The sequence below is a fragment of the Accipiter gentilis genome, chromosome 9, assembly GCF_929443795.1.
Source record: "Accipiter gentilis chromosome 9, bAccGen1.1, whole genome shotgun sequence".
Taxonomy (NCBI): Eukaryota; Metazoa; Chordata; class Aves; order Accipitriformes; family Accipitridae; genus Astur; species Astur gentilis.
Window position 1 is genome coordinate 25,931,426 of NC_064888.1, and position 144,179 is coordinate 26,075,604.

At 40.8% G+C, this 144,179-nt stretch overlaps 3 protein-coding genes across 8 annotated transcripts; all 3 read right to left on the reverse strand.

Annotated features, from left to right (window-relative positions):
* Positions 1 to 1,561: 1,561 nt before the first annotated feature.
* Positions 1,562 to 4,407, reverse strand: LOC126042765 (cytochrome P450 26A1). Of its 2 annotated transcripts, none has more exons than XM_049810424.1 (7): positions 4,095 to 4,407; positions 3,692 to 3,916; positions 3,279 to 3,530; positions 3,004 to 3,153; positions 2,534 to 2,668; positions 2,168 to 2,320; positions 1,562 to 1,976 (listed from the first exon to the last, which is right to left on the reverse strand). In XM_049810424.1, exons 1-7 carry the CDS (start codon positions 4,281 to 4,283, stop codon positions 1,635 to 1,637), a joined length of 1,446 nt encoding a protein of 481 aa, XP_049666381.1. In that variant the 5' UTR covers positions 4,284 to 4,407; the 3' UTR covers positions 1,562 to 1,634. The 2 variants fall into 2 exon arrangements, with proteins under 2 accessions (XP_049666381.1, XP_049666380.1); XM_049810423.1 differs by having other exon boundaries at positions 3,279 to 3,566.
* A 3,378-nt stretch (positions 4,408 to 7,785) lies between these two features.
* Positions 7,786 to 15,573, reverse strand: LOC126042767 (cytochrome P450 26C1). Its single transcript, XM_049810426.1, has 6 exons — positions 15,382 to 15,573; positions 15,074 to 15,298; positions 14,667 to 14,942; positions 12,864 to 13,019; positions 8,839 to 9,345; positions 7,786 to 8,553 (listed from the first exon to the last, which is right to left on the reverse strand). Exons 1-6 carry the CDS (start codon positions 15,571 to 15,573, stop codon positions 8,191 to 8,193), a joined length of 1,719 nt encoding a protein of 572 aa, XP_049666383.1. The 3' UTR covers positions 7,786 to 8,190.
* A 948-nt stretch (positions 15,574 to 16,521) lies between these two features.
* On the reverse strand, positions 16,522 to 118,466 carry EXOC6 (exocyst complex component 6). Of its 5 annotated transcripts, XM_049810431.1 has the most exons (24): positions 118,341 to 118,466; positions 93,701 to 93,872; positions 92,358 to 92,405; positions 92,138 to 92,228; positions 91,173 to 91,218; positions 82,900 to 83,104; positions 81,581 to 81,736; positions 80,855 to 80,923; positions 77,418 to 77,501; positions 77,282 to 77,328; positions 76,774 to 76,894; positions 74,745 to 74,816; positions 74,021 to 74,118; positions 72,780 to 72,885; positions 69,102 to 69,211; positions 67,958 to 68,069; positions 66,867 to 67,001; positions 59,877 to 60,056; positions 56,760 to 56,789; positions 50,740 to 50,881; positions 42,488 to 42,561; positions 18,637 to 18,749; positions 18,125 to 18,136; positions 16,522 to 17,654 (listed from the first exon to the last, which is right to left on the reverse strand). In XM_049810431.1, exons 1-24 carry the CDS (start codon positions 118,421 to 118,423, stop codon positions 17,522 to 17,524), a joined length of 2,439 nt encoding a protein of 812 aa, XP_049666388.1. In that variant the 5' UTR covers positions 118,424 to 118,466; the 3' UTR covers positions 16,522 to 17,521. The 5 variants fall into 5 exon arrangements, with proteins under 5 accessions (XP_049666388.1, XP_049666390.1, XP_049666389.1 ...); XM_049810433.1 differs by lacking the exon at positions 56,760 to 56,789 and having other exon boundaries at positions 82,900 to 83,050; XM_049810432.1 differs by lacking the exon at positions 56,760 to 56,789.
* Between the last annotated feature and the right edge of the window lie 25,713 nt (positions 118,467 to 144,179).

A 144,179-nucleotide genomic window follows, 5' to 3' on the forward strand; every position in this document is an offset into this window, starting at 1 on the left:
TTTGTATTTTAAGACTACAAAAAATTGAATATGTAAAAGTCTTGATAGTCACGCTCATATGTAGGTTGTATGTAAGGTCTTACATGAGAAGCTTATGTATTTAAAATGCTAGCTGGAAACACATCAAATGTATTATAGAAACACTCCTTAAAAAAAAAAAAATTTTAAAAAAATCCAAACCCTAGATGCTATTAAACACCTGCAGTGATTTTGAGCAATTTAACTCCATCCTTAATTTTGACCTTGGGAGAACATAATGAAAAAGTGACTGCTTTCCAGAAGCAAACAAAAAATTAAATTAGTCTATATGGTGCTATAAGTATTCGTGAGGCTGAATTACATTGGTTTACTTTGTAGATGTTTATAGAGCCAGCCTATGTTGTTTGACTTTTGAGGGAAGACTAATAGGTATAGTAATGGGGGGGGGGGGGGGGGCACAAAAAAACTTATGGTTAAGCCAAAACAGGGGTCATGCCTAGGGCATTTTATCTGCTCTGCTTACACACCCCTAGGGAATTGCATCTCAACAGTTGATTCCCTGTTAATCAATTCACATTAGTGCCTGCCTTTTAGTTTTCACTTTGCTGAATTCCAGAAAAGAAGTTTGTAAACCAAATGCATGATCTTTCTCTGACCTAGTAAGAGCTGTTGCATTTCAAGAAGAAATCAGCAGATTTTCTAAGAGATACCTTCATAAGTAAAGATTCCTAGCCAGCAGACTCAACACCAAACAAGAGCCAGTGGTCTGTTTAAACAGGTCAGCAGTAATATGGGAGGAGAGGACATTTATGGATTATTTTTTTTCCTCAACCTATTTTCTCCAGCTACAGAGAAAGACTCAAGTTACACATTATTCTTCTGCTTCCCTTTACTTTCTTATTTATATGGCTCAAGATTATGTGCTTGATAGGGAGAGCTGGAGCAGTTGCTATCACTCCATACTGCTTTCAGTGAGCATGCATGTTTTTGCACTGCTATTGCCACTTACAGGCTAAAACTTAAAACAATTTACTATTCACAAGTGAGGACCACATTGGGGGTGGGAGACAGGGGAGAGTTATGAGCATAGAAATAGCAAATAGCTCATTTACAAAAGCAGATCTGACTTTACAACCAAACCTTTTAGACCCACTGGTTAAGCTGCTCTCTAGCATACACGCAGATCTTCATACAGAGGATCATAAAAAATAAACTTTATTATCAAACTTAAAATTCACACATTAAACATAAGATCTAGACACAGATAATACTGAAAACATTCTTAAACAATAACCATTTTCAGTAATTAGGACAAGTAGCTAGTTACCATTGTTTCAAATGCCTTTAAGAATATTTCTTAATACATAAACCATTGTGAAATGTCTTCAAATGCTTAGCTGGCCAGTTTTCAGTAAGATTTTTAAATAGGGAAAAACTTATTTCTATAGAAATAACATTATCTAATTATGAATCAGAGACCCATAATTGTAGTGCTTGGCGAAAAAATATCATAGCTTTTTGAAATATTTAGAAGACATAAATAACTATTGTAGATTTACAAGTTTAAATATTTAAAGGCCTTCATTACTATAAAAAGTTACTATGTACATATTAGATGCTATATAGAAATCCAGCCAGAGGCAAGCGTTGAGCTCTCAGATTTGGCCGCTGAAACCTATGAATTTGGTAGGCAGATTGTCCACAGGGTACACTATGGGGCCCGTTTTCATTGTAGGAGGTCCATTCAGCAGCTGCCAGTCACAGCTCCGAGCCAACTCCACTGTAAATATTTTTAGAAGGACTTTTGCAAACTCTTTGCCCACGCAGCTCCTCAAGCCCCCACCGAAAGGAATGAAACTGAACCTAGAGGAATCCTCTGGAGATGGAGACATGAAGCGATCCGGGTTGAATTCATCCTTATTGGTGAAGAGATCTGCCACATCGTGGGTATCACAGATACTGTAAATAACGTTCCAGCCTTTAGGGATCTGGTAACCCTATCAAAAGAAGAGAAAGGAGACATGAAGCGCCTTGCTGTCTTAAATAAGGTGAAGTGTCAGCACAGGGCACGTGGGTGCACCCCACCTCCCCTCCTGCCTTCCTGCAGGTCACTGTAAGGCAGACGGGCTACACGAACGCGTTAGCACTTTGCAGCTGCTCTGAGGAGTTGAGCCCAAGCCCCGCTTACATTTAGCTCAAGGGTCTTGAGCGCTATTCGAAATCCTCCAGGAACAGGCGGGCTCAGCCTGAGGGTCTCTTTGATGACACAGCCCGTGTACTTCAGCTGCTCCAAGACCTCCATGTCCAGCTGCTTCTCTTGGTTGGGACTGCACAGTAACCCCTAGAAAGGAAGAGGCTGTCATGACATTCATGGCGCAGGCAGCCAAGGCTCCCGGCACTGCAAAGCAGCCACCCCTCAGTGAGCAGTGTTTTCGTGCCACCCCCTAAAAGTAGGGCACCACCTGGGTTGAGGGGAGCCCTGTCTGGGACACCTCTCCTGGAGGTACCTTCCCAGTGCCCCCTCCTGTGGAATGGCTCTGGGGAAGACACACACCTTCACCTGCAGCTCTTTCCTCACTTTCTGCAGGACGTCGTGGTGGAGCCCTAGGAAGGCGATCAGCGACGTGGCAGCACTAGCAGTGGTTTCATGGCCCCCAAACAGCAGCTCTGTGGCAGACTCCTTCAGCTCCTTACACAGAGGACAGAGGAGGGATAAAACAAACAGGTCTTGAACACAGTATCTCTGCCAGGCCCGCTCTACCACCACAAGGCTGTGCATTGCTCCCAGACCGGGGCAGACACCCAGGGGCCAGGACGGGGGTGGTGCCTGTGCTCCCTGCGGACATGGCTCCCCATCCGACGGCCCGGTTACAGCCTCTGCACCCCAGTGCGCTACACAAGCTGGTTTATTTCAGGGGGGGGAGGGAGCACCTCCTGCTCTCTCCTTTTGGCCCCAAAAAGGTAAGTGTGCTGCTGACAGAGGGACTGGGGGAAAGGGATGGATCTGGCCCTGGGAAACCTCACCTGCATGTTGAGCTGCTCCCCGTTGCCCTGTGTGTGCTCCATCAGCAGCTGCAACGCATCCTTGTAGCCGCCCTCAGGCTCCTTGCGGGCCATCTTGGCACGGATGTTCTCCTCGATCTTGGCGTGGATGATGTTGCGCGCCCGCAAGCCCTGACCGAGCAGCAGGGAGAGCAACGTGGGACTTGGGCCCTACTTGCCCTCCCTCCCCTCCGTTCCCTGCTGCCCCGGCTGCAGGGGCACCCCTCTCCTGCCTGCCTGCCTGCCGGCAGCCTTACCCGGTAGAGCCCGCTGAAGGGCACGTCGATGGGGAGGGAGAAGAGGTTGCGGATCATCTCCTCGAAAGCCTCCACCAGCTGCTGCTCGCCGTCGGGGCTGGCCTGGCGGGGCTGGAAGCCCAGCAGGATCCTCATGGCGATGCGGAACATGAGGCGCTTCACCTCGGGGTACACCAGCAGGCAGGGCCCGGCGGCCCCCAGCCACCGGGCCAGGCAGGCGCTCACCTCCTCCTGGATGACGGGCACGTAGTGCTGCAGGGCGTCCCGGGAGAAGGCCCGCATGATCACCTGCCCGGGGGGACGAGGGGGAGGAGGAGGAGGAGGAGGAGGAGGAGGAGGAGGATGGGGACACGGGCTCAGCCGCCGCGCCCGGGGCGGCCGCACCCGCTCCCCGCCCGCCGCCGGGGCCGTACCTTTTTGCGGTGCTTGTGCTGCCCGTTGTGGAGGTTGGAGAGGCAGCCCGAGCCCAGGATGGTGCGCACCGAGGCGGGCCACTGCACGGAGACGAGCCGGTGCTCGCCCAGCAGGATGTGCCGCACGTTCTCGGCGCCCATCACCCGCACCGTGGGCCGCCCGAAGAGGTGAGTCTTGTAGATGAAGCCGTATTTCCTGCGCTTCATTTGCAGGAATTTCCGCCTCTGGGCAGGGGAGGGAAGGGGAGGAAACAGTGAAACAAGCCTCGAAAAGGAGGAGAGGAAGGGGCAGGGAGAGCAGCTCTTTCCCACCTAGGCACGGGAGCCCGGCGGAGCTGCCGCTCCGCTCGTCCCCCGCCCCTGCAGCCAGAGGAGGAGCCGGCATCGCCTCGCCTCGCCTTACCTGCAGCACCATCTGCAGCGTCTCCCCGAAGAAGGGGAGCCCCATGGTGCCCGGGGGCAGCGGGAGCGGGCAGCTGGGGTCGCGGCCGCTCACGCAGTACAGGTCCCAGAGCTTGACAGCGGCCAGAAAGAGCAGCAGGGGCAGCAGGAAGGTGCACAGGGCGCTGGCGACCAGGGCGGAGAAGCCCATGGCTGGGGAGCGAGTCCAGCCCGGCCCCCCGGGAGCTCCGAGTGCGCGGGCCGAGCTCGCCGCGGGCCGCCTTTTATAGCCTTCCCAGGTTGCTGCCCACCCTACCTTGGTCCGATAAATTAGTTCACCCAAAGTTCATCTTTAATTGCGGATTGCGGCCTGGCTCCTCCCCCCGAAATCTTTAACTATTTGCTTTGCGCGGCACATCCTGCCCGCCGCAGACAGCCGCCGGGGAAGGAAAGGTGCTGCCGGGCGCGGCGGCAGCGGCTCCGGGCTCGCTCCCCGCTGCACCGCGCTCGGCCCGCGGGACGCCGCCGACAGCCGACAGCCGCGGGCCGGCCGCCTCCTCGGATTTATCGCCGATGCTCGTTAGAGACCAGCAAGCTGCGCCGAGAAGCGTCCCGTGCCAGCACCCGGGGGCCCGGCTGCCCGGAGGCGCCCACCCCCGGGGCCGCTCCCCGGCCGGCAGCGGTGCCGCTGCGCTCTGCGAGCTGCCGAGCTCCTCCGCCCGCCAGCCCGCTGCCGTCGCCGGCCGCGAACGGCGAGCCAGCGGCCGGAGCCGGGAGAAGCCGGGCCGGTGCTGGGGGGCGCCCGGACGGGGCGGGCGCTCCCCCGTGCTGCGGGCATCCCGGTGGCCCGCCGGGCAGAGCTGCAGCTGGTGCCGCCGCATCGGCGGAGGAGCCTCCGCTGTCCTCTGGTTCACCTCGAAAGGCCCGGCTTGTATTTCTGCCGGCCGCGGAGGAAGGAGCCGCGGGCAGCAGTCCGTCTCGGACTCCCGATGCAGGTTCAAGCGCGGGTCACCGAGGGAAAGGGAGGTGAGCGCGGAAAGGAAACACCAAACCCGCCGTGCCCCGTTCCCCTCCCCGGGATCCGCTGCCCGCCCTCGCCTGGGGCTCGCCGGCAGCTCGGGGCCGCCGCGGCCGGGCAGAGACGCTCGGCACCGGCCGGGCACCCCGCCGGCGGCCGCGGTTCGCGGAGGGGCTGCCTCCCGGAGCCGGCGGGCAGGCGCCGGGCGTTGGTCGCCGCAAAAGAGCGGCGCGGCCGGCGGGGCTGCGGGCAGGCTGCGCTGCCTGGGGCTGCCGCCGGGTCCCGGCGCAGGAGCCGCCGTCCGGGGGACGCGGCCGCTGGGGAAGGGGCGCCGGCGCGGATCGCGGCTGCGGGGCCGCCGAGGGAGGGACGGGGCCGCGGAGCGCTCCGCTGGGCACGGCTGCTACCGATAAACTATCGTGCTCGGGTTTTTCCCCCCTTTTTCTTTCCGTTTTTTTCCTCTTCCCTCCCTGTTAGTTTTGCTTTCTTGCTCCCGGACAAGCTCAATAAACGCTGGAAGTTGTGTGTGTGTTTGTGTAGGGGAGGGGGAGATGTCACTTCTAATTACGACTTTTCTGGCAATCAACGCATCACACGGGACTCTCCCTCCTCTTACGATGCCTCGCGGGAGCGGGGCTGCCCGCCTCCGCAGCCCCGTGCCCAAAAGGGACCCCCCCCGGGGACGCGGGGGTGCTTGCTCGCCCCCGCAGGCGCGCAGCCCCTCGGGGTACGGCGCGGCTCCCGGCGCGGCTCCGCGGGGCCCGGCCGGCGCTGGCCCGGAGCGGCGGCCGCGCCCTGACCCGGCGCTCTCCCCTTGCCGGGCGCTGACCTGCTTGTGACCTACAACACGGACCGTGACATCTGCGTGAACCCGGCCGGCAACCGCGCCAAGTTCACTGTCTATCAAAATAACGAGATACGGTGGCCTGAGCACCGATAATTGCCACAGGAAGGCTTTATTATCTCCCCAGCTGTGTATTCCCCAGCCATCGGCTCGAAAAGAATCAAATGGTAAAGAGTGAAAGGGATAATTAAAAACATCTTGGAAGGGGGTCAAGAAATTAACAGCCTAATATGAACAAACTTTGATTACAAGTAACAATTATTACACTTCATTTGTAAATGCTCGTGTTTATCTGCAAACAAAATCAGTTTCCAGTCTTTTTTTCTTTTTTTTTTTTTTAACTAGATTCATGTTACATTTTTCAGCGGGTGGCTACAGGGCTCGTTAGCGCTCGGGGTAATTTTTATGCGGGCTGCTGGAGGAGCCCCGTCCCTCCCATACCCGGTGCTGGGCACTGCAGACCCATCCCTGCCCACAGCTCTGCCCACGGTGGGAGCCTGCATCACCCATGGGTCACAGCCACGCCAGCAGCTCTTGCTAATTAAAGTTAGTCATTGCCACTCTTGCAGCCACCGCCTACTGATTTCACCTCTGATAGCCAGAAAGATTCACCTTTCAGGACAAGGTCAGGAGAGGCAGAGGCTCTGGTTCACTACAGGGTCGGCCTGCCAACGGCACTTAACTCAGCCCAGCAGTTCAACCTCTTCCAGATTTGACCTGTTGCCTTTGGGAGCCACATTTCTGCCCCAGGTAGCGTTGTCCTCGCTGCGCAGCCCTCTGACGGCTAACGGCAGCGCATGCCTGGCTGCGGTGCCCCAGCGTGGTTGTGCAAGGGGGACTGGCCAGGGCGAGGTCATCTGTAACCTGGCATTGAAGCAGGGTGATGACAGAGATTCAGGGGACAGGGGAGCTCCCCAGAGCCTTTCCAAAGGGACTCTGTCCTCATGCCACATATCTGGCCTCGCAGGTCAGGCTACTGCTGGTTCTTCATACAGAGCACACTGTGCCACCAGGCCCAGGATGCACTGGAAGGACAAGGCAGGATGGTTTCCCCCACTGCTTCTATGCAGAACATCTGATGGTGGAGAGCAGAGGGGAAGCTGAAAGGAGTTTACAAACACATTGCAGTGGAGCAAGGACCTGGGCCCAGCTCTGCTCTCAGTGCACGAGCAACAGCACTCACTTCATTTTACATGGGAGAGAAATACCCCGTGTCTCAGTGAGGCTCAAAAGCCACTTAAAAAAGGTGCCCTCGGCACCCAGGCTTAGTCCCAGGTACCACCCCCTAGATGGACCCACAGAGCTGCTGTCCTGGCATTTTCCCTGGCAGAGGTAGGCTGCGGGAGGTGACATGGTCAGTCTGGCCAGCCAGCCACCACGGGGCCTGGGTCACCTTGCAAATGCTCCCTCTGCGATGTGAACAGCATCATCAGGAACAGGGGACTTTCTACCACAAATCAGACATATTCAGGAATGTCTGTTTTGCAAATGTTTATTCCCCAAAGCCCCCTCACTCCAATCCCTCCGTCAGGCTGTGGCTGGGGAGTGCATCCTGCAGAGATGCCAGAGAGGGGCTTCATGGCAGACCCCGAGCAGCAGGACGGTGCTCAGGCACAACACACACAGCTACTACTACTGGGTGAATGAGACATGTCCTCTTTGTGCCGGCTCTAATGGGAAGTGCAGGAATGAGATTAAATATTTACAATGAAAACCGCTTTGCACCCTATTATTCTAGCTACAGCTGATGCCATGGCTTGGGCAGCCCTGGCCTGTGTTTTGCTGCAGAACCCCCCCCCCCCCCCCCATCTTCCCTCTTTTTACATCTAAAAAGCTACAGTGTGCAGGATGTCTGTCCTGCCTCTCCTATAACACACCCACAGGAGATAACCCTGGGACAGAAAAGCTCTGGGAGCCTTAGCTGTGGGGCTGGGAGTTTTGCTCCCCATCCCTGGCAGCTGGCGACCTGCGTGGGGCAGGGGCTGGCTAAGCCCCCGTGGGGGATGCTCTCTGTCAGCAGCTTCAGCGGGTTTTGCCCACGGGGTGGGGCTGAGGCTCACCCTGATGCTCAGGAGCAGGACTCTGCAGGACCCTCCCTACCGGCTTGCAGACCAGGAGGGGAAAAATAAAAAGACCTTTGGGGTTTTGTTCTGCAGTGACCCAGTGCCATACCCAGCCTGGGGCAGCAGAAACCTGCCCCCGGCAGCCGTGGAGGGGCATCGACGCCAGGGCTGAGGGGGGCAGCGTACCCCTGGCTCAGGCTTCGCTGCCGTGGCCGGGCTGCAAGGGGTGGAAGTAGAGCTGCAGCCCGTCGTCGACAGGGTGCACGATGGGCACGGTCTGCATGGCAGGGTAGCCAGGGGTGGCCAGCTCCCAGCGGGCCGTGCTGACCAGCTCGATGGCCAGCAGCTTGAGGATGGCCTGTGCCAGCTCCTTGCCGATGCAGCTCCGTGCCCCACCGCCGAAGGGGATGTAGTGGAAGCGGCCTGCGGCCTCCATCCGGGCAGCACCGAAGCGGTCTGGGTCGAAGCCGCCGGGAGGGCTCTGGTAGACGGCGGCTGTCTCATGCGTGTCACGAATGCTGTACATGACGCTCCAGCCTTTGGGGATCTGGTAGCCCTGGGCAGGGGAGAGAAGAGGGGAGGAGAGGAGCATTACACGCTTGTGCAGCTGGCTGTGCTAGTGGAGGGTGAGCAGAGGGTGCCTGGGGACAGCCCCACCACATCGCCCATCTGGTCCACAGCTCCTTTTCTCCCCAGCCCAGCTGGGACCCACAGAGGTTGCTGGGTGCCACCTTCCCCTGAGCTACACTGCCAAGCGCCACCACTGGGCCGGACGCAGGGTGCTTGCAGACAGTGGCAGGCAGCAGCTCCCTACCAGCCCATCGGTGTGCAAGGCACTTACGTCCAGCTCAAAAGTCTGCAGTGCTGTCCTGTAGCCTCCGGAGACGGGCGGCAGCACCCGCAGCACCTCCTTAATCACACAGTCCAGGTAGCGCAGGCGGCTCAGCTTCTCCAGGCTGATGTCCAAGGGGCAGCGACAGCTCTGCCCTGCCGGTGCCTGGAGCTGGGGGCCAGCGCAAGAACCGCTCTGGGGGAGGGTGGGCTCTGGCAGGGTGTGGGGCTGGGGGGAACCTTCCTCCGTTGGGCACAGAGGCTGGCTCTGGTCCTCGTGAGCATCTTTGGCCGTAGGGCGGAGAAGTGGCTTCTCATTGTCCCTGCTCTGGGCAGTCAGGGTGCCTGGGCAGGGTCCCACAGGGCAGTGCTCACACTGCTGGTACAGCTCATGGGACGTCAGCTCCTGCCTTATTTTTTCAATCACTGAGGGGTGCTTCAGTAGTAGGAGGATCAGAGAAGTGCTGGCACTAGCCGTGGTGAAAAAAGCAGCAAATATGAGCTCAATCGCTGACTCCTGAGAGAGGAAGGAAGGTGACAAGTTTGAATGCCATTTTAAACTGGTTGTGATTGAGACTGTTCTCACCTTTTGCAGGTTTTGTCTCTTTGCAGAGGGTCCTGCCCCCCCATCCCTGCTCTCCACAAACCCGCGCCTACCCTGGGTTGGCAGGGACCAAAACAAGACACCTTGTTCTTCCATTTCTGTACAAACGGGACATCCACTTGCCAACTAACTGATGCAGAAACACAACTGAGATGAGTACGCATCACCTCCGACCCAGCTCTTCTGAGCTTTCCTCCCCCAAATCACAAATTTTAAAGAAGCATTTTAACATGCATTTTAGCGTACTGAGTGAAGTTCATTTCAAGCATTACACTTTTTACCTTCATCTGCCAATTCCCCTTTGCACCCAGCTTTTACCTTTTTGCCCAGCCAGTGGTTATGAGGCTGTGTGTTTATGCATAAATCCTAGATGTGCTGGCAGATAAAAGGGGTTGCATTTGATCCATCTCCAGTTATAATTGACCATTTGCTTGTCTGGGAGGGGACTCAAACCAACACAGTTGAAAAGAGAAAGACCTCCCTGCTATAGCAGGTCAGCCCGGGAGGTGCCGGAGCCATCAGGGAGCTCTCCCGCAGGGATGCACACACCAGGCAATGGATTTGCTCGCTTTTCAAGCTTTACAGCCTGAAGCACAGCAGTGTTCCTGACAACTCTGTAGCAGATGTGTCCGTAACAAGTTAGGAGGTTAACCAGCTCAGACGGACTACAGCACGGTCAAATCCATAATACGTGCCTTGTCCCAGCTCACGGATCCCCACGCAGCCTCCCAGTCTTTCTGGGACTGTCTGCAGGGTCTATATGGCACAGCACGTGTCAGGTTGCTGTGGGCTGTTTGCAGCACCCTGTGACCAGCTTTTGGCAATTGTTTTCCAAAAATTAAGGGTTGCCCAGAGCTGGGTCATGGTATGTCACATCTCTGACAGCCAACATAATGCTCAAACTTACAGCACCACCTGAAGATGCTAGCGGTTCACTGGGCTGGCAGTGCTGAGGCCAGACCCAAAAGCCATGGAAGAAGCCCAAGGGAGGAGCACAGGGACCTGCCACCCGGGGAGGCGCTGGGACCTGGCTGGCACTATCGAGCACTAATCACTCCAGCGAAGCGGCAAAGCGGAGCAAAATCCCCAGGGAAACAGACCGGTTTCCTTTCACACAGCTATGTGTCTGGATTTAAAATTGTTCTGACACAACTGGTTTCTGGAGAGGTGAAGCCAAAAACACAGGGAAGGACACCTGAAGCCTGAAGGTACCTGGACCCAAGTCTGGTAAGGTCAAGAGTAATGTAACAAGGATTTCTCCTTGCTACCATCCCCAGCACCATATATTGACTGGACTAGAGGCTTTTGCCAAAGTGCAGCTCTCAAGGGCATCTTTCAGATGAAATAAAACCTTTGAAATAACAGATCCCTGTCGACCCCTATCGTTCCTCCTGCAGGCGTTAGCAGGAATTTTTACATTCACAAGATAGCAGGCCCAGATGAAAAGAAATCTCTCAGTTCCACCATTTGCAATTAAAACCCAAGACATTTCAATACAATGTGAGGAATTTAGGGCAGGCTCTGTGATTTGAAGTAACAGCCTTCATGACTCCCTGCATCAACGTCTGACAGTGCTGCTGCGTAAGTTGTGACACTGAGCTGCTGACTTTCCCTCCCTGCTTTTACAAGACCAACATAACTGGTGACTGGGAGGCAGCATCTTCCCACAGCTTCACCAGTATTGTCCCTGAACTACAGCCTGACTCCCCATCCTGGGAGGCAGGACTGGTGGTGTTACAGTTCCACCTGTCCAGCCAGAGACAGCACTATTACATAGAATTATTTTTTTTTAAATCCTTCCAAGGATTTACTGTTTTAAAACAGTACTTTTGGCAAAGTGATATCTTTTTTAACAACGTTTACACTTCAAGGGTCCTGCTGAGTTCATGCCAGCAGTGCAAATCACAGTGTATTTAGGAAAATTTCTGGGAAAATGGTCCTTCAAAATTGTTTGAACAAAAAACAAATTGGTAACTAGTCTGTGCCAGTGTTTGAAGTGTCTCTCAAAGACAGATCTATCCACAACTCTGAGAGAGCTTTGGACTTTTTATGAGAGCTCTACTACCGTTTTATTAGAGTGGAGAATATTGGCATAATTGCAAGCATAGGCAGTTTGGTTTGCAAGTCATTTTGTTAAATACAGACAAGGTAGAAATTTTCTAACTGTAAAGGTACAGGACAGCATAGGAATATACTATCATTTGAATCAGCTAGCCCATGGTCACTGCCACATCACTCCGCGTTACGTTTAATATCCCCTTATTCCTACTGTTAGTGTCTATTTGTGGTCTGAGCCAGGGACACGATGAGAGATCATGTAATTCTTTGTGGGTAATATCCATGTGAATACTAACAGAGATTAATCAATCTTAATCAATCACATTTTGAATCTGGCAGTTATTTTAAAAAAACATGATGATAATAAAAAACATTCTATTAGAATAAATAATAAATATTTAGAGTAAAATTACTTTAAGAATATATGCTAGTTCTAACTGTATCTAATAGTCACTGTAAAGTAGAGATTACACTTTTACAAAATATTTATAAAACATTAGTCTTTAGATAGTTTTCCTTACATACCTAAATAAACGGTAAAACTATGTATGTTCAATACTTTCAAACTATATTCAGCTGCTGAAGCCATGCAAAACTGCTTCAAAACTTGTCATAGAAATGCAGTGCCATCTGTCATCCACTGACACCAAGTGACCTGGAGCTACAAATGATGCAGTACCAATGACAATTCTTTCCCAAGATCTTTGGCAAAATACTCTTCACATTCAGTTGGTAGTTTTGGCTCAGTAAGGACTACTGGGTTCATCCCTAAGTCACAGTAATGCATCATGTTGCATCATAGCAATCCACAAGCTAGATTATCTAATTAATGATGAGGTGATAGGGAATGACCCGGAGTCCGTCATTCCATCCCTGGACCCATTTCGACATACTGCCTCAGAGACTTCTGGGCTCACAGCCCTGAGGACATGATCTACACGCCGTGCCATGCTAGATGCTGGAGGAGGTTTGAGGAACACACACCAAGCTCTAAATATTTCCAGGATCGTACCTTGGAGGTTACCGAGTGCACACTGACGTACAAAGCCTTAGCAAAGCCACATAACCCTAAGAGCACCCTAAGTCAGGCTGAAGCCTGGTGGCCATGAAGAGGAAAGGAAGAGGCATTTATTCCCATTTTAAATACCAGCTCTCTTCTAACGCCAAGAGACACAATCCTACGAGAGCATGAGCACGCTGAGTCCAGGCATTCTCGCTTGTGCTGGAGATAGTGACCTCAGAGTTGGTAAGAGGAGGGCAGGAGCCAGCAGCTGGTGATGTGTCCCCACACAACCCTCCTCCTGCCCCTCAGCCCGGGTCTCTCAAACAGCCACCAGGTCAGAAGGGACACTGCAAGGGAGGGTTCGCCTTACCTTCAGCTCCTGCATGGTGAATTCTTTGCCGTGCTCCTTGGCACTGTTTATTATGAAATCCAGAGCATCGCTGTGACCTTCGGGGTTGTTTCTCTGCAGTTTTTCCTGTATAGCCTTCTCCATAAACTCATGTAGCATGTCCCGTGCTTTGATTCCCTGCGGGAGGCAGACACAGTTCAGAAGAGCCTTAGGAACCGTCCCCCTCACCAGAGAGACCGGGGGACCCTAAGTGTGGCAATCCTTAATCCCAGGATCTGTAACAGCAAGAACTGTTTAATCTGTTGCCCAGCCCCAGAGCCTTGCAAGAGGCAGCAGTTTGGGGAGAACTGCTGCAAATTCAGTTGCCTTGCTGTTGTGAATCAAATACGACAAGTCCCAAGAAACACTCTGAGAGGAAAAGACAGCAGTAAACCCACGGTACCGAGTCCAGAGGCGTCTGCGCTGAACAAACCCAAGGTCTTGTCAGGTCCAAAAGAAGCTTGTCCAAAGGGACAAGAAGGGGTAACTTAATAAAACTGAGTCCGAAGCAAGGAACATCTAAGACAGGAACAAATGAGTGGCTTTACCAGAGTATATTGGATAAAGGCACGTGAAGCGCGCCAAGCTCATCTCCAGTTGTATTGCACTCCTGTGCAGCGAAATGTTTAGGAAGATGTCAGTGAGTCAAGTGATCAGCAATTTCTTTGCAAAGTGGGGACGGATGGAGTCACAGAGTGTGTGGCTGTGTAGCAAGATGCCTCCTGCAAAAGTCAGAAGGACCAAAGATTTGGGATGAAAAATGGCCATGACCAGATGTTGGGAAGAAGATACAAAGGCTGGGAGTTGAGGCGGGAAGGACTGGACAAAGGAAACAGGACAGCGAGCAAGGGGAAGGACAAGGGGACCTAAATGCCAGTTGAAGAGGTTGGTTTGGGGCCAGACAGGCTGTGGCTGACCTGGGAGAAGGCAGGGAGGGATAGGATGGGGGGTGCAACCTCGCACTGGTGACAACCTGCAATGGGGAACTGGACAAGGAAAACAAGAGTTTTGAACTGGTGGAGAAGAGCAGCAGGGAGGCTGGGGGAGAACTGGCACCAGATGGGTAAGGTGATCCAGTGGGCTCACAGGGGAACTAAGAGACTGGGCAAGCCCTGGCTAAAAGGGGCAGGAGACTTGAGCTGTGGTAAGGGTGGAGAACCCAAAGCCAGAGGAGGTAACACAGACTGAAATGGGAGGGGAGGGGTGGGACGCAGGATCGACACCTAGAGCCAGAGTGAGGGGAGGCAGGCAAAGAGGGTCAGGACAGCAGGGAAGAAACTGCGGGTTGAAAGAAGCTGTCTCTCTGCTGCTGAGGGACAAGGGACCAAAGACCGTAAGTGGGTCTCGAAGTCCTTGGCCTGCCCTGAGGTGCACAGGGAGTGCTGACCTGAGGCGTACTGTGCCCACCTGCCCTTGCGCTCATGCCCAAGGACCCCTCTACCGTGGGCTGACATGAGTCCAGGCGGGATGAGATGGGACAGGACCAATGTGATGGACTAACCAGAGCCAACACAGGCAACACAGGGGATGAGGGAGGAAAGGAGCCCCTCACTGTACAATGAGCTGGAGCCAGCACAGGGAGGTGCTGGAAGACAACGAGGGGCAGGTGTGAAGGGGAGACGGTTGGGGTGGGCAAGACACCAGGCCCTCAGACCCATAACGGGGTGCCGCAGCAGTCCCAGCCCATTGGAAGTGCCCCTTGGCGGGCCTGGGGACAGGGGGGTCTGTGCTGCCAGGGCCTGGGCCCCGGCCTCCAGGCAGAGGGAGCGGGGCAGGCGGCAGTACCTTGCGCAGCCCGCTGAAGGGTATGTTGAGGGGCAGGGAGAAGAGGTTCTCCACCAGCTGTTCAAAAGTTTTGGCCAGGTCCTTGAACTGCTTTTCCTCCAGGCGGAGCCCCAGCAGAATCTGAGCTGCAATGCGGAAAGTTAAGGTTTTAGCGGAGGAATAAACTGCGATGGAGCCCGGCTCCATGCACCAGCCCCGCAGCTCCCAGCTCACAACCTTCTGGATCCGCGGCAGGTAGCTCTCCAGGGCGGCGCGGCTGAACACTCTGGCCAGGATCTAGGAGGAGAAGGGGGGGGGAACAGAGGCAGGCGGTTAAAGCGGGGGGCCCCACGTGCCACCGAGACCCCAGCCTGGGCAGGAGGTGCCGCCCGGGCTGCGCGACCCGTCGGGGTGGCGGCGAGGCTCACCTTGCGGCGCTGGCGGTGCAGGTCACCGATGGAGCCGAGCAGGGTGTGGGAGCCCAGGATGATCTGGGTGCTCTGGGGCCACTGCGTGCTGACCAGCGTGTGCTCGCCCAGCAGGATCTTGCGGATGTTCTCGGCGCCCGTCACCCGCACCACCGGCCGGCCCAGGAGGTGGGTCTTGAACACGTTGCCGTACCTCTCCCGCCGGGAGCTGTGGAAGCGGGAGCCCTGCGGACGGGCCGCGGGTCAGCCCGGCGCTGCTGCCGGCCGCTTCCCTCCCCGTCCCCCTCCCCCTCCCCCCTGCCCCTTACCTGGAGCAGCCAGTGCAGGGTCTCCCCGAAGAAAGGCCAGCCCATGGAGCCCCTGGGCAGGGGCAGGGCGCTGGCGCGGTCCCGGCTGAGGCTCCAGCGCAGCGCCCACAGGTGCCGGCACAGGGTGACCAGCAGCGCCAGGGCCAGCAGCGCCGGCGCCGCCGCTTCGGGCCAGGAGAGCCCCGCCGGCATCCTCCTCCCGGGCGGCGGGAGACGGGGCGGGCGCGGGGCGGCGGCGGATCCCCGCCCCGGGGGGGGGGGGGGGGGGGCGCGGGCGGCTCGGGGGGCGGCCCCGGCGGCTGTCAAAGGCGGGGGGCCGGGCGCCCCGCGACTCCGCTGCCGGCGGCGGCGGGCGCTCCGCGGCTGGCCCTGCCGGCTGCTGCCCGCCCGGCCCCGCTCGCCTCCTGCTGCCGGTTCGCCCCTCGGCCACATTTATATAGATATTGGCCACTTACGCCCGATCCACCTTCGGAGATGACGTATCCGCTGCATATTTAAGCAGCGCGGCCAAGTGCGGTGATTGGAGCGGGAGAACCGGGGAGAGTGGCTGAGGGGCGCGGGGACGCGGCCAGGGCGAGCGGGGGCGGCCGGGGCAGCCCCCCCACCCCTCCCCTCGGGGCCGGGGGCCCGCCGTCCCGCTCCCGCCCCCCCGCCCGGCCCCTCGGGGCGCCCGCCCCCGCCGGCATGGCACGGCACTGCCGACCACGGCGTCGTCCTCCCCCCCCCCCGCCCCGCCCCAGCCAGCGCCGGCTCCGCGGCGGGACGGCTGCCCCTCGGCGCGGGGTGCCCCCCTCTGCCCCGCCGGGGACCCCCCCCCCCCCCCCCCCAGGCGCCCCCTCGGGCCAGCCCTTCCCGCCGTCCGGGGAAGGCAGCGAGGGCCGCCCCGGGCTCCCCCGGCCGGGGAGCGTCCCAGCCCCGCTCCGCAGGCCCCGCCGCCCCCAGCCGCCCCGGACTGCCGCGGCAGCCCGGGGGGGAGAGGGAGATCCCGCAGCCCCCCGGGCCGCACCCCGCCGTCGGGGCCGCCCGGACCCCCGCCCGCCTGCCCCGGGGGTAAATCACCAAGGGCCGGAACCTGTACAGGTCCCAGCGACACCGGCTCTGAGGCGCGTTCCAGTGCGTGAAATTAAAGAGGAACACGGGTGAGGTTTATATTACTGTATTTAGACCGTCAATAACTTAAAAATACAGCGAAAATGTACATTATTTTTACATGTTCCATTTGGTTTGTATTTGTTAGACATTCTCGTTGTGTCTAAAATAGCCAGGAGGGGACAGTGCAAAGAGACCGGCGGTGGGACAAAATGCTAATCGCTGGGATGGGTCTGGCGGTAGGAAGCGCATACTGACAAACAGATGCGGCACGAAACCAACGGTGGCAAATCTACTCTTTACTGCAACCTGGGGAAAAGAACCCGGGATCTTACAAAAGTACAGTTAGAAACAGTAACCCTGAGGAACAGAAACAAAACAAAATGTCACATTATAAAGAACCGAAATGGTTATTTACATTCACAACCTCAAGATTAAACCCTTTCGGAGAACAAAGCCTATAAGCCCTAATGCTAAATAAATATCAAGTCTAGTTCTCAGGTAGTTTTCAAAGGTACTAAAAATCAGAAGATTTTTTTTTTCGTACCTCCAGACTACAAAATCCGGTATACAAAATTATGCCCAATCACTTTAAGGCTAATATACATTTAATGCAGGAAAACGATAGGCGGCATCTGAAACGCAAGTATCTCAATGCTTAAAAAACATCAAATTAGGATCATCCAGAAAACAGCAACTAAGGGATCATTTCTCAAATAATTCCTACCTGGAGCAAAATTTTGGACACCGTGTCTGCAGGTATTTAAATAACGTATTTACAGTTCAGCAGTTCCATGTACAATATGATTGAGCTGGTTTTTATTGTACAGTCTCGTTTTTCACCATTTGTTTACAATATACAAAATAGTATTCAATCCGTTAAAAATACGTACAAAGAATTGTTTGCTGAAGACTCTGTGTACAAGCCATCTACTGCATTTTTCCTTTACTCGGTCAAACAAATGTCCTAACTGATATCACTGTTTCCTTAGTAGAAATAGTGGCTGAGAAATACCTCTTGGCGTGATGAGATACCATCGATTTAACAGGCCTATGTGTGCTGGGACATACCATTCACTAAACTCCTAAGTTGCTTTACTACGGTCTCTATTAGCTTCTGCTTGTCACGATCATTCTTCCTGAACTGAGCAAAAATGTTGTTCTTTTTGCTAGAGTCTTTCATTCTGGAGAAATAAAAAAGCAAATGACACAGACACGTTAGAAACATAATTTGAAGAGGAAAAATCCAACTATTTGAATAGGTTTACATTTGTTCCTCTTTTGATCTTTCTGCTAATAAGAACTGAAAGATTACAAAACCTATTATCTATGTGCTCTTAAATTAAGCTTCCACAACGCAAAACTCGTTCTAACAAATATTACTTCACAAATTGCCCATAAGTATTAAGCAAATATCACTTCGGCAGGAAACTGGCCCTACCAATTGCGTTAGGAGGAAAGCAAACCAAAAAAACCGTTAGTATCACTTGCTTCCGTGGTAAATTCAGTCTCAGCAAACCGATGTTTTGTTCGCTGTCGGATTACTTGATATCATTACTGCTGATCTCCCGTATCAACGGATTTAAAAAACGAAATTCGGGAAATAAAGTAAATCGAAGCAGCAGTATTTGGTAACAATATAGGTGCTACGTACCCTCTGTGAACTCTGCAAAATACATATTCATCGCAGGCAGGAGAGGAGAGAAAACACCGTTAGAAAATGCCTTTAAATCACAGTGTGTTTTGATGCAGTTCTTAAAAGCAGGTTGATACTCGGCTGGCGGCAACGCGCCCTCCCATACCCTGCCCGCCCCAGCCCACTCGCCGGGCCAGCCGAAACGCTCGTACCGGCTTTACCGGCGGCGAAACCCCACGCGTTTCCCTTCCCAAAAGCGGCAACTCGGGCAGCCGCGGGCTGCTACCGGGGCTCCGGCACCGCCCGCCGCTCTGCGCGCCTCTCGGCACCGGGACAGCGACGCGCGGCCGCCGGGCTCTCACCGCCGCAGCTCCCGGGACGGCGGCCCCGGCCCCGGCCCCGCAGCCGCCCCGCGGGTGCCGGGCTGGGAGCGCTGCGGCGCCCGTCCCTGCCCCGCGCCCGTCCCTGCCCCGCGCCCGCCCTGCCGCCGCTCGCATCCCCGCGCCGGCGGCCCCGGCCCCCGCACTTACTTCTCCAGCAGCGTGAGGGCCGTGCTCGGATTGACCCGCAGGTACTTGGAGGTGGCCTGCCCGTAGTCAGCCAGGTAGGTGGACCAGTCCCACACCATGAAGAGGTCCAAGAGCTGCGGGGGCGGGGGGGCGGGGAGAGGCGGGTGAGGGACCGCGGAGCAGCTCCCGCGGGGAGGAGGCGCCCGCCCGGGCCGGGCCCGGCCGCAGCCCCTCGCCGGGAGCCCAGCCGGCAGCCCCTTCACCTGCCCATTTCTCTCTTTAACGCCTTCTCGCCTGTGCAGGTTCGGCCCTCGGAGGGGATGCTAAGGGCTTCAGGCTTTGGTGTTTCAGGAGCTTGCTTTACCGTGGGGAGCAAGAAGGGGATACTCGTGCCTGTTGCTGAGCGCTCACAATAATTTAAACCAGAGGTTCAGGTAGTCTCAGTTAAGTGAATTAAACAACCCCTGCTGCACTCTCCATGGTGACTGATCCTTGTGACTCAACCCCAAGCCCTGGGCACACTTCTGGCCCAAACAAACCCCAAACACTTAAACAGGGGAACAAAAAGCCTCCAAGCGCAGTCCTGCATCTGGCCGGAGTTTCGAATCAGGCCTTTGACTTACGATCTCGGAGCTGCTGTTCAACAGAACAACCTGCTTTTACAAGCGGCCGCGATGCCTAACCTCTGGCAGCCGGCGCCCTCGAAGCCCTCAAAGCCCAATTCCCCCTCTGCCATCATGGGGTGCAGGCCAGGCACCACCGGGCACCCTGCCCAGGCTGCCCCGGGCCAGGGCACAGGCGGCCCGGCTCTGTGGAGCCTTTCCCATGGCTACCTGCCGGCCAGCGGGCCCTGCTCCCATTGACGTCAATGGCAGGGCACCCCCACCTTCCCCCTGCATCTGATGCCTGGCCTTGTCTTGCTGCTGAGGGCTAATGCAGGCTCGTTCTCAGGCTGCCCTGTATTAGCCAAACCTACTGTTAAAGTAAGCGTGGGGAACCATTAGCAACACTTTGCTCGCCATGCCCGTGGCTGCTCCACTGAGCTGGGTCCTCGGCGCAACCCGGAGCCCCTGCTTGCCTGGAGGCCTTGCTACATCGGTAATGCTGGAAAGGTGGGGTGGAACAGGATTTTCTGTAACAAAACCACTTTAAGAAACATAACAGACTACTGCAAGTCGTACCGTTTTGCTATTTAAATAAAGAACCCTGTTCACTTTAAAAATTCGCTTCTGCTAAGCCACAGCGGAGCTGTTACAGCCAGGGCACAAACAGCATCGGCCCCTGCTCCCACAGGCAGAGCTGCCGCAGGCGCCTGCTCCTCTGACTTTGCAGACTACGCCAAGAGAAGGGCTGCACCTCCGAGAGCCTTGCCTTACTCAGACTTCTTAGTCTGATAAAATGTCACATGTCTCCAGTAACGCTCATCCCCAAAATTATAACGCCAACTTCATCACAAAATAAAAGCATACACCCAGTCTTCATAGCTTCAAATTCATATGCCAAATTTTTCCACTTCCTAACCCCTTTCTTATGTTATTTTCAAATAAAGTACCTCACTTGAATTCTTTTCTAATTAATTACTCTGTCCATATTCGTAGTACAGTCTTTTATGAATACGCAGTAACATTTCCTGGCTTTATAACGGACCTCTGACACAATTACTGCTCTGTCGTTCTGAAGTCATTCAGGGACCATTACAAACCTCAGCGACATCTAGATTTTACATCTAACTATCTCGTATAGGTGAAAGGTGTATGAAAAGCAAGGAGGCTATTTTATTATCTACTGACTACATATCCATGATAGCCATCAAGGTCAAATGCAAATGGTTCTTTCTCACAAAGCGCCTTCTCAGGATGAGCACCATCAATTCTCCTACTGAGCTGAAGAGAACATGCCTTTAGTCACTAAGCAAACAGACTTGGGAAGGCTCTGATAACTCAGGAATCAGTGGCATTTGTGAAACCCACAGCCTCAGTTGCTGCTGCGTATTATTCATCAGTTCTTATTACCTGTGTTACAACAGTTGGTAGTGCCCAGTCCTCACAGAGGCTGTATGAAATATTCAAAAGCACAATCAAAAGAGTGGAAAGAGAGGACAGGCAGATGCGCAACACAAGGTGGGAGGATAAAGCTGACAACCACAGGAACCCAACTGGAGACTTCTTGTTTCCTCTCTCTTAGAGAGAAGCAAACAGAATGTATTAATAAATTACTACTAATTACAATGCCACTCGTCATGGGCTCCACGTGGGAGATGGTCCTTAAGAAAGAACCGTGCCAATGCTCCCGCAGCAGTTGTGTTCAGTAAATGAAATTTCATTTCTTATCCCTATTGTAACATCGAAATTGAGGATTCTGCGTTAAATTCTAAACAACCCTGAAGCTCTGTATCCTGTTGGCAATGTGTGGCCCAGAGCTGTTGATGACTGATACAATTACAGTGCTGACAAGTTCAGAGAAACTTTCCTGCCAATATCGCATGAGCAATTTTCATACCGTACTTCCAGTGCTTGAATCAAGCATCTGATTGTGTTGTGGCTCTGGGACATCTCGGTGATACTGATGGCTGGGGTGGAAGATTACACCTCATTTGTCACCTGACCAAACACAGGTAGGCATGTAGGGCTCTAAACAGACACCATGGAGTCTGCTGCTTTTCAACATATGAGGTAAAACAAATGTCCCAGGACAACGTGAAGCATATTCTGTGCACCCCGAGATGCTCTTGCCTCTGAAGAGTGCACACCCTGAGAGACATTATCGGCAAGGGGGAACGTACCGAGAGCCTCTTCCCTGCTCCACACTTGGTCAGAGCTGCACACAACCAGCCTCATGCTAATAAACCTCCTAAGTTAAAGCAGCTGTTATGACATGTGGCAGGTAGCATGAAGGACCAGGGACATGCAATCAAATGACACATGCTTCTCAATCATAGCTCACTCCCCTCCTTCTGCGCACGTGTTCAGGGGCTGCAGTGTGACAAACATACCCTGCTGCTGGAGTAAACGCAACAGGGAGCTGCAGACTGCTGGAGACTGGACTGCTGCTGTGCACAATTATGCATTGTGCATTTTGTCTCCCTCACAGCTGCAGTTCTGCACTGTGGCATATTGCTGTACATAATGGGCTTTGACAGCACATACTGTACACTGTGGGTGGGCAAGAGCTGCCTGGTGTGCAGCTCTTTGGATCTGTGTCCTGGCCATTCATATCACCTGCATCTGACTTGGCACTTGGCAGATGTACAGTCAATGCAGGCACTTTGTGAGGGGAGCAGGTTGGCCAGCAGCCAACGGCAGCAAGGACAGTCTAGCAGAAATGAGCTGCTGGTCCCAGGACCATCACGCATGTATGGGAAATAACTTCAATCCACCCATAAAAAGCATCCCTCGAGCACAACCCCGAATTCACCTTCACTCCTACAGCCATGCTGGAGAGGTATCAACCCTACAGTCTGCTTCAACCTCTGCCACTCTCTTCCTTTCTGATTTACACTGCCTTTTGCCACCCAAATGTGTGCCTTACTAAATGAAGCGCATTAATTCCTCTTCCTCGTTTAGAAAGACCTCTATTACAGTAGGACTGTCTTGGCCGCAGGCATATGATCTAGAAGACAGCCTGTCCATTCAAAGATGCAGAAAAATATTTGGGCTACTTCATGTGATTTGAACATACTCTCTGTAAGACAAAACTGTTAATGAAGTACTGGCCTACATAATCCTTTGGTAGATTATTTTTATTTTATGCAGAAAAATATTTGGGCTACTTCATGTGACTTGAACATACTCTCTGTAAGACAAAACTGTTAATGAAGTACTGGCCTACATAATCCTTTGGTAGATTATTTTTATTTTAGTAAAGGATAAACTTATCTTGAAATTTCTACATAAAGATTACTGAAGAGAAGAACATGAAGATGCAAAAAGTCTGGATTTTAATTCATGCAAACAGATAGCTATGTGAAATTCACCATGAAAACTTGGCCAACTCTTGAACAGAAGATAAAAAAAAAAAACACCAAACAACTTCGTCCTTATATTTCTGCTGTATTTTCATTCACAATAGATGCATATTAAAATGATTTTATAATGTGACAGGGACTAGGTGTGTGCAAAACCACAAGGAGAGGGAACAGCCTTTGGTAATGTTACACGGTACTCAGGGTGAAGATATAATAGAAATACTTTGTGGATTTGGCTTGACATGCTGACATGACTCATACTACAGAGATGTAATATTTGGGATATGTTAAGTTCCTCTGAAATAAAAGAAGGTTGTAAATCTCTGCAGTTTTAAATACTGTGATTACTACTAATATGGAGAAAGAAAAATTGTATCAAGGGCAAGTCTAATCGTAACAGCGTTCATTTTGCCAAAAAGAGTATCAGCTACAATTAAAAAAAAAAAACATTTAGGGCATTTAAGTTCAGGTGAAGCCCCATGGCTTCTCAGTTGTGAAGCATGAAGTACAGGAGAATTTTCTGGTAGTTCTTATTGTGGCAACTAGAATCAACCTATTAAAGGCCAAATTAAAGCAACATTTCCCTACTACTATTTTATCCACTAAAACTGTCACTATTACTGAGACAGTAAGTGAAAATGAGATGTATTGTCTAGCAAGGAATGGTCCACACTGACATGCACTGTAGAAATACCTGCACGGAGTAGGTCCTGGCAATAAGTACTTTCCTGCCTCAAAAAATCAATCAAAATCCACACAGTGTAGCATATCACACTGGTGCTGCTGGCTGCAACTTCTTCAAGTTTAGAATGTGTCATTATTTGCCTTGAAATTACAACAGGAAAAATGTTTTTTTTCCACATGCATCTTTCCAAAGTTAACATGTATCGGAAATACTTCAAACCAACAGAAAGGCAATCTCTCCTGCTACTCTCAGAGTCCGGAGACAGTGCAGACCATTAGCTGTTAGTTAGCCACTCAGCCCCACCTAAGGAGCCACCCGAGGGTGCTCTGTCAGAACCAGCTGCAACACTGTGAAGCACCTAATAAACTAGAAATACTACTCTACTATGAAAGAAGAATGGCACTGTTGGACACTCTTTATCCCATAACAACCATAAAAAATAAGCTAAGTCAGAAGCCCTTCTGACTAAGAGTAATTTGCAGGGAAGTGTATGTACTTGTGTGTGTCTGAGTCGTTACCAAAAAAAAAAAAAAAAAAAAAGGAACAAGCTTTATCCTTTCTAGTATATCAGATAGGGTGTCCAACAGACTGTCCACTTACTTCCATTTACAAGATAGATAGGGTATACACCTCTGCCTTATTTAGAGGATTTGCCTATTCTAAAGATGTGATGGCAGGGGAACCTTTATCCAACATCTTGGAACCATCAGGGCTGACGATCAGAGAGCAGCATGTTCCTTTTACTGTATGTGAAACAGTGTTGCCTTCTCAAACCTTCACATTATTAGTCACATATATACTTCTAACACAGATAACTTAAGCCTCTGGCTGCTGTTTTGCACTTGCATTTTGAATGACACCCTACAATACTTTGATTTTCTAACTTTTTGCTCATGTCTATGTATTTTCTAAATGCCTTTTATGTCTAACATTAGCTCTTTCTGCTCTAAACACCACTTGGAAAAAAAAAGGTGTTTTTATATATATACACTTCTATAACAGCTATAGTCATCTCCTACATTATACAGATAACACTGCTATTTTTAATTAGAAGACTTTTATTTTAAACACAACAATTTTGTTGTAAAATATACTAAACTATTTTTTTGTTAAAAGATGTCCTACTTTAAGACCTTGATAGCTAATGGGTTTGGTTAACACAAAACATGACAATATTGATGCTACGGGGACAAAAAAGTTCTTAAGATTTTTGGGCCAGAATTCTGGTTTCAAATAGGGCACTTTGTTAAAGGATTTTCAAACATAATGAAGCTCAAGGCCTAGTTCCCTTTACAACTTGCACCTATTCTTCAACATCAGTACTCTTGCTTTTTCCCAATATTTAGGTGATATGGCCATGTTTGGATAGAAATTACTGGTAATCATTGCTCAGTAAAGCTTTGTCTGATATTACCTAAAGTCCTGAGCAGCTCAGCCGTAGTCCTGTATTTAGGCCATCTTGTAATTATGTGAGAATCTTGTGTGCTGGGAACTGCTGGAATTGACCATCCGGCCCTTTCAATGCTGTTTGAGCCTCTTGTCACATCCTCAAATATCATACAGATGCCCCTTCCTTTTTACTTTTGGGCAACTGTCAGGAATAATCTTGGAAGAGAACACAAGTTTGGGAACTAGCTATGCACAGAGTCAACACAGCAACAGAGAGAGGGAGGAGATGAGGGCTTTGCTGAAGGAAACGGGGGCAGTGTCCATTAGATGCCACCAATTGTGTTGGTTATACTGCAAAAATCCTAACTGTAAATTATCGAGGTAAGCTTAGTACAAGTTGGAGTGGTGCCGTTATCTCTTCTGAAGTAGTAAGAGTGTCAGCAAATAGCTTTGGTTGGACAATAGGCATCAGTGATTCAGAGGCTGGAGATAAAAATGAGTTGTACACTTAATACCCTGCTTACCTTTCTGTGAAGTCAAATACTCCATCAAAAGAAAAGTAATTCTTTTAACGTATCACTGTCAGTTTTGTCCTTCTGGCCCACTCTTCTTGCTCACAAGCTGAATATATTTCTTATGCTAAGCAGATTATTAACCCCTAATCACCCAGTTACTTCTGGACTTGATTGCATGTGTAATTACCTTTTGTCAGGTACAATTTGCCTGATAAACATGTCAGAACACTTGCTGCTTAGTCTGTTGAAACAGATAAATGCTGTCTTTCCACAGCCTTGGGGCATAATTAACAGGGAAAAAAAAGGCAGTTATAAAAACACACAGAAGCTGATTCAGTGAGGCAGGAGTTCACAGCATGCAGCCCGCCAAGGCCCATTGCCTGGCCCGCTATGCTTGCCTGAGCGCTTATTGAGTTCCAGCCTGCTGTGACAGGGCAACAGGGGCAGCCCTCAAAGACTGAGATTTAAAGTAGGTTTCCACGTGAACTTCAAAAAAGAGTGGGATGATGCCTGTTTGGAAAAAAAAAACAACAACAAACCAACAAACCAAAAAACCCACAACAAAGTGAAGCAGCAGATAATGATATTGGTAGAGTCCCTGTCATCATTATGTGTTATATGCTCAAGTAGACTCTCTGGGATGGGACCAGGAAGCAAAAAAATTAAAAGAAGGCAGAGAAAAAAAAAAAATCAGGAAAAGCAAACAGGGCAAGATAAAAAAAAAAAAAAAAAGCTTAGCTTTGTGGCATTCTTGGGCTCAGCTTCTGATTTCTGCCCTGTAGTGTTTGCAGGTTACGTACCCACGCACTACAGGGAGTACAAAAAAAGAAATCCTTACCTGACCTCTGGATAACCCAAACAGGAGATTAGCCCATTTCCAAGCAAAGCAGGTTGTCACACTGTTAGGCCAATTGCTTCTATTGACACTTTGCATAAACATCTTACACAGGGTGATCAGAAAGGACTGTTATGCCATTAACGCTCTTTTTATTTTTTTATACCTAAGCCTTACAGAATAAAGGCCTTTCTGAGTAAGGGATAACAAAAGGGTCAAAAGGTCACAAACATTCTTTTAAGTAGGCAAAAATCAGGGAAGTTTAGATTCATTGAAAAGTGCAAATCGGAACTTTTTGCATCTTGCAACATTCCAGCATACTCAGCGTTTTCTAATTTCACTTCTAGCAAATTCATTAATCTACTTAATTATGCATTTTTACTTTTACTTTTAAATAGGAAGATGCTAAAGTCTTAGTTTTAGGAAATAGCAAGATGTCTAATCTTCTCAGCTAATCAGTAATCTAAACAGATTTAGACATTACCATTAAAATCCTCATAAGGAACAGTGTGAAAATATATAGATTTTTTTTCTTGAAGCAGTACAACTGAACAGTCAGTTTTCACCTATAATTTACACAGCATGTGGTTTGCACTGTGTACAGCAAAATAATCTATATTTTCCTTTGTTTTGTTTTTGCTTTGATCAGAGATGGAAACAATCTCCCTTTAATAGTATAAAAGCCACCTGCTGGGCATCGCAGACTACAGCTAATTGGTAAATTCTTTGAAATTTTGATATAATGGATTTTGACCTCTTTAATTAAAAAAATCCTGAAGCCTAGAATACTGGTGAAGTCTTCTGGGAAATGAACAGTGCCAAGCATATACAACTGCAAGCTACACCCAATCTCTTTTCAGGAAAGAGCACAGAAGAGTAGAGAGAAATAACATTACAATTTTTTCCTTGAGGATGTGTGGCTTTTAACCCAGGAAAAAAATCCCCGTGACTCTTGCTAGCTATGCATCATTTAAGTCATTAAGATAAAGGAATAGCAAATACATTAATATTCAATTATTACTAATTTTATTGGGGTTTGGAGCTAAAAAGCTCCAATGATGAAAGGGACTTTTCCATTTTAAACACAGTAAACTCACAAAAGCCTCTCACAAATGTCCCACTCCTCAATATTTCCCACCCCAAGGAGCTCACACGGTACCTACGCACCTTGTATTCAGAAGAACAAACAGGTTTGATGACCGAAGAGGAAGCCTGTCAACCAGAATCATTGCTGTTTCATAATTTCTGACATAACATTAACCTTTCAGGGGAGCTATAATCTCATTGGTTTGTGAAGTCTGAGGCAGTACTGTCTTCCTTTTCTTAAAACACTTATTTATATTCTGCCCAGCATAATGGGACCATGGTCCATGACTGGGACTGATAGGCACTGCAATAACACAGCTACACAACAATGACACTTTCTTTTTAGTCCCTGCTTATGTTTCATGCACAAATACACATGAACATACGTTATACAGGTATACGTTTATTTCCAACGAATTAACAAAAAAACCCTGCATGAACATGACGATACCCCTCCCATTAGTTCACCAAATGTTATCTCCCTGTTTATTAAAGGATGCACACCATGAAAGCACTTACTAGATTGGAACTAAAACGTGAAGGACCAGAATCAGAATTGGACAAAGACAAGTCTTGTTCACTCTAAGCATTTTCTGGTCACAAAGCAACAACAGAAGTATTTAAAACATAGATATTTAAGTCCAGCTTACAAGGAAAAACGACAGAGTTTGCTAACTGTAGAATAACACCTTACCAACCAAACAGAATTACCACTTAATCAGCAGGTGTTTGTTATTGCTGATAAATATCTTGTTAGCCTGGTTAGCAAGTCTGCCTGCCACTTGCCAAAATATTTTGTTTTATTTACTCCTGGTGACTTATTTTGTGAATGTGGTGAATTTTAAAATCCCCCGCTGATCACATAACTGGAATAACACACACTGGTATTGTATTTCAAAGTGTAAATTGATCTCTTGATCTGTGAATGTCTCCCTATAGTTTATGCTACCTTTTTTCTGGATTGGTATAACAAATGCATTTTCAAAGTGATGTTACGGGGACTTAGCTATGCAATTCCCATTAGTGTCAATGGGGGTCGCAGGCTAAATTCCTAGGCAATGCTTTGAAAACTGAGCCCTGGATTTTCAAAGGAAGGATAGTTTGTGTGAGAAAGGTAGTGTCTTTCAGCTTTTAAGCCACTGCATTAAAAAGTCTTTTTTTTTTTTTTTTTTCCCCCCCTAAAGCACCATGTATTTAGAAATTGTGCCTAAATTGGCAACAGTTGAATGTTCACAAGCATGAAACAGTTTTGTATTTAAAGGCTTCCATATGTTTCAAATTTATAAGTGAAAATCCTATCTGTCACTATCTTGAATGTTTGGATACAATCTTTAACACATTCGTAAGTGTACAATGTATAAACTCAGAGGTTATGACAGCTGAACCATTGGGAATTATTGTTAAACGAAGAAAAATAAGAAGTTATTTGCATTCAAATAAATCCTTTACAACCTAAATTCTTCCAAAGGGCAGAATTCTTTCCTAAAATCTGGACCTTGAAGTACACTCTGAGAGATGCCTGGTCTTGTTATATTCATGAGCAAGCCCAAACACATTTTTTATTCTTTGGCACTTCAAACAAACTTAGACCTGCCTACAAAATAAAACGCTTGCTGTTGGAAGTCACGTGAACAAGCTTGTTGCTGTTACCATAACCAGAAAAACACTCACAATGTATAATTTTTATAAATCCTGTTACAGCTTCAAGCAGCCCAAGATGTAACATCTGAAGAAAGTCACTGAAAAATAGTCACTGAGGCAAATATTAATAGCTAGGCCCTATGTAATACACAATACAGCAACAAGTAATACCTCTTCAAAGATTTGTTTAATTACAGTGCAAATGTTTATTATGAAGTGTGTTGTTGTTCATCATTAAAGAATAAGCTGGACTGGTAGCAAAAGAACCGTCTTTTGAGTCTAGAAATAGGGAAGAGTTTGAAAAGCAGGAGCCTGGCAGACAGTCAGGCTCCAGAGGGCACGGGCTCGGGCCAAATTGCTCCTGTCAAGCCTGTTAGCCCGTACATGAAGTCCCTTTAGACAAAGCATAAAACTATGTCAATGGTAAAATTTGTGCGGACTAAAAATTGTGTATTATGCAATGGTCAGGTCATTCACCTTTTTTTTTTTCGTTTTTGAGCTTCTGACACCGAGGCGTACACGCTCAAACAGCACGCAGGGGTGACAAGTGCAGCTCCCCAAAACAGGACATCTGCCTCTGACATGAACAAGACTTTGAAAATACTATTTCAGCTGTTAAAATGATGAAGCATTTAATATAGCACAGTTAAATTTAATCTGTCATTTTTGTTTGGCTTCTGTTATGTTTTTTAAACACAGGCTTGCCAGTAGTACTTAAACACTGACATTTACCAAAACCATTAACTGAAGAGGCAACTTTTACAGTTAAGTTTATTTAAACTTAAATTTTCTATAAGCAGTTTTTTCAACTGCATGAGACTTATAACAGGCTTGCTTTAAACTATTTGCTTATCTACAAAATAATGCCATAAATAGCATGTGATGTGGCACAATACCTTAAGGTAAGTTTCTTGGGGATTAAAACTGTATTGTTTGTCTCAATCCTTCCTGTAGAAACCCATTTGAGGTGTTTCACTAAAAAGATGTATTCAAAAATTTCAAAAGCTAGTGTTAAAACTAGATTTTAACCACCTTCTGGGACTAATTTTAAAAATCATCTAACTTGGTGTAACTTGAATAAAATTTACACACAAAACACGTTCACTTCAACTTCCATACTGTGTTCTAGAATTGAACACTCTTGTCCCATCTGTTGTATTTAATATTTAGCAGTATCCATGTGAGTAACTCTAGATGCCTGCAGTCTCACCAGAGGTCAGCATATATACTATACCACGAAAAGTCATTATCTGATAAATGCTGTTATGAACTAACTAATCCAAATTGTCCTTGTATACATGCACATCTAATCTATAAAGTCAGGCTGTTGTACCCTAGAACTAAACATCCGTAGTGGTCTGCCCAAGTATAATTACAACTCTAAGTTTAAATTTCAGTCCGATTACTTCTAGGAGTGAAGGAAGGAGTTTTAGATACACTGCCCTGGCGTGTGAATATAAACTGATGCCTACGGGAAGACAAGTAAGCATAGCACAGCTCCACAGCATCAGCCTTGTGTTCATAGAGGCGGTGAAGACTTCAGCACACTGTGTGAAGCTGCAGCTCACAGAACTGACCCAGGAAGGTGCCGACTTGGCCACAGGGAATTAGCGATTCGGTGGTAGAATGGGCTATTTCCTTCTCCTAGCTTTCTAGTTATTTCTTGTCATATTCTGACTTGGACCAAAACACCAGAGGAAATTGCATCTAAGAAAAATACTGAAATTACATTGTTAGACAAATTGAGGCTTCCAACCTAACAGGAGCATATACATCAGGTCTATAAGGTTTATGAGCATCTCTTGAATCTGCAGCATTTGGTCTCCACAGAGGTCCATGATCTCTAGTGTGCACTATGAAACACATCACCTCCACTGAGGTAACCTGGGGTTCTACACCACATAGGGGAAAATTGTTTCAACACAACAGTCTATTTTTTAATCTATAACTTTTTGGTTTGGTTTATTTTTTAAGATTTGTGTGGTTCTCAAAAAGCTGCAGATTTAAAATAAAAGAAAAATCACAGTCTCAGTGCTTCAGATTCTGGCCATCAAAGCCCTCAGCATTTTATGTACAAAGTGTCTCTCTGAAAAGCCTCTGCAGGAAGCAGATACAAATATAGCAACTATTAAAGTATCTCAGCTGATCTTGGGTGCCCAGTTAAAATATGTTGAAAGCCACTGAAATCTAAGACATAACAGGCCAGAAACCAGCATCATTTTGTTTGTATCCAGAAACAAAAATCCAATGCAATTCATAAGGCACAGACATTTACAGATGCGCTCATCATTAGTTTACTGTAAACAGACCGTTATTTCTTCCAAAGTAGTGCATTCAGGGTATGGCTACATAACCACCCTTCATAGCAGATGAAGTTACATCCCCTAGGGAAAGCTATACTAGACCTGGGAACCACTGGACAAGGAATTCCACAATCAGTAGCTCAGGAATGTAAATATAGACAAGTTAAAAGCAAAGCCAAATTCACTAGACAAAAGTTTCATATTCTTTCCCGGATAACCTTTGCTTTCTTCTTCAGGTACTACAAGATGTTTACTTCCACATTTGTATCTATCAATTGACTTTTAAAATGTTTCAGCAAATACTACAGGCTGTATAAAATCCTGGTACTCATTTTTGTTTTTCTTGTCTAGATAACTTGGTTTAGCAAAGGCTTCTGAGCCCAGTAAGTTGCAGTAACAAGAAACCCAGGATTTATTTTTTGTTGGCTTTTTGCAAAAGATCTTTCTTCTCCTGCTGCTATGTTTGCAAACATATTAGTAACCCCCCTTTCTGCTTAATGTTAATGGTCCAATATTACTTCTTTTCTAAGAAACACATCAATAAATTATTCTCCTTAGAAGCTAATCTTTTTCCTTTAGAATATGCCTTCTCTCTTCACTTCTCAGGTAACAGTATTTTCTTAAAATGTTTAATCTGAAAAATTATTTGTTACAATTGCTCTGGAAGACAGAATAATTCCAAACTACATAATATGTCATTTGTAATAAATATTCTTCATATTTTAGCTCCAACAGATCCCAATACAGATGGAACTTTTGCTGAGTAATGATGGCACAATTCAGCCTCCAATGCCTCCTGCAATTTGAAAACCTCTTCCCCTGATTTTACTTGCCACTTTGAAATGTTATCCCTTTCTAGTAATCCTGTGCTAGATTCTTTTGCTTCTTAAACGAACATTATTCTCACCCTTTATTGACTGACCACATCTATTATCACATGTAAGCAGTGTTAATCCTCTAGTAATTAACACCCTTATTAAAGTAATTTTAACTCAAAGAAGTTTAAATCGCATTATTGGTTTTATTTAATTAAGCTATGGGGAGTGTTTTACACTGTCATTTGAGTTTTCAGCTTGTGCCTTTTCAATCTACCAGTTACCCAGGTTGCACACACACACCCCACCCCCCCAGTTACCTGTGTATTTCTGTCTAGGAATTATTCAGTATTATTCTGTTCACTGTGAACTTTTTAAACTATCACCTATGTCAACAGATGCAAGACTTAGACACTATACTGAACATATTACCATTCCCAAAACTATGATTTGGATGTGCATTTCAATGATACTATCAAATCTATCCTTCCACAGGGCTCAGTGTCTTGTTAGTGCTTAAAATGAAAGAGCCACTTGTAATGTCCTTCTCATATATCCTAAGCAAGGGCAAAGATTTTTACTTAAACTTCAGACTGTCAAAAAGAAATGAGAATCTGAATGCACTGAGTTGTGCCACTTTGAGAGGCTGGCTCAGCACTTTTTCTGTTACTCTGAAAATAAGTCAGGTTTTAAAATTGCATTTTTCTTGTATGTGTCCACTACATGTTCCTTTCTATGGGAAAATATCTGATGGCCTATGTTCTCTTACGGATCTCAGGTAAGCTACCCAACTGACATGTTTGACACAGGGTCAAAAGATGAAAACTGTCTTCTGGTTTAACTGCATCATGTTACACTGCTCACTCTGGAAGAGTTTGGGCTAATTGTGTGTCCTGCTAGAATGATTTCCTGGAGGCATGCCACTGAAGCTGGGAAAGCTTGTGTTCTCCTGGGAATAAGGCAACCTGATGGTTTCATGGACTTTATACACCATTAACTGTGTACTGAAAGTCCTTTATTTCCTTTGGGTAAAAACATCTCTTCAAATTTCTACTGTTTAAAAAAGAACTGTTCTTAGTAAGTCTCAGCATAAACAATGGACCATGATAAACATAGAAAGAAAAGGGTAAGAACAACAAAGTACATTTATGGACAGGAACTGACTTTTTCTTTCTTTGGTTTTTTTTTTTTTTGTCCTTCATCCCATACCTTTAAGTTCTTCTTTTCTCCCCATCATCTACTGCTTCCATCTACTCATCTTTTGACCTTTTTTTTTCCCATTTCTTTGCACTTCTGTTCTTATTCATTCTTTTTTTCTCCCACCATCACTCTTTCTGTGATTGTGGGATCTTCTTAGTTGCACTGCTCTGTTGCTACTAATGCTCTAGAGGAAGTTCTCTGCAAGAGTTTTTCTTTAGGCTCTAAAACATAACTTATATGTGAATCTTCTATGCAAACTTTACTTGTTATTTCAATATTCTTTAAAACAGTGCAACTTGTAAGATGACAAATTGCTCCAAACCTGACACACTCGTAAGAGCCATGTATGTTAGCATGGTATAAGCCAATATGAAATAAAACTCCGCCTAAGAACGTTCTGGTTCAGTCAAATTGTTTATAGTACAATTTCACATAACAGTATGAAATTCAATAATTTCTTTTGCCACCTATTAGTATCTTTGTACTAACAGAAAGAAAATACGAGGGTTTCATTTCCCACATTTCACTGACTGATTGGAGGCAGTCAGATAGTCTTTTTATTTGTATTTCTGCAGTGCTAAAATACCCAGCTGAAGATCAGTGTCACATTATGGTACATATTGTACAAACACTTTTGAAGATATGATCTTTTTTTCTAAGACACTATGATCCAAATGAATAAACATTCATTAACTACATTTCACTTCTCAAGTCCTTGCCACACGATGTCTATGCAGTTCCTTCCTTGTGTCATTATTGTACTGAAGCAGAGAACAATTCTTGTCTTCTTGTTATAAAAGATTCCTTTGATTTTACTGGATTTTACATTTGCCCTGTAGTGACTTCCAAAGAAGAGACAGACTAACTTTCTTTTTTACAGAAGAAACTAGGAAAAGGAAAAAAAATGGAATATTCTGTCTGTTGCCTGTTTTTGACAGATAATTTAGAGAAGGAATGGAACCTAAATATGTTGATTGATGCAACTGAAAAAATATTGAAGGCAAGTCTGTAGGGTTAAGGGGTTAGTAGTGTTGCCCAATACATACTACAAACCAGTGATACCACCAGCTTAGTTAAGGCTGGAGGATGTAAGCAACCATGGGGCAGAAATTATTGAATATGCTAATGCAGCTACCAGTCCTATGGCTCCCTGATGGGAGACTACGACTCATAAATGTTAAGAGAATACAAATAACAAGTAACTTGAAAGAAAACAATAATTTTCTTCTGTTGTGTTGTTCAATTACCAATGCTCATTCAGTACTCATAGGAACCACATACCACCCACAGGATTCAGAGGAAGTCCTGTGGAGCTGGAGGCTCCAAAACTGAACTCCATCCATCAGCTCAGGGCTACAGAAAGGCCCAGACACAATGGTAGAGATCCTGCAGCAACTGGCTGTCAGCAGGAAGAGAGCAGCTTGATTTAATGTATTCACAAACTTCATGAAAGTCACGCACCCAAATCTTCCTTCCTTGCATTTACATCATTTCTTAAATGTCAAAGATAAAGACAAGGATCAGATGGGGAGCAAAACTGTAGCAGAAGAAAACTAGATAGAGGCTTCGTTCCACTTAATAACTTCCACTGAATGGGATGTGTATCAGTGACTCAAAGAAAGGCTAAGCAGGAGTTCACAAATGTAACAGGCATAACATAATTCCAGCAAGAGATTCATTAATTGAGAAATTATCTGAAAGTGAACCTTCTGAAACTTTTCTACCAAATGGTCCTTCTCCAGATAAAAACTTTCTCCAGATAAAGCTTATTTAGTGCTTTCTCTCATAATGTCCTTGGAAATGACTGCTTCATAAATAGTCTCCCAGACATGTAGCATGCCAGTTACTGAAGAAATTTAGTATCTCGACCAAGAAAACTGAAGCCTTTAGGTTCTGGCATTACGGACAGGTTATAATCAGGATATGTACTTCAACTACCAAGGATACAATTTTAGTGCCATTTAGGTCATGATCTTACATGAATTTCCTCTGCAACTATGGGATAAGCTTTCTTGAACAGAAAGGCTTTCCAGAGATACAAAGTTTTCATCGTAAGGACAGCTCTAGGTTTTGAATTAATTGATTAACTATTTCTAAACCTTGTCTTGTGAAAGTACTGATGACTAAGAAGAAGAGCTGAAAGCTGATTAAATGTGACAGTTAGTAGTATTCAGATAGGAACTCGGATATGTCCATCTAAATAGTCTTGACAGCAGCTTTTGCCTACCTTTTTTTTTTTTTTTTTGTAATATCTGCTTTGATCAATCTCTCCAGTTAAACTTTTAGTAATTTCTATGATGGTAGTATTTAGAAGCTGGAACTCCACTACTCTAAGAAGTCAAGTGTTTCACCTGTACATGACGTGTGAGATCAGTAAATGTTATTTCCTGTCTCAATTCAAAAAATTATAAATTAATCTACCCCCCCCCAGCTTTTTCAACTAAGGCTCATGTTCTTATGCAAAGGCTGTTAATCTGCAGGTCTCTAAATCAAGCTGAGCCAGTGCTTCATGAGTTCTGTCATTTTCTGAATACACAGTACAGATTTCTTGTCAGCTCATCTAATTCTTGTGTATATCTGGTTTGGGAAGTGGAGAACTAAGAGAATTGTATCCCTTAAATGGACTAGCTTAAAGAACAACACACAAATTATTTTCTTATTTTTGATAACTTCCATGGTTTAGGTACCTACAGCATTCTTTACTATCAATTAGGAGATGACATTCAGTTTAAGCATTACACCTTTCACAGCATAGTCTTTTGTGCATAGTCTACTATACTTTCCTCTGGAGAAACTGGTACAGTTTTTGCCAAAGGTAGTGTATCTTGTAGTTAAATAGCCATATGTATATAATTTTAGTTAAGTAAGGCATTGACAGGGCTACTGAGAGTGAAGTAACAGCATTTGTACACTGAGTTTTTCAAACTTGTTTTCAGGTATGCACCCTCATTGTCCGTAAGCCAGGATCTAGAGTGAAAACTTGGTAAGCTATCAGCATGTAATTTGCACTTCTCTGCTGAAAAGGGGGTGTTCAGATGTTGGACTGGATACAGTCTGTTTTGCACTGAATTTGATGAATGATTTAACGTCCCAAAGAACATACATACACCTAATACCTGGCACATATGCTTAGTTCCTGGCAGTTAACAGGGTAGAGGGTAGGAATACCTACTGCCAGGAAATGACTGACTTGCCATCCTGCTTTAATTCTGCAAATCCTTATCAAGATAGTGTATTCACAGCCATGCTTGTTTTTGACCCTTCGCTGCTAATTTCTGTGCATTTGTTTCCAAAGCTTCCTAATTCTTACCAGCTGGCAGATATAAATCCCATCCCAGTACTGAGCTGGCCTGTTTCTGTGTACAGAGCACTGACTGACATCTTCCTCACAAGTATCTATACACACAACTTGTGATCTGAGCCTACTGCAATTACCTACAGGCTTCACAGAATCTACTTGAAAAAGAGAAATCAAAAGTAAGGGATTCCATTGGGAAATATAAGTGCTTACAAACAAATTGCCATGTTTGTGTGAAGAATTCCCATTTACTTGTAAGAATATAGTACTCTGAAAAGACATTGTGCATCCCCTGCAAGCCGGCTAACACACATTTAGCATGCAGTCATATTCTAACTGTGTCATTTTGAACACAGGTATAGATATGCATGCTAACCCTGTATGATGCAAATACATGAGGTATCGAGCCTTGAAGTGTCTCTGTTCTGCTCACAGCGTGCCTCAAGCCCTCGTGCTCTAGTGCAGAGACAATTTATGGAGAAAGGGAAGGCCAGCAAGAACATTGCCTTCCTCTCCCAACAAAGTGAGGATCTATGGTCTGAAATCCAGAGAGGTGCAACTCCTGTTTTGTTGCTGTCTGAAATCTGAGCTCCTTTATTTAGCTGAAAAAGCAGCATTGCACTGAAAACTAGAGAAGCACAAATCCCATTACATAGCACCCTGAGGCTGGGCTTCATGTTACAGATGTAACATGCTACTCTGCTTGTTCAGAGAAGCTGGGGAGCGCATAGAGGGGGGGAAAGGGATCAGTAAGCATTGTGAAAGAGGTTCTGTGAAGATGAAAGTCTCAACAACCATTTCCCTCAGGAAGCAAAAGATGAAATATTCTATACTACTTGATAATTAAAAATTCAAACTGTTGCCTTATGAAAGAGAGGGTTACTTTTATCTTTAAACTCTGAAGTTTTTAAGACTTACTCCTAAACACACTGTTAGGGATTTCTCCCTCTTCAAATATCCTGATGTTTTTTCAGCTCAAGACTCGTTTCTGGAGTAGAGGCCGGGGTGGGTGTACCCTACTAATTTCAAAGCCTAGGCACTGTGTGAGCTGGCAGCCTGTGAAGGAAGCCACAGCACACCTTTAGAGCCCTCGACCTCCAAGAGTTGTGGTGGATAGGTTTGGCAACAGGCTGCAACTTATTCTCTGAGGTCTGCTGTAGAGCTCAAGAGCATTCTCCACAGGCAACACAGATGGTGAGAGCTTTGGCATGCTGCATGTCGGGGGAATCAGGGACAAGCCAGAGCTGAATGCAGTTACTACCACAGGAAATGAATTCAAATTAAACACTGCAAACAAAACAGTGGAGAAGACGGACCTGTCAGCCTGCCTTTAGTGGCAGACATTCCCGTGGCTGGGATTGAAGCCCAGTGATCTGTTACACAGTTCCTACCTACAATGATTTACTTCTGAGTTTATCAGAATAACAGTATCATCTCTCAGTAATGAATGAGAAACAAAGAAGAAAGAGGAGGACTATATTAAGTACTACTAAGAATTTTCTTCTTCAAATGAACTTACATCTGTTGCATACAACACTACAGTTCAGAAGATTAGCAATATTTCTCAGCAACAGTACACCAGAAAATGCATTACAAAGCAAATGGACAAGCAACCCAAGAAACTATTGATGTAATTTCCATTATGCTTTTGAAAGAAGAAAATGTATTATACTTTTAAATATCAGGTATCAATTTCAGAAGGAATACATACGGTGTGTTATCAGTAACTTGAGCTCACAGAAGTGCTTATCCACATGCTTATTTACATAGATCATAAACAAAAGTCTGACAAAAATGTATCTTCTAATGTTTCCACAATACATTATTCTGTATATTAATCACATTGATTGCATTATGACTTTATGTCTAATTTATCTCTAATGTTAGCAAAACATTAACAGAAATTGCTGAAAATCTTCAAGAATTTTCTCCCATACATATGCAGAATTCATGGAACTTGTCATTCACAGCCCTTGGTCTCCCAGACTGGGGGACACCACTATCAAACTGTAAACTCTATGTTACCATGTGGGTGGAGATACTGCTACGGTGGTTGCTCAACTCTGGGGTTACCAACAGCATATGATTATGTTCACTTGAGATGGCTGCCCCTGTTGCAGGACCAGCACTGACAGCATCTGGAGGATATTAACAATGGAGGATATGTACTTAAGTGCCAAAAGAACAGTTCTCCTCACCCCTGGCAAAATACAGAAATTCCACAATCATCAAGCTAGCCGAGTACTTGTCTGAGACCAGACAGTAGAGGAAGAAGGCCTGTTTGAAACTAAGCAGTGGTCATGGTGGAGAGAAACATTAGAAACAACTTGTGAAGTCAAAAGTGAAAAAAAGTCAACCTAAAGTTGCAGCTTAGGTTATAACTCTGCAGGCAATGATCTGATTTCAAGAATAGGCATTTGTTACCACCCAGTTGGTTAAGAATCAGGAAATTTGCCCTAGGACAGCAACTGTTGACCTCTCAGGCTACCACGAGGTTATCGTTCCTGTCCACTACACACTACACTGGCTCTCCAAAGAATAATGCACAAATTCTAAGAATCAGGCCTTTTCCTCACATATTTAAGTGTCCAGGACATCCAAGAAACTGCCTCACATTCCAGAACTGTAACCCTAGTCTTTAGGCACTGAAGAACAGATCATAACCAGGACAAAACTAATTCATGTTGGAGGCTGAGCTTCCTCAGAGACTAAATCAAGTAGGATGAACTAAGAGCTGTTTATTTTTGAAGGTTAACTCCAATTGAGCTAGGATCTGAATTGGTAGCAAAATCCCCAAAGTTCAGTCAGCCTCACTTTGGGTCACTGGACTCCTTACCCAGGCTCCCTACATAGACAGTAGCAAGAGATTATCTTCAGAGAGTGATGCAAGTCGCAGGAGAGCTGGGTCATCTTCACGAGATGCCAGAGACCAGCCTCTTTAAAGCAGCACATGCCACTTTGATAATCGCCTTGCTGAGCTGGCCTGTCCCTCAGTGACTTTAAGTAAGTGGGGTGAAAAGGTGCATGTAGGTATGACCTCAAGTCATATGCTGAGACAAGTGGCATGAGGCATGACACAATTACTGCAGCTGTACAGAATCGTGAATCTATCCCAATTTTCTTAGCAGCTGCTTGCTGCTTGAGGATCTGCTAAACTAGCTGGAGCTGCAAGTTTCTAGATGCTCATGGGCATGTGATTCTCTGTTAGTATGCACTATGTGTGATTAGCCAACCACACCAAGTCACCTCTGTAAGATGCTGAGATATTATGGTTATGGGAATAGTAAAAATATCTTTATTGACTAGAGTTTCTACAGATTACTAAGATCCTTAAGGAGCATGTTAAGTATGACAAGAGCATAAGAGGGGATAGTATAAGGAGGAAGAGGTGGCTCATCAAAGGCGACACTGGTAAGTGCCTGCCCATTCATGATCCCTGGCCTCTAAGAGCTTCCTGCTACTAAATACTGTTCTCTTCTTAGAAGCAACTCTTTCTCGTGCCAACTGTTTCTGTTTGCTCTTCTACATCTGTGGAAGGAAGAAGGAAAGAAGTGGGCTTGCTGGGGACAACATACTGTCCATACATTGTCTCCAGGGAAAGATGGAAGATCAGGAACTCTTAGGATGAAAATACCTATGGCAATTCTTTTCAAAGCTGCTCCTCCACCCATGGTAATAATCCAAGTGTAGCTCTTCCCTCTCTGTCTTCCAAGCTGGCTCCTTGTAAGTGACTTTACTTCTTTAGTAAAATGTGCTACAATATCCTACTGCCCAGTCCTCATTAATCTTACACATTGCCCTAGTACAACAGAGAGAGAGTAAGCTGTTGTTGAGATAACTGGCTTCCATTAGCAACCATGTGATTGGCAGGACGATAAAGTCTTTTCCCTTGCAGGTCAGCTGCTTTTTAAGAAGAGGGCAATCCTGCTGATCCATCTTTTAGCTACAGTCTCTCACTGAGTCCCAAATCTCCTGCCTTTTAGCTTTGATACGGTTCAAGCTTTTCCCCTTGTATCAGCCCCTACCTGTCATCAGCTTCTCTGTACCAAACAGCCAATATCAGGAGTTTGACCTCAGGGCACAGTCCGGGTGGGCAGGTAAAACCTGACCACTGGACCTACTTCCTTATCTTTCATATCCTCCAATTCATGAAGAAGTATCAAATTCAAACTAAAAACCAGAAGCCTGACCTTTTATAAGAACTTTCTGAAAAAGGCTCTGTTGCCTTTCTAAGTATTCTTGAAAAGAACTGTCATCCACCCTATTAAGATAGAAATGGATCACAAATAAGGAAGAGAGGGAAAAGACTGCAAATCCTTACTAAATGGTAAACGTTTTTGATGCGTGCTTGCAATACCTTTTGGTGAGGCACATAAAATATAGTAAAAAACAAACCAAAACAAATATACTACAACTGTTCTACATCTACAAGCTCCAGTTGCAGCCCAGTAAAGAGAGTTGCCCAGACTGTTGCTGTTTATAAAATATCTGAAATCGATTAGATTCCTGTGGCATACAGAGCACCCTCTATAAAGTGTTACTTGCATCAAGAGATTTCTAAACATAAGTTGCTAACATAAACTGAGAGCTATCACAAGCACTATAATCCCTATTTATGTGACACGCTCGAGGGCTGGTGTTTAAAACATACAAAAATATTTATTTCCTGTAGCAAGTATGTACACACCCTGCCCTCCTGCATAGCTGGAAATCACGTTTTCCCTTGAAACAAACACAGGCTCTGCAAGGATTTATACCACTTAGGTGGATGACAGAAATGGTGCCAAAATCTCTCAACATCCTTTCCCTTCAACTAAACCGACTTAGTACAAATTGGAAAATGTTTAGTCACTTCTAACATTGATAATAAAAGGAGAATAAAAAAGATTCCAAAAGAGGAAGGCTGCTAGTCAAGGCAAGACTTGTGGTATTTGAAGTTTGGCAGAGTACATCTTTACATACTGAATTCTGGAACTCCTAATGTAGAACTATCACATGAACAAATCTTACGGCCATGATCTATATCCTCCTCATGTAGTCTACGCTTATCCCATTGTAGATATTTTTCATTGTTATATTACTGTAAGAATGTAACAGACAACTCTATCTTTGAACTTTTTCATTTAAAAAGACACTTTAATTATGTCCTTTTTAACTATTAGGAGACACTAGAATACTTTTGCCTCATGAATTTTCCCTTCTGAAACGCCTTTTCATAATCTTGCTGTGAAAAACCTACTAAACTATTAAAAGCAAAAATATTCTTACTACATAGATAATTTGGTATGGAATTCTTTCTACATTTCTCTTCTTTTCTGATGACTTTGACAGGTTCATAATGGTGCTGAAAGACATCACCAACATCTGCAGAAAGCTAAAGACCGTCCATGTGCAGTTAATGATTCATTTCACTATTTAAATGACACTTATACTCGCAATTTTGTGAAGTAATAAATCCTCTCTAAAAGCTTACTTCAAGTATGAAAAGTTTTTGAAAATGAATTGCTATGGGTCGATATAGTGTCAGAATTTATAGAGAGCAGGGAATAGAAATAACTACATGAAATTAAAGTAAGTAGATTTTAGTCTGGAACAACCTTCCTTTTGGCAAGAACTGTGGAAAAGTGCTTCCAATGTTAGGGCATTTAGAATTAAATTTGATATAGAATAAACATCCGCCAGTTGGAATAAAGCTGTTTTCTAAAAGTTTAAAAGAATTCTATGTAACAAATTAAGGAAAGGAAATGTTAAATAATACCATGCCCCATTCTGCTCTCCAGGGAGTAGTTTTGTAGACAGGAGTAATTGCTCAGAATGGAATCAGGCCAGCACACACCAGGGTAACATGTACACTCTTGCAAAAAGGCATCACAGGATCTTTACAAAATCATCGGGACCAAAATTCAGTCTCATATCCATGTAACAGTACCACCAGTAGCACAGTGCCCCCTAACAACACATTGGAGGAACAGTTTTATGCTAAATTACAGGGAATAGTGCCACTAATAACACTTCAAATAACCGCTTTTCAAAACTAATTACATAGGAATGCAAAAACATGAAAGGTTCTTGAATTTAATAACTTCAGCAATGGTCAAAAGGGGAAATTAGTAGGATAAAAAACAACAACTAGTGTCTTACTTGTCTGAGGTCGATGAAAGCTAACTGCAGGGTGTCTCCCTGGAATCCTGGCACAGGCTCAGAACTAGCAAACACTGCAAAGAAAGGTTAAAAATATTACAGATGTAGATTTTTAAAATTCTAACAGAAAATCAAGCTCTATGCAATACAAATGCTAGCTAGCATTAAAATGAAACTGGTTTGATAGAAATAGATTAAACTAATAACTCACAGTGATTAAAAACAAACAAACCAACAACTTTCCCATCATTTTTCCAATAATCCCAAAGAACAATACCTTTAGGAGTATTATTAGGAATTTTGCTTAAAATTCTAACCCAGTAGTAATGCTACAACCACAGAAACCAACATCTTTTTTTGGCCTGAGGTGAATGATTACTGAAGAATTTAGAAATAATACCAATTCCATGGCTGTCAACATATTTTCAAACATCTGCTTTTGTTACAGCATCCATGCTATAAAAAACCCACCTCTAGCCAAACAGCACTAACAGACAAACACTAAGGTGGGAGTTAGTTTAATGTGTGGATGACAGGTGGAAAGCTCTACCTGCCAGTCAGAGCAGAGCTGAAATGCCTGTTCATGCCTTTTAGTCAGCTTATCAATAATGAACTGCTGCTGGTTTTGAACCCAAAAACAGGCTGTCAAAATTGGAAGGCAAAACTATATTAAAAATACAAAAAATGGCAACACTTATGGTAATGAAAAAAAAGTCAGCTGTTTGTTTAAATTTGGAAACCATCAATAATTGTCAAACTTAAAAATAAATATACTTTTTGTTGTTCTTATCCCAGTCCCATGCTAATAACAAAGACACTTGCAGAAGGACCCGCTGCCTCATATCCCCACTCAAGTTAGACATCTTACTGCAAAAGAGCTTAAGAGAATTTTTCTGATGCTCTTCAGTTAGAGCTCTTAACAAAACAAAGTAGATATTACTGTAATAGTTTAGAGAGGTATCATCTGAGTCAGTGATAGGTAACATTTTTTTCCAAGTTTGAGAAACAGGTCATTCAATGGTAGAGGAAACAGGACATATGTATCCAAAAAATTTCCAGATCCAGTGTTCAACTCTACTGTGCCACATGGACTCCTACTAACATTTAAAAGTAATATGATTTCCTTAATAGATTTTTTTTTTAAATGACTAGCTAGAAAATTTGTATCAAGTGAAAGTAACATCCAGAAAGACACTGGTGTCTGAGCTAACATGATGGTAAAATAACAGGCTTAATCATTTACTTCTGAACATATGGTTTCAACTTAAAGCAGACTAATGAATTCAGGTAGACTATTCACAAGTCTAAAAATTATTATATGGAATGCAATTGTAAATGAAAATAATAAAGATTACTACTTAAGTGGTACAAGAAGCTACCAAGACCATCTCAGAATATCTAAGAATAGCTTATTAATAGATGACTATAGTAGCAGAGTAGCAGCTTTACCAGTAGAGGTAGCATTTATTACTTGTATTACAGTAGTGCAAAAAATTTTTATGGATGGTCATGTAATAGGAGAATGAATTAAACTGGAATATGACCTGATTCTTCATCAGCTAAAGGAAAAAAAATACCAATCAAACGCCCTAGGGAGAACACTGTAATGTCACAGACAAGTATTGGTAACAGTTGGCAAATGCTCACTGATTACTGTATTCAAGTCTGAATTCTAAATTGTCTGGGTCTCCTACTTCATAAGTAACACCAACTTTCTAAGGAGTTTTCAGGGAGTTTCAATCTACCATAAAGATGCTTTTCAAATAAAAAAGAAGAAAGATAAAAAACAGTAGAAAAAGCATATCCTAACCCCAGCATTTTATAGAGAGAGTTTGCTTAATAATAAACTCTTTAAAAGCAGCAAAGAGAAAACAGTTTGTACAACCACCAACCTGCAGAAGAACAAAAGGATCTCCAGGCCTATGAAAGCACCCTTCTGAAAACCCTAGGCTAAAGAGTTGGGTGTCTCCATGGCTGTTTTCTGCAGGTATTTCACGGCCACTGGGACCACCCTTTCTTCAGGGACAGACAGGCCTATGATGCTGACCCCTGTGGTCAGCCAAACACAGCATTTAAAATGGGAACACCACACTATAGCAGGGAATTCTTAGCAACGCCCCATAGCAAAGAGCTAAAAAGAGATACATGGGTTGTCAGCTATGGCAGCACACTAATAAGGAGGAAAAGTGTGATGGTCAGAAGGGGTCTTTTCTATATCCCCTAAACAAGGAAGGAGAACCTGTCCTATTCTTGAAAGATAAGGCCTATCTGTATCTGATCCTGTAAAACTGTCCGTTCATACACAATATGCTGAGACTAGCTTCCCCCGCTAGAATCTGAGCTCCTCCAGACACTCTACAATGGTAGCACTGGGAGAAGGAAACTTTACGGCAAAGGAGTGGCTACAGAACTGAAAAGTGAACATAACTGAAAAGTGTGACCTGCCACAAAACTTTTCAGTTAGCTCCTGGCACTTTATACTTCAGGAGGTACCTTCCTATAGTGGGATAATATTACTTGCCACACGGCAAATATTTGCATCCTTTCTGCAGCTCATCAGGCTAAGGTAGTTTGGAATTTATCCTAATGCATTAAATAATGCAGTATGATTTAGTTTCTCTACATAGTGCCTACTACCATTGCAGCTATAGAACAAGAAGCACAAAAGGTACCAAACTTAATTATTGTATAAGCTTTGTTCTCTTTAACCACAATTTTATATTATGAATTAATTTACAACACCAGGGACACCCATTAGAGCACAAGCATTTATTTTCACTTTTGGGTCATTTTTGACAGGTGACTACAGTAATATTTGTTTCATTATTACAATTTCATTAGTTCAAAGGGCAAAAAGATAATCTACTTATGGTAACAGTCAGACAGTTCCCCCTCCGCCCTCAGCTCAGGGCTTTTAAGTTTTGTTAACAATTTTTCAAAGCTAATTAAATATTTTCTGCTGCACAGCATTTTAGGAAGATGTTATAAGAACAGGATTAAAATTCTTAATGTCTTTGTCCTAAGGGTTCTTTTCCAGATAGTAATGAAACATTGTCATATATACATCCTTTAAAATATCTACCCCCTAAATTCATTTTAGGCTTAAAGAGGATTTGGAGGGGTAGAGGGCTGGTTGGTTAGTTGGTTCATTATTTTAGTGTGCATAAGAGCATTCAGGAATTTTATAATATATGAGAATGAAATGCAAAGGTCACCATTAAACTGTCACATATAGGGGCAAACAACTGGCTGCTTAGCAGTTTGAATCAGAAACTTCAATGGTTTGGGAAAAATAAGCTGAAAACATGCATTACATGAATCAGGTATTCACAAGGTTTTTGTTAACATCTTCTTTCCCTGCACTTTGCTGATACTGTGTAGACCTTTTCTGTGTATATAGAACAGGATCTTTGCCACAATGTGTGCCCACAACATGTATAATCTCAAGGTGCTTCCTACAACAGCCAGTTTGGGAATTTACAGGAGGTAGGACCTAATGAAAAAAGTATGTAATAATACAAAAACAGGCTGAGAGGTAACACATACATGAGAATGGTAAATTTAAATATTGTAAAGATTACTTCAGTCCATTTTCTTTTTAATACTTTGCTTTAATCTTTTAATTCCATTCTGTATGCAGGATATATGTGAATTGATATATATACGTTAATGGTTATCTTATGAAAAAGGCTGTGTCTGCTAAAATGGAGTTTAAGACATCTTTAACTGTAAATTGTACTGAACTTCTATGCACTTCTAGGTTTATTAACAAGTCTCTTCATTTTATTCTCTGAATGTTTTAGCCATCGTCTGGTTGTGCCTCTCTGTTGGTCTGGGAATTCAGTACCTAATTCTTGACAAGTACTTCCGCTGCTCAATGGCAGAAATTAAAATTGGAGTCCAGACTTTGGATCAAAAGCTAAATTAGGATAGCTTTACTTCAGCCTTATCGCACTGATTCACAGGCAGGACAGCAAAGCTACAAATGTATTTTTAAAGGAAGAGTGGAGAATCAGGTGACTATCTCAGCAGCCCTCAGCCACTTTGCAGCCCTGTTGGATGCTCCAGCTGTTCAAACATGCCTGGAGGGGAAACTTGCTGAGGGAGCTGCCAGCTGGCCGGGCAGCAGCCCCCAGCCCTGCCCCCAGCACCAGCAAGATCTTGCTGCTTCCCCTCACTCCCATCCTGCCATATGTGACCAGCAGATGAAGGATGGTCTCAAGTGAGTTAAGTTAACCTGACTTCCCAGATGGGAGAGGAGGCAGGTAAAGTGAGGGGCCTTCAGAAGAGAATATAGTGCCTTTTCAAGAAAAAACAGGATTTGGGTTCCTCAGCTTCTGGCACGCCCACCTGGAGATTACCTTCATGTACGCTCAACAGAGAGCACTTGGGTCACGATCTCTTTTGCTCTTGGATACTGCAGCTCTCCACACAGTGGGTGACAAAGCGAGGACAGGCAGGAAGCCCTATGTAGGGCTTGTTAAGAAGGTATATTGCATCCTGCTTTGCGCTAATTCTCTGCTAACCCATGCTTATTTATACGCAGGACCCAAAATGTTTTCATCCTTGCACAGATTCCTGTCTGGGTGAAGAAGGATGCCCACTGAACCATACCTCCTTCTGCCAATTAACCCTGTCTCACACTTCACCTATGTTAAAACACAGAAATTATAAAAATTACATTTAACTCTTCCAGCAACTTGAATTTCTGACAAGTTCTAATTCCTTAACAAAAAGCTGATGTAAGGTATCTAGATCTGGATGGTGTCTCTGAAAAGCTCATTTTCTATTATGTACACGTTGCTTCTCAAAGTGAGATACAACAACCCACAACTGAATTTCATCTTTAAGAAATAGCAGATGCCTTCCCTCCCCAACCCATTTTCCTCCTCAGGGCACTGAAATGTAATGTCCAAGCACAAGACTATTCTTCGGGTTTTATTCAATGGGATCTAGTACGTTCTATTTTTCTGAATACTGTTGTAAAAACCCCAATCATCCTAGCGGAAGATCACCACTGAGAAGGAATGGTGTAAAACACAGAGGTAAAACACTGCTGTAGGTTATGAAATATGTAGAGAGAGTGGAGAAACACTTCAATTAGAACAGGACAAACTGAAAGCTTTTGGAATGTTTGGAAGGAAAACAAAAAACTTATTAGAAGCAGAGCAAGATGACTGTAACTTTTTTTTTTAAATAAATCATGAGAGAAGACCACCTGACACTACTACTATTCTTGAGCAAAAGTACCAGATACTTCCAGATTTTCTGCTCTGCTTTTTAAAGTTAGGTACTTTGCATAGAAATGCAGCACAGGATAATGAAACCCCATATTTCACCACAAAATCACCTCCTTCCCTTCCACCTTCCTTTCTTGGAAGTCCACTTACCATTCTACCTATTTGCTGGGACTAAGAACTTCAGCATTTACTGACTTTAATAGATTGCTGCTCATTAACAGATTCTTGGGTTGTTGGTTGGACTGTTGATTGCTTTTTAATGGAAAAGAAAAAAATCTGCCAAGTAATCACATTTTCCTGCTTTTATTTATATGTCCTCCAGTTCATATTAGAAAGAATAAAAATGTAGTGTTAAAGATCAGAATAAATACCTAGAATACTGCCAAGAATTTTTAAAAGTATATCTTCAGATATTCATAACTTTCTACATCTCACGTAACTTCTTAGTTCAAAATGTGTCTGAGTATACTCCATTGTGCCTGTAAGTAAAATGTCAAACCTGTGTATGCAATACAGTAGGAAACTACTCAACAGTTGTGAATTATTTGCACACTCTAAGCACTAATTGAAATGTCACTGTCGTATCCATTAATCCCAAAGTGTCAAAGAATAAAGCTGGGGGAGGGTGATGTGCAAGAACATAAATCACAGGCGTCACAGTGAAGGCTGGAATGTGCCTGTGATGGACCTTATGAATGAAACCACAACAGCAAAGAAGTCTAGGCAAAATCTTGTGTCGATCCCTTATTCCACAGATTGTAAGATGTCATTTGTTGCAACATACTATTCTGACAAGCTTCCATAATTATATTTAAACTACTCAAAGCGCTTCTGTGGAAAACCAATTTTTTTCTAAGGTGCTTTAAAAGTTTTGCAGAAAGGAAGAATTAAAGTTTACTCTATTTGCATCTGTACATCCCATGCTAGAAGTTATGCAATGGTGGAAAGAATGCATTTTTCAGTCTAAGTTACTAGTTTTCTGAAACTTTCTCATTTTGGCCCAAGGTTTCCCATAGCCCATCCATGCCATATGCTCAGTAAAAAAGCTACATGTAACAAAACACATTGTCTTAAGGCTATATTTCAATCTTAAAATAATGAATTTTTTATTTAATCTAACATGATAACCTCTACTAAGATCTCTTCACTGACTGAAATTTCCACTGTGCAGCAACCAAGGATGGTAAAAAGAGTGGTAATAGAAATTAGGATGGTACATAACAGGGCAGAGGCTGAGAAGAAAAAGGTCTGAGAACAACTCAGAGACAGACGACAGCTGGACTTGTTGGGACTTCTCATTACTTTGCTGTAAACATACTGTTCATACTGTGAAAGTCACCTGCAAGGCATGCATTTTATCCCCTGTACTACTAGAAATCCCCGAGTGAAACAGTGAATTGGTTAATCTATAAAAGTAGTGAAGTACTGTGTTGTTCACAGATGGTATTTTAAATATAAGAAACAGAATAATACTGTAGTGGGCAAGCTTTCTTCACTGTTACACTATTTGTTCAGAAGGCAGATAACTGTTTAGTAGGTGCACCAATCCAGCTTGTCTACACGAATGATTATGGTGTCAGTATTACGAATACTATGGAATTTCTGTTTTTACAACTGGGATCTTTTTTACATCTAGGAGACTACACAAATGCACATACACATACCCCTGCTCATCTACCTGAAAAGAACACTATTAAATTTGCAACATCAGGCATACTAAAAGTAAAAAAAAAGTCAAACCATTATCTGTTTGGCCAACTTGTGCAATCACGAGACAAACTTTAATGTCATGATCACAAATATTTTTTCAACTGGACCCTGATAATCCTGTCAGTTCATTCCACACACTGAAAGGCCTTAAGGCTGTGTAATAAAGGACTGTCAGAAAGATGCTTGGTCTACCTGTTACAGAGTTTAGCTGGAATGTAACAAGTAAGGCAGTAGAAGGAAAGACAAGCATATGGTTAAAATGTCAAAAATGCCCCTTAACTCTGTCCCTGGACTCCCATAAGAACCCTTTGTGATGCTAACTAAATTGCTTGAAATCAAATTTCCAGTTTCCCATAGGCGGCTGCTAATTGAGTAGTCATCAATTTTTTCACGTGTCCAAACTATAAACCTCAGGATACGACTTGCAGAACTGCCCCATTTTATAGCTGTCATCAAAATCATTGAGATCCATGCTTCAAACACATAAGAGGAAAGATACTTCAAAAAACCAGACCATAAGAAACTAAAAATATGCACTGAAAAAAAACACTAGTGAGCCTTTTCACTGTATCTCAGTCATCAACTACAAAACCAGACCTAAAACCTATTCATAATACAACAATGTTATGGAAGTAAATTCCTTCATACAGATTAACAGCTCACCCTCAGCAGTGAGCTCCATGCAAAACGTGAGGAAATTAATCCTGCCTTTAGCGCTGGATTGAACTAGTTTTATAAAATAATTCTGATGCCGTATTTTGAACAGTGAGAATTAAACAACATCTGATGTTTACTAAAGGAGTACTATTATTCTGCACAGTGAGTAATGTAGTAGTAGTCGTCATTGTCATCGTACTAGGGAGGAAACCCTATGTAACAGCACATTTAAAATCTGTATCATAATAAATAAACTCAAGAGGGAAAATTAAAATTTCACAGACATTTGACCTTTTTTTCCTCAACTATAAAAGCACAACATTTATGTAGTGGTTTTGGGCAATTTTGTACTACACTATAGTCTTTTTACTGGATATAGCAATTATGATCCCATTAGGAGTGACAACAGATGTATGTTTCAATGACATACTTCAGCTAAAAAAAAAAAAAATTCATAAAAAAATTTCCCAGAAAAGTCAACATAACATTGATAAATACTTTTACAAGAAGCTGTACCGTAGTAATTTTTGTCTAAAAGACAAAGCTTAGTGAATTATAGAAAAATATTACTATATGGATTACATTACAGAACTTTTTTGCAGTGTTAAGACAGATATAGATAGGAATTCCAGAAGATCTACTTACATTCACACTGTATCACATCTAAATTAAACTGCTGAATTGCTCCCATGCTTATTTGTTTTAATTCACTGTCCAGTAGCATCTGCATTAGGGACGTTGAAAGATGCTGGCAGGCTGACATGCAAGCTGTCTGGGCCACTTTTCCCTAGTAGAAAGAGCAACAGGTTTTAAGATAGAAACAAATGATAAGTCACTAAAGAGCTGCTTATCTGATTTGACTTTAATATACACTCAAAGTCTTAATGAGGCCGGACTTAGATTAGAAGGAGAAAGATCACACTTGGTGTTATTGCTTTGACCTGTTAGCTTTGTTTCTATTAAATCAATCGGGGAACTAAATTAAATGTATGTTAAAGCAATTATGGATATTTCTTCCAGAAATCAAACAGTCTTAATGAATACAAGGACATTTCCAAAATAATAACAATATAAATTGCTGAAGCATATGAACAGCTTTGAGGATTTATTTTTTTTTACCCAAACAAAATGAAAGCAAGAATGTAATGAAAATCAACATGCTGCATGTTTTTCACAATAGTCAGTTAAAAAAACCCCAAACTTTATATAAACTGAACCCATTGCTTTCAGTCAGGGCATTGCTCATAACAGCTTGCACTTATTATTGGCACTTTAATTGTTCGAATTCAATCTCAGACCTTGTTGCTAAATTATTTAAAATATTCATGCTTATCCATCATCTTTTCAGGTGCTTAATAATTCAGTGCTGTCAGTAATCAACTACTTACAAAATGAAATGTAGCCCTCTGCTGTACAAAATAGAAATAATTTGCCCACCACAGTCTAGTTAGTAACATCTCTTTACAATGTATATGTAATTGAGACAAATGATTTTCCAAACATAAGACCAAAAAACAAACCACAAAATCAGACATTAATGTGATAAATTATTAAAAATTTAGTACAGAAAAATTGAAAGATATGAAAATTCTACCTTAGAATTAAGAAAACCAATTAAGATCAGATATCCGATCAGATGGCACCGTTCTGTTCATAGCACTGCAATCTTTTAGAGCAGAGTGATCTTGACTTTCAAATGCAATTATATGAATCTCTGTAGTTTAATGTACTTAAACCATGCTTTTCAACTGACATCTATGTTACAATACATATTGAAACAAAGGTAAATATTAACATGCTTCCACAAAAGAAACCATAATTACATAATACACCTACTGGAGCACACACCACTATCATTTTACTTATATCCATCAGTAAAGTGATGACACCTATTTCTCTAAAGCAATGGTTCCCCAGCTGTTTTCTACAAAGTCAGGTTGATCAATTCACTGTTGACTCACAGAAACACACATAAGCAATGAAAAATGATAAGGATAGACAGCAGTTCACTGTCCCAAAAAGTTTGGAAAGTTCTGCTCCAACATCTGAAAAGCCAGATCTTGTCCTTAATAAGACAACTTGCTCATATCATTGAATTTTCATGTATACATATAACAGAAAGCAAATTTGGCCCTAAATATTTTGTACTTTAAAAATCCATTCTTTGTTAAAACATTATTAAAATGTAGACAATACAATGGAAAGCATTCACTCTCCTCAGGTGTCACAGTGAAACATTAAATGGCTTTTGCTAATAACTCTTTAGCATTAGGACACCTTGAACTGTTAGGAGCTTTATATCTGAAATGAGATGTCAGTTTCTTAATTGAAAAATCTCAGAAAAGCAAGTAACATTTTTGACCAAAATAGATGAACTGACAATGAAGAACGTAAGAAACAATGCAAGAACGGCATGCTTAAAAGTCTCCCAAACCCAATGGTAATTACACTGGGAGACATGCAGGTCTATTCCCCAAGCAAAACAATATCAATATGAATGGAAAAAAAAAAAAAAAAAAAGAGGAAAAAAAGGGGAAAAAAGAAGGAAAAAAGGAGGTGAGAAGGGGAATCAGTGTACCACAGTTCATTTAATTACAGTGTAGTAGGTTTGAAATACTTAATGGAAATGTCATTTTGATTTAATGGAACATCTAGTGCATCTCTGTTTAATGTACTGCCCCATCAAATCAGCTCCATGTCCTATTTATGCTGCCACTATAATGTAATAAAAGTTGAACCAGATTAATAGGTTGTCAAGAAAAATTCTAACATTCAATTTATTTTATATGCAAACAATGTGTACTCCTCTTATTTTAAATAAAAGACAGAATTTTGTATTTCTAACAAGCATCTGTAGTTAATTGTTACAGGCTGGCAAATATCAATAGTACTGGAGCACAAGATAATGGTTACAATACAGAAATGACATGGTAAAAGCCACTTGGACTTTAAATAAGTATCAATACATGTATGTTTAATGTTTACTTTAAAATTTCGTAAAATGGAAACATCCTAACATTTAAATTATTTCCAACTATGTAACTTGAACTACAGGCTTATTGTTCACTGACATATCAACAAATAATAGAAGTTTACTATACACAGTTTATGCTTACTCAATACAATCACTTGATTTTCTTAAATTGGAGAAAAACCGAAGCTATGTATATCAATCAAAATGCTGAATTCTAACTGAGAGAAACGTGAACTTTACTGTTCTCCTCTTCAAAATTCAGTGCTTCCCAGCTCAAAAATACGTTGGATGTATGATATTGAGAAAAGAGCGGAATTCAAATTTGTGTTTGACAACTGAGATCTAGTTAAAAATCTATCTCCAAATTTCCACCATCCACCAATTAATCAATTCCTTGCCATTTTTTCATAATGCATTTTGAAGAGGAAATTTAAGGATTCATGAAGATAGCAATAACATATTTATTTTCCAGAATTAAACAAATCTCAGTTTTAAAACATTCCTAATGTTTATTATTTGTCAGTTTGTTTTGTTTTTTTTTTTTAATTACTATTATTATTATTTTTTAAAGGAGCGTGGCCATGGTTACTGTATCTAGCAATTAAATACCTATATTCAATAGCATGCAGAGATTCAGCAGTCTTCTCACATTCGCTTGAGTTTGCCTCCCATATCTCTGCTGTGCCTATGCTAATTGCTGCTATCTACAAAACCTATTCTTCCACTCAACCAATGTAAAGTTTAAGAAACAAGGACCCTATTCTATAAGCAAAAACACCTGCTAACAGTGTTAAAGGCAACTGTTTTTTCACCCAGCCTTCACATTTTGCTGAAATACAAGTTTGTAAAAAGAAAAAACCTTTAGACAAACTTCTTATATTTCAAAGGAGCTTGTAAAGAGAATCTGCTGACATATTAAATCCTTTTTTATAGGACCCAAAAAGCTTTTCTCCTAAGAACAATTGCAGTAAAGAGACATTTGGCTCCTAGGAAATTCCCAAAGGGTCAGCCATATGCATCCTTCCATGGCACCTTCATGGTACTGCTTTCTAAGACCCATGCTAGCTGTCTCAAAAGCAGCTTTCATCATTCACTATGGTGTCAGTCAATATGATTTATGGACTGCATTCAACAAAGTCAAAGCATATAGAATGAGAAATATGACTACAATCTGCTAATTTGTTTTGTATTGAGCCACTTAGGAGTCAAAGACCTGATGTCAGGCTGAGACCAGCAACACAATTAACCAGCCAGTGACAGATTCATCCATCCTCCCTGCCAGGCTGTGCCAATCAAAGACAGCATGAAGCAGCATTTGGAGAAATCAGTAAGAAAACCCATTCTCTAAGTAGCCCGTGGAGGCTGTTGATTGACAGTTTTTGAATATAGCTGCAGAAAACCACCACCCCTTCACCCTCACTGCAAGCTGTGAAATTAGGCTTTTGCTGCCAATCACAGAAACAATAAAATAACACAAACTGCCACCCTCGGCATAAAAGGAAATAACAAAACTTATCTGTTAAATCTAAGAAGTTAAGCTGAAGAATTAATTTAACAACATGAAATGACATAATGAAAAATTTTCTGAAAATGCAAAGAAACTAAACATACAGTTTTTATCAGTCATAACTAAAGTATTGTATTATTTAACATCAGCACTAAAATCCAACTTTTGAACTATTGATAAAATACAAGTATACTAAAAAACACTAATGGAATTTTTAAGAATCAATTTTACTTCCAGTCTCTGCCTCAAATTCTACTGAAACAATAAAAAATACCTACTTGAAAGTAATTTGTAACTGTTACTTTTCAATAGTCATTCTTTACCAAAGAGTTGTCCAATACTAACTTTGTCCTGACAAAGCACATATCTGGAACAAAACTTAAGCTAACTCTAAACTTCAATTAAAAACACTTACATATACACCCTCTATAATTTCATATTAACTGATCTGAAAATAAAAAGTATGATTTTTCTTTAACTGTTCAAAATAAAAAATAAAAAAATGCAGGTCCTTAATAACAAATTTGAATATCCAATTGATTTAATGAGATTAATAGCTGTATAATGATTTTTTACTTTGCATTTTGATTAAAATTATTTAATGGCACTATAAAATGCAACACGAACTTAAAACGGGCTGTAAAAGAACCTGAAAACAGCATTAATCTCAAAAGACTAAATTCTTGCGACTTTAGAAAATAGAACCATTCAAAACTGCATGACTCTCACATTATAACCTTCCAAAAGCAACGCAGCCTCTGTGCTCTGCATTGCTGAAATTCTGCTAGTGCTCGGTTATGAGATAACCAGCACACTGACACGTATTCAACATTAACAGGAAGTATTTCTACACAAAATTTTCAATATTCATAGTGCTCATGACACCTATCAGCTTGACAGTTCAACATGAGGCTGAGTATTCAAATCATAGAAATGTTCACTGGAATGAACCACCAATGTCATCCAGTACAACCCCCTGCTTGGAGTAGGACTATTGCCAACAGTAGTTCAGGTCCTTTGTCCTTTTTTCTGGCTGAGCCTTCAAAACAACTGAGGATGGGAATTCAACAGCCCCTCTAGGCAACCTCTTCCAACACCACACTACTCTCTTCGTGCAAACTTCTTCCCTAATGTCAAAGCTTCACCTCCCAAGCTTCTACCTGTGATCATACCCACATGTGAAATTGTCAGTCCTACCAGGAAGAGGTAGGACTTTGGCTCCATCACCTTTGTATCTGTTCTTCAAGCGGTTGTAGGCTGCCACTAGATCTCTCCGGAGCCTTCTCTTTAACAACCCTAAACCTCCATTTGTAACTCATGTGCTCTAGGCTCCTAACAACTTGAAAGCCCAATGCTAGATCCTCTCTCCAGATCCACAGAGCTACTACTCAGGCAATTGCTCTCCAGATTGTAGCAATGAACGCGGTTATTCCCACATTATGTACTCCAAGTCCCTTACGCTTTTGTTCACTTAAACAGTGAACAGCACAGTATATATTTGTTGCTGTACACTGCTTAAGTGAACATGATTCAACCACATTATTAGAAAAAAATCAGTAAAAGTAAGTTCCGAAATTCAGCATTCAGAAGCCACTCTTAACAGAATAATATTATTTTCAACACTTTCATTATCATGGAAATGGTTATGCCAAATCAAAATAAACTCCTGATACAAAAATTGATGAGCTGAAAATAATCAAGGCTTGGAAGAGTTCTTAAACGCAATCCATCATCTTCTTTAAAATAAAAAAATAAAAAAATTGAGCACACACATTCCCTTGACCCCAGGCAGATGCAGCAGAGAAATGATGGAACTTTCACTGATTCTTTATTCTGTTATACCACTCTACCCTCATTCTGTATTCATGTCTCATAGCTGCATTTTGATACCTGACCTCTCTTCCAAAAGGTCTCATAGTCTCCTCTAAATTATCTCATTTGGGATGCAAGGCATACCCCACCAACGTTCTGCAAGGTTCTTAGGGCTCCTGCTGTCTCAGCGTACGAAAGCCCAATGTTAGTCATTAATTTGATCCCTGCATGCAACCACACAAGGTACGCAGCAAGTCATCAGCAACATAGAAGGGTCTTTTTATTAAATGATTAAAAATTGAAGCAATAAGCCTGCAGGCAGTTCATAGTTTTTCAGTTCACATGCTTTTTCTTCATCTTGCATCTACTTACCGACATAGCTGCATGGTCATTGTTGTTATTCTGAGAAGGAAACCAGTAAGGCAATCAAAACAAAAAAATTAAGATGTACTGTCAACATCAAAAAAAATAAAAGAAAAAAAAAAAGAAAAAGAAAAAAAATTTGGTAGCAATAAAAGGTAAGGAAAAGCTTCCAAAAAGAACAATTACAGCTACATTAATTCCTTTTTTTTTAAAACCTGTGAACTTATATAGTGTTTTGTTGAGGCATAACAAAGAGATTATAATTGAAATAATACTAATTTGGCAATAAAATATTTTTCTGTAATAAGGAACTGTATGCCAAAATATCAAAGTAGCAAACTTCAAATGATGAAGCATCTGTTGATATGCCTTTCCAGAAAGTTTTCATTATAAGAAATAATATAACCCAAAATACTTAGGTTTAAAAATAAATACCATGTTTACCATCTTGGCTTATAGAGGCCATCTGTATGTCATTAACATATTTTGTTCAAGCAAGACTTAAAATGGCTCAGGACAGTAAGAATCTAAATGTAAACACAATCCATTAATAAATTTTAACATAAATCTAATGGTAATATAACTGCAGGGTGGAATAAAGCTATTTTCTTTTCCAAAACTGCTTATTAAGTACACTAAACAAACACAGAGGAAAAAACTAAGATGCAAAACTTCAGAGAAAAAAAAAAGTTTCAGAGACGGAAGACATTTCCAATGATTCAATAGAGATATCAGACCCCAACGAAGTTGTGCCAGGTTCAGTAAAACCGAGATCATGGTCTACCTGATTTAGATCTCTCATGTTCCAATAAAAATAATACAAATTGCATAAAACAGATCTGTAATGTATTTTTTTAAAAGTTATGACTACATTGGTACAGAAATAATTCAGTATAGCCCCACATGGAAGCACAAAAGGAGACAGATCCCTGTGCATTTACACAACTTACACAGACAGCTAAAATAAACGACAGGAACTCAACGACTGCATCAAAAAATTGTTAAAGAACATACCATAACACTTCTACAGGAAGACTAGAGTTTGAAACAACATCAAAGAGAAAGTCAGTGACCCTTGAACGAGACTATGGAGAACTAGTGTAGCCAACTAGTGCCCCTAGCCCTAAGCACAATGCCCTCTAACATAATCGGATACTCTAAGGTAGGAAGAGAAGAGATTCCTCTACTTGTCCTGCTCTTTTCCTTACTACAATTACGGCCAGTGGCTAGGACTTTTGTTCCCTGATTTCTAACTACAGAAAAGGTTCTGAGAAACTATTTTGAGTAGTGGAATGTTTCTGCCAGCCATACAAAAATTATTATGGAAATAACACTGTGACATTAATGGAATAATCCATTAATATAAATGAATACTAAAATTATTCCAAAACGTAACTATGGCATATGAGAATCTAGCTTAGTTTAGCACGCCAAAGCATTTACTATTTTAATGAGTTATGGAACCTAGTTCTGGGCTTGTCTTTGAAAATGCTTTTACTATAAATTTTCTCCTAATGAAAATACCTTACAGTTGCAAATCTAACCAGAATCATCATAATGAAGCTGTATACACACTTTCATATAACCTTCACAGCTCATGCACAGCAACATTCACAGGACTGTGTTTCTACAATTGGCCAAGCCAGAATAAGGGAGCGATACACAGGACAAGTCAAAAATTACAAGAACCCTCTTGCCAGCCCAGACTAGTCATCCATATAGTTCTACATCCTGCCTGTTAACTGACCAGAGTTTGAAATTACCAAATAACCTCTTCATAAGAACTAGCTTTCTCCAAAGGTTCACTTGTGCCCCCAGGCACATATTTCTATTCCTTTCACACTTTTCAAGTCTTAATGCCACAGCTGCTTCTTTCCATCCCTCTTAACACATTACTTTGTTCTGTCTGTGGCTCATTTCCAAACCGCTATATCACAACATACATTCATGACAGACTTTTGCACATCCTTCACTAGAAGTTGCACATCCCTTAACTACTATATGCATACGACCACTAAGGAGCAGTGGCATTGGTTCACAGTGCTTTGTATGTTAAGTTACAATGAATTTAACTATCTAACAAACTTACTATTCTTTATCAAAAAATGCTCAACTGATTTGGCACAGAAGCACGTCTCACACGTCACATTCACATCAATATTATGTGATACATTTTGAGTGGGTTATGTCTTTGAGTCAGTAAAAAAAAAAGGCGACTGGAGAATCACAGCCCCTTCACATGTGATTTGGAAGACCAGATAAGCCCACTATGCCAGCAACTTCAACACCTTGCTGTGCACGTACAGAAATTATCTTTTACCTCCAGTCTGGAGCCTCAAAACATTCTATGCACTGAGGACTTATTCTTTATAGGCACTGCGTGTGGGTAAAGCACTCAGACATCAGTGTGACAGTAGCAACCAAGGACAAGCTGATGAAAAGCAGATGTAGCTTGAAAGATTTATTGAAGTTACTCCAGACCTATAAAGGTATAAACTAGTACGATGATAAATCAAACTAGGAACAGTCTTTTTTGTCTTAAAGCAAGGGGAAATCGGACAACAGAATGTAACGATTAGTACATAAGACAGGTTAACAGTACCCTTTTACCCAGGACAAAATAACACAGAATATATTTGAATTTGAACAAGGATTCATTTCAATGAAGTTCAGTTAACTGGAATCAAATGACTTTTTATGATCAAAACTATTTAGCTAAAAACAACCTTGGAGAATCCAAGACCTCCATAAACTTATACATAAATGCAGGCTTTGCACCAATTCTGCACTGTTTGAACCAATGCATGTGTACACAGAACCAAAATGGTTAATTAAAAAGGCCATCTGTTGCTCTAGAAAACTGCTGAGTTCTTACACTATTTGTAAATTAGCTGTTGTTAATAATATTACTAAAGTATTTGAAAGTATTTTCTAAGTCTTACCATGGGTAAGCATCATCAAGATACTGAAACACATCTAAAAATACATCTGTACTGAAAAAAATGCAAAAACACATCTGCCAGCATGTGCACAATTCAAAAATCACATCTATCTTCAAAATCTTAGTATTTTAAAATAAAATAATGCTCCAATAGTTTGAAATTAAACTTAATTTTGAACACTTACAGGTAAATGAGTAAAAACTTGAAACGTGCTTCTTAAAAAGTTAATAAGGTCCATTAAGTATCCACTGGCTCTTCCATCCGATTCAGACATTGTCCAATCGTAATCAGCAATCTGAATAAATTCATCTATTTTTTGGTTAAGTTTTGTGTATATTTCTCCTTCTGCAGCATGCCTTGCATCCTGAAAAAAAATCACGTGCAATTGTCAGAATTCTAAAATATTATTAGAATGCAGACAAAATTATATTCATCAACAAAACTGAAGTCTTGTGTTTTTCTTAGATAAAAAAAAAATATTTCACTTAAATCAATATTTTAACTTCTGTCTTACAAGAAGTTTGAGGCTGTGGTTTTTAAAATACTCCCATAATATACATAATATATCCCATAATAATATAAGAGTGTTTATAACAGAATATGCCTACAGAATAATCTAAGTTCTCAGAGACAAATGAAATTAATTTGAATTTGGAAACAAAACAATTGCTTCACTCTCTTCACAACAATCACCTTTAATACAGCCTTACAAATTTATCAACCCCGACACAAAGTTTATTTGCCCTCTTTTACAAAGAAAATAATAAAAGAACCTAATTATTTTATATGTTACGGCTAGAGGTCCAGCAATCATATGATTTTTATGTAATTAATGTCTTAAATCTGCATATCTGAAGAATGCTCATCATTTTTCATCCTCCTTTAAATATCCTGACCATCACACACCATGATTCAGAGCATTCCCCTATTTCCTCCCACCTCTACTTTTTGTTCTGCCACCACCCAGATTCTCCTCTTTGGAAGAATAAAGTCTAGCATTTACTGTGAAGTGAGGTTATGATGCTAACTATCTGCCTTATCTGTTTAGGGGACATCCTCATAGATGCAATGGGATCTATGCACAGATGCTGGATAAGGTGTGTTTTGCTGGAAAGGCATGCTTTTGCCAGCCTGGACTTTAAAGATACTTGATAAATTCTATGTTTTAATTTGGGCTCAACATGAAACTTTCTTCACTGATCTTGCAGAATAATTCAAGACAGATATTTTAATTAAGTGAACTGGTCAGCTGCTGAAGCTTTTTAGAGAGTAAAAATAGGCTGGATATACTGGAGCAACATAAAGTGGATGAAATTCCCATTGCTAGTTTCCTCTGGGAGAAAACAAACCAAAACCATGGCACTTCAGAAAGCTGTAAGTAAGAAAGGCAAGAAGAAAAAAGAAAAAAAAAAAATCAAAATTATCTGAGCTCAAAGGTGGTGTCACATTGAATGTGTCAAATGCACTCTTCAGTAAGGCCCCAGGCCATGAGGCACTTCAGGAGGAAGCAAGAAAGCATGTGGCCCTACCACGCATAAATATCAAACTATGATTCCCTAAAATTAGCATTTTTGCTGCCAAAGCAACTTGTAAGTCTCCACTGAACAGCTCTCCCAATCCAACACACAAGAATCTGGCAACCTGTTAACATGTCAAATAAAGGAATATGCTGATATCCACAATTTTGTAGATGGCTATGACAATAAAAGCTTCAATTAAAGTCAAGTCTATATTTAAAGTTTCTAATTAACAATGAGACCTCAGTTTCAACAATCTATAATGATAGGACTTGCAAATGTATCTGCTTAGGTTTAGTGCAATTGCTTGGATTTTTTGTTTGTTTAGGTTTGGGGTTTTTTTTTGTTTAAAAACTAAGTCATTATGGAGTGGTTGTATTGCAGAATATACCCCCCTTAATCCAGGAGGAAATAGTTAGTGACCTACTAAGCCATCTGGACACTCACAAATCTATGGGACCAGATGGGATCCATCCAAGAGTACTGAGGGAACTGGCAGAGGTGCTTGCCAAGCCACTCCCCATCATCTATCAGCAATCCTGGTCAACAGGGGAGGTCCCAGAGGACTGGAGGCTTGCCAACATGATGCCCATTTACAAGAAGGGTCGGAGCGAGGATCCAGGGAATGACAGGCCTGTCAGCCTGACCTCGGTACCAGGGAAGATTATGGAGCAGTTCATCTTGAGTGCACTCAAATGGCATGTGCAGGACAACCAGGGGATCAGGCCCAGTCAGCATGGGTGTATGAAAGGCAGGTCCTGCTTGACCAACCTGATCTCCTTCTATGACCAGGTGACCCACCTAGTGGATGAGGGGAAGGCTGCGGGTGCTGTCTACCTTCAGCAAGGCCTTTGACGCTGTCTCTCATGGCATACTCCTTGAGAAGCTTGCGGCTCATGGCTTACACAAGTGTACTCTTCACTGGGTAAAAAAACTGGCTGGATGGACAAGCCCAGAGGGTTGTGGTGAATGGAGTTAAACCCAGTTGGCGGCGGGTCACAAGTGGTGTTCCCCAGGGCTCAGTACTGGGGCCAGTTCTGCTAAATGTCTTTATCAATGACCTGGACGAGGGGATCGAGTGCACCCTCAGCAAGTTTGCGGATGACAACAAGTTGGGAGGCAGGGTCAATTTGTTCGAAGATAGCAAGGCTCTGCAGAGGGATCTGGGCAGGCTGGATTGATGGGCTGAGGCCAGTTGTATGAGGTTCAACAAGGCCAAGTGCCAGGTCCTGGACTTGGGTCACAACCCCATGCAGCTGCTACGGGCTTGGGGAAGAGTGGCTGGAAAGCTGCCCGGCACAGAAAGACCGGGGCATGCTGGTTGACAGCCGGCTGAATATGAGCCGGCAGTGTGCCCAGGTGGCCACAAAGGCCAACGGCCTCCTGGCCTGCATCAGAAATAGCATGGCCAGCAGGAGCAGGGAGGCGATTGTCCCCCTGTATTTCGTACTGGTGAGGTCGCACCTCGAGTACTGTGTTCAGTTTCGGGCCCCTCACTACAGGAAAGACATTGAGGTGCTGGAGTGTGTCCAGAGAAGGGCAACAAAGCTGGTGAGGGGCCTGGAGCACAAGTCTTATGAGGAGCAGCTGAGGGAACTGGGGTTGTTTAGTCTGAAGAAAAGGAGGCTGAGGGGAGACCTTATTGCTCTCTACAACTACCTGAAGGGGGGTTGTAGTGAGGTGGGTGCTGGTCTCTTCTGTCAGGTGGTTGGAGATAGGACGAGAGGAAACGGCCTGAAGTTGCGGCAGGGGACGTTTAGGTTGGATATTAGGAAAAACTTCTTTACTGAGAGGTTTGTCAGACATTGGAACAGGCTGCCCAGGGAAGTGGTTGAGTCACCATCCCTGGAGGTATTCAGAAAGCACGTAGACAACGTACGCCAGAACATGGTTTAGTGGGCATGGCTGACGGTTGGACTCGATGATCTTGAAGGTCTTTTCCAACCTAAATGATTCTGTGATTCTATGACTCTATGATCTTTACCAGTTAAGACGATTTACTGGCAATGGCAAGACTAGTCCTTCAGTTTTTGTTTTGGAAGCCTGTTTTTGGCTACCTTTTATTTTGCTTTAGTTATTGGTTTACAATTGGAGCAGTGTGCTGCCAGTACTTTAAGCAAGGCATGTTGCTGTATTCACTGAGAAAACTGTGAACATCCAAGCAATTGGATTCCAAACCCAGAAGTTACTTCAGAGAAGCAGCACTGTGAAACCCATGCACAAGTCAAGAAAGAGTGATTTAGCAGTATTCAGATTTGGGATGGCTCCTAGAGGTAGATGGCTCCATCTCTTCTTTTAACATGGTGACAGAACTGCATCAAAACCTTCTGAAAGCTCACCAGATTTTCCTCCATTATAAAGTGAAAAGGGCAAATGATGTGGTTTTGTTAAGTGGCTTTTCTCTCAGAGGATGTCCTGAAGCCCTGCACAGCATTTGATGCTATTTATCTGGCTCTCCAACAGCCATTACACAGCTTAATGCTGAGACCCTGGACTCAGAAACTTCTGTCAACTAGATCTGCAAATACATATATTTATGCTTGGCGCAACTACTAATTTAAACAAAGGAAAACAATGTCATGCAAAGCTGGAAAATGGGGCTATAAATATTGAGATCAACAACATTTTTTAATATGATAACCTGAAACAAGTTTTGCTGGGGTTTCTGTTTTGGTTTTGGGGGGGGACGGGGGGGGGGACGGGGGTTTGTTGTTTTTTTTAATTTCCACCCATGTGAAACAATACTTGGAGAGTTTGAAGGACATCTTAAAATGAGATGTTGTATACGAAAATAAAGTGGGAAAAACAGCCCTCTCAAATAGTAGCCATGAAATAGGTCTGAAGGCTTCTATTTAAAAAATACAGCGTAGATGTATTTATAAGATCATCTCATGGAATGTAAATGTGATCAATGCTGCTAATAAAAGGAGATTTTTGACCACTCAGGAAGAATGGAGGTGACATGATTTGCCACCAGGAGATGAATTTAATAACAGTAGAACATACCAAACTCTGTGAGGGCCCAGTTGGGGAACTGCAAGCAGTTTTTCATTTAAATAGAGAGGGGGAAAAAAGGGGATTAACGAGAAAAGAATTTTCTACTATAAGCGGAGAACATTGTGCTAACAAGTTCTCCAGGGAAAGAGACAGGAGAGAAACCATAAAAAAATTCTCACGTTTGTCAGTGTTCATACAATATTTTTCCAAAGTGCATAGATACTAAGCTCACTAAACAGAGATACAATATTCTGTGATTCCCTCCTATAGAACTTAGGTAGTTTATAGGATAGTTAAACATAACTTACAACACAGGCAATCAGCACAAAATATAATGCAAACTTTCAACTGCATTTAGTAAATGAAATTAAAGGATAACGAACATCTTACCTCTTAATGAAATCAAACACTATGGCTGCATTAAGTATTTTGTTTGAATGTTAAAAAGATTATGGATTGACCTTACACTATAGATAAGCAAATTCAAAGACACACATGCACTATCGGTACACAACAAGCAAACTAGGGAGCCTAGATCTTAAGGACAGGGCAAGATTAATTAAACTACTGGTAGGGCAATGGTAACCTAACTACAGTTGCTAGGCCAGAACCTTTCTGTTTTGCCTTGTTCATTAAATCCTTAGCAAAACAAATGACAGTTAATGGGAAAATCGTTGGCAATCAACTGGAAATATGAAATGTCTTGCAATGATGATGTCTTATTCCACCTCACCCACCTTTTAACGTCTATGCCAGAGGGGATATTATAATAGGATAGGCTACATATTGCATCAAGAGAAAAATGAAGTACAGAAAACAGAACTACTCTCAATAGGATTAGTCCTCTTTATCCCATAAATACAAGAAACCACCCTCCTTTGTTTCAGTGTACACTGAAAAACCCCCAAATACCTAAAGTTCAAGTTGCAGCTGCTTTGGAATCCCTGATGACTTTTTGTTTTGTTTCTCTTTCAAAAATTTCTGTATAGAAGCCCCAAGCAACTAAGGCAGCAACACACTGACTGAATTAATGGCACAAGGTAACCTATACAAGATTAATTCTTCTGTGAGAATGTTTTCTTCGGAAAGAAAACTCCTTATCAGTCCCCAAGCACACACATTTGCTTCTATTCTAAACCAAAAAAGCTACTCAGCCAGGCTCGGTCAATGAAATAATTTCTGCCATACTTTATGTATATGAGTACTAAAACTTGTTTCTTCAATGTACGCAACCATCTGATGCCTGAAAGAAGTACCTGGCACTCAACCACCACCACAGCATGAAAGATCCATGAAAGATCTCTAAGCATCTCTACACCCATCCCCAGTGCCAGAGCGCAGGAGGGTTTCTCATGTCGGGCCATTCAGTGGCCTGAGACCAAACCATCTTTGCACTCAGCATAGCTAAGTCCAGCTGTTGGGATCTTGTTTTAGAGCTTACTAGGGTCATTATGACATAAAATAGCCTGAGCAAGGATCAGAATTTTGACTAATTTATCTTAGAGATAAACCTCAGTCATCTTGAGTTACCTGACATTATGTCTATGAGTTGTCTTCGGCAATTTCATTTTTACGTGCAGGTTTCTCATTAACAACACACGTGTCTGCCTTACAACTGAAAAAGGACTAAGGCCTTTTGAGCAATATTGTGGAAAGGGACTTCAAAGATGAGGGTATGGGGTTTGCTCTGCCAAGGACATCAGATGTGACGATTCAAGTCACTTGGTAGTTTTGCTTTAGTTTCCTCTTTTCAAAATCCTTTAGAATTTTTGTACAGACAAATGCAAGAACAACTAAACTAGGATAATTTCACCTACTAATGAGATGAAGAGCCATATACAGAAAGAAAACTACAACATTTTTTTATTCCAGGATTATTTTGTACTCAGCTTACAAAAGTTGCCATACTAATTGTTGAAATTACAATTGGCTATGCTGAGTATGCATCACCTACGATTTACTTTAATTTTTTAAGATGTAAGCTTACGTACTTCTGCCATTTCTGAAAAATCTCAGAGAAAATACAGCTTGTGCAGATAAACAGTTGCCATACATTAGAAACAGTCAAGTTCCCAGTAATAACTTTAACAAGTTTTATTTTGTATATAAAGGACATGTAAAAGAAACAGGAATTCTAAAAAGATAATTGAGTAATTTATGCTTTGTAACACATTCTTAATACTGCTTTTATATTACTAAATTACACAATTTGAAAATATACCACAAAATATTTCTATTGTAGAATAAAAACAAATAAATAATACAAACATTTTAGATTAAACTAGCTGCTTTGCTTGATTCCATTCACAAAGGGGAGATGTTACACAAAGTGGAGCTTAATCTATTGAAAGCTTCTGTTGCAGTTAAGCTTAGCTTGTCATTTCTTAATTTAATAAAAGATACATCTGAAAGATAATATTGATCCTTCTCACATACTGACATATTTCAGATCATACTGATAACATAAAACCCAGTATTTATCTGCTCAGTGTTACAACTGAATTCTTAACAGTTCACAATTGGTTTAGAGTAAAAAATGAGAAAGCACGAAGCTTTGCCCTCACACCCTTTTGTTTTCATTTTGTTTTCATCTTGTTTCATTTATAGTGATTTTAATGTACCTTTTCAGACAGTCATATAACAAATGACATATATCATACCTTAAATGTAGAAAGTCCATAAAGTCTTGCAGTGTGAACAGACACTTGTGAAATATTCGTAATGTTAGATATAAAATCCTCAAGGTATTTACAAGCTTGTTCCAGGTGTGTTGTGTTTATGATGATTTGAACAAGCTACAAGAGACAAAAAATTCTTGTAAAATCCTTTTTGTATTACCCATTGACATTTGATTATGTTCAAGAACATAGAAAACCACATCTCAGAAAAACTGTATGGCTTGTCTTCCTAACATGGCAATATATGATTTATAGGGCTCTTTTCTCATCTTCTTCTTCTTCATTTCATCTATACAAGAGGTTCTTGAGTTTGAAACAACATTCAACATGGCATGACGCTGCTCTAACAGCAACAGCCTAAGTCCTTCTCAGCGTGTTTCAGTAGGTACCTGCTGTGTCCTGACACTGCATGTACCTGCAGTGAATGCTCATAGTGATTCATTGCCTCACCCTGTCTTATTCTGTCCAATAAACAAATTAAACCAAGAGGCCCAATGAAGAAACAACATGCACAAACCTACTAAAATATTTTAATTGCAATTACTACAAAAAATGTTTCATTTGTTAGAGTGAACTTGAGATTTCAGATTTCTTGATCAGGTAGGTTTACTCTGAAACTTTACACAGTTCACGGGAGAGAGATCGATTCCTCACACACACACCTTTTTTTTAAACAGGAAGAAGAAGAAACTCAACAATGGGCTGCTAATTGCTAGACAGGAGCAGAACACATGAACCATACTCCATACGCAGCCGAAGAAGTAAAAGTCTTTGGCTTATTTCTTGCAAATCTGTTTATCATACAGGAGACAGAACTCTTTCATTGTCATCTCTCTCTCTCAAAAGGCATCCCTGTGTAAATATACTTGCAACTAGACTCAACTCTGTATTGTTATTATTTATGTAACAGATATAGATGCTTTTCATCTTTCACCTCTTTAAATGTTCAAATTTAAAGCAAACACTACCTGTTTTTCTTACACAAATCTTAGTATCATAGTATATCTACATTTACAAGAATAGTTTTAACACTAATTGTCTTAACAGTTTTGAGTATGCTTTTTAAAACTTACCTCTGTTAAACCTATATGAGGTTTTTTAATTAGGTTCTGTAAACAACTGCTTAGAGTTCTTGTAAGCAGCAAATTTGTAGATTTTCTGAGCATATCATCTATTTCTGTTGAGCTGAAAAAAAAAGTTTATTTTTACTGTACGGGACAATATTTTGACAGTAATACTTAATATTTTTATTTTTTTGCCTGCAAAGGGAATTTTTCATGTTAAGAATTCCCTATATGCATTTAATTTCTGGTTGCTCAAAGTCTTCTGTGATCTAACACACAGAACACCTCTTTCACTTACCAAATTATCCATTAACTGAATTTCAACACTGAAGCAAAACCTGTTATTTTTAGATTTTGGACATGTTTATTGACACAGCGGTTCAGAAAGAGTAATTTGTGGGTTTTAATGAGTTACGAAGGAGGTCAACATGCGCTCATTAGTACGTGTAAATTATAAACAGTATCAATTAAGAATGTGTGAAAGCAAGTCATTTACATCTTTAACAGTGCAGAAGTTGGTGACTGGCCACGAATACCTTCCAGATTTCAGATCTATGAATGTTATTTTATGCAATTAAAACTAAGCTTTTGAAGGCCACAGGAGGAAAGGAAATGGGAGAATTGTGATGTTTACCATGAGAAAAGGTGGGATGGGAGAGGGAATGAGGATGCAGCACGTTTTGTTGCAGGAGAAATCATTGCTAAGTAAACTCAAAGCACTGAGAAGGGAAAGACCATTCAAAGTAATCAGGGATGCTACACAATTATTTCTGAAATGGTCAGTATCAAAGTATATTTTTCTGATTTTACATGCTTTGTTAAATAAATAAAATCTCTAGATTATTCAAACCAATCAATACTGTTTAAAAAACCCCAGCAGTGTTTTAGACAGCTTACTATGCCACGCTACATTCACCCATACAGATATACATATATTGTATATAATATATACACACATATGAAATATACACTATAGCATTGGGAGTCATAGATTAAATATAAATAATTATATATGTAAATTATATGTAAATTATGAAACAAGCACAGCTAACAAGTACACAAGAAAACATACTTTCATTTTGATATATATTTTTAGGTCACCTGGAAGTTATAGGTTACCTTATAGTCACATTCCTGATACTTTTAAGCTTACCTGCGGTGAAGTGACTCTGAAAACTTAAGGCTTGCATAAATAAATTCCTTAACCTGGATATAAATCTGAGGCACTGACTGAGACATTGGAAGCTTCTTTGGAAAGGATTGCTGTGAAAATAAAAGATAATACTATCTTACACTTGAAACTGATTCTAAAGGACAGCTTGGTATTAAACACAACAATTAGAAAGCCACTTCACACTATCAATATTTTAATCTACCTTAAGCTTTTCTGTTTCTCATCAAATACAAACAGCAGTATGCGTTGAGCTGACTTCTACGTCTGTTTAAATAGCATATAAGCAAAATAGAACTTTATCACTTATTTAAATTACAATAAAGTTTGGAAACTTTATGTAATTTAAGACCCCTCTGTAGAAAGCAATTTACAAACACACATTAAAAAACAGGTCTCAAACTGCTTTTAATCTGAATGAACAAGATAGATGTAAGTGGGATGGGAGGTTAAAAAATGCAAATTTTTTTTTGCCGAAGAAAGGGTGGGTGGGGGGAAGGTTTGAGAAGTTCAATACATCTGGGATTTTCAAAGCATCTTGAGAATGTTTAGGCATGTATATTTACTATCATACGTTTACTTACTTTCTCTCAATGGTTCACAAAACCAAAGCAGTTTGAATTCTTTTCAACAATTTGGATTAACGTGTGAGAAATGCTAGTAATCTGTAGGAATAAAATCATGTTTCTTTCTTCAATTTTAAAGCTGATATTGTATTTGGGAGGACAAAAAGAAATAAATTCAATTAAATCTACACATACCAAATAGGTATTTCTGCATTGAATACATAATTTTTGAAATCGACAAGACAATTAATTTTCTGTTTACTCTATGACTAATAAATGAGAAAAATAATTAACAACTGGTATCATCCCTGGAGAATTTAATTTCTCTAAAAATAAAAAGCATTAATCAACAGGAGCTCAACATATGTGTCTTAAAAAAACAAGACAAAACAGATTACTTTGACATTCTCCTAATCGTACCTCTTTATTTAAGATTAGGTGGTGTGACAAATACGTGGTGTAAGCGCCAGGCTTTTGCGTCATTCAATGATAACAAACCTTTTTAACAATAAAATTTACTTCACATGTGTGTTCATCTGATTTAAGCAATTAATTTTGACAGATTAAACAAGTGTTATTATATAGAACTATTCTGGATCATCACAGTATTCTGTAAGCAGGGCTTGAGTTTCAACCTTCATATATTCAACAATCTAAGAAAAGCAATTCTTTATCCTCTACAGTGTCTGGCCAATAAGGAGGACACAACACTTCCTAATTATTAAAGCAGGCAGCAAGAAAAAACAAAACCAACCAACCAACAGAGCTACAACCAATTGTTTCCCTTCTGAATACAGAAAGGGAGTAAAATTAGATGATATAATCAAACCATGATAGTTTGGCACATTCAATCTAAACAGCAGAGCACAGACAAGACTGTTTTATCCAGTCAGATTGGATTTGCTATGTTAAATATTTAGTAGGTTCTGGTCATAATTCTGCCTATATGCTGCAAGCAACTCCTATTATAAACCTACCTGTAAAATGTGAGGGTGATTCATCCTAACCTACAGTTAAGAATGAGACACACACTCACGTTCATCTCTTTTTATACTAAATGGAGAGAAACAGACATTTTCAAAGGTGAAATTCCCCTTAATCTGTAAAAGGTATCAGAGATGCATCAAATGGAATTAGCCCTCTGGGGTGTCTATTCCTCCCGATCAACCACACAGGTGCCTTCAGCGACTAGCCTGAACTTACACATCTTTTTTTTTTAAAAAAAAAAAAAATTTTTAAACATCAAAATGTGGATTAAATTAACCCACCCAAATAGGACCTCCCATTGTCTTATAGGCTGAGGCAAGAACAGAGAGGTGAAGTGGATGAAATTGTAAACAGCAACCAATAGAAACGATGTTGGACCATTTATAGTTTCCCCTCCATGTGGATTCCGTGCTATCTAATAACACATGAGGAACACACTGCAGTCTTTCTTTCAACAAAGATACTTAATGATTCTTTCTCCTCTATTCCACTGCCTAGTTGACAAAATTTTTATGAAATCAATTATCTTTGAGACTTCTGACCCTTTGCTAAGTTTGGCTGAAGTCAACTAAACTGCTTCAAAAATTGCTGGCATACAAGAAAAAATACCTCAGACTGCCTTATTTCTAATGATGTCCTTCTGCTTTACATACAGGTTTCAAAGCTCTTTTCAGAGATATGTAAAAAAATGTTTTCCCTGCTTTACAGATGAATTAACAGGGACAGAGAGATGTGAAATCACTTACCAGCACCACATAGCTGGTCAATGATAGAGTTGGGAACAGAATCCAACCTGATTGCCAGCTTTACTCTCAAGCTCTCCAGCCCAAAACCTAAGCATCAGTGACATTCTGCCCATAAAATATCTACAAAAAGTGCTCCTCTCTATGAAATAGAAATCCCTCTCAGTGTCATAAAGCAAAATAAAAATTGTTGGGCACAAAGAATACATTTCCCTTCGGGTGAAGTAAGGGCCAAAGCTTTGTATTAATCATACATGTATGTAATTACACTTGCCCACACAAGTAATGTCCATACACGCATGCTAATGTATCAGACAGAGAGAGAGAGGCTAGCAGATAAAATTATTTAGTGCAAGTTAAAAATCTCTGTAATTTATTAGCAAAATATGTCAAGCTAAATAGTATCTGGGGGGTGGTATACTTCCAACACTGTTAGGGATTTCCATTGTGTTTATCTTATTTTAGTATTATAATGGCTAAGTAAATGAATTTGATGGAGTTAAGCATCCAGAAAACACTCTGGAGTCTTATTAAAAAATCAGCATAAAACCCACCTTTCCTTTTTCATCTTCACTGCAATACTGTATTAATGACATGCAGCTGTACCATTTGCCTGGTAAATCCCTGCTGAATCATAAAATTATAGTATCCTTTTACTTTTGCAGATATCTGTAGCGATGGATCGTGAATAAATCAGCTTCCCTCTACAACAATTACTCCCACTGTCATGTGGTTCTTAGATTTAGTTCACCTCTACAGACTCCATCATGAGCCTGTTATTTCTTCATCGGTATTATGAAAACCGTATTTGAATAGCAGAACATATTAATCACCTTTCTGTGAAAGGAGTTTGGAGTGAAAGAATGGCTGAGGCTATGAAAGAACATCCTATTGGAACGCTAGTATGGCAGAATTATTCACAGTCCCTTCACGTTTATTTTGCTCCACATGCACAAACACAAATAATTAATTTTAAAAGTGAAACACAAAAGTTGCCATCTCTAACTGATCCGTTTTACACATATTTTTGCGATAGTACAGCATATAATAGACTGAGTTACTAAACCCAATGATTTGCAACAAAATTTAACTAATTAAAGAAAGACTGTATCAATTAAACTGTATTATTAATTTGTTTACAAAACAATGGGTTTCATTATTCACTCAAACATCAGAGCAAATTACTAAAGCTTTAATTTTCATATTTACTTATGACTAGATAATTACACGCCAAGGTGATTTAGCCTCTTAATCTACCTAGCTTTTCAAATTTTAATTGCTTTTTAATTATAAAAAATCATTACTGTCCCAAGTGTCCTTAATTGAATTTCAGCAAACTTTTATAACATAAAACTTGTCCTTACCTTATCAAGTTCTGGATCTTGAAAAGGAAATTTGCTTATAACTATTTTGTATTCCTCTTCATTTGCTATAGGAATAGGGCTATAGTTGTCTGCTTCAAAAATATCCCTGGTGAATTAGTTAGTAAAATAAAAAAAAAATTAGGACATGTAACTTTTTTTACAGTATTTTCAAATGTTAAAACATGTAAATTAATATAAATTTTACCACCATACTTAGGTGTGCAGCTTCAAAAAGTTACGACCTGCAATCATCGTAATTTCAGACATCCAAACTATTTTTAGATTAATTTGAAAGTACCTTTTACATGCTAACTCTTTATACTGTGTCTAATCACAGAAAAAAAAACAGCTGAAAGCATTTTAATATGTATGACTCAAAGCATAATACAGCAAAGGAACTTTAGATTAACTACTCTACTACAGGGTAAACCATAATGAGATACTAATTATGGTAGCCTACACTTTGCCTACACTAAAGCAGATATTCAGAGAGTCTCACTTAGATACCTCAGCTACATATTGTCAATGGAGACGATTCAGAGAACTTCAACTAGACATATGGCCACAGCGTTATTTAAGTACCCTCTCGGCTTTTCTGTTACTCAGATGATGACACTAGGAGTTTAGAGAGCTGGAGAACCTTAAGTGGCCAATTTAATTTCAAGGTTTTCTGTAATACAATGTAACATATTTTAAGGTAAACAATTTCTGCACATTTAGACATCACACCCTATCTGCAAACAGGCTTTGGAGTACAGTCCCATGCTGCCGTGTTCCTGGGTTTACAATTTACTCAAATTATTCCAAGGAACAGGTGGAAACCAACCTGCATTAAAAAACGATGAAGATGTACTGACAATGCCAGTAGTCTGTCAGGGAGATACATCTATCAGCTAACTGCAAACACTAAGACAACCCAAGTTAGGAACCTAATGCCTTATTGCAATAGCCTAGAGTTACTAGGTTCGTAATGAAGAAAAACAGACATCTCCTGCTTGTTTCTCCAATCATGTTCTTTTGGAGACCTTCCTTCCCTCCGCTAACTACAGAAGCAGTACTTGATGGATCTTCTAAATATTAGTTACATGTGATGAATATCTTAGTCCTAATCCAACCCAAAATTCATAAACAACACTGAGTTAATAAATTCTTCCAGAATTACAAGTCTATCAAAAAAACTTGGAAGTTGGACAAAAACAATAGATGCAATACAAAAGGCACCATTAATTTGAAATACTAACCTGAACAATCCAGACCACTTTTTAAGAAGTGTTTCATTGTATTGGTCTCTTATCTCAAATAAAAGATCAAATAGTCGGTTCACAGGAAAACCATAGCCCTAAGGTATAAAAATACAGTCAATTCCTATCTCATGAATTCTGGACTCTGAGATGAGACTTATTATTCAATCTTGTCACTTTTATTAAACAAATTATAGTACTTTAAACATACCACTACAATTAGAAGATTATATATTAAATTCTCACCAAATACTTTATCCTATGTTACCAGTTTTCAAGTAGAAATTTGTTGCACTTCTCTCTAACATTTTAACTTGCTATTTATGCATATAACTAATCTTTTTTTATCAGTGTGTTAAACATTGCAAGAACACTTGTCAATGATGTTCATTTGGTCTTTCAGCTGGAGAGTTAATGATAACTGGAATGCTATTCTTGCTTAAGATAAGAAGTAAGGCATTTTAAAAGACAAAAACGTACACAAATTACAAAGCTAACATTAACTTTGCACAGATATGAATAACTGGATGCTAGCTGGATAGCCCAGAATGCATACAATGAGTTGATAATACTGAAAAGGAGAAACCAAGGCAAGAAATACATATATTTTTAAAATATTCTTGTGTAATTTTGTTCTTGATTCATTCATATATATGATTCAGAAAAACCCAAAGGAAAAATTTGACTCTAGGTTTTTCAGTTAAATTACTAATATAGTATGTACCTGCAAAGTATCAGCAAATACTACAATGAGATTCTTCAGTTCCAGAACAAGGTCGGGATCACTGCAATATGACTGAAAGGGAGAAATTCTGGTTTTGTTAAAAGAATTTAAACTATGTGGCATATGTTTTCAAAGAATATTAGCACAGAAGGTTAAATTCTCCAGCCTTATCCCTTTACCTGACTGACTGCCTTAGTAAAAAACAACTGAGACTCACTTGTCTTCACTTAGTCCAGCTACAAAAAAGTATTTGTTAGATTTTTATATGAACTATCAGTAGTATAAAAGCTCAGAAAAAGTAAACTAAAATATGAGCATCAATAAATATCAGTATGTGGTACTGTACTGAGATTCAAAAATCAGCAAATTACATTTATTTCAGTGGAACAGAAGCACACGTCAAAATGCTTTGCTAAATCAACATCAGAGAGGTTTCCACAGGACGTTCTTTTGAACACTAACCCTGGGTCTAAAACTGTGCCACCTCAGACAGCTTCCCAGCTGTATGGGAAAAACACTATAAAATACTTTCTAAGTAAGTTCAAATTACAAATTTGATGGTAAAAAAATCAAGACATTATTTACTCTACTAAATGACTGAAATATGGAGGTGTGGAGTCATACAACTAAGGCTTTCACCTCAGCTTCACTATTTGCAATACTGGATGAAGTAAAAATATATTTATATTAAAATAATTTAAAGCAGCATGAGAATATTGGTTAGAGACTATATATGCCTGTTTCACCTTTCTTTAATTTTTGCTCTTAGCATACTTTAGTAAAGTAAGGGTTTGGTTTACAATACCTCATAAGACCACATACACTTACCTAAATATTAGTCTGTACTAGGATGACGTTAGAAAGAGATTATGATAGAATTTGTTTTGATGGGTGTTATGGCTTTTGAGAAGAAACAGTGATCAACTACATGACAAGACACTGAAGAGTTCTTTAGAGATTACATTACTTTTACTCCTTAAATTACCATATTCTTACATAGGTGTATAAATCCATATGCAGACAATTAAGTTGCAATGTATTTAGCTTAAAAAAATGCTGAATATATCTCAATTTATCCCAATCCTCTAAAATTAATTAAAAAGTATGAGAACATCTCATTTATCATAGAACCTTTACTGATCAGTGGTACAACTATAGTTGCAATTTGAGCTTTTTCCCCATTCTTCCTCAGCATATATGAAATGTGAAATACTCCTTGAATTAAAGATCAATTGTAATAAAAATTAAAATAACATTGCATAAAGGAACTGCTTCTAGCAAACTTTTAAAAGGGAAAGACAAAACTCTTCTATTTTTTCCAATAGTAAAAGTTATACCAATAGTAAACTCTGAAGCAATTTACTATCAGTCAGTTTGAGTGAACAATGGTATTCCATTGGTCTTCACAGAGGAGTAAGAAATAGCATGCAGCTAGTCAGCATCATTGGAGCCAAGGTAGAAATGTAACTTTAGGAGACACACTTTTAACATACTGAAATCCTCAGTTGATACAGGATTTTTCTAATACCTTTACTTCAACATAAACATATCACTACTATAGCACTGAAGAGATAGCTCCAAGGGTTTTGCTGGTGGAGTTTATTTTGGAAACACTGCATTTGGAATGATAATTAGGAACTATTTCCTGGTGGTGCTTTCAGTGCCGAACTATTCAATCTGATCTAATGAAGAGGTCAGTTGAGACTAATGAGGAAGGATTGCAATAATAACAGCAGATTAACTCTGCATATTCTAAACTGCTGGACTAAGAGAAGGTTTGGAAGACCCAGTGAGTTGTAAATCAGTGGAGGATTATGCAAATAGTCCATGGCTGCAGATCACAGCCTGATACTGTTGGGAAAAACAAAAGCTTGGCAGGCTCCCTCCCAAATCTGAGCAATTTTTAATCACAAGGAAAAGAAAACATGAGAGGTGTAATTTTTCACTTTGTTACTATCCCAGCTTTAAATATACAGAGCTCTGAAGTTGGAGGATTTAAACTGCAATACTGATAAGACTTCTCACTTACTGAATGTGTTCTAAGAACAGCAATGATCTTGGAAAGGGCCATGTTCCAGAGTTCATCGGTATATGTTCTAGTTACCAACCCTTGGGTTACATGTAAAATGTGGTCTTCTACTACAAAGAAACTAAAACAAAATAATGCTTAAATTATTAAGTTGTTTTCTAATATTAGAGCAAATTCTACCCTTTCACACACAAGCATAGTCAAACCCTTCCCCACATGAGCAGTGACACTTTGGTAGGTTTGGTGTTCTGCTTTGCGCAGCATGAAGTCAAAATGTGGAAAGTTTGTTTCATGCCAACTGTAGCCCAGGCTTCTGGGTGGTCCTTGTGGGGCACTGTACTGGTAGGATCTGGATGCTCTTCCCTGATCAGACCCAGCAACAACCACCCGCATGATTCGTGCAGAAACTGAATCTTGCAGAAGAAAGTTTTTGGACAATGGGAGAACGGAGAGTGAATTAAGAATCAGTACAGTAAAACTGAAATAAATCTTAGTTTAGAAAACTTACCCTACAATTTGACTGAAGTATCTTCTATAGCCTTCTACTGTTTCGTGCTTTCAGTGAAAAAGAAAACAAATTTAGGAATAAAAATACCACTGAGGACTACAACCCAAGTCAATGCAAACCCAAAAGTATTGGTTACCATGCTTGACTGTGGCTGCAGAACTAATCTTGCTTGTTTCCTTCTTTGTTTTCTGTAGTAATTTTCAAATATTTCTCCATCACCCTAAAACAAGACAGAAGTAGTTAAAATAAGAACAGTACCCTCAGTATGAGAAAGGCACTTCTTAAACTAAGGGTTGAATTCTCTTGAACTAAGCCACATATCTTGCATTTACTCCACACGTAGACCTCCAGCTGACAGCAGCGAAGTTTTGCATGCATTAAATATGCAGAAATTACCTTATTTTCTTTTTTTAAAGTAGCCTACAGAATATACTGTAAATAAAAATGTTGCTCATGTGCCTACATTTTGTCAAACAGTATTACCCATTTTAAGCAATATTTATGTTTTTAAACTACAGTTTTCAGAGTATATGAATATTTATAGACAAGGCATATTAACTATTACTCTATAACTGAAACTCATTGTCTCCTACAGTGTTTCTTTAGTTTATTCAAGAAACTAACTGCGTTATAAAGTTAAGTTACAAAAATGTTTCTGTGAATATATGATACATCTGAACACTGCCTGTGTTAGCGTTGCCTGAGGAAAAAAAAACACACGAGATTTATTTAATATTTGCTTATTCTCTTTGGAATTGGTAAATATAATGACTGTGGATTTGGATTTTTCTCCTATCATGGTGCTCAAAAATACAATACCCTCTGTGCCTAATGATTATATTGTGAGGAATTCAAGTGACATCCTACCCATCTCATTAAGATGGCCATTCAGCAGAAACCATCTGTCCATTTGAAATCAGTGCTACATTGACTCATCTATCTACTGAACACAATGTAATTTGTATGCAAGCAGAATAAAGCAGCTTAGCATTTTTAAGGTTTGTTTTCACTTCATGTGCCAATTATTAGGCTAGTGCTGTTTAGAATTCCATTACTTGGGCTTCCAAAAAATCTTCAAATGAAATTATTACAGAGATTGTACATTACTAAGCCAGCATTACTTACCTAACTCCTTTATAAGATATAACAAAGAAAGTTTAAATTTAGTATTTTAAGTTCATAATGAATATTTAATCATATTTAGAAATACTGCTAACCTAACAAAATGTAAAAGTAAAAAAGAGACTTGGCTAAAAAACAAAAAAATCCACTTGAAACCGAGATGCAAATTTACTAGAACACTGTTGCAGCAGAACTTTACACAGTGTGTTCTAATTCATGCTAACCATTCACCTCCAGCCCAAATATTCAATGCAGTTTTCAGATGCACAAAGCCATTATTGAATTCTACTTCCAATGCCAAATCTCTACTCAGTCCTGACACAAGCTTCTCAAATGAAAAAGAGTAGCTGTTCTTCTCAAATCCACACCAAAAATGGAGATGTAAAATATCTTACGATTATTTGTAGACCATGCTATCCTATGCAGTTAAGATCAGCAATTCAGGCATAACAACTATTTTAAAGAGATGTTCTAAAGCAATCAGCAGAATACAGCAACAACCCTGATGATTCACTCACTGAATAAGCAAAGGAAAGGCAAATAAAATATACCAAAGCAGTGCATTTGTTTTGCCCAGCTTCCAAAAATTCATGAGTTTATATCAATAGAAATAATAAATCAGTTCACATTAGGTCATAAATTCTAGGGATGCTGCTCATACTTCAAGTGTTGTTTCACACCGTAGTTAGATTTATTTTATACTGCTATATAGCATTTAGTAAAAAGGTAACATTACATGCTAAAGAGATCAAGGGTGTTTTCACCAGAAGTTAAATATACAGCATCTCACATAATATATGGGCTAAAAAAAAAAAAAAGCTCTTTATATATATTGCCCAGAAGTCTCTACTCTAAAGAAAGGTTACTCATCAATAAATACAGTCTGTTTAGTATGTAGGTATCTTACGATCACAAGCTACATAGTATTGTGAGGTATATAAAATTCTGCTTTCTTCTTCAATATGAAGAAGCAGAGTAGAAAACTACAGTCCTGCATAAAAATAGAATATTTTCCACAATTTTGTAGCAGAGAGAGAATTCACTGAGAAGGTGACATTTGCTGTGAGATAAGTCCTTGATCTTGAAATGTAATGAATAGCCATGTGGTATCAACTCCCCTCCTTTGCTGTCATCACGAAGTTCTCTAAACTCCAAAACAGATGGTTTACAACAGGAGGTAAATGAGAAGGACTCCAAGAAGGGGTTAATGCACAACTCTTGATAATGCTACCATAGCTTATTAATTAGATTATGCTGGCAGGAAAGGCAGAAGCCCTGTTCTGAAGACATCAACAACCCTTTTTTGGTATCAGAGAGCACTCCAAGTTGTTTTCTGTCTCCAGTAAATTTGGAAGCTGGCAAACTTTCTGTGAAAACCCAAAGAGCATATCCTTGGATCAAGGATCCAACATCAGGATCCTCATCAAAGTGAAAACCATACTCACATATTACTTTTAAATGTCATCTATTAATTTTACTTCAACTGGTGTATTTAACTTAACACATTCTTTTTCATATGTTATTTCACACTCATTTCCTCGGTAAAAAGAAATGGTCCATTCTTTTTTAATAGTTCTGGTAGCCTGTCTTTCTGTCTGTCTTGTTCTTTCATTAAGATGAATAATTACTCATGTAATTACTGATGCTTTTGTTTGGATTCTTTCTTTAAAAAACAAAGTAATTTCAAGGTATAAGTTTCCATGTTACACAGCTGCAAGGATTCCATAAAAAGAAGATAACCCAGCCTGAATGCTTGAAGCCAGGTCCAGCTGAAATTGTAGGATTAACAAGACTTCAGAGTACTTCATCTATATGCCCCGATACTTGTTTTCTATGTAATCTGACTTAAAAGTAATTAAGACATAGGAAATGTGAGAAAATAATAAATAATTTATTACCAAATTTCCCCCAAAAAGTTTTCATCCTTGTTAGCTTGTGCATTGTATCTCTTTTACAGCAGCTAAAATGGGCTATTGTGTCTCTGCCACTGAATCCCACCTAATCTGCCTGGGCTCAGCCTGTCACAATCTCCAGTGTTTGCTTGCTATTTTCCTCTACTATTCCAATTTCCACAAGATTCAGACTGAATGTTCCTGTATTTTGTAATATTGATCATATCCCCCCAAACATTTAGGTAACATGGAACAGCTGGGGGAACTGCAAAAGTGCCGATACCACTGTTGAGGCAGACATGCATATTTTACATATATTCTTAAGAACACTTATGTAATTAATGTCTTGCAGTGTGTCCTTTATTATGCATATAAAATAAAACATGTATCCATGCTCTGAGTATCCATACTCTACTGACCTCAACTGGCTCATCCAGAACTACTACTACTAGAAGCAATATGCTTGCTTGCTTAGGAACTATTACAGTATGAAAAATACAAAAATGAATATTCAACTTCAAAAAGTAAAATATCTTTTTGAGGTCACCTTAATACATACCAGAACTGAATAGATGTGCAAACACCTATAGACTGGAGAAAAGTCTACAAGATCTTGGGCAGTTAAAACCTGAAGGAAATGAAAAAGATAAGTATAAAAAGCATATAATGCGCAAAATGTGATACATGACCAACAGAACTTGTCCCCTTAATAAGGGCCCAAAAATGGATGGGTTCTATTCACAACTGTAAATTAATTGCGCGACTCTCCCCTCCCTTTGTACTACAGTACTAGATTTGATTTGTGTTACAAGACCAGACTCCTTTCACTGCGTTTTCAGAGCACCAGATTTAAGGTCTAAATACTCGCTGTTTTATTCAATTTATGAATACTGAATATTTGATAGCAGAAAGAGTTCTAACACAAGCTGAAGTCCTCAACACAGAAATGCTGGCTTTAGCAACAGCAGAATATTTCAGTGGGAGACATATCATTTACAGTGGGCAGGTAATACATAATGTAAATCGCAACTGAATTCCAGAATAATTACAAGTTCTATCCCATTGAATGTCCCCAACCAAGATGTTAAAGCTAGCATTAGTACAACTAATATTTTGGCACTGTTTTTTCGTCCTAAAATGTTGATCTGGACTGGTGTCCCTTGAAGGTGTTCTCTGGTTCCTCCTAACTAATGTTGACCATCTACAGGCAGCGTATAGCAAGTTTTGTTAAATAAATCTATAAAATTCACTTTAAATAAAACATACTGATTTAGTACAAAGTTACCTCTTCTTCGTGTTCATCATCATCTTCAAACGTTCGCTTCAATGTAAATTCATTCTTGGATTCCAAAATTCTACTTCTACCTAAATGCATATTCCGACCATAGTTTAGATTATTCTGCTTCTGAAGAGTGGTACTAAAGGTTTTCTGCTGCTGTGCCTGTTTTAAGAGTAGTATCAATAAAGAGGGATGTAATGCAAATTTCATCACTGATGGGTATATGCTATGACATGAAAAACAGGAGATGCTATTGAACACACATCAGTGTAACTGCAAGATGTCTGTCCTCAGCCTACACTGATGATTTTGTCTTTAATCAATTTGGGATGTTAAATTAGTTCAATAGCTAATTTCTGCATAATTTTTCCCTAATCCCCAGAATACAATTTTAAAGGAAGAAAAAAAAAAAAAAGTCATCTGTAATTTTCCTGATCATAAATTGCAAAGAGAGAATCAATATTTAAATGAAGTACAGTTATCACAGTTTCCAGCTATTTGTTTGCTGTCTTCAGTTAGGTCTTAGTGAGCAGACAGCTGCAGAAGCCAAATACACTATATTGTCCTTACTATTGAAAGAAATGCAACAAGGTAGCAAGAGTACAATCTTGCAATTAAATTTCATTTATAATAATCAATGGTGCATTTTACAGGAACCTTTCTTTGAGGACAAAATGGCAACCCAACCTGAACTCTGCCCAACAAAAAGTCAAATTAAAACTTTGCTTGTTCTCCAAATAAATTTTAAAAGCATTAACTGCTTTAAAGCTTGCCCAGTACCAGTGCTTTGAAGTGGCAGATTATTTTGGGATGGAACAGGCAAGGGCTCCAGCTGTCCCAGGTCTCCTCCTGGATCTCACCTCAGTCCTCTGCATTAGTAGTACTTTAGAAAGGATGAAGCAGTTATCTCAACAGTTTTTAGTCTTATTCATCCTTGCTGGCTGGCCAGATTGTTTTGGTGTAGTAGCTGCTGAGTTACAAACTGTCTAGAAGTTGACTACTCAAAGTATTTCACAATTTTTCCCAGGGAGGAAACTACTTCTTGTCTAGTACACAGATACAAATTTGGAAAGAAAGTTTGAGGCTACTGAAGTATCACACTGCTGCTTCCTGTGTTAACCAGGAACCACTAGAATGACAACTTCATGTCCAGGAGAAGAAACTACCCAAGATGTCAGCAAGCATTTCACAGCTCTCCATCTTTACTCAAAGGTCTATGTGATGACTATAATCCATAGACAAATCTTTTGGGCTAACCTGAGACTATCAACACTGGTATTTTCAGTAGATAACAGGACTGAAGTCATCCTGTTAGGTTGGCTTACCTGCTTCATGGCAGTTTCCCCAATTCTGTCAGAATGCTTTCGAATACTCTCTAAGAAATCCTTGAGATCTGACATGGATATTTCTTTTATTTCTTCACGCAGTTTTGGAAGATTTTCTACCATTATCTGGCAAAACCGGTATTGGCTAACTCTAGGAAGATATAGATTTTCTAGCTGTTCCATTGTTTTTAAAGCAGAATAGTATCTACAAAGAGATTAAAATCAAATTGTGTAGCTTCTTATAAAATTTTAATAAAATACGTTGTATATCAAATATAGGATATCATTATCACGCATGCAATACATACCTAATGAAATTACCCTGTTCTTAGAAAAATTAAGAAACAAAAGGTCATCCATATAACACTTTAGTCTGGAAAAAAAAACCCCAACAGTAAACTGTGAGAGTGACTCAGTCAAGTCAAAATTTTAAGTAGGGTCCTATGGTATTAGCTGTTCTCATCAATAGAGTCCTAACACCACGTGGAGCATCCTGCAGAATTGAGGCACTAAAGTCATAACAATTATCTTCCCTTCTAGATTGGATTTATTAGGGGGTTTTATGAGTTCTTTTTTCTGAAACACAAATTGCCAATCACCCAACATTGCCATATACGCAGCAAACAATGAAAAAAATCTTGGAAAAGTGTGCCTGTATGTATCTGCCTTCTTTAGGTACATGTGAACATATACACACATCCACACCCCACCCTCTTCGCACCATCCTTAGCTGGAAAAGACATCTATACACTTATCTCAAGGAATATTTTTTCCAGCAGCATATCATATTTTGCTGTAAAGCATGAATCTATTTACTCTTCTGACAAAATACAGTATATCGCATCAAGAAAACAACTACTTTGAAAAAGCATTAAGGTCAGAGGGCTTTAAAAAACCCAAACCAACAAAGACTGCTTAATATTCTCTATTCTTTGGTGTTCTATTAGGCTACAGACTATTTGTAGCAGAAATATGGAAGAATGGCCTGAGAGGGGGGAAAAAACAAAACACCAATAAATACTTTCTCTCGTGCTCATACACTATGAAGATGTTGTACCATACATTCATAACTGTGTTGTGAAATTTTACATATGGGACAATGAGTTTAAAGAAATACTCAAGTTAAAACTAAGTGTAAAAAGTGATTTAACTGCAAAATAAATTAAAAAATTAAAGAACGACTCGAACAATTTTGACAACAGAAAGCTACCAAATAGTGAGACATCAACTCTATCTATTACTACAGTTATTTACCTCTCTTCACTCTCAGTTCTCTCATAGATTACAGGGGTTGTGGGGCCAAGACTTACTTGCTAAAACCATTTATCAACTTCAGGCCAGTAGCATGTAAGTAAAATCTTGATGCTTTCAGCTGATTTAGGGAAACATTTAAAGAAGGAAATTTGTAATTGAAGGAAATTGGCTTTCCATGCTTCCTCTTATAATCAGTAGAGAGATGAACACCACAAGGAGGTGATTCAGAGCTGAGTCAGGCTCCTACATGCCTATTCCTGAAGTCAATACCCTTCTCTTTCACTTTCAAATGTCACACAGGTTCATAAGGCAGAATGCTTGTGAAAATTTTTACTTTACTGAAAAGATGAAGCAAAATAGAAGTGGGTCAATACTGAGATAGACAGCTAAACTAAGAAGGCAATAAACAGAAACACCATGATCAACGAATTTGTAATGTCAACAACATTTTAAAGAGAGGTGCAGGAAACAGGTTAAACATGAATAGGACAGAGATTAGTTGTAGATGTGACAGTAATTTTCCTTTACACAGTATTCTTACCAGCTACTCAGCCCAGGAGGCTTTTGGAAAAATGCATTTACTTTGGCCTATTAGAACAGAATAAGGTGAACCGATGCCTTCTAGCTTGGTCTTGGAACAGGAAAAGTAGAAAAACTGAGATCAGGCTAAGTTAATTTGCTGTTAGTTCCAACCCTTTCTTTCCACAAATACAGGGTAATATCCTCAGCCCATTTTTAGCTTCTCATGTTATAACCTTAGTTTCTTTTTCTTCCTGAAAGTCCTACACAATCAGTACTGGAAAATTGCCAAATCATTTGAAAGGGAAAAGCTGAATATGAGGAAAGTCCCTTCAAATGTTCAAGAAAACCTGGAAAAGTGTCCTTTCCAGTTCTTTTGCTTCTGGATATTACTTTGTAGATATAGTGAGTAAACACTTTCAAACTGAAATACAATTCAAGCTGCTGGCTCCCCTTCTGTAGAAAACCAATAATAAATTATTAATACTACAGTCATAACTTCTTGTTCCATTCTGAAATAAACACATTGTTTTGAATTTTCTCAATCAAGACATTTCTAAGGTAACAATTCAGCATAGCTGGAGGATGGGAAAAATCTTCTCTTTTATTCAAGAACACAACTGCTTTCCGGACACTGCAAATAAAGAGGTTTCAAGTGTAAATTAGGAGCTTTTGTTTATTATATACTTGGTTTATATAAAATATACATAAGGTGACGGGAATGTTGCAGATAAGAAGGAGTCTGGGGGCTTTATGTGTGTGGGTTTTGTTTTTTTAAATAGTAAATGACCAAGAGTGCCACATGGTGAGACTTCTGGGGAATAAAACCATAATAGCATCAAAATGGTATAAAAGGTTTTTATTTAAATTATACGGATCAGCTTATCAGAACACTGTTAGTTCATCTGGAAGGTTTTTGAGTGCTGTCTCTAAGATCAGAATTAACATAATCCATTTCAAATCCATTCTAGAGTCCCTTACTAATTATATATATATGGAGCTCAGGACCTTGCCCTTTTAACATCTGTTCTGATAAAGCACTGAAGTCTTATTAATTTGAAGGTCATCTGCAGGTCAGGATTTAAACTAAAAAGTTTTGCATATCATTTCATGGAATGATGTATTTGTATATTTTGCTTTAAAAACATTCCATAGATTTAACTCAATGCTGAAGTTTTTGACAACAATATTATTAGTTCCCATCATATATTACCAAACATGTAAGGTGAAGATTGACCATTTGACTACAAATGAGTTAAAGAAGTATCTTCAAAGTTATTTTTTTATATAAATATAGCAGTCCTCTGTCTATTCTTCTGAGCTAATCTTGTAAGAATATGTTCCCCAATGCAGAATTTATAATGTAAGCTTTGAAACTGAAGTCACAAGTTTGAAACACCAATTGAGGTCATATGATAAGACTGTTCAGAACTGATCCATCTTGTCATCAGAACCAGAAAACTGCAAGATGGATTTTACCAGCATCTTCAAACTATAAAAATGGAAATTTCTAAAACTAGCAAGAAGTGGGACTGGAAAAACAACAACAACACCCCCCACCAAACCAACCAACCAAACAAAAACCCCCACCAAACAAAAGATTAGTGGTTTGCATCATCTTATTCTAAAATGGAGCTGGCATTTTACAAAATGTCCAAGGCCCAGGCACAGAGTAGTCAGGTCTGTACTAGAATTTGAAACATCAACACACAAAAAATCCAAAAGAAAAAGAAAGTGACCGTTACTTTAGAGTACACTAAGTATTATGTTTTAAATGACAGAACGTTTAAGATTTTTATCAGCAGAGTGTCATTTGGAGGCAGTTATGAGAAATACCATAACTTACTAAAAAAGCCCCATCAAGATAAACTAGAGAAGTCAAGAACCTACACAGGACAAGAGCAAGATGAACTCAAAGGCTGTGAATTTTACTGAGAATAACGTATTTGTACACAAGCCTTTTGAGTAAAGAAAGATAGTCATGTCCCAAAATTTCCTGCTGAAAAAACAAGAGGAGAGACAATAACCTTAAAATTATCATTTTATTTTAATTTAGGAAACAAACAATTTACAAAGAAAAAATAGTAGTGTTCTTCAACTTTTGTGCTTCCCTCAGAGACAAATACTGTATATTCTTGCTTACTACATTTCCACTGAGTAAATATGGAAAACTTTTTGTACTCTACTAAACAGATTTAAGGGAGTTCATTGGAATTTTTCAATAATAATGTGGAAAAGTCACAATCACAGAGATCTTGAAGATGATATATTGAAATTGCAATTGAAAACCATTCACCACAGGAACAACTATCTATTTATTTTCGTTTTAGATCTAGTTGCCTTAACAATTCTAAACCTAATTTTAAACTTCCCCAGCATACCAATTTTCAGTTGCCCCAAAGGACCACAAACTGAGATCAAGCCACTACTAACTGAAACTTCTGTAAAGTGAGTCAAAAGCTCAATATTTCTTAAAATCAGATTAAAGAGTTGCTGTGTGAAAAAAACAAAATCTGTGGAATACCTTCTTCATCCATAATGATGTGGTAGGAAATTTTAAACAGAAATTATCAAACAAATAGGGTTGTGAGAACAGTGAGAAAGCAAGCAGCTGACAGTTCAGTATCAAATATATATTTTGATGGGGTTTTTTGCCAGATCCATGGTACCTCTGGTAAGTATTGATTTGCAGTTGGTAAAATCCAGTGCTTCATTTTGACATTGTTCCAAAACAATGCAGAAAACCAAAATCAAATCACCATCGCTTGTATCTGTTCCAATATCTTTCCATACAGACATGGGTAGAACCAAATTATATAAATTAGGAAGTTTTCCTATTTGCTTCCTTTATGTCTTACGGTTTATTTGAATGCTTGGAAGGGCTGCATGACTGTCTCAGTGAGACTTAGTAACCTAAATAACTAATCAACTCTGTCTTCCCCACTGTTCAGAAGAAAGCTTATAGTAAGGTCAGAAAACAAATCCAAGTCTTTCAGGGCAAAAAGCTCAATCTGAAGACCATGCTCTTTCTTTAGTCCTTCCCACAGTAGATTCGAGAAGATTCAGCAACCACCTTAGCAGATTGATTTATTGAATTATGTTCATTGTACGGCAGGTTTGGGGTTTTTTTGTAATATTTATTGTGGAAGAAGACTTGCAAAAACACCAGTTCTAACAATTGCCCATTAGACCGCAATCACTTGAAGCAGCTGGAAACTTTCTCCAGAGACACATATCAAAATCCAAATGCACAGGCCATGGTAACAGAGCTGTATAAAATGTGTGATAATCTTATCTCTTACTTAAAGATCTAGGTAGTTCAGTTTAAATGCATGGCCTCCACTAGGTGTTCTGGAGAGCAGTGGAGAGACCATGCCTCTCCCCTGTGCTTCCACAGCTAAGACTTTAAACCCTCCATAACTCTTTCCAGCCAATTTTGTCTCTTCAGAGCAGATTCCACAGTTGCTTCCTCTCACAACTATAGTTCTTGTCAACTTATGTTATCCATGGCTCAGGAGACAGATAAATAGGATACAGAGCCTTTCACCCCTCTAGGTCATCAGTTCAAACATAGCCCATGTTCATAGGGACCAAAAGTTGCTATCAAGAGATGGCTTCTTGGACTCCAGTAAACCTCCATTCCATCTGCATAAACCAGTATGTATTCCACACCCCAAATCCTGCATTATCTTAAAAGGTGTCTGCCATGGAGAAAAGGAAATGGAATTCCAATCTTTATCATAAAACAACTGTCCCCCAAAAATACAGAATATCCACACTTTCATCTTCCCTTCCTTTAAACATTAGAAATGCTATGTTATTCACAGTGCAAGACTGTAAGACAACAGAATAACAAAAATATATTCTGAAAGGCTGCAAGCAGAGAAAGTCAGAAGAAAAGAGGTCTTTTTAAAAATGACCAGTGAAAGCTTTGCTGCATTAACAAACCTCAGTGAAGGTTTATGAGAAAAATTATCTTTGCCTAAAATAAACATTCCTCATTGTTTTTGTTAAGACAGGGATTGTGAATGCTCCTCTCTCTGACTCTTCCAGGAAAGCTTCACAGCAAAACTTAGGAACATAAGTTTTGAACTTCCTTGTATCTGCACACATCAGCTATCAGGTCTTTGCACTGACACTATGGGTGTCTGCTATTGCTCAGTCACTTAGTGATAAAGGCCAGGATACACTCACTCTTTGGATTTGTGGCCTGCTAAGACACAAGGAAATTACCATTTGAATTACCTGCAAGTTTCACAGGATAGCCACCTCTAGGCTGTATTACAGGGAATTTTAAGTCACAGGCAAAGTAGTAACTGTAACATAGCTAATGAAAGAGATACCTGAGCTGGAGCAGTAGCCTGCAGCAGAGTCTAAACCTTCTGCACTCCATGTGATTTCAAGGTATGGTACATCAAAGCTATGGCATCTCCCCTCTCCCTTAGATCTTTTTATGGTATGACAATGACATGTCCAAACCCCTCAATTCAGTATATCATCCTTTAACTTTTAAGACTTCTTGTCTGGCAACTCCTTCCGCAGGAAAATTATCAGATCTGTATCTCTTAAATAATAGAAATCTAGTTTTAGATTTAAAGAGTACTGATGATTTCTCAGAAAGTACATCAACCATCAGTGGACTCTACAAAACTCCTAGCAAACATGAGTCAAAAATGCTAAAAGCCATCTGCAATTTTACCTCACCTAAGTGATCTCTCTGTGATGACATTAGGAACTATAACTTCCCTTGTAATTCTAAAGCTGGGATGCTGCTTGTCTTGCCTAACAGAGTAAGGGAACGGCAGAATGCAGGCCTTAATTCCAGTGTTTTTGTATTTTCAACATGCTAAACATAGCATGCTCTACAGACCACCTTGCAGATGGAAGCAGTGCGATTCAGACAGCACACCCTGCAGTCTGTTCTCTGACCAGACTAGCAAGAGCACTGGACTGTTTACATCTTTCTGCTGAGCTGCTCCAAGAGCACTGCAACAACAGGCTGCCAGCTACTCAAAGCAGATATCAAATCAGCGTCCTGTTCAGAGGAAATAGCGTATAGTAGTCAAGCTGATAAGATCTACCACACTGGTTCACATCTAGCAAGTTTTGATTGTTAATAAGAGACAGCATAGTGCCATAGCTATTGGGTTATTCTTAAAGCTCTTCTATTTCTGCAGCAGACCTCCCAGACAGCATGTGCGCACAGGTATCAAGTAGGACATATACCACTGTCAAAGATGCATCAGAATTTCTGTAATGCTGATTGATCTGATGTGTACAGTAGATCTGATGCATTTTGGACATGTCTGCACACAGGCTTTACAGCCGATTTACTCATACACAGTGGCCTTTGTTGAGGATTTTCAGATGTCCAGTGGTATGGCAGGAGGTGTTGGCTACCCAGACAACAGAAATCCAGACAAACAGTCCAGAAGTAAATCTAGATTACACAGTAGTCCTGTAGACACCTTACTACGCATAGCTAGTTCCAAATGGAAACAGGTCCCGACAGACTTGTTAGCAGAAGCTTGCTGCAGTGGTGCCAGGTGCACAAAGAGGCAATGACAATGATCATGAATCCCGCAAAGGAAGACACAGAGCAATCGGTGTGACTGAGGCTGTATGAAAAGCAGGCAGGGATGAAGGTGGCAACGAGGCTGTAGAAATCAAGAAAAGAGAAGCAGTGGTATTCCTGCGGTGGGTGTGCATGAGGCACAAGGCAGCAGCAGCAGCCCCAGTGGGACAGGATGACAGCTACAGGGGGGCAGGGGCAGTCAAGCTGTCACACAGAGAGAACTGGGAATGCTGGGGTTACAGCAGCAGTAAGTGGCTCTCTGAGAAGATGGAAAGCGAAGACACAACAGAGAAAGGAGCAACTGGTCATGTACCAGTTCGAAACCATTATTCTAGAAATTTATTTTTAATTATGGTTTTATTTTAACAAGTCAGTTTGTCACAGAGGGAAAACAACCCAAACACCAGCACATTTTCTGCACTTCATTCTTGTAGCCCCATGTACACAAAAGATTAGCACAGAGATACCAGATAAGTCTAAAGAAAGGTATATGAACTGAAATGTCCTTTTTTCTTGGATTATGAATTCAATTCAAATACATTATGACAGATTAATCAGGTATTAAGGTACTCTGAAATATATTTACTCCCTAAGGATCTTATGATTCTTGCTTCTTAAATTGTTTTAAGTATTAAAAAAAAAAAAACCCTCACATTTTATAATTGTAATTTCACTGCATGTTATGCTTATTTAAGTAAACATTATTTTTCATGGCAATCACTAAGCTCCTAGAAGTCTTTATATTTAATATAACATTTGTTCACTTGCAGTGACATTCTTGAAACACAGACAATGTATTATGAAAAGACAACTACACATACCAAGCTACAGGACTTAGAATACTTACATGTCCACATCAGTGTTTGCTATTCTATCAGTTTACTTACAAATGTTATATTTTACTCATAGAAATAAGTTCACTCACCTTTTTACATTCATCTGTTCTTTTAGTTTGCTGTACATTTCCAGCACTGCATAAAAACAAGCAGATTAACCCATGGATCTTACTGTGGCTTTAGTTAATAAAAGAGGAAAATATATACTGTAAAGGACAAAATAAACCACAGAAAAGGATATGCTAAATTTACCCTATTTAATTCCTACTGTAACATAAATGTGATAAAACTAGCAAAAAAACATTAATTCTAGAATGCAGCTAAGAAAAAAGAACTGAACTCTTAACAGCCTTTAAATGAAAAAGAATTAAGATGAAACGTAACAGTAGACACTATATATATCAAGCATATTCATTCACTTACTACATACCATAACTTTATCTGCATTACCAGCCCATGACCTGTCTCCATTAAATGGCAACAGTACCACCTACTGTACTCATAACAAGTAAACAACAAGACTTTGCAAAGAAAAATTCTCAAATCTGTTTTACGCCAGTATCACAAACAGGATGAAACCCTTACAGAGCTGTGTGCAATCCTATGACATGACCCTTCTGAAACATCATTTAGAGCTCTTATGCTTTATAAATAAAAAAAAAAAGCCTGTAAAGACACAGAGCTGAAAGTACAACGTTGAAACAGAATCATTAGTATTTTCCCTAGAATTCAAACAGTAAAACCCACCCTCTTAAGCAACAAATTCATTGTTTGTCATATTAAAATATTATTTCATTTACAGCTATATGTGGCTACGTTGTTTGCATCATTTATATCTGTCTCACTGGCTTCTCACAAAGTGTCATAATTACTCTATGTCAAGTATTGTAAAAGAGATGGAACCTATGAGTTGACATTGTTTTAAAGCCCACTAATTTTTGTGTTGAACTGGATGTTACAGGACCACAACTTAAAAAACAAAATTATTTTCCATTTTGGCTACTGTGACTTACTGTATTTAATTTGCCATCGTGTTTAGCTATAGGTCACTCACCTGGAAGACACAGCTGTAGTTTTTCCACAACTGTTGTAATATTCCGTTGCTGAACTCTGCATCGGATGATTTCCTCTGTTTGGGCTATCACCTTAGAGATTTAAAAAAAAAAAAAAAAAAAAAAAAAAGAAAGGGAAAAAAATCACAATTAAATTATGCAAATAAATTTAATTTGCTACAAATATTCATAATGCCCATATAGGAAGCACCACTTTCTCACCTCTTTCCCAGCATCCTGAAGCCTTCGGTTGGTATCAGTAACTTGGACCTTAAAAATAATTTCACCTTTGTTAGAAAAATATGCATATATTGCCCTGATGTGACTGCTCACCCTTGTAATCAGATCATGCTTCATGAGAAACTTAGAACAAAGAAATGCAAATTCAAATTAACTCTACAGCTTGAACTTGAACTTTTGATCGCAAAGGGCTTTTGTTAACTTCAATTACTTATGACAGTTCTTTCTAACAGATTCTGTGGCAAACTTCTCAAATTTACTTGGGATTTTTGAACTTTCCTTGTTTCTGTAGGTCTGTCAAACAATTCAAATCATTGACCCAATTGACCACTGGTCCCTTTTTGATAACCTCAATGAGCTCTATGGGCCATTCATTGTCTGTAAGAAATGGTGATTGCATTTTATGGTAATTAAACATTCATACTTTGCTGAATGCAAACACTGGGTGGTTGATTAACATCAAACGTGGAAATCTCCAAACCACAGCAACATTTTAATGCTGCAGGTGCAGGCAAAGCTCGACCTCAGATTTTCCCACATAGTAAGTGACTCATTAGGTCATCATAATAAGGAAGCACATTCTAGTTTATTAAAAATCTCATTAATTTCTGAACAAAGATGCTCAATGACCTCATTGATGCTGTATTTGGTCTCTTGTTATCTGAATATCCTTTATATAATGCTCTTCTAATCATAACCTCTGATGAACTATGCTCATTCTGTCTGGTGTGCATATTTTGCTCTCAAAAGTGTAAAGAGAGCTAAAAGGGACGGATCTCATAATTCACTATTCTGCATTCTGGTTTGGGAGTAAATCTTAGTTCTCATTTCTAATGAAAACTACTAACTCCACCTACTCTCCTACTCATTACAAAGTAAAGAAAATTTATTTCTCATGAATAACTGCAGTATTTTTATTTTTCTAATCAAGGTTTTAAATTTTTCTAAGGTCTGACATATAAACACATGGTTAGAAAAAGACCTATGTAAGAAATATTGGTTTTGCCATTTGTTGTTCGTTACCTTCTGAGAAAGCCTTTAAAAAGGGCAAAATAATTTTTGTAACATTTGCTGAAAACATACATTAAAAAAAAAAATAATCAGAATTAGACCTAATACAATACTCAGCTTTGTAAACGTAAACTACTGGATCAGGCAACAGCTCTAATTACAAATCTTAAATAATCCACTTTTGAAAAATTGTTGTATACATCAGAGTGTATGTGATAATCACTAAATTCTTATTCTTTGGTAGAAGAGTCAAGTTCCTTTTTTTAAATTCAAAGACAATAATATATAAAACTCAAAAAAACCTAGTTCCTTACCTTTAATTTTTCTGCATCAGCCCTAACTTTAAGAAGTTCTGTAATAGCATCCACAAAGCCCTGATGGTGAAAATTGCACATCTTTTCTATCTCCCTGTCATGGTTACGTATGCAGGCATCTAGTTTTTCCATAAACCTCTGATGTGCATTTGGTTGGTCATCATATACAGACCTGTTAAATACAAATAAGAAAATCAAAGTTTACTTTTTCCCCCAGCTAAAAATAGTATGCAAGGATCTTTATTGAAATCTCTCTCTCAGAAAGAAAATAAAAGCACACAAACTTGATGTTATGGTGGCATCATTTATGATCCACTCCACCAAAATCATCATTAAAAGAAAGAGATGGCGCAAAACTGAGAACTGAACCCAGCCCTTATGGCATTAATCCAGGTGCTTAACCAGTTACATCATGGTTGACCTGAGCCTCACTGGTCTGTTATTTATGCCCTAATACTACGGGTACAAAAGAATCAGTTTCTCCAACCACCTCAAATAGCATGGATCGCTTTTCCATCAAATTCCACTCTTTGCTAAATATAAAGAAGTGAAAACATACAAATTTGCTTTCCTGGTATTCCTGACACCAGACTTATCCAACTAAATCAGGGCTGGATGCTTCCAGCCATAGCGACCGGAGCACTGTGCGGCAGCAGCCGGACCCCTGGCGGAAGGCAATCCCCACTGCTCCCTGCCTCTTCCTGCCCACGCTCAATGTCTCCCAGAGCAAAACGATGACATGCACATGCCTAAGGCTGCTACCTCAATGGGATCTAACTTTCAGGAATGGCTAAAATCAGGTCTTCTAGTTTATTTTGCTAATTGTTTGAATAGTACACTTATAAACCTCAAGCAGGAAACATGACTCCTGGAGAAATTACCAGCGTAGCTTGTTGAGTTGAGTCAGAAATAGAAAGCTGCAAGGAAAAATGCTCAAGCATGAGAACGAGCAAAGGAGATGGGGCCATTTATAGCTTTAGACTTTAGCAGAGGAAGCAAGAAAAGAGGTATTACAGAGAACTGTACTGGAAATCAAAGGTATAAAGTCTCCCAAGAAATGTAAGGCACAGGCAGTTCCAAAATTTTATTCATAACCTGATATAGCAACAACAGCAAAGACAGGTAATTTTTGAAGCAGCTTTTCAGATAGAATTAGAGCGGCAATACGAGGATGACATAGTCATACATATATAAACAGGTTTCTACTGCAAAGTACAAATGGTCAAAAACATCAGGAGATCAAAAATCTTTAAACTGCTTTTTTTAGCCTCTGATTTCCTTTCATAATTACAAAGTTTTCTCCAGAAATCTGTAAGGAGAAGTTGCTTTTAAAAAATATATATTTTTTTAAATCCTTAAGATGGGGGACAGGGCGCGGACAGCTGAAGTTCCAATGGTCTCAATGTTGCTTGTAGAAGTACAGTCTTAAGTTCAAGATCCAGGCAACAGTGAGTCAAAGTCGCTAAAACTCTTGAGGAGAGAGAAAGTACTTCTCACCCAGTCTTCTTGGAGAAGTATGACTTCCCATATTCTTCAAGATCCTCTTTTCTAACCAGACAGCTGTGCTCTGCCAAGATCTGGGGTCATCATCACCCATTCAACAAACCTATAGCTGAGTGTCTTGACAAGAATTTGACCTTTCAAGGAAGAAACGGGTATAGAAGAGATTGAAAAGACTCTTGTAACTAGATTCTTCACCCTTTTTGAGTTCTTTTGACCTTGGACAATATACTCAGAGAAGCAACTGAAGTTAGAGAAATGAGAAAGGTAATAAGCTGTCCTACATGCCAAAGGAAGAACGCCAATTCCTGATAGCCTGCCTGCTTGCTATAGGTATTTTCTCCGGGAAAAATCTATTCAATAAAATACTCCTAGAATATCCCCCTTTAGCTTATGATAGGAAAATAAGGCTACAGTACTGAAAGGCAGGCTCTTTCCTCCAAAGTGCACCAAGGGAAAAATGTAAGATTGTTGACTCATGAAGTGGTTCACAAAGGGTAAAATACCCCTCACCCGCTCCACCACCACAGTTTGAAATGACAGCTGGAAGGAGCAAATGTGTGACAGTCAGTCTCTCCCCTTGAGGTTCCTGTCAGGCTGCCTGAAAGAGACCCCTCGAGGCTGTCCAGGACAACTGAGGCTTAAAGGGCTATGGTGGAAGATCATGAGTGAACCACACCTGCCAGTGGGAAACACCTGCACCCAGAACCTGGTGCTGGCTGGAGGGAGAAGCAGCAACCTGGCCTGGGAGGAAATAAAGGTGCAAGACACATAGTCAGCATTAAGTGATCTCTCATTAGGCAACCTAACGTTCTGCATCTGAAGTCATAGTGGGAAGCATGTAGACAGTATCACTGCTACCTGTAAAGAAATGGGAAAGGGGTGAGAAGAAGATTCAAGAACCGATGTTGTAGTGCTCCAAAATACACAGTACAAGCTGGTGACGTGAGTGCTGCTCTGTCTCTATAAGAAAAGGGTCACAGATTTTGGAACCTACAGGGTGGACACAGAGGGACATCCACAGGTCTCCAGAGTACCATTCCTGGAGAAGAAATAAAGAGATTAGGAGGACCAGAGGCATCAGATAGTGCCTTCACAGATATTGGGCATGCATGAGCTTCCTCTGAATGGGCTGGACTTGCCATCTATACTGCACTGCATGCTAAAGCAAAAACCAGAAAAAAAGTTCAATTTATCACTACTTCTTCGAGCCTTTTATTTAAGGGTGGAAGGTGTCTACAAGTTCAGGTCTCCTTCCAGAGTTCTCAAAGGGAAGTGAGAAAGGTGTATCATTATCACAAAGATAGGAGACTTCCATCTATCACTATGGACTCATAACTGTAAGCTGTGTAACACAACCGTAAGTGAAAACAGTAGTAAAACACACACACAAAGACCAAATATACCTAAAATGAGGACAAGACTGTAAAAAGATGGTGCAAGAGGAACTCCATACTTGAGTTTGTGGTAGCACATACTTTCTTTGGTGGTAGCAATGCACTGTCTTTTTGGACTTAGTTATTGCCTGATGATTTGGGGGTATCCAGTAGCTGCAGTTCAGCATGGCTGTCTTGATACCTTTTTATTGATTTCAGATCTGTCAACACTGGCAGACATGCTGTTAAAATACTGAGAGAAGGAAATAATTTTTTCATCAGGAGATTTCTCTTTAAAATGTTGTCAAACAATTCCAGACAACATAGCCAGAAATCCTGGAAGCACATACGATATAGCATAGGCAATACAGTATTCACTGTTATAAAAATCAGTATTCATTATTTTTTCTCAGTATTAAAGCTACTTATACTTCAGTTTAATGAAAATAAATAAAGTGCTGATTGATAATTCTCAGTGGTATTATCACAATATTTAATTCAAAATCATACAGGGAATAAATGTTTAAAATTGGGGAGGAAGAAATCAATACTGTGTACATCCCAACACACTGCCTTAACCACAACATTCTCCACCTTATTAAAATAAAAATTACTATTTTATGTTCTACATTGTACTGTTTCCTGCAGGGATACTAATAAAATGGTGATCTGTGATCTAAACCAGTATTTTGACAGAGCTCCTTAAGATTCACTAGTGGTATAAATTCCATATTAATTACATATGTAGACAGCTCCATCTTGTGGGAACAACACAAATCAATCCTCTTCAGTACACTAGTGAAAAAAATCCTGAGACAGAACTGCTTACCTTTAAAGAAAAAAATCATCACAGTATTTAAAAGAAATTCACACTTTGTATCACAACTCTCTGATCTAGGTGAGAAGTAAGAAGGCGAATTAAACAATTCACTAACTTCCTTAAGACGGTGTACTCTTAGGACACTATACACATGCTATTTCAGAGGTTTCAGAAGGAAGTCTGACCTAAAGCACTGGCCTCTTCAAAAGTATAAGTGTACTTGAGAGAGCCATGCCATCTCTGGCCATGGACAGAAATTAGGCTTTTTCTCAAAACTGCAAACACAACTGCGGCGATGCATACCTAATTTACCCATTATGGAACATCACACATAGTACAGTATGGTTTAGTTCTGATACTGAAGCTTATTTTCCATACATACATTTCAAAAATTACCTATACTTACCTAAATAAAGTAATTTCTACCTTTGAATTATTATCTGAAGGTGTACACTTCAACAGATTATGGCACTGCAAGCAATTATGATAGCAATTCTGCACTTTTTAGAGTTAAACTACCAGGCAGACAAATCACGATGTTGCAACATCTTGGAGAGAGACATGAAATCCTGAAAGCATCCTACAGCTAATTCTTTTAAATTATGAGACAAACTTAACAGAATTTACAATGCACACACACACAGAGCTCTGCTGGGAAGACAGTGAGGAAATGGTAACCCTTCCAGACCCATTTTTTCAGGAGATGACTATTTGTCCTGGGTTCAGCTGGGATAGAGTTAATTTTTACAGGAACCTGGGAGGTGGGGGGCATAGCCGGGGCAGCTGACCTGAACTAGACAAGGAGCTATTCCATACCGTGGGACATCATGCTCAGTATATAAATGGGGAGCGGGCCGGGGGGTGGTCTCGGTTTTCAGTGGGGGAAGTGGCGGAGCGTCGGGTCCCGGGTGGTGAGCAGTTGCACTGTGCATCACTCTTTTTGTATACTTTTTTCATTACTGCCGTTGTTGTTGTTGTAATCTCTTTTGTGTTTGTCCCAGTAAACTGCCTTTATCTTAACCTTCGAGGTTCCAGTTTCTTTTTCTTTTCTCTCCTCCGTCTCCTCCCCATCCCACCGGAGGGGGGCGGAGGAGTGAGCGAGCGAGCGGCTGCGTGGTCCTTTGTTACCGGCCGGGCTGAAACCACGACAGTCCTTTCTGGCGCCCAACGTGGGGCACGAAGGGTTGAGATAACGACAGATCTGGCCAGAGCGTGTTGAAACAAATTTGCCAAACGCATTTCTTAGATAAATAGATGTTAGTCACAATGTTGTTTCATTTGTTTACATGGTGGCGTTTGGTAAGCTCTTATATGCTCTATGTATTGCCTGTAGTTGCGTATCTCATCTCTGGGAGAGTGACTGGGATTATCATTTTGCTGTACTGGGCAATGTCGACTTATGAAATGATTACATCACTGGTCATGAGGTTAAGCTGGTATCTGTATGAGGCAATGATAACATTTCCATACTTTGGGCGCCTTCTGTCGGATTTTATTGGTAATTACACCCAATCCATGGGGAAATTAGGGGGGGATACCTCCCCCCGTCCATTCACGTCCCTTTTCTCCTTCCGACTAATTACAACAGCTTTTGAGAATTTTGAATATCCTTGGGATGTGCAAGCCAGTGTGCTGTTAGTGCTATGCCTCCTGAATATTTTTCAGGTCTTGTTTAGGGCTACAAAAAGTCTCTTTAAGAGTACCACTCGGAGATCTCCCCCAAAGCTGGATACTCATGGGTGGCACGGCATGTGGGAGGATGTGGGCAGGTATCTAGAGAACTTCTCACCGCCAGTGACTTGGAAGTTCACTCCCGAACAACTACAGAACCCTCATGAAGTGATAGAATATTTGAAAGAAAAATGCTGTGGCTATCCCAGAGACACACAACTCACTACATTGTGCTGGGCCCTGGCCAGTATCTACCAAACACTGCTTGATACTAGGCAGCACCCTCAGGGAGAAAAGATGGAAAACAGGACAACAGGCACCGTGGCTACCCCAACCCCGACAACAGACACCGTGGCTGCCCCTACCCCGACAACAAGCACCGTGGCTGCCCCTACCCTGGTGACAGACACTTCAGCTAAACCAGAGAACCAACCTGTGCCAGTATCAGTCGCCCCTGTACAGAAAAAGAAACACACAAAAAAATCAGTTCGCTTAGTGAGAGATGAAGATGAACCAGGGTCATCGCGAGAACAGGAGGTAGAGGCAGAACCTGAAATAATTACCCGATCTCTATCCATGAGTGAGTTGCGTGACATGCGAAAAGATTTTAGCCGCCACCCAGGTGAGCACATTGTTACCTGGCTGCTCCGATGCTGGGATAGCGGGGCTAGTAGTGTGCAATTAGAGGGTAAGGAAGCCAAGCAGTTGGGATCTCTGTCTAGGGAAGGAGGCATCGACAAGGCGATTGGGAGAAAAACACAAGTCCTCAGCCTCTGGAGGCGACTTCTGTTAGGTGTAAAGGAAAGATACCCCTTCAGGGATGAAGCTACATGTCACCAAGGCAAGTGGACCACCATGGAGAGACGTATCCAGTACCTGAGAGAATTAGCCATGCTGGAGGTGATTTATAATGATCCAGAAAATGCACACAACCCATGTGGCGGAAGTTTCTACGAAGTGCACCACCAACCTATGCCAACTCATTGGCAGTAATGTCCTGGAGAGAAGGCTATGGACAAACGGTGGATGAATTGGCTGTCCAACTCCGGCAATATGAAGAAAGTCTCTCTTCCTCCCTACGGGCCTGTGTCTCAGCTGTAGAGGAGTTGTCCCGAGAGTTCCAGCAATTCAAAGTGGATCTGTCCTCCTCCTCACCTGTACAGGCCCGCATTGCAGTTATTGGGAGTAAGCGTTCCTCTGCCCAAGAGAGAGGAGAGAGAAAGTACACTCGACGGGCTAACCTGTGGTTTTACCTGCGTGACCATGGAGAGGACATGAGGAAGTGGGATGGAAAACCTACCTCAGTCTTGGATGCACGGGTACAGGAGTTGCGAGAAAAAGCAACCAGAAAAGAGAATTCTTCTTGGAAAACTGCTGCTCCAGTTTCCCATGAGCAGTCCCCCAGATGCAGTAGATGGGCTGATCTCATTTCTGATCCCCTTGAAGGGACTTCTGATTCACGTGTGCAGAAAGTGAGTAACGGATATTCTAACCAGGATTAGAGGGGCCCTGCCTCCAGCCAGGTGGAGGAGAGGGACAACCGAGTCTACTGGACAGTGTGGATTTGATGGCCTGGCACATCAGACCCACAGGAATATAAGGCTCTAGTGGACACTGGTGCACAATGTACCCTAATGCCATCAAGTTATAAAGGGGCAGAACCCATCTGTATCTCTGGTGTGACAGGGGGATCCCAAGAGCTAACCGTACTGGAAGCTGAAATGAGTCTAACCGGGAATGAGTAGCATAAACACCCCATTGGGACTGGCCCAGAGGCCCCGTGCATCCTTGGTATAGATTATCTCAGGAGGGGGTATTTCAAGGACCCAAAGGGGTACCAGTGGGCCTTTGGTGTAGCTGCATTGGAGACGGAGGAGACTGAACAGCTGTCTACCCTGCCGGGTCTCTCCCAAGACCCTTCGGTTCTGGGGTTGCTGAAGGTTGAAGAACAGGTGCCAATTGCTACCACGACGGTGCACTGGCGACAATATCGCAACCGAGACTCCCTGATCCCCATCCATAAGCTGATTTGCCAACTGAAGAGCCAAGGAGTGATCAGCAAGACTTACTCACCGTTTAATAGTCCCATATGGCCCGTGCAGAAATCTAATGGGGAATGGCGACTAACAGTAGATTATCGTGGGCTGAATGAAGTCACGCCACAGCTGAGCGCTGCTGTGCCAGGTATGTTAGAGCTTCAATATGAACTGGAATCAAAGGCAGCTAAGTGGTATGCCACAATTGACATTGCTAATGCATTTTTCTCCATTCCTTTGGCAGCGGAGTGCAGGCCTCAGTTTGCTTTCACTTGGAGGGGCGTCCAGTACACCTGGAATCGACTGCCCCAGGGGTGGAAACACAGCCCCACCATTTGTCATGGACTGATCCAGGCTGCACTAGAAAAAGGTGAAGCTCCAGAGCACCTGCAATATATTGATGACATCATCGTATGGGGCAACACGGCAGAAGAAGTTTTTGAGAAAGGGAAGAAAATAATCCAAATCCTTTTGAAGGCTGGTTTTGCCATAAAAGAAAGTAAGGTCAAGGGACCTGCGCAGGAGATCCAGTTCTTAGGAGTAAAATGGCAAGATGGGCGTCGTCAGATCCCTGTGGACATCATCAACAAAAGAGCAGCTATGTCCTCACCGACTAATAAAAAGGAAACACAGGCTTTCTTAGGTGTTGTGGGTTTTTGGAGAATGCATATTCCAAATTACAGTCAAACTGCAAGCCCTCTCTACCAAGTTACTCGGAAGAAGAACGATTTTAAATGGGGGCCTGAGCAACGACAAGCCTTTGAACAGATTAAGCAGGAGATTGTTCACGCAGTAGCTCTTGGGCCAGTCTGGACAGGACAAGATATTAAAAATATGCTCTACACTGCAGCTGGGAAGAATGGCCCTACCTGGAGCCTTTGGCAGAAAGCACCTGGGGAGACCCGTGGCCGACCTCTGGGGTTTTGGAGTCGGGGATATCGAGGATCCGAGGCTCGCTATACTCCAACTGAAAAAGAGATCTTGGCAGCATATGAAGGAGTTTGAGTCGCCTCAGAAGTGGTTGGTACTGAAACACAGCTCTTCTTAGCACCCCGACTGCCAGTGCTGGGCTGGATGTTCAAAGGGAAAGTTTCCTCTACGCATCACGCAACTGACGCCACGTGGAGTAAGTGGATTGCACTGATCACACAGCAAGCTCGCATAGGAAACCCCAGTCGCCCAGGAATGTTAGAAGTGATCACGGACTGGCCAGAAGGCAAAGATTTTGGAATGTCGCCAGAGAAAGAGGTGACACGGGCTGAAGAAGCCCCGCTGTATAATAAACTGCCAGAAAAAGAGAGACAATATGCCCTGTTCACTGATGGGTCCTGTCGCATTGTGGGAAAACATCGAAGGTGGAAGGCTGCTGTATGGAGTCCTACACGACTAGTCGCAGAAACTGCTGAAGGAGAAGGTGAATCGAGTCAGTTTGCAGAGGTGGAAGCCATCCAGCTAGCATTAGACATTGCTGAAAGAGAAAAGTGGCCAGTGCTCTATCTCTATACTGACTCATAGATGGTGGCAAATGCCCTATGGGGGTGGCTACAGCAATGGAAGAAGGGCAATTGGCAGCACAGAGGTAAACCCATCTGGGCTGCCGCACTGTGGCAAGATATCGCTGTTCGGATAGAGAAGCTAGTGGTAAAAGTACGTCACGTAGATGCTCATGTACCCAAGAGTCGAGCCACTGAAGAACATCAAAACAACCAGCAGGCGGATCAGGCCGCCAAGATTGAAGTGTCTCAGGTGGACCTGGACTGGCAACGTAGGGGTGAGCTATTTATGGCTCGGTGGGCCCACGATACCTCAGACCATCAGGGAAGAGATGCAACATATAGATGGGCTCGAGATCGAGGGGTGGACTTGACCATGGACACTATCGCACAGGTCATCCATGAATGTGAAACGTGCTGCAATTAAGCAAGCCAAGCGGCAAAAACCCCTGTCGCATGGAGGGTGATGGCTGAAATATAAACAGTGGGAGGCCTGGCAGATTGACTATATCACACTCCCACGAACCTGCCAAGGCAAGTGCCATGCACTTACAATGGTGGAAGCAACCACTGGATGGCTGGAAACATACCCTGTGTCCTACGCCACCGCCCAGAACACTATCCTGGGCCTTGAAGAGAAAATTCTATGGCAACACGGCACCCCAGAAAGAATCGAGTCGGACAACGGGACTCACTTCCGAAACAACCTCGTAGACACCTGGGACAAAGAACATGGCATTGAGTGGGTGTATCACATCCCTTATCACGCACTGGCCTCCGGAAAAATTGAACGATACAATGGACTGCTGAAAACTACATTGAGAGCGATGGGGGGTGGAACTTTCAAGCATTGGGATACACATTTAACAAAAGCCACCTGGTTAGTTAATACTAGAGGATCCGCCCATCGGGCTGGCCCCACCCAACCAAGAGTTCCACATACTGTAGAAGGGGATAAAGTCCCTGTAGTGCGCATGAGGAGTATGTTAGGAAAGACAGTCTGGGTTAGTCCTCCCTCAAGCAGAAGCAAACCCATTCAAGGGGTTGTTTTTGCTCAAGGACCTGGGTACCCCTGGTGGGTGATGCAGAAGGATGGGGAAGTTCGATGTGTACCTCAGGGAGATTTGATTTTGGGAGAGAATAGCCAGTGAATTGGGCTGTATGATATTTAACTGCTAAATAACCTGCCAATGCATGTCATTGTATCTATACTGTCTATATGCCATATCAAGGGTATTATTGTGAGAATTATCCAAATGACTACAGGATGGACTTTTGAAACTGAGCCAAGTACAACAGCAATAGAACTTGAATTGGCACCTAGCAATTCCCTCAAGATCAACATCTTCGACCTGCAGACCAAGGGCATGAGTTGCACCAACTGTACTAGCCACAAGTTCCAGAGACAACATACAACGACCCAACATCTCACCATCTTTCTCTTATCCTGAAGAACTGTTACAACAGATAGAGCCCCAAAATCGATGGACACATTAGAGGGACAGCCCATAGGCTAAAGGAACACCATGTGTGTGTGTGTGCGAGGTCGGGGCGGGACGGAGTCCATATACTTATATGTAAGACCAGGAAAGTAGTAGTGGTTGATTGGAAAAAAAAAATAAATGTAAGATCTGGGCATGATGTAGATGGTATAGAATAAGGTGTGGATAATGTCCTGGGTTCAGCTGGGATAGAGTTAATTTTTACACAACCTGGGAGGTGGGGGGCATAGCCGGGGCAGCTGACCTGAACTAGACAAGGAGCTATTCCATACCATGTGACATCATGCTCAGTATATAAATGGGGAGCGGGCCGGGGGGTGGTCTCGGTTTTCAGTGGGGGAAGTGGCGGAGCGTCGGGTCCCGGGTGGTGAGCAGTTGCACTGTGCATCACTCTTTTTGTATACTTTTTTCATTACTGCCGTTGTTGTTGTTGTAATCTCTTTGTGTTTGTCCCAGTAAACTGCCTTTATCTCAACCCTCGAGGTTCCAGTTTCTTTTCCTTTTCTCTCCTCCGTCTCCTCCCCATCCCACCGGAGGGGGGCGGAGGAGTGAGCGAGTGGCTTCGTGGTCCTTTGTTACCGGCTGGGCTGAAACCACGACACTATTACATGTACTTACGTCTACTTCGAAAATCTCTCTCACTTTAAGTTGCTTCACATACGTCAGTGGGAAGTGTCATAAAAAGGGGCAAACATGCCTAGGCTATCAAGAGAAATTTTACATGTGTAATATACAGCTATTTCAATTTTTGTTTACATTTATACACCTCTGAATGAAGAATCCCAAGGATCCTCTTCAGCTTTATGGACCCCTGAAGTGGATGCTGGTGATCTGAAATATAGCACAAACCTGAACTGAGCCAAACTGAAAGACCTGATCAGTTTATATTACAATTGCTTTCAACCTCTGATCTATACAGCTATAGAAACCTACAGACTGCTAGTGGCTGATTCACACCATGAAACTCTGAAGAGCAAGCTTTTTCTCAGTATGAGTCTTCAAACTGAAAAAAAAAAAGGAAGAAAATCACTGATGTTGGAGACAGAAGTTTGTACTTGATTTTGGCACACAAAAAAAAATCCCGCAATATACCATCTTAATTTTCAGTCTGGAATGAGAGAACATTCACTTGAGTGACTAGTTAGACACCAGTCCTGCGAATCAGTGACAGAGCATGTACTATTTTCATTCCTAATTGATGGGGCAAGCAGGGCATCCATGAAGAGCACAAGCAGAGCTGAAGGATTTTTCTGGTAATGAATAGCAGGTTATTTGTCTATATTTCTAGAACTCTGTATATAGAGACTTTTTCTTTGGACTTATCCCAACAAGTGGGCAATACAAGTCATTAATGCCAGTCCAGGTAAATACAAGACAGTGCAGAAAGTACTTGAAAGAGGAAAAAATTTAACTAGGAATAGTCAGAGACAGCTTAACCTAAAGGAGAAAGATGTCTCAGTCAGTGGCTCAATTTAATGGCAATAAGGATATTTTTACCTTGATCTTTTCTTACCAGCTGGGCTGAAGGGAGAAAGACAAGCATAAGTAGATTTGAATTCAGTTCTCGGTAAAAAATTAAGGAGAACTTTCATATATGCAACCATTTTCCAATTGAAGAAAATCAAACAAGGTTACTTTATAACATAAAAAACCTCCCCAAATTTTTTATTTTCAAAACTGAAAAGGTCTTAATTGACAATTTTTTTGTTTACCTGCAAAAATCTATTGAAGCACCAGAGGGCACTATCCTATCCACAAAAATACCAGCCGCTGAGCAAGCAAAAAGGCTACTCTCCAGAGAGCTAAAATTCAGCCAAGAATCATAAAACCTAACCTGCTGTGAATTCCACCTCACCGTTTACAAATTAATAATTTTAAAAAATCAACTATCCTCAAATAATCTGATCCATTCTATAATGACAACTCCGTACATATGCATTAACACTGAAAGCCACTATTACAGATCTCTTCACAAATGGTTACAGTACAGCTTCAAAAATACATTTCTGCTATCATTTAAGTATTTTCTGTGCATGTAACCAGGATACATGTCATTAAATGCCTGAGTGAAAATGGGATTGAAAGAGGATCAGCATTTCACTAAGGAGGAAGGAAATAAATAGTTACAGGCCAAAAAAAATCATAAGCCCAGAAATTAATTTAATACATTGACCGGACTACTGGAAAGATAGGCAAGGGAGTGCGTATAGCCTAGTAAGTATAAAAGCAGAGGAGCCTGAAAATATTTTTTGAGAATACCCCAAATTTGCTTTTTCCCTCCTTATCCCTTCACATCTACACCATCTTCCCACTAGAAAATGAGAGTAATCAGAAACCTGAACACAACTTCCACTGTAATCTACTTGGTGGGAGTTTAGTATCGAAAAGTGAATTGCAAGAGTAATCAGAATGAGAACTGAAGTAATTTTGTCCCTTATATCTATGGCAATAGCTGTAACTTTTCAATGGTAAGCAGAACTGCTCAGGTACGCAGGCTTCAGGCAAAAATGAACTTGAAGAGTTTATTTTATTAAAAATAAAAGCTCCATACTTTCATATGAAAACAATGATGCAGAAGACAATATGAATTCCTGGTTGGTGATAAATAACTGTCAATTGAAAAATCACTACTAGAACAGTCTATTAGATAAAGAAAAAAATAATATTTAATAAATCCTTTTGGGGTTTTAAAAAAATCTGTTACTTCTTGAAGGTTTTGGGGTTTGTTTTTGTGTGTGTGTGTTTTGCTTTTTTAAATGGGCAGTGATTTGATTTTTAATTGCAACCCATATTCAGGTGAAACATCTCTGAGCTTATGGAGCATTACTGTAAATTTTTAGAGTGAACAATTCTCTTCCTAGTAATCGTTTATAATAATAGGTTCTAACAGCAGTAAAGACTCTTAAAACAGATCATCTATTTAAAAAATAGGAAAAAAAGTGTCAGAAAATAGAGAAAAATATACTGATCTTTTTACTGGACAAAGTAGTTCCTCATTAATGACTTGCCACCTTTCACCATTTTCACACACCTCCAACCCATCCTGTTCTGTCCCATTTCTAGGACAAATTGCAGGTTCCCCACCCCTGCCTACACTGCCACAAAGTCTTTCATTTCCTGATTACACAAGACATATGAAGCAATTAAAAACTGTATACACACATTCTTTTGAGGGTACTGATAACCACTTAGTAAGTGCCAATCTGTTACATCTCCATGAATGCTGTGACGATGACAGGAATTGCACATATCTGCACAGTTGTACAAGTTTGTCATGGAACGTAAGCCTGACCATGCAAATTCTGAACTGCAAGGGATGCAAGTAGAACTTTAGATTTAGCATTGTGAGAAAAAATGAACTTTTAACTGATCACTTTCATCAGTTAAACCAAGTCACAAAAAATAGAAACTCGGACATAAATTTTTTCTGTTTTTCAAAGTAATACTTAAAATAAAACAAAACACACACAAATAAACCAACTGCCAAATGAAGAAACTGTGCTTGTGGAAAACCATGGGTTTAGAATTCGTACCTTACTACCAAAGTCAATTTTGTACGGAGGCTAGAGATGCTCTCAACTAGCTCCCATACACACATTGCAAGTAGTGGCCCAGTAGATGTTTGTCTTCTCCCTCCATTTCTTATTTGATTTAAAAAAAAAAAAAAAAAAGTGAGAGATTAAATAAAGTTATAAAATAAGATATTTACAATTCAAATTTGCATGATGAATTCAGTGGGATGGTTGCAAGCACAAAACACTGACCATGCAAAGTAAGATTCTGCCTTTAAACAGACCTGTCATTGTGACTATAACCATGGCATCCCTAACCATGATACTGTATCACACACTCCATTTAAGCTGCAATTTCACAGGAAACACTGCAGAAACTTCCTCTGTCTTACAATAAACAAAGATATTTTCTGTTTACACAAACTGCAAACTTTGCAGGGAGTTTTCCATGGAGTAATTTCATATAGGTTGCTGCATACACCCTAAAAAGCTTTATAAAATAATGTCCAGGTGTTTCCTGTAATTCAACTGGAGTTATGGTAATAAGCACATTTCTTAAAACCTAAGCAGCCTTTCTATGCCAGGTGCTACCTAGGGTCCAGTTCTGCCATACTTATTCATAATTACATCTCACCACTCTATTTAAAAGATTGCATAACATGCTAGAACGACGGAGAACTCAAGCTATGGCCTAATCAGAGAAAAGATTTTATTAATCTTAGTTTAGCTGTTATGCTTTGCTTGCCTGGTTTTCCTGGATGTGCAATTTCTGTGAATTGTTCTCACTAATAGTATCCTGCTTCTATGAGCAGGAAAGGGCCGAGTACAGTTTGTTAGTTAACATTACTTCCTATAAGCAGGGTCCATATTCTGTAGTAGCAGCACTACAGCAGTCATTGTTCATGCTGGATAAGCAATGGATCACGCTGATGGCTGTTAATGGACATCCTCTGCAGCGAAACATGAACTGATAATCAGTAAACCCAGATTTGCAATAGACTTCCTCCTTCCTGTTTTTACACTGCTGACCACGGAGATGCCTCTTCCTGCTAAGCCTTTGTGTGACTTACTGATGTATGAAGCAAGAAACTGAAAAACAAGTGCTGTGCTGCTAATTTTTTCCTAATTTTGTGTTGTAAAAGTAGATTAAAATGCCAGCTTCACTCACTTTGGTGCTAGCTATCGCCATGTAACAAAATGCCAAGTCTGGCCATCTGTTCCATATACCTAAAGGGATACAGTGGACATAGTTGGAACGTATGTGATTTTATAGAAAATAAAATAAGAAACTGGAGTTCATATAGCAATATTCTTATCTTCCCTTAATATTTCCACAGACTGTAACATAAATTGTTCCATTTTAGGAGCAATGGATTAATCTTTAAATGAAATTGTGAGCTTCTAAGTTCTTTTTAAAGATTTGATCAGATTGCTATTACACATTTCCCACAAATAATTACTCATCTATTGCAACCTATAGCTAAACTTTCTTCTTTATCTGGGACACTTTAGGCATAATCTTCAAGACAAATACGTACCAATCGTTCCAGTAGAGACTTCACGAGACATACGAAATAGAACAGAACACTTAATGTCACAAATGCCTAAGTTACTTATTTCAATAGGCTTTGAATACCAACACTACACAGATGTAAATATATTATTCTAGAAATCAAGAAGTTCCAGATTAAATAAAATATCCAATAATTAAAAAGTTTCAAAGCCAATTGGATTAACAATGTATTGTATTCAATACAAACCAGGTAATTCTTTGATGTGTCACATTCTTCTGCAAATATATAACGACAGCATATATTTTCTAATGATTTTATATTATTAATTTTTGTTAACTCTACGAGCTCACACAGCCTATACATAGAAAATCATCATGTATATCTCTCATGCAAATCAACAGCCTGTACTATATATCCTTTGCATATGCACATCGCCCAGGATCACTGAAGAAAATGAAAGATGATTTTAAAAAAAGTCTGGTTTTAATTAAAAAGCCCAATTAAAACTAACTCACAGTGTTTCTCTCTGTTGGGAAGCAACTAACTGTGTTGAAGCAACTGACTTCTACTACTCTTTGTTACCTTACTCCAGTCCTCTATCTGCTCGATAAATAGACTAAGCAGCAGAAAATCTGTTCATGCCTTAGGGAAAAGTGACACTCCAGCACGCCCGAGGAACTCCACATTTCAAGAGGAGGTAGCATGCATTGGCTACCTCATTACCGTTTCCTAAGTTTATAAAACCAAACAGAACATACATACAGTATAAACCAATATCACCTATGTTACTTTTATGTTGAAATTAACTAAAACCAGAACTCAGAAGAAAATGTTGCCTCACTGAAATCAAGGGGTTAGAGATCCTTCAAAGTCACTCTACGCATAAGAAGTGTGCAAACTGTGAAAGTCCCAATGAGAGCTGCTACCAACGGAAACACCTAATGCCTGCAGTAGAAAGGAGAGTGTATTAAAATTGAAGTATGCAATACTTGAAAGTTTAAACACTTCTTTTTGAAGTTGAAATGGCTCAAAAGTATTCCCCTAGGTACACATACTACAGTATATGCATTATTAATTTTGTATTACTCTGATTCATGGGAGAATTGCAAGTTGCACTCATTGCAGTTTTGCAAGCAAATTACTTTCTCTAAGAGACAGTGAAAATCCCACTCAGTATTAGAGTTGAACACCTTTCTCATGCTATATCCAAAAAAAAAAAAAAAAGAAAAGGCCCAGCCCTCTCTGCAGGTCCCTAGTGCAGAACTGTTCAAAGACATCTTTTAAGTCCTCTCTGTCAAATCCCAAGTCTTTCCATCAAGGTTGATGCACTCTAAAACCTGTTTCTTTCCTTCTTAATACCTCCATCAGTGATTAAGTTCCCTACTAGTTTGGTATTACTGGCAAAGGTTGAGGTACAGGAAGGGCTTCAGCCAGTCTCCAGGAGAGATCATTAACTCCTTCCTGTATGGGACACAGTTTGTCAGTCATACAAATTATTTCATAGTAGACATGGACAAGATGAGGAAGAGATGTGTTGTTGAGCATACTTTAAGCTGAACATCAAACTGAACATGATGTCATTGTTATACCAAGGTCTGTGGTGACAGGGATTAGGTTTGGGCATTTCAACCATCACCAGGTAATAGCCAGGAAGACTGGCAACAGCTAGAATTTTTTAACTAGCCATAGCAAGCCCTTCAGTAAGATAAAATCTAATGTGATTACTTGATGCTGACGCAAAGGTAGGTTGATGTTTTTGAAGGAGTTAGTACCTAATACTTTACTACAACCCATAGAAATAGTTTCCTATTTGCGAATCCATTCCTGGCATTATCTTAGAAGCATTATTTAAGAAATATCAATCCTCATAGATTTTTTATGAGGTCATTTTAGTAGTATAATCTATAAAATGCAACATGACAAAACCTGCTTAACTGCAGTTGCTGCAATTTCAGCCCTGTATGTGCAAACACTCTAGCACTTACAGGTCAAAAACAGGTTTATATTTAATGGAATTATGCTAAGGCTCCTCAGGTAGACATCTGTATTGAGGAAACTGCAAAGTCTCAGATCAATGGTTCAGCAACACACACAGAAAGCTAGAGTACAGTGTATGCTGTTGGCTTCCCAAAAAATCTGCAAGAAAGTAAGTATCCATGTGACTGGTATGTATGAAGGATGTAAAATTATGCATTTCCTATGCATATGGCAGGTCCATAATCTGGGTCAACAGACACTAAATAAAATCAGCTTGAGGAATAAATTGATGAAGAAATGGCATGAATAATAATTGGCTTTCCTGAATTTAACTAATGTTACAGCGAATAAACCATTCATATGATAAGAAGGCCAAATTTAGATGAGACATAATAATACAAACTGCACCTATCAAGTACACTATTCTGGATCTCTCGGCAGATGATCCCTCTATTTTAAAAGCTTTAATGTATTTTGAAACATGTTTCCTAAACATGGGAACAATTTCAAGCTCTTTGGTAATGCTTCTGAAATTGGAGAGAGCTATTTCAGAAGTATTATTCACATAGGTTACTAGTTAGGTTAAAGCTTCACTTGGCAGTTGCCCATTTGGAAAACACTGCAAGAACTGAGTCAGAAGCTGATGCATGAACACTTAAAAAGATCAAGATAACCTGATTTGCAGACACATATTTCATGACAAACTTAATCAGCATTGAACCTAAAGATTCTTCACACAACAGAAAAATGTAGTGCAGATATGATTACCCACAAACAGTTTCAGGCTTTATAAGAAGTAGAGAAGTACTATGTTGAAACTTGCAGTAACGGAAGCAAATCCTCGCCACCTTCTAAAACACTTTTTGTCACTAATGGCAAATCTGCCTGAAATATCAGGCTAGCCTACAGAAAAAACAGAATTGCAGTTTTGCCACTGAATATTTAAATGCCAGTTTAATCAGTCTGCAGCACACACTCTTCTTATGCTGTTTGACTCTATGTAATGGACTAGCGATAAAAAAATATTGCTCGTTTATAGTAATATACACGGTGATAAGACCTGCTCACATAGATTGTTGCTTTATCTGACTGTTGCCTTTCAACTTAAACACTCAGAATATCATCAAACCCTGCACCAATTAACAAAAACTGCAACCAACATTACCAGCTAGCCACCAGCTTTTTAGGATACACTGTTCTCAGTGAGCAGGCCATTCTTCTTACTCTATAGCAACACAGTTGCAAAACAGGAGTTAGCTATTATAATAAAGATAAACTGATATACGAATATACATCAAAGTACACTCTGTGACCTGATCCAAAAAAGACCACAGCTAACACAAGGAATTTCTAGTTCCTTTCATTGGTCTACTTTCTAACTTCAGTTTGAAAGGGAACCAGGAAGGAAACACATTAACTTGAAAACTAAGCAGGGCTTGAAGACAGACCATTAACAAAGATACAGACTACTGATTTTCAAACTACAAAAATAGCTTACAATATTGTATAACATTATCATACTATTTGAAATTGAAATACATGATCAAACCATTTCAATTCTGATTCAAAGCAGTGGTTTGATGATCTCGGAGTCCTCTTACATTTGGTCTATATTTAAAACAAGACTAAGCTATAGACAAAAATGTGAACTGCTGGCTCATAATCCAAACCCAAAATAATGAAAATGGAGAAAAATGCCTTTAGACAATCATACCTGACAAGTAAGACCACAGGGCAAAAATGAGGGCAACCACATTTTGTCATTGGATAACCACATCACAAATCCCAACAGCCCATAGGCAAGCGCTCAGAAAACATGTTTCCCAGCCTGCGACTGTGTTAATGCTGTACTATCCTCCCACACCTAGAGAAGTCATTCATACTGCCTATGCTACTGCTTACTAACTATTCTGCTAAAGATACAGAATCACGTAACTAAATCACGCCTGCTAGTAATAATAGTGTATACTTTCAGTAAAACAAGTTACATTGAGGCTTCAGAGCATCCTGTCATGCTCCAAAGGATATTTAGGTGCTTTGTTCACTTGGCTTTGGACAGTCTCCTCAATGGATACAGGAATATCTCCAAAATACAAATTACAGCCCCCAGTCTGGGCAAAGCACCTGCAGTTGCAAAGCATACCACAACTCAGTAAAAGCAGCAGAATTTGACTCTCACTCCATATTTCTACCTCTGAATTGTCTTAGAAACCTTGATCAGAAGAAGACAAAACAGTCTTGCTTGGACCACTATTGCCACGTTTGGTTCCTCAATTTATTCCTCTAATGATGCCTTACTGAAGCATGCCTTTTACCTTGAGCTTTTCTGCAACAAGGACAGAAGTTCAGAATGAACAGTTATCAATTACTTCTAACACTTCACCCATAATCGCTTATGAGGCTCACAACAAATCTACATCCTACCTCTAAACTCTGTTCGACCTAAATGAGAAAAAAGCAGCACCATGCAGAAGTGATTTTGCTTTACAGCTGGGTGCCTCAGTGCTGCCTTTACCAGTGCAATGTAGTCCTAGGTCAGTGGAAGGTCACCGCAGCATATTGCAGCATCAGACAGAAACGCATTAACCTAACAGCTCTTGTCAGTGTGACTACTGTAGCCAGAGACAACATGCCAGTGAGATGTCTTCATAGGAGTCCCTCTAATAACTCTGCAAAGAAGCTTCATGGCCAGCACAACTTACAACAACCTAGAAGATGCTCTAACATCTACCAGGCAACAGCTTGGGGATGACAGATTTCAGGAGCAGAGGAACAGAGAAGTTGCTTAAAAGCATTTTTACACTGACTTTCGAGCAGCACTTTCTGAGCTGCGATTGTGGGTCAAAGCCACAGCGTACATCCCACTTACAGATACATCAGTAGACACAGCACCTCCTTATCCACTTCACCTTAGCTACAAAATTTCTGTCATCGATTCCTCCATAATTTTTAAATTTTATTTTACTTTTGTATTAGTTGTTCAATCAACTGATTGTGGGCATGGAGGTACTCCTCTGACAGACTATACACAGGGATCACAGAACACTGCAGACTCAGTGATGTGAAGCTCATGAGATGAAGTGTTCCGAAAAAGTCTACCATATGCTTATGCAATACACTGCCAAGCTACAGTTTAAGAGCTAATTAACTTACTTTCAAAAAAGGGCTTTGAATTATTACACATGACTACAAGCTCAAAGAAAGTCATAGGTATAGTATATCAGGCCACTGCCAGAACAGCATCTTCTACTCTATTGAGCTCCACTTTGACCTATTTCAACCAACATAAAACTAACCAACCAGCAGATAAGGTCAATTATTTTCTTCTGAATAGAATTTATCTTATTAATTACCCTGGCATGTCCAACAGAGTATTCAAGAAGTGTGGAGACACTCTTAAAAATTGACTCTTGAAATTCTGTTAATATGTATTTATATGGAGTTCAGTGAGGGCCTGAAAGTTTTTTATTATTAACTTTTTAATTTTTATTTTTTTGAGAGGGATATGGGAATTGCCTTTCTTTTTGTCTTTTTCCTTTTCCTCTATAAAGATTAGAAATGCACTGACAACTCTCCCTGGTTTTGCAAAGCCCAACAGTATGTATATGACATGAATTGTAAGACATTAACATGTTATATAAAAAGGTGAGAGTGATGAGCCTTTAACAGGTGTTGTCATTAATCTCATTTAGTTAGCCATTAAAGTTAGAAAAATGTTGATAAAAGTTTCACAGTCTGCTGAAAAAAAAATTAACCCTGGCCTGCTATATACACAGTCTGCCTATTTAATGAAAGGCATGTTACACAGTTGATTTAAGTCTCATTTATAATGACTCAGTGTGTGTCACTAAATTTAAAGATGCAAGTTAAATACCAGCAATTTAAAATCAATAAATTCATTCACTTAAAATTTAAAAAGAAAATTAATTTAGTCAAATACAATACAAATAATTTAATCAAATACAATGACTTCATTTTATATTTCTTGAGATGCAGAGCAATCATTAGGAGCTAACTTATCTCCTAAATAGTAAATAATCCCAGTTGTGCTAGCTGTACATTGATTCCTCCTATAAAGGATCTGTGTTTCACATTGCTATACATGGGTGGACCTCAGCACTAGAAAATCACCTGCAGGATCAGTCTGTATGTTGTTCCTTATCTGTAAATTCCACACAAAAACATTATATATCAATATATGTTATTATTTTTTTATATCATAAGCACAATCGCTGTCACTCTTCTAGCCAGGTAGGAAACAGTACCCTAGCAGAGACAGCTATACCAAACTAGCAAAGAAAACACTGAAGAAAAATAAGAGCAGAAACGTGTTTCCATGGAATCTACATATGGCCCACAAAAAAATTACACTTCTTTTGTGAAGCATGGATGCATTAGGAAGATATTAAGCTCTTGATATGAACAATTAAGGATAAGTCAGATCTTGTATATCCTGTGATCTTCAGCATTTAGTATTACCTCATGCTACTTATCCAAACCGCTTACCTCAAGTCCGTTCTTTTGTTCTGCTATTTAAGTAGGTATGTTGGTACTTTATTTCATGTCACGATGCTGTAAATATTCTCGTAGCATTAAAGACCATAGATTACAAAAATATTCCATTTCACATAATGAAACGAATGTAATTTCAGTCATTACATGAGACAACCAGCATCAATAGCTTCCATTGCTTGAAATCGATGGATCGCTCTATGTTATATAGCCTTATGCAACTGCACACAGAATTACTCAATTCTTTGATTTATATTATTTAGCAAGTAAAACCTAGATCTTGTGCAGAAAATAATGCTCCATTTTATGTTCACACTTTTGTTCATTGAAATAGATCTTGAAATTAGATGTGAGATTTTAGACTTTTCAGTTTCACACAGCAATTCACTAATTTTAACAGGCATAGCTGAACAGATAGCTACAGTTTTGATTTTAAACATTGCCATTCTTATAAAGTAGCAGCATATTTCTGTGATGTTGGCTGAACTTCTTTCAAAATACTCAGCCAGGTGTAACCATTCTTTAGCCTCATTTTTTTGATTTGTAAATGAACACTAGAGGTTAAATCAGACCAACATGCATTTTTCTAAAATTTCTGAAAGTCAGCAGTGCAAAACTCCCCTTCTGAAAAGTCAGCAAGACAACAAGATAGATAAGATAGATGAGATACAAATGGAAAAAGAAAGGACAGAAACATGCAAAGAAATTATGAAACTAAATGTCCATATTTATAAAAACTTGTTTAAACATTTTAAATGTTTAATATGGGTAAGAGATTCATATTGTGCCTTCCCCCTTTTACATCCCTCCACCATCCACACTTGTGGTTCCCAAACACGCTTTCTCCCACTGTGCAGCCTAATTCTCTGTATGTCCTTTACATAGGTTCCTCTGATACAAGCTCCATACTGGAGATGATAGTGAAACTGCAGTTATATTTAATATTTTGTTGCTAAGGTTTTTTGTTTTGGTGTGTTTTTTGCAGACATAAGCTCCAACCTGTGTGGACTTGTTAGCTGAAACATGGCTAAACCGCCGCCAGGGACAACTCAAGTCTGAAAGCATCTCGGCTACTTTCTCTCAACCTGAGCTTACAAACTCTCACAGGTGAAGCTTCTTGTGATGCTCAGCTTCAACACCTCCACACTGTATTCCCAATACTGGCTGTGCTGAAGGAACAGTAAGGGGAGCTCAGAGCATAGTTTGCTCCGAGCTGGCCTCCAAGACCAGGCTGACTCCACAAGCAGGCCCTGGGTGATGTCTGGGCCACTCCACCACACTATTTGGGCTCTTTGAGGACTGATTAGCCCCAGCCTCGTACAAATGCCCAGGCTGCCACCTCCCACACAGCCCTCCGTGCTGGAGGACCCGCTGCAGACATATGAAGCCAACCACAAAATCATTTGGCTGTGAAATGCTAAATGACACCTTTCATGTGCAACGTATATTTTTCTCCCGTCAGTTCTTGGCAGGTTCCCCATCTGCGTCCCCCGTATTTGCCCCTTCCCAGCCCTGCCCGTGCTCTCCAGCAGACACCACCCCCTCCAGGGAAAGCCAGCAGCATCGTGTTCACCAGCCTGCAGAACGCTGCCACACAACCCGCCTTTCCAGTTCCCTGCTCACAGGCTCTCTCTATCTTCCCAAAGAGATAACATGCAAATTCACAGTTCTCTCTCTCTCTCCCCGGTTTGACTAGTGTCCATGCTTTTTCACTTCTTTCAAGGCATCGCTAATCAGGGAAGCATCAGCACAGCTCCAGGATGAAGATCCCCTTTCCCCCTGCACCTCCTCCATACCCCGACTGACTCCCTCCAGGCCCTGCCCTTCTCTCCCCAGCTCAAACTGAAGGGCACTGACATGTTCCTCTCTGACAGGAAAGATTAAGCAAAACCTCTTCTTCAGCATGCAGGCTACGCCATTTGGCAGTACGCGGAATCGGAGGGAAAAGAAAAAAAAACCAACACCGAAGCCATGGCATTTCAGAAATGCTCTGAACACTGTCATATTTCCAGAAGGAACCTGACCGGGGCAGGGGATTTCAGACTGCGTTAGGAAAGGTTGCACATGGAGGAGCCCCGCAGTTACTGATGCGCACACCCACCCACAATCGGGTTTCGGTCCCCTTCTCAGCACAGGCCCGGGGCTACAGGCACACCCCAGCGACATGCCCCCTGCCCAAGCGCGGGACAGGAGCCCTCCCTGCCCGGGCGACCGGGTCTCGGCGGGCACCCCCAGCCCGGCCGCCCTCGGCGGGCCCAGCCCCCGCGCCCCGTCGCGCCCACCCCCGCCGGAAGCCGGGCAGCGGCCCGCTTCCCCGGCAGACAATGACAGAGGGAGGCCAGCCCGGGGGCCGGGGCATGGCCGCAGCCTCCGCTCCCCCCCCCCCCCTTCCCTGGCAGCGCCGCCGGCCCGGGGGTGAGAGCCGCCCGCGGCCGCGCCAGCCCCGCTCCCTGTCCGCACCGCACCGCGCCGCGCCGGCCCCTTCTCCCTCCGCCACCCCGGGCGGGCCGGAGCGGGAGGCGGCGGTCGGGTGTCCGCGGGTCCCCCCTGAGGGCTGCGCTTCCCCGCCGGGCCCAGAGCGGCCGCTCCCGCGGTGTCTCTGGGGAGGAGCTGTCAGAAAGCGCGGCCGGGCCGGGCCGCGGCTCTCCAGGCGGGCGGGCGGGCTGACAGGGCGAGGCGCGGGACCCTCGCCCGCCCGTCGGCGCCCCGGCCCCCGCCGCCGCTCACCTCAGGGTGGGTCCCACGCAGGCCGTGTCGGTGCTCTCGATCTCCTGCAGGATCCGATCATGCTCTGGGAGACTCTCCGCCATCTTGGATGGGAGGGACCCGGCGGCCGCGCCGCTGCGGGAGGCGCCGGGGAGGGACGGAGGGCGGAGGCGGCTGCGGAGCCGGGCGGGGGGCAGCGGGGGCCGCCGGGGAGGGCTGCCCGGCGCGGAGGGGAGCAGGCGGCCCGGGCGGGAGGGAGGAGGGCGGGGAGGGGGAGGGCGAGGAGGAGCAGGGCGCACCGGACCGCGCCCGCCCGGTTTGTCCCGTCCCGCCGGGGCCGCCCTGGGAGCCCGGCAGAGCCCCTCCGTCCCCTGGGCATCTCCGGGCGCTAGTGTCCGGTAGAGACCGCGGGCAGCTGCCGCTGCCTAGCACCACCCGCTCTGCCCCGTGACAGAAGAGGGACACCCAAAGTCCGACCCCTCTCCCGGCTACGCTACGGACGGACCAGCTGCCCTTCCCGCGCCCCGTTGCACCGCGCTGCAGAGGCGGCTTGAAGGCTTATAGGGTCAAAACCGGCCTTTTCCTCTGACTAGTTCTGGTTTGTTTCTTGGGGTGTTTGGGGTTTGGGGGTTTTTTTGTTTGGTTGGGTTTTTTAAAAATTTGTTTATTTGTTTTGCTTTGCTTTTAACTGCTCCCGCTCACGTACAAGCGGGCCGTGCTAGTCCCAGCAGGGAGGCGGCGGCGGAGCGGGCTGCCGGCGGCACCGAGGCCGACGCGGAGGCTCCGCAGGGGTTTCTGCACTCACGTTGGGTCACCGACTTGTTTCCTTTCTCTCCTTAGGTGATAGACATTTGGGGGTCGGGGTGAAAATAGAACAACCAAAAAGTGCGCCTTTTTGTGCGTTGGCTTGCTGTGGTTCAATTGGAAACTGGGGTATCGTTTCCTAGTGCCCTCGAGCATGTGTACAGAAAAGCTTCGTTTTTCAGTGGAGGAGGAATAGCCCATTTTCTATTTAAATTACACACTTTGTGGTTTGTGGCCAAGGATGAGCTAGTCCTGGGGTTTTGCATGCTCAGGAGACAGGATACACCTGCTTTCTGGGCAAAGTTACCTGGGCACAAGTGCGAAGCCAACATAAAGTAATAGGTCTGAAGTGTAAAACTTCAGGGCGATGTGTGGCTGCTGTTCCAGTCAGGAACTGACAGCAGTTTACAACTGTGAACGCATCAGAAGTCTAGACACCAGCCAGCTACAATTATGTTTGGCACCCCTCCGGTTATTGTAATCAAACTCATCATCTGTCCTGCCCCGCTGCAACTACACCTGGACGCTAGTTAATAAATGGCACCAAAGACCGTGTACATCTTGTCTATGCTTGTGGTTTTATCATATTGAATCGGTGTTGATTCAGATGAATTAAATTGATGACACCTACTAAATCAACAAGGACTATTCCAAATGTAGACAAGTGCCTACAAAGTGCATGCTGCAGAAAGAAAGCAGGAAAAATCCTACAGGCTACTCATGCAGTAGTATGTCCTTCAAGAAATGACTCAAATGCAGTAACAATCTTCCCACATATTGCTTTTCTTTTTTTTTCCATCACCAAATTACTTAAATAATAGATCAACACATACATTTTTCAGGGTAAATTAAAATTTCTTGCTTCAGTCTGATAGTCACTGCAACTTGACACCTGCAGTGCCAGGCAGGCTATTTTTAAAACTCCTCTACAGATACCGACAATATACTTAGACACATAACATCATAATCTTTTATGTATTACTTTTTTATAGGGATGAATATGCAGAGGAAATTTTTTTCAGTTGCACTCTTACCATTAAACAGTTTCCATAAGCTGCAAATGAAAAAAATATTAAGATCTTCAGATATTTAGGAATATCAACAGTAAAACATTAATTAGTTGTCTTTAATGATTTTTTAAAAGTTGCATTTATTAAAAATGTAAGAATAAGAAATTATTAGTCCTTTAAAAATGTAGCTGTTAACATCAAACTAAAACCACCACTACACAAAAGAGCAAATGACCCCTTGTTTTCATGCTTAAGAGTAATTTCTTTCTTCACAGAGAATCTGCAGCTAGCCTTCAGTGACAGATAGCTTTGTCCTGGTGAAAAGAAAGAGCTGGGTAGGTGACCTTGGTTTGCAGTTTTTCATTTAGGGCCAATCACTTTGAAATTAAATTCAATTTTCCTGTAGATTTCAGGGTCAGGAAAACAAAATTTCTAATATATTGGGCTGACTTAAAGAACAGCTATAGAATGGAACAAATCCAGCATGAACAATATAATATTATCTAAAGATGCATACCTTAGGGTGGTTCCAAGAGGCAGGTGAAAGGACTGGATCTCAGCAAGGGCATTTTCATATATCTGATCTTTGTTTTCTTCTAGATATAATTCTGAAAGATTTGACTTGCTTTTCCTTGCCATAGATGAGCATAAAACTAGTCTAACTTTAGGAGAGGACTTTTATTCTGATTATTATCGTTGACTAAGTGACTCTGTAGTCAGCAAAACCAGACATGAAAAAAACAGATCCTGCGCTAACCTCGTGACTCCTGAGGACTTTGTGTCCAAGAATGGTGCACAGCTGCTGTTTTCCTGTCTCTGCTGGTAACATTTGCTTCGTATGCAGTACCCAGGCCTGCACAGTCTTTTTTCTGTGTGCTTCCAATTCATTTATCTTAACAGGAAGTTTACTGGCAAAAATCATATTTTTACATCATTGTAATAATAGTTCACCAGTAATAAATATTAAGCCTGAAATGTAGTCTGTTTGAAAACACAATTTTAAAGTCATTTCAGACACTAGATATCAATGCTCAATTTCTCTGTTGAGTTTTATGAGATTAAAAAGAATAATTTATAAAAAATATTCTATTTTTCCTTTTGCTGTATAAAAAGCACACACACACAAGAAATTAGCTGGATTTATGAAGCAGGTTTATGGACTTTGTAAAGCAGACTGGAAAAGCAGAGAAACTTTTATTTTCTTGTCTTTTTCCTTTTCAGCATTAGTAGATGCTACTTATAATAATAGAGTGCAAAAAATGCTCTGGCATAACTGTGTTTTTTATATGAGTGTGCAATAAACAAAACTGTTACTAATTCATTACCTGTGTGGAAGAAAAAGAAAATGGATAAACTCCTACAAATGTTGAGAGTGGTGCTGCTGTCAAGTCATTGTCATTATGATGATGGCAAAGAAAATAGTTTGTGCAACTGCCACCAATTACTTTAATTTCAGGCAGTTATTTCAGACATGAGACTGAAGTTCTAGATTTTTCAGTTTAAGCAACTTTTAGAAGCCTAATTCAATATTATGTGGAATAGTCAATCTTACTATATTTGGTAATTTTCAATATGTCAAAGGTTTTAATCAAAATTTGGCTATCTCAGTACTGCTCCTGACCAAATTGATAACACTCACGGTGCAGTCAACAGTTAAATGCAGGAAAACAGAAATTACTCATTTCTGACCAGGGTGATAGATTGTTTATTCACTTCTCCATGCCCAGCGGGAACACTGATGAGATGACTTCACACCAGTAGGAGTGGGAAAGAGCTCCAAGGGCTACAATGAGTTACACACGTACAAATCTGTAACGTGCGTTCCCTTGAATAAGCTGCTTTAATCACCTGCTTATTTTTAAAACAAAATTAAGCAATTGCTCTGTTAGCATTAATATCCAATACATTTCCTGCCTTCGTGTTCTAAACAGAGTTGTGAGCCATTTTTACACCTTTCACAAGAAATGGGAGCCTGTGATTGACCCATCCAGCCACTGGATGTCACACAAATGCAGGTGAAAGGATATTGCAACTACTCGTTCTAATCTCAACAGACACCAGTTTCAGTATTAATTTATCAGTTATGAGGTGACACTGTGAAAGTAAACTGCAGAAATGATTACACTGAATAAGCTGAAGCTTAAGCTTATTCACGCGATAGAAGAAAGTACATCTGCTGCCACCGTGGCAGAGCACAGGCAGTAATTCGGAGATGCCTTGGACATCTACACCCAGCCATCACACACTGTGGCTTTCAAGAAAAATAGGATGCAGCAATGGGAGCATAATGCTTTTTACAGAGTGCTTTTGTGAATGTTTTCATGTGATTTTAAGTGAGTTAAATACTTGCAGAGGCTTTGGGTACAATTTCTTCTTCCTTCTTTCCCAAAAGGACAGATGCTTGCTTTAGCAATAAATCAACCAAAATAAGCAGTACTCTCATCTGTTGTGCAAATGTTGTTGTAGGTATCACAGCTGCCTGGAAGTAAATATGTTTAATAACAAAGCAAAACAATGTAAAAAGAAGCAAACAAATACAAAAGTGAATGACCAAGAAATCGACAGGTGTTACGGTCTGTTCAGTTGTGGAAGTGGGTGTTGAGGTACCTTGGTTCTCTGTACAAAGTTAGACCAAATTACACCAGGCCGGGCTACTTGGCTCTCCGCAGTGGTTTGCACCCACGCTGACCCCGTGTAAGACCATGACATGTGGAGAAGGATCTAACGTATAGTGGTGGATCTGCAGCTGACCCAGATCCATGGGCAGGAGTCTGTTAATAACTGCCAAAAGCCCTTTCGGCTGCAGATGATCCTGCTTCTTCTCCGTGCTGCCTGTCCAACCTGCGCTCCCCCTCTCCGTTTCTGTCTTCTGCTGCTCCCCACCTCTTCCACAATCCCGGTGCTGATTAGACTTGCCCAAAGTCTATGTCTTTCAGTCACACGTGGTCTTTTCTTTTTCCCAGCCGAGTTCAGGGCCACTCTCAAAAGGCGTTAGGGAACTGCCTTGTCCAAGGAAATAAAGCTTTTTTCAAAAAGACAAAATGACAAACTCAGTACTGTGACATGACACAAGCTGATACATTCATCAGCTTCTGGCAGAATAGTGTATCTTTACTTCACAACTATACATAACATGCTCAGAGGCTGCAGCTAAATAGACTAACACCAAAGACAGTGCTATGTATTTAATTTTTTAATTTTTTTAAATTTATGGTACTCCCCATGCTGAAAAGGAGAGTGGCAATTATCGTTTCTGAGGCATCATGCATGTACTAGTTGAAATTTAACCAGGCCAAGAAGTCTGAGACTGTATTCATCTATTAGAAGTCCCTGACAGAAAAAGGGAAGGTATTTTCTGTGCTTGTTAAATTCTCGCTGTTTCTGTGAAGGAGCTATTTCACTGCCTGGACAGGCAGAAATCTCACGGCCTGTGAGCTGTAAAGACAGCTGCTGCCATCTTTTCAACCATCCTGAGGTTTTTCTTTGAAAAAATATGCCAAAGCACCTATTTCTTGCTGAAGATGTAAAAATGGTTCACAACTGTGTATAGAATAAGAGGGGAAATTGAGGTAAATATCAAGAAGATTGTGAAGCAAGATTCAGAGGCTTATTTCGAGCAAAACCACTTCCGCCCATGCTTTCTCCCTTTCCTCCCCTAATTCCTACTCTTCCCCAACCCCAACGGCATACCAGAGGGCCAAGAACTGATGGTTTAAATTTAGCCTGCCTGTGTTAATGCTTTAAAAATACTTTTTACCCACATGACAATTACAAAAAGAGTAGCATGTGCTGTAGTATAGAGTCACCCCTACTGGGTTTGTAATTCCAGTGTAGATTACTTTTTCTTTTAAATTACCAGTGCAGTTTAGCAGCATCAACTCACCAGAGGTTTGTTTAATTTTCTTTCCCAGTTGGATTGGAATCCATTTTGATGATTCATGGAAAAGAGGGAAGGGGGAAAATGTCCACCCTCCAATGGAATTACTATAGATAATTTTCACAGGCAATGCCATCCATAACAAATGACTTCATTGGTCATTGCCCAGATATCTCCTCTTTACATCCCTCCATAAGGACAACAATGGTGTTAGTCATTTCTCTGGCATCTCCTGCTCTGGTGCTGCCTCCTTTCCTGGGCTCATCCCCAAACTGGACCCTTGTAAACCAGCTTATTCTCCCTAGAACCTGCTCCGGCTGCTCCTGTTTCCCTTGTGCCTGCTTCTTTTTTTGTGGCCAGACCCATTTCTGCCTGCCTCTCGGATGAAGCATGGTGGCAGCAACCCTGTCAAATGGTTCTTGGGAGGGGCAGGCAGACAAGGAGCTGCTGGAACTACCATTACCATCTTTTGCCTTGGTGCAGATATGCTTTAAGAAATTTTATTTAATCTGTAACCTGAATAACCACCTGAACTTCTTGACAAATACTGCCATCAGAGATTTACCAGGAGGAAGAAGGGAACTCTAACTTGTTTCTTGCTTCTTTCTCTACCCCCCAAATACCTCTAACCACCAACATGCACTTGCCTGTACCTCACCATCAACAGTACAGCCGCATCTAGCTCAGCCTGGCCCACTGGATCAGGACAAAATGATTTTTCTCAAATATACTGTTGAAAGTTTGGAATAGGAAGCTCAGACTAATATAGTGCTCAAGGCTATGCCACCAGGAATCAGGCACCTTTGCCCAAGCAAATATGGCAAGAGTAGCTATGCAGCAACAACTAATTCAGTGTAACCTATGCAGTAATAACCTAGGTGCAACATAGGTTGGGCTGAATGGACTACTTAGAGAGTATCAGCTTGGGCTGGCATCAGCACACTGAAGATGGCAATCTTTTCTCTATAGAAAGGGACTTCCGGTACCTTTCTAGGCCGCTTCATTCATTATACACAAAAAAAATTAATCATGGAACTTTTCATTTTTTGATAAAAAAGATGCAATTTTTTATGAAACAGGAGTTTAAAAATAATTTTAATAAAAAGTATAGTGGTTACTTCTTATACTTTTGATCTTTATAATCTACTGCTTTTTCAGATTAAATATTTCTTGGACACATTAATAAATTTGATATTAACTTTTAGAAACTATAAAATAACCTTTCCCAGATTAGGTAGAAGGCCTCTGTCTATGATTCACATTTGCCATTTGATGCAAATGAATATGTTTTTTAATTGTCCCAAATGCACTTCATTATGATAAGGGTTTGCAGGACAAACTGTGCTTTAGGTTATTGCATATAAAATTGTTACTTCTATTTAAAAATAACATTTATTGTCAGGTATTACATACACATATACACACCATAAGCCAAAGGAAATGTGTTAGGAATTGTTTTAGCACTCAAAGCACTACCATGACTAAAAATCTGACTGTTCTAGAACTGAATTGCTACTGTCTCTCTACAGTGCATTACTACTAAAACACCTCATTAGCAAGCATCTGATGAAATGCATTCTTTTAAGGTTGCTGACTTCCCTGATCACTTCATACTGCCAGTATATTACATACCAGCAGGGAAATGACTTTGTTTTTTCAGAGCATTTAAGTGAATTATGCTTCCTGAATCATAGTCAAAATCTGTAAATACATTGCTTTTTGTTTTAATTACATTGGATTTAAAAATTGGACAGTGCACATAATCTTTACCGAAATACTGAGGAAATAACATTCTATTGCACATTTACACCTGTTATTTTTATAGTAAATTGCTCAAAATGACACACATCTCTCCCGTTAGGAGGGCAGCACATCACTAACTACTTTTGACATTTCATTGACATCTTACAAGTGCCTAAAAATATCAGGAGAGATCCTCAGCTGGTGCTGATGTTATCTTTGTAAAAGTCAATAAAGCCATCAAGACTACTGGCTGCATAGAGGCACTTCTGTCTGACAGCAGCAGGAATGAGAGAAGAATCACTCTCATCATACATGTTTATATTTGTTTCATTGAGGAACAAGTACTGTTTCATTTTCATTGCAGCATACAGACCATGAAATAATGCTCAGCTCCAGCTCTGGGCACATACAAAAAGTAATTAACAGTTTGGACTAAATAAATACATCTGCTATATTTTAACACAGCGTTTGAATTTCAAATTTGAAGGAGACAGCACTTAATAATGCAGGACAATATAAAGTAGCTTCTTTATCGTTCTCCAGAACAAAACACTGATGCATAGAAAAATTTTCTCTCTGCTTACTAGCACTTTTAAGGAACAGGCATCAATTAAAACCCTGAGTCAAGGATGTGCCCCAGGAACCTGAGGGCTTTACTTCCTTGTAGGCAGTGAGGAGCTGTATTACAGATGCTGCCCTGGAGGACATTGCTTTTCTGGAACTGAAGGGCTTTTTTTCTCCCCACATTAAGAGCATCTAGCTTAGCTAGCCACAGTGTTTAAATTCCTTGTGTAACCCAGGAGAATTTTCCTGAGAAAATCAGTCCCTGTTCTAGTTTAGGGTATGAGCAAGTCAGAAATTAAAATTACTTTTGAGGTTAGGACAAGTGTATGATGGACATCTGACTGGCGATGGCCAAGTGACCCCAGCTTGGCAAGTTGCTCTGTCAGCTGGACCGCAGTGACTGACACTGTGCCCGCTCTGAGCCTATCCTTACTGCAAACCAAAACGCTTTAATCGAAACCACCACGAACAACCCACTCAGAAGTGTGATCATTTTTATCATGGCCTATATTCTTTAAGTGCTTTGGAGAAAAAAGAAATCCCTTGTCTGAATATAAGCTTGGATCTCTTTAGCTAACAATTAATTAAACTAAATGTCTCCATGGGCATTTTCAGTCTCTCGGTTTGTAATTTCAGTTTAGTTAGAACTCCACCTAATTGACTTAAGTGAAATAACTCTGCCTTTAAAAAAGGAATATTATCAGATAGCTTTTTGCACCAGTTCTCTGCAGATCAGGCTTATGCTTCTGCTACATTCTCCACTCATGCTTCACTGAAGTTTGCAAGAGGGCTTAATTAACATTAGCTTACCATTGAGTGATGGTTGGTATTTTAATTATCCTACTAGTCAGACCTGGCCAGAGGAAATCTTCAGAATTAATTTTGTTGAAAAGCCCATGCCTAACTATTTAACAGTATTAACAACAATAAGAAAATTTAGAGGAAGTATCTTGACAATATCTCCTGCTTAGATAACCTGGGGTTTATTACTCTGAAAGATCAAAAAAACCCCAGCCATTGCCAAAGTACCCAAATAGTACCATACTTCAAGAGAAAACCCTTTTCCAGTAAATGAATGCAGGAATTGTTACTTACAGTATCACACCATACTAGCTACTTTTTGGTAATATTTCCTAGCTATATTCAATTAACGTAGCAGGTTAGACCTTGTAAATCAACACTAATAGCTCTGAAAGGAACCGCATGTTTTTGAGAACATTCCAGTCCACAAACACTTTTTCCAGTGAAAACTGAACAATTACAATAAGACTGTGTTTTGGTAAGAAAATAGGAAATGATGCTAAACAAAAGGGAATGTTTATTTAGAAATTCCAAGGCCATTAATTTATATTAAGAAACTGTTTGTGCTCAGAGACTATAATCAAAAGGTGATGTGAATCATTGATCACAAAAGGACTTCATAGATAAGGAGCAAGTGCAGTGCTGGGTGATTGTATTATATATTAACAGCTTTCATGAGCAGCTTTTGCTGATTCATTTGGCAGGAAGTGAGCTGCCAAGAGAGATTTCTAGGGGAGGAACAATCAACAATATTTTCATATAAAATAACCTCCAGTTACTGTATTGTTCTCACAACATTTGATAATGAATGCTTTCCTGTTTAAGAAAAAAATCATAAATCACAAAAACAAAGGCAGATCTGGTTTAGTGTTACAGGGCTATAAATACACATGCAGTCTGGCAAAGTAAGGAAAGGGTCTGATCAATTAAAAAATTGGAAAACAGGCAAGTATTCCTTGTGAAAATGCTATGGAGTTGGGAATTAAAGATACGGCAACTGCTGTTCTTTCTGAAAAAAAGTATGTGCCTTTATCTGCCTTCTTGGTAGGAAGCTCACTGGTTGTGGCACGGCTGGGATTTCCTCCAGAAAGCAGTATTTGGTTTCCATTCAGGAGACCAGGACCTCCATGGACACCAACGCTGAGTCACACTGGGGGCTAGCACCATGCTGGGAGGCTGTGACAAACTATAGGGGAGTTCGATGCTTCAAAAATTGAAACTGAATCACCATGGGCAGACCCAACACAACAGGACAGATCCAGCACCCCAGGACATGGATGTCACCAAGCCAGCCCCAGGGCACGCACCATGGCACGGTGGCAGCTTGGCCCTACGAGCCAGACGGCTACAACAGCAGCACAGCAAGCCAAGCCATCGGGTCCCTCCTGCTCTGCCAGGGCGTGGAGGGGTTGGTGGGGTTGTGTTACATATATATTGTATTACAGCTAGTCCACAGCGGGTGAACGTGATGAGCCCGCAAATCCTGTGCTATCTGGCCCACGCCAAGGATGCTTTGCCCACAACGTCAGCAGGGGTCATTCAACTTTCTTAAGCTCTTTTTTTGCTGCCACTGGTACAAATAGACAAAAAAATACAAATGCCTATAACTAATCTTAGTTATAACTTGATCTGCGATGTGACTGCCCAAACACAATGCGTTTGGGAGCACGTGGTGGAGAAAAGAGAACGGGAGAGAGAACACGTACCAGGGAGCCCAGGAGAGTAAAAGATGCTGCAGTATATCTTGTAGGCACTTTTTGTAGGTGCTGCTCTGACTGTATACCAGTTAGATGTTATTCACGACCAGTTTTTAGCTCTTTAACACAGACTTCCCTATTATAGGAATTTCTACATTATTTGTCCTTAAATGCATAGTAACTAAAAAGGGGCAGATTCAGGAAGCAATCTATTAGAATGACTAATAAAGGTTTCAAAGAAATTAAGCAGCAAAAAATATAATCCAAATAAGTTAGCAATGGTGGATTTTAATTCAGCACAGCACCTGGCAGGGTTCTGGTTCAGCATCTTTCTTTTTTTCATTCTAAAACATATAGCTCTTCTCTGACCCAGGAAATACTAATTAGGCAGCTATGGAAATGTACTATTGCAAAGGAAAATTGCCATGAAATTCCACTAATTTTACCACAAATGACCACCAGAGAAAGTACTGATTATCAAAATCCTGTCAGTCAAACTTATAAAAAAAAGATTCTAAAGAAAGCATTTTGAGATTTTTTTTTTATTAGAACATCTTGAAGTGCTGTGATACGTCAGCAAAATTAATTAGCATAACTGGAGCCTGAAATCAAGATACAACTTGTGTACAGTTCATGTAACTACAGACTTCGGAAAATTGTTTAAAATATCAGACATTGATGCCAAATAAATACTCACACTCTCACCTCTGCTGCTGATCTCATCCTGAGAACACGGACATCACATCTCTCAATAACAATCCATTATAAGATTAGGTTCTCTTGATAATGTAGCTCATCCGAGTGACAACTCAACCAACAAGTAACTATAGTCTGCCCAGTTTCTGCAGGAAAGACAAGCTTAAATAATTATGGCAAAACACAGATAGTGGGAACCTCAGAGATCCTGATTTGAGAATCAGTTGTTAATAACATAAAATATCTGAAACCATTCACATACAAATACTGTAACTTACCAAGATAGTGAGGATACCTTAAGCAAAAAAAGCTACAAAACTGCAGAACAACAAATTGTATTCAACAATGTAGACAGATTTTGGTAATTAAAAATCTATTATTTAAAGACCTAATGATGATTTAAATTGTATTTTCCCCTTTACATACAGCAATTTACCTGAGATATAGAGAGGCATCAAAAAGGTAGCAGGAAATATTATCTGTTCAGTGGAATTAATTAATAACAAATGCAGGGATCTAACACAACTTATCTCCAATTACCCAGGAAAGACAATAAAGATACCTGGGTCATGTTAAGAATAAAACCAAAGCATTTATCATGTCAGGTTTTACATTAGGCAGCAAGAGGGATGCATTGAAAAGGTGAGAATGGATTAATTCCTCCACTTATTAGCCAGAGAGGTACATTTATAAGACAAACTAATAAAAGAGACATGCAAGATGCAATCCACAGAAAACAGGGTAATACTGAACCTTCACCAGTACTGTGAGGATTCAGATTTGCACTGCACATAGAGATTCTGAAGTTGAAAAGCAAACAGTTATCTGACTCAGAAGAATTGATAACTTAAGGATATTTTTATTTTCTCTCCTCTTACTTTATAACTAGTGGAAGAAACAGTCCTGCAGTCAGACAGTCTTATTTGCTTAAAAAATTGTCAAACTGAAATAAAGGGTGATTTAATACATATATAAACCCATATAGTTTTATATATTTATATTTTATAGTTTTAGGTAGTTATCAAATATTTTTTTTCCCCTCTCTATTAACAGCCATTAGAGAAATGTTTAACTGTGGTGGGTGTCATGTTATAAAACAGGTCTTGACTTGCTTCATAGATTTCAAGTAAACAAGACATATGCCTTCCATGATTAATCTTCTCAGTGACTAATTATGCCTGGAGATGCTGTCCCACAAGAAACTTGTATGTTAGCCATTGCCTGCCACCCTTCTCCCCCATCTCTCAATCTAACGTAAGCTTTACATTTACGGTTCCCTTTTCTTCTTAAAGGCCATGTGTCATTTTCAGAGGTTATAAGCCCAGCAGTGTAAATTCTGAAATGTAGCGTGTAACATTATGCCCCACATTTTCTTTAAAACCTTAGTGGAAAAATTGCTCAATAGAGACACGAAGTAATTAAGGACAATTAAAGCTTCAGCTTTTTTTTTTTTTTTTTAAATGCTTTGACTACAAACTTGCTTTCAAAAGGCACACAGGTGTTTTCCTTGCCCAAGACAAGCTACCGACATACTTGGAGCCCACCACAGACCACTGCACAGGCACAATGGGAAGGAAAACCAGCTTTAACTCTGAATTTTCCTGTGTGTTTAAATCAGATGCTTAATGATTTTTTTATTTTTTTTGTAAATGTAGGGTTTGAGTTTGAATACTACTTTAAGCACTAAACTGTCTCCTTAATGTTTGGAGGGGATTAAGTTCAGAGTTCATTGTGTTGTCTGTCATTTTAAAAAGATTAGATAGTTTAGTTCGGCTCCTACTGGCAATGTAAAAGTCTCTGTATTTATTGACTGTCTGGAGTCATTATCAAAGCTTCTAAAACCAATCGACACCTTGTAAACAAGAGTCCCATTATTTTAGCGATCCTGATAAGATTTACATGGCATCGACATTTTTGTTATGATTGATTGAACTGTTAGAGCTATTCATACTGTAACGGGTTATGTGATAAATTACTACAAATTCAATTAGCAAATTAATCTTTACATTGGTTTGAAAAATGTGAATGAATGTAACCCATCCTAGTTTATGTCAGATATAACTTCTAGTTTTGGATTAGGAAAATGCTGAAAGGTTTCAAATATTCTTCCAGGAAAAAAAAAAGATCCTTTCAAAGGGAGGAAATGGTATTTCAAACTTGGGGATTTTTGTAGTGACTGCTAGTAAACTGAGAAACAATATCATGTGGAGGAGTTTGACATCCTAAAATAGTAGCTTTTGGTCATGTAGTAGGAAAGCTGTATACCACTAAGCTACTACTATATAATTGTTAAATTCTATGAACTATTTATTTTTCAAATAACCATACAAAAAATCAACTTGAATTAGAGGCCCAAAGTTTGAGAGTCATTCTCAAGAAATGACTGAAGGGTTTTAGTTGGTTTATAAAGTGCAAAGCTAAATGACAGGGCTGTTAACTGAACAATCACGTTGCAAGTATTACTGACATAAGCAGTCCTGTTGACGATGCCCCAGGACTTGCATTTGTAAGTCAGATGCTATAAACACAGCAATGCATTGCAGTGTATTTCTGAAACAGAATGATGTGTTTCACTGTAATTATTTAGAAGAAGGTGGATTATTAAACTATAAAGCACAACTGACAGACTAAGCAAGTTCAATTTGATTTGAGAATTTTGGCATAATTTTATAACCATACTGTCATGGCAGTGTTCTTTTCACCATGATCATGTAAGGAGGTAAGTTAAGGTACTCCAGGAGAGGTAAGCGCTTTTCTTAGACCTGATGATATAGCTGGTTAAAAAAACCCAAGTTTCTGAATACCCATCTTATGCTGAGCACATATATCTTGTACGGCTCTGACATAAACTGCTTTTAAGGAAAGCCTGTTCCTATTGAAGTTCAGCTCACATTGTGCAACAAGTCATTTTTTGTGGTGATCCTTCTGCTGAACTTTTGTTTGCTGACATTTGATAAATACTTGCTACTGCAGATGTTAATCAAATGGTGTTAATAAATCAAATCAGTTTGTTAAAACCTCGTGTGTTGACAGTGCCAAGGTATCCTGTAATCTATGACAAAAGGATCAATAGAAGCACATGAAAACATTACCACTGTGGGACAATATTGATTTTTGTCTTAGAAATACTTACTTAGCTCCTGAACCAAATAATTAAAATCAATGGAAAGCCTCCCATTGACTTCACTGGGCTTTAGGTCAGGTTTTTAGACTGACAATTCTTGATTCTGGTACTGTTTTTTAAGTTCGCAGGTGTAGAGCAGAATGGGGTCCTGATCCTTAATGCAAGTTCCAGGCGTGCCTGTGATGCAAATAATAAGTACCCCCGGGGACGGTTCTATTGGGTGGTTTCTTAGGAAATACGAATAGGCAAAAATTTAATCTACCTCCATTATTACTACTTCAGTTTGTGTGACTTGGTTTTTCAAACTTAAATCATCCCCTTCTTTGTTATATTTAAACACAATGCATTAAGTAATGCCCCTTCCCATTAGAATAATTTCTCAAAGAATTTATAGCCTTCAAGGTAAAGGTCTGTGTAATGGGATTATAACCATAACAACTACACAATAGCATCATTAAGGGCACTTCAGTTGCATTTACTTTCCCAGTGCTTGAATTTATTGCTACACTGTAAAGTCTCTATTCAGAAAAAAATACATTTAGCTCAATTTATAGAGCTGCCTTTGCCTGAGAGAGATTAGAACTAAAATGATTTGAGATAGAATCAAAGAATTTGATCTTTTTAATTAGTCTGTTAAAGGCAGGAGCACCTAATACAAATATTTAACTCTGCTGTTGAACACTACTGCCGAAGCCATGAAGAGGAAATTTATAGGGAGCTCTAAAGTCACTTGACAATTATTTTCTTGGGTTATGACTTCTCAAATTGCTGTTTATTGCCAATAGCACTACATTTCGACATAAATAGGATCATGGGATTAATGCACTGTCCTGGTAAAGTTGTTTAATCTTCACTTTAAATGAGATATGGTAATTGAACCCCTTTCTTGTTCTAAGAAGTGCCTTTAAACAAGGTTAGCTATTTTTATACATACTAATGAATCCCTAGCTAAAAAACCTTTTTGGTCAGATGCCAGGCTTGCCTTGTTACCTGCTGTTCTCAGTAAGTATAAAGCATGAGGTTAAGAAGGGGGAAAGGAAAGGAAATTACTACTTAATGTTCTAATAAGAAAGACGACATTAACCAATACTGTTTAAAATACTTGACCATCAATGGGATTAAAAACTAGGAAAAAAAATATCCCTTGGCCACTAAGTAGCTGGTTCAAATCCAGCCAGTTTAGTGTTTCAAAAAGTCATTTGAACATTTTGGTCTGGTTTTGGGGGGGGTTTTTTAATAAGTTTGAGAAATGTGGTTTTGGGGTTTTTTTTTGCAACTGGACTGAAGCAAACCTTAGCAGACAGCTAGAGACAGGATTACCTCTCTAGTTTTAGGATGAGCCCCTTCAAGCAGAGTTAAAGAATGCTCGTGATTCACAAAGGGATTTGCTTTGTCAGAGCCCAAACAATTCCAAAACTTCCAGAAAAACAAGGGACCCAGGCTCCCTGCCCGTTACTTCATCATTCTTACTGGTTGCAAGATAGCAAGCGTTTTAAGATCACTTTAAATAGTGGAGTACAACACAGAGCTGCTTCTTGTTGGAGTCATTTAAAGTCCCATGCCATAGGCAGTCAACATCTTTGAGATAGTCTCAGAAGCACTTTTTAACTGAGCCTTTCAATTCTCCTTCCTTAGCTACAGGGGTCATTGCAGCACCGTTTGCAGGATGAAAGTACCATACCTGGGCATTCCCAGCACGAACTTTCCATTTAGATAGGTATACAGTTGCAGGGGAGACACAGATGGTGCCGTTTTAACATTTGCTGGTTTCAGCTAGTGAATTATGGAACCGGATTTTTGCATCTTTGGCATCCCTCACTGTCAGGGTACAGCTGACTTCTATTTCTGTAAGGCATCAGAGGCTGCACTTATGCTAGGGAACTAATCCAGGTTGGGACGTTTTCTGTGGCTCTGCGGGCAAATGGCACAGCACAGCTCCCACCCACGCGACTAGACAATCTCCCACTGTGTAACAGTATTCCCAGGGTCCTAGCACAAAGTAACCAGGCTCTCGTCCCTTGAAAAACATTGCAGAGTCCAGCCACGCAAAGAAAGAAAAGATTTGCCCAACAACATTTAAAATCCCCCCATCCAACCGTGAGAGACACCTGTGAGGCAGGGGCAGGAAAGGGAATCGGCAGCAGAAGTGCAGCCCCCTCCTTGCTCCGTGGGGAAGCCAAACCTCCAAGGTGGCCACCCACAACACACATTGCTGTGGCCTGGGCAGTGGGCGCCTCGGAGCTGGATTCGGGGATTGTGTGGTTTTCCCAGGCCGAAGGACTCCGCAATAAATCAATCTCCCTGCTGGCTATTCTTCCTAGAAGTCCTCATTTTGTACATAAGGACAAATTCTTGTTTTTCATTCTGAAAAAAAATGAATTTTTGGTCACTTCTGATTTCTATCATGAGGAACAATGACATAATGCCTTCTGATTTTGTGTGATTGCCAGAAAGCTGCTAAATGACTTCTTGGTGGCTTAGAAGTGTGCCTTCTCACATCTGATGTTCCCAAAAGTTAACATGCAAATTCATCAATGTTATTAGGGCACCAAATGCAAAGATACGTATTCATCATCTGTCCCTTCTTTCAATCTCATCTGCTTCTCCCTTATTTTAACTTAGAGATTCTAAGACAGTAGAATTCACATTTGTAGGCCACTGGCCTGTTCCGGTTAATTCTTGTTAATGTTAATTCTTAAATTTCTTAGGAGGGCAACATAGGAGCACTTCATCAAATTCAGAAACGTCTGGTTAAGAAAGTAGAAATGTCATTTTTCTCATCTCCACTCCCTCTATGTTCCCTTGTGAGAACCCCAACTATATTAGACTGTAGCTGTGGTCTTCTGTGCCAAAACAACATAGTGACATTTCTGAAAAACAGTGAACAATTGTTAAAATTAATCCAGGGCATTTTGCAAATATAGAAATAATTTCAAGATAAAACATTCAGATTGCATTAGTAATATAACTGGCATTGAATACCATTCTTCACCTATTTTAACTGCCTTTTTTGGATAACAATTCTTCAAAAAGGTTAGAAGTTGTTCTACCTAGTTTTATGATGCCTGAATCAGCGATGTCCTAGCAATGATTCATGCAACAATGAAGTCACGCCAACAGATCCCATATTTTTCAGGATTCATCAAATCATTCTTTCTGCACATGGAGTTTTCATAATTCTTCCTCCCCTAAATATCACAGTGTATGGAATCACAAATTGCAAGCTCCGAAAATGAAAGTTTATACATGTTTTCAAAGGCATTAAAGCACCTGTCATTAAAAATGAAGATGTTCAACTCTCTACAGGTTAGAAGGCAGTGGAATTTAGCAAACAGGCTAGGGTATGTACATAGAGCTGACATCTTTTAGACAAGACCAGAACTATTCCAATCTGCTGAAGTCCCTTACAGGTAATCCATGAGCATATTTTAATTAGATTATTTTGATGTCATACCTGAGCACAGTTGTGCAAGGGGACACAGCTGGTATCTCATAGCTGGAGGGGGGGGGGGGGGGGGGGGGAAAGTCCTACACTGAATATAATGAAGCATAGCAAAAAACAGATCATTCTGGATAGTGCACTTGTATTTACCTTCTGCTAATGGCACAGTACAGCAGACGTGGTTAGATATTCCTCATTGCACTTGCTGGTTAATTTAAGAGTCAATCACTCATTGACTAGTGCCAAGAATTCAGAGTTGAGAATCCTGAGTTGTCTCTCCCTATGGCATTTATGCAGTTAACCAAGGCCTATACCCATACATTCAGCCACCAGTTGTTAAAGTGCTAAAAGGTCACTAGACACTCCCAATTTGTATAGGTCTAGGCAGACTGTAAAGAAGGGAGGGTTTAGCAGAGTCCTGGCTTTTATAGACTCAGAAGCACCCTACTTACAAGCTGAAAGTAGAGACATCTACTCCAATGTGTGAAGAACCCTCAAAAACGAAACCAACCTCCCATCCCAATCCTGCAAAACAGCTTTACAAGAAGATTTTGAAACAGTGATTGGTGTGAAGAACATCTGTATGTTACCCAAAGAAACTCTTGTTAAGCATAAACCTCCACATTTTCATAAATCAGATTCTACACAACCATACAGACATAGGTCTCCTTCTTTCTAGCAGTCCTTTAAAACAGAACTGGCCTATCTAAATCAAATACACAGTTTACCAGGCAAGGACTTAAAGACATGAACTTATTCAATAAGGACTACTCTCAAGCTCTTTAAAACTGTGCAACTAGCTTTGAACTCCTTAAAGTTGGTTTATATTCAATATTGAATCCAATCTTAGAACTTCATCCACTACTTTGTTAATCAAATGCAATTACTCAGAAAACTGTGCCTACGTAACAAATCCAATCATACCCAAAACCAGCTTGCATATGTTTTCAAAAGTCTTGTGTCCATTATATGCAATATCGTAACACCACGGTAACTAATAACCATACCTGCCTTTGGCAAACATTCATCTAAGAAAAATAAATGTGACAAGCACTGAAAGCTGCATCTTCTTACTCCAACTTACTCAGCTTCTGGATTTCTTAGTACTTCTGAAGCAGCTAGCAACAGTTCCTGTTTCCAGGTTTTACATCTGTAACAAAAAATACTTAATTTTGGATGTGCAGTTGGCTTCAAGGTCTAAGTAATCTTTCATTCATCCTTAGAGCATAACTGCAATGAAAATGCCTTTGAGTTCAACTTCAGTCTTTCTATCTAAACTCATGTGTGCATACAGATGTTCTTTCTGATTGTACAGTCTTTTCAAAAAATACTTAATATAAAAGCAGAGAATACTATGAAAAATTAAAAATAGAATAGCATAGTATCTGTATCATGGTAATATATTTACATAGGTACATAGCTATGATTCAAAAAGACAGCTTACTCGTGTAATGGCAAAGAAATTACTCTTTCAGTAAGTACTACTTAAGCAGCTACTTAATAAAGAGCTTAGTCATTTGCTTGAGAATAATTTTAAAAATCTTGGTTCCTGTTAAGCACAATGGAGAAGCCAATATGTAAACCATTACTTAGTAATGTTTTAATAAACTTTAATACTTGTCTTTTTTGAGCTGGCATCTGACAGCTGCCGAGGCAGCTGTGATGAAATTCTTCCTGAGAATCTAATTACCTGTAAGGCTTTATTTTGCAGTGTATTTTGCCAAGTAGTTTGCTGCAAATAGTTTTGTTCGTATGGTTTGAATTTCTAACTAACGGCACATATGCTGAATCCAGGATTAAATATTCTAATTTTTGTATTTATTTAGCCCCTTCAAAAATTTGACTCATGAAATCTTGCAGCATATTCAAAGTGCTAAGTCATGAAAAGGGGTAACGTGTTAATAATTTGTTATTCATATCTACTATCTACAATGATATGATAAGCTACATCATTGCCTCTTAATATCTTTTGACTGAAGAAGGACCATGGGACTTGATGTGGTCTTAATGTAATAACTAAGGATTCTTGTAGCATTGAAGAATCCTTGTCAACACCTGGCTCTGTGCTACACTTATTCTATTAATTTTTGTAAATAAAGGATCCTTCATTAAAACTGGCAAGTGAATTGATTGACCATTCCCCAGCCTAACACATATAGTGTACAGGTCATTAACTGGAGCCAGGGTTGATTAGACCTGTGGCTAGCCTTCAGATAAAGTCATTTATGTCCCATCTTTCAAATGCACCATCCTCTTGTGCATCTGGGAATACGGTTCTGGACATGCAGAAGAGTCAGTGTGGGTCATCAGGGAGCGAGTGTGTGAGATACTAAGTTGATCTACAGAGCCAGGATCTCTAAGCTTAGGGTCAAATCCTTCCTTCCCTGCTTAAATATGGAGCCAGACACATAGTATATACATGCACTGCCCAGTAATTCACACTGCTAGATAAAAGCATGACTATGCTTATTGCTCAAGGTTTGCTAACCATTAGGTCTTGATAGAAAAAGCCCGTTTTATGAATGCCTTTCTGAAAATAGTACGTCTTTAGTAACTCCTTATAGGAGCCCCACTGAAGATGGGCTGTCTAGCACATCCCATTCCAGGTTAGCTGGCTGGGAGTGACACTGCCACAACAGACACGCACAGAGCTGCTTAGGACTGGAATAATATATGTCTCCAGAAACAAACACAGCAGCTTGTTCTCCAGCAGGTAAAAACAAGATAAAAATAATGATTTGGGAAACAAAACCAAATCCTATGTTTATTTAAACTTGACAGCATTTGTTGTTGTTCTAAAAGAGCCTCTCTGTGCTCTCAAATGGCTCCGAGCACCACAGCGTCAGAGCATCGCAGAACCGTGAATGAACTTATCATGCTCCTTTGAGGTAAGGAGATATCAGCTGTTTCACAGATGGGAATCTGAAACATAGACTGATTTTACTAAGTAACTTACCTGACGTTAAACTGCAAATGAGAAAGCAGAAAATTGAATCCATATTTCCAAAATCCCAGCCCAGGACCTTCAGCACAAGAAGACCCATGCTTTGCAAAAATAGGTGCCTCTGATTTATTTCTGGTACTTCCAGGCTCTGATGGGGCCGGAAGTATTCCAGCAGAAGAAGGAAGTGGAGAAGAGTGTGAAAAATGAAACAAATGCAAGCATAACCGAACTTTTTTTTCAACCTCAAACTTGGTTTAAGTTGAGGACAAATCTTAGAAAATTTTTTCCAAAGCAAATCAATCTCTAAATAAAAGTCTATGACTTGTGATCTGAAATTCCTTTTTAAAACAGGTTAATAACTGTACCTAAAAATATGAAAAAGAAAGCAATTTAGAAAGTCAGACATTTGAGGTTCAGTCTTAACTTACTGCTGAACACAGTCTGATGGAAGATTGTTGCCCAAAAGGTTGGAACTGCTGCTCAGGATACAAGTTTCCTGACCTCTCCCCAGACTGGATCAAGGAATGAGGGTGGCAGAAAATAAATTGGTTTTCTTGATAGAATTAGTTTTCTTCTGTTTTGGGTCTCTCTTAATGGGCTGCCTGCCAGGCCAGACAACCACTGCTCCTGGTGCAAGAAAAGGGGCAGGAAACTATGGCACAGAGAGAAGTAGGACTGTGCTTTTCAGCAACAGATAGCTGCCATAGCAAAACTAATCTAACACCGAACCACATTAAATGAGGAAAAATTGGTCACAGATTAAGATAGCCATTTCTTTTGGACTGAGAGGAAGAAGGGCCTCTCTTCTTTGCTCTTACTTGCTTGGAGTATTTTTCCAGACTGGTACCATCATGACTGTACCAATGTTGTGGTCTTCTGAGCAGCTAAAACTTCTATGGGATAGAGAAACCCATCTCTGACAGTCATTGATGCTAAACACACACAAACTGTGGGTCTGAAACACTATTGGACTGTCTTGTACAATAAGTTCAGACCTGATCAGGCATGAAAACTTATGATCACATAAATCTTGGTTAAACAACTATGTTTAACCTTTAAAAAAAAAAAAAATTACAGAAAGACTGTATGCTATGCTTTATGTCATAGAGCCCTGCATTTCTAATCAGTTACAAGGTTTCCTAAAACCATCTATTGGAACCACAGCCAAAAGTTTACACACATTATATAGAAGCTTGTCTGCATACTACAGTGTAATTGCTTCAGCTTCCAGAAGGCAACAAATTGCCAAGATAGGTGGTGTTTTTCAGTTCAGCACCGGGCTCCCAACAAGATGAAAACAGCTTGTGGTAAATATAATAGCTAGCAGACTGAACAATAGCAATTAGAACAACAGCCTAAATCCTGTGGTGTCTCTGGAAAATGTGTGAATGGTCTTGCTAGTGTGGTGATAAGAAGTTTAAATTAACATGCAGTAGCATCCCTGGGAGTCCTACAGCAGCCCCAAGCCAAAAAATCATTAAGCTGGTGCTTCTTCATCCTGGTTGACCTTGGCTGGATTTAAGCAGAACTTTAAAGTTGACACCATCTTACATGCTTTTCTGAGCAGAGGCACAAGGGCCCTAAATAAGGACCAAAGAAGAGGAGAAAAAAAAAAAAAAAAAAACCAAACACAAAAACCCCCACCCAAAACAAAACAGAAGGAATTCTATTTAAAAGCATCACCTTAACTGGAAAAGTGAATCTAGTAATTCAGTTGATTAGGCCTTTCATGCCCACTAGAGTCCACAAGCCATAGACTGTCAGGAGAGGTGGACCCTCTAGACATCCTCAGTGACACATAGGGTACCATCACCTACTTGAAAATTTAAGACTTTATAAATAAAAAAAAAAAAAATCACTGCATTAATCAATATAGACAACAACAACATCTATAATTACAAACATCAAGAAGAGATCAACTTTGTCAAGACAGTAACTTCCAACACTTCGTTGTCACGTCCCTGCTCCCCCAAAAAAGGGCAGTTGAGTTGTAGAGTGCAGTTTTAAGGCGGTGTGAGTTTCCACAAAGCAGAACTATACAAAGCTTCCAGTTTTCACTGTGCCAACGTGTACATGCAAAAAGCTGTATGGCTGATTAGTACCTGTAAACTTGATTCACAGCAGCGATTATCCATATTGACTAACAAAAGCAGGGTTTTTTCCCCCCACAGTGAAAATGGAAGCATTCTTCACAAGGCAACAGCGTGTATTTGCTTCCTGCAAAGTACTGTTATTTTCAAAGTAAAACTATTTTGAAGCAGCAGGACACTTTTTGAGGTGGGATTCTGACTTTCACTTTTGCTATATAATCAAACTGAAAGAGAAGGGGAGGAAAGTTCAGCTTCTTTAAAAAAAATCCTGGGTTTTAAGCGCTTTCCTGTTTTCTGGCCAGCAGTGAGAGTTTGTTCCTCACAAAGGACTGACAATGCTCAAAATGACAGCACAGAGCAGCACGTCCTACACCTTTCAAAATTTTCCTTAGCTTCACTGATTGCTAGGGCCCACACCACCCCTCCTGTGGAAAAAGTGGTCAGAGGCAGCAGTTGAAGGCAGGAAGACGCAGTAAAGTGCCTCTCAGGGTTTCCTTGACATAGCAAGGCAGAGTGGAAAACAGTGGAATTAGAAAACTGGATTATTTCCCAGCTCGCTCTCAAGGATTGACAGGAAAGAGCCTGCCAGGAGTTCGAGTCATCCCTACAGGTTTGGGCTCTGGGGCCCCTTCCTTTAGGTGCGATGGCTCTGTTTGGGTCACATCTCTGACTGGCTCCCCAGCAGTTGCTGGACAGGATTTGGAGTAATCTCTTGATCACATTCATCAACCCATGCAGCAGTTAAAATAATGAGAAAAAGGAGTACAAAACCCCCCCCCCCCCCCAAACCTCAACCAGTTTCTCTCCATGTTCTATTCATAACTTTTTTTTTAACAAGTAAGAAAAGAGACATTAAGAGAGAATAGACTTTGTCTTTTACTGCTGAGTGATTTAAACTTTTTTTTTTTCCTTTTTATAGTACTAGCAGATTTTAGTAAATAGAGAGCACGTTACATCATGGATCTGAGGGTGGATACCAGCTTAACTTCATATTCTCAGTTTTGTAACTATCATGTGGTTAAAACACACACCAGAAGCATGTGGGAAGTAGCAGGAATGGACCTGAAGCTGCAGCTTCCCAGACTGGCAAGTGGGTATCAGGCACCACAACGGCCGGACACTTATCAGCTAACACGAAACCAACTTGTGTTAAGTAAAAGGGCCAATGCAGTTAAGTAAGATACTGCAAGGGGCGTGGGAGAGGGTGGTATTAAAAACCAGAGTCAGCATAGAAGAGCTGTTGCTTAGAGCAGAAGTATTGCTACACAGTTTGAATAGGCTTCCTGTGGCTGCCCAGAAAGACTAACATCTGGCAATGCAGCCTGCTATACTGAAGAGGGAACTCCTTTATCAAGGGTACAGAAAATAGAAACATAACCACAAAGGTGGGAGAGCAGGTTCATAAGCTGTAGCCAACCTCCTACAGTAACTGTTGTTGTTATTTGTTATAGTCTTGTTATTTGACACAGAGTTGTCTAGATAACCATCTTCGATTTCAGATTTTCTGGAGCAACAGCCAGCCGAAAACACATGGATTCAAAATTTTAGAGTGTTTTTGTAACACAAGCCGGCACCACAGCAGTGCACACCAAGTTAATCCCAGCTGGGTTTGGTTTTTTGGGTTTTTCTGATTGTACAAGTAATATTTTGGTTTTCGTCGTAGTTTACATAGTATAAACAGGCAAACCATGTCACTTTTTTCAAAAGTGATAAATTTAAAAAGAAGAAGTGAAACAGTGCAGATACCTGAAACTACACCAATTCTGCTAGCTTTGCTACACTACCAACAGAAATAGTCCTGTCCTGTTTAGATAGACTTTGTTTTGCTACATGACTGCATATGCAGTGAAGTGATATCAAGTCCTGAGGGTCCACTCCTTTGATGAGTTAAGCACACAAAGGCCCACATTTTGATGCAATCTGATATCATATATTTAAGTCCTAGACAAACTGCAACTGTGAGGAAGTGATAAACAGAACTTCCTGCACAAAGCTGCCTGAGATAACACTTTCCATGGACTGGAAAAAAAGAGACACGATTGCTACAGAACTAAAAGGGAACTGTTCTGCTCTTAATAAATAACCCTTTCTTTTTCACGTGGCTATTGCAAAAGCCGAAGCACAAGTGACTAAGATTTGGTATGCTGCGGAGCAGTTCTACTCACACATTTCTGAAATGATTCTTTGAGGAACTACACTTAATTCTTAGCTGCAGATCCGTGTTCTCCTGAAGGCTCCTGTGCTGCAGCTGGAGCCCTGCAACTCAGAAACCTCCCAGCTAATATTTTTACTTACATTTTAGAGAAAGTTCTAAAGGCAGCTAAACTAAAAGGTTTACTAGAACGGAGGAATAAGGAGGGATTGTTTAAAGAATAAGGCTAGATTGTCTCCAACGAGGGAAAAATCCTATAGGAAACATGATTAATTCCTTCTCACGGAATTTCCTCTCAATTTTGCATCAATGTCACCTCAAACTCCAAGAAATTTTAATATATTTATAATTACTTTGTGTTCACTTTGTGAATGTTTGAGCAGCCAAGTTTTCCTCACACTGGAAGTCGTGGGGGAAATGAGCTTCAAATGGGAGTACTTAACATGTACCAAAAGGTTTTTTTGAACTAGAATTTAGAAAATGTTTGAAATATGGAGGTATTTCTTTATATACAAACTGACTGGAACACAAAATAAAAATCCACGGAAGTTAAAGGTCCAAAGTGCATGCAACTTCTAAAGCAACACGTCAGGAATTCATAATAAACTGTTCACCAATTGTTAAGGGGAGGGGGGGCAGGAAGTAACATTTGCAAAATAGACTTACTCGTTGTCAAAAGCACAGGCAAATCACTGAAGCCTGGAAGAGATTCCACAGGTACTTCCACAACAGCTCACCTGCTACGGAGGCATCTACTCTATCCTCACATGGTGACGTCCTAGAACCAGCCCTGACCTCGAGTCCTCCTTCTGAGGCACCAGAAGGGGTCCAGACTCAAAGCATTCCAACCTGTTCTGAGATAAAGAAAAGGTCTTTGTTAACTTCGGCGTGTTCTGTGCATTCCTTTTAATACTTT

What these genes read in the sequence shown, in the direction of transcription:
- EXOC6 (XM_049810431.1), bottom strand. Translation starts at nt 118,423, where the DNA reads ATGGCGGAGAGTCTCCCAGAGCATGATCGGATCCTGCAGGAGATCGAG. An exon ending in CTGATGCAGAAAAATTAAAG is followed by an intron (nt 92,406 to 93,700) that starts GTAAGGAACTAG and finishes ATTATTTTTAAG; the next exon opens with GTCCAAGTTACTGATACCAA. An exon ending in ATGATGAACACGAAGAAGAG is followed by an intron (nt 80,924 to 81,580) that starts GTAACTTTGTAC and finishes CATTTCCTTCAG; the next exon opens with GTTTTAACTGCCCAAGATCT.
- LOC126042765 (XM_049810423.1), bottom strand. Translation starts at nt 4,283, where the DNA reads ATGGGCTTCTCCGCCCTGGTCGCCAGCGCCCTGTGCACCTTCCTGCTG. An exon ending in CGCTGCAGATGGTGCTGCAG is followed by an intron (nt 3,917 to 4,094) that starts GTAAGGCGAGGC and finishes TCCCCTGCCCAG; the next exon opens with AGGCGGAAATTCCTGCAAAT. An exon ending in AGCACAAGCACCGCAAAAAG is followed by an intron (nt 3,567 to 3,691) that starts GTACGGCCCCGG and finishes CCCCCCGGGCAG; the next exon opens with GTGATCATGCGGGCCTTCTC.
- LOC126042767 (XM_049810426.1), bottom strand. Translation starts at nt 15,573, where the DNA reads ATGCCGGCGGGGCTCTCCTGGCCCGAAGCGGCGGCGCCGGCGCTGCTG. An exon ending in TCACCATGCAGGAGCTGAAG is followed by an intron (nt 9,346 to 12,863) that starts GTAAGGCGAACC and finishes TTCCTCTCTCAG; the next exon opens with GAGTCAGCGATTGAGCTCAT. An exon ending in TGCAGACTTTTGAGCTGGAC is followed by an intron (nt 8,554 to 8,838) that starts GTAAGTGCCTTG and finishes TCCCCTGCCCAG; the next exon opens with GGCTACCAGATCCCCAAAGG.